This window comes from Melanaphis sacchari, unplaced genomic scaffold (genome assembly GCF_002803265.2).
Source record: "Melanaphis sacchari strain LSU unplaced genomic scaffold, SCAv2.0 Contig28_pilon_pilon, whole genome shotgun sequence".
Taxonomy (NCBI): Eukaryota; Metazoa; Arthropoda; class Insecta; order Hemiptera; family Aphididae; genus Melanaphis; species Melanaphis sacchari.
Window position 1 is genome coordinate 1,778,740 of NW_020271162.1, and position 103,183 is coordinate 1,881,922.

Here is a 103,183-nt window from a genome sequence, read left to right on the forward strand (position 1 = left end):
ACGTAAACTCGTGAGCGTGGCGGTCGCTGCGGCATTGGTGCTGTACGCGGCGCGGTTGCGATGCCCTTCGGAATTTGTTATTAAGAGAGAGAGAGAGAGAGAGAGAAAGAGTGATAGAGAAAAAAAAAGCGCGCGATTAACACATTTTTCGACAGATTCGAAAAACTACATAATAATAATAATAATAATAAAAATGATACTATATTGAGAATATTGCACGAAAACGACCAGAGTATCGTTCTACCACCTTGCGCGCCTTACGATGTCGTACGCTTCCGTCGCGTTTCGATCGTACATAAATAGTATTATTATCTTGTTACAACAATATTTAAATGTTTTGATAATATTATATAATGTACACGGCGCTCCGTCTCTGAAACGCCTCGGGGACGAACAAGACGATTTACCCGTTTCAGGCTTATGATATGTTAAAATATTATTATACACGACACTGTGTATTATAATATTATGTTATTATTATCGCGCGCGTAAAAACGAGAATAATCGGCAGTAGAAACGAGGGTGACGGATCATTGTGGGTGAACGGTTTTTGCTGCCGCGTCTGCGAATCGTCGTTCACCCTCGCGAGCTGGGGCACGAACGCGACAAAAATCTGTCGGAGGAGAACGTATGAGTCATACGCAGCGTACGTCTCTCTTGTGACGCACACGACAAATAATAACGATAATAAGTTTATATAACCACTCGTCCGCGGCGTCCCTTCATCTGTACGCGACAGAGCAGCGCACTCGTGATCGCAATCTTCGCCGGAATTTCCCGATTCCGTGGTGCCCTATGGCCAATGGGATATCGGACCATTTTCCCACCGATAAAGCATCGTATGGTCCCCGTCAGTTGGTTCAATCGTGTCGTGCAATGCGAAAATACTAAATAGGTACCTATGTTTTTACTGTACGCCGTGCAATCGTTGTCACCAACAGCAATAATTATTGCTGGATTTTTGATTTTTCATAATCAATACCTCTATAATCAACAATGTACATTTTGGAATCTAGTGCTTGCAGTGAGTAAGCGCTTTGACGTGTACAAGGCAACTTCCAGTGCTAAATATGTCGATGGTCGAGCGTCAAAGCAAAAAAAGCTCGCCTGCAACGTGCATTATGTTAATTATTACTCATACACGTTTCATGAACATAGTGGTAGGTGGTATGACGTCCACGCCACTGTAATATTAATAAAAACAGGCAATAAGCTATAACATAATTTATTGATGTGTGTATCGATAAACCTATAAAAATTGTCAATCTTCCCAAGTCGATTGTAAATTTTTTATTCGAATTTTTTCTCTCAATACGATCGACCGCGATTGCTTACAGTAAATGTAGGTAAATAGTCTTGGAATCGCAAAGTTAGAGTTCTAAGAACACTTTTTTTTTCTAAACGAACTCGCAATATTACTATCAGCTGCATTAGAAACGCCACCGCCGCCGCCGCCGCCATCCACCTTGTTATTTACGACGACGACGACGTTCCGCTATGGTACGCGGCAAAGAGAGCGGCGTAGAACGTTCTATATTATATAAATATCACACCACGCGTTTCGTTCCAATATCATCGTGCACGCCGTATCGAGAGCGGCACGGGTATACGAAAAATGAAAATGTGGAAAATGCGAACAATTTTTAACGAATTGCCGTTTTATATATTTTTATATAAAATGTGTTTATAGGTACCTACACCGTTTATTGGCTACTAACTGTGCAACGAATAAAGACATTGGAAGTCTGAACGTAAAAACCATTGTCGTTTCCGAGGGCTTGTTAATTAAAACTGTTGGTTTGTCCGAGGACATTCGATGGCAATGCGCCGTAGTTGCTATTGCTGTATATATTAAGATACGTAATAACGTAATATTATACATGCACGCCATACTTAGGAATAACAGGAATACAATATATTATTATGTACCTAATATTGTAAGTTAAAACAAATCCATGTGTGTTAATTTAAATATTATTGTTTTATCATGCGGATTAAAATACAATAATATCGTATTAATTATATTAAATATAATTTTAATTACAACGATTAATCATTCATTACTTATAATAAATTATTAAAAAAAGCGGCCCATATATCGAGACTGGGTGTTGTCGGCCACTCGTCTCGGTTCGCTCAACTTAATAGTGTACTGTAGACTGCAGAATAATAATTTTTATAAATTTGAAAGCAATTATTTTAAAAAAAATATTTTGTAAGCAGCTTGTTCATTTTAGTTTATTGTTACTTATATTAAATTTTAGATGTACGAGATTGGTAGTCGAGATAGGATATTATAAATTTTGTGATATTTTTGTACACATTAAGTGATAATAATAATTATAAATAAAGATGTTATCATTTTATCTATCAGATTATGTAATAAAAAAGTTATAAGATATAATTCACTAATTCATTGTATAATAATCCAGTGTATTTTATTTATTTTATTTTTTTGATGTTATTAATAAAAATGATAGTATACAGTTTTAAGACTTTTTAAGTACATAATTGGAAAATAGTTAGTGATAATTATATTGTATAAATGTAAAAATTAAATGAAATAGCATTTCATAAAAAAAAGATTTTAAATTATAAAACTGAGAAAGTACAATTGCTGTTTAGTAAATTTTGAGTGTATTTCTTTATTGAGTAGGTCAATAATATAATATTTTAATGAACGTGTTCAATATTTTAATCCAATGATAAATAATAAATGTTTATTCATTATTATTGCATACAAAAAATGATTTTTAGCTTCATCCATTTCAAAAGATATTTTATAACTTATATATATATTACTATAAACAATTCAATTTACTATAAGTAAATTTGGCTAATTTTTACTAAAAACATCTTATATATTATAAAGTAATAACTTATTATTATATTAAATAATTTATCGTATATGTATTATGTTATAAGTAAAAGTCAATAATTTATAAAATTATAAATTATTATATATGTGCATGGTATAAAAATATAATAAATTAGTCTAATTTTTTTTTTTAATTTCATTGTAAAGGTATGTAAAATAAATAATAATGCAAGTAGACATAGTTTCAATTCAGCAATCAATATTTCTTGTTATTTTTCGTTTAATCTAATTTTATAAAATTTTAAACTCCAAGTGTGTAAAAAAAATGTATACAAATTTATAAATTTACTATAAATACAACTTATAAAGAATCTCGCGTTCAATTGTTAAGGTTTTTTTATATAGAAAAATAATTTTTAATAGCATTTATAAATAAACAAAAAAGTACAAAATTCAAATTCTATAAATAGCTAAAAATTAGTAAAATAATCATTTTTTAATTTACACCGTGTAAAAGAAATAATAGTTTTAGGAATAATAAAATATTTCAAGTTTTAATTGATAATTATTTTGTTGTTGTAGAATTTAATATGAATAAACATTATTTAATGAAAAATTACTATTCTCTTCCTATAAATATATTAAATGATATGAAAATTATTTGGTTATCAAATGTTTATAAAAAATAAATGTATCTTTAAGTTTTTATTTTATTTTAATCTCAAAAAGTATGAATTTGAACTAAATATGAAGAATGTTTTCAAGTATATATTTTTTAAAAGTAATTTGGTATCATTTTTAATTACAGAATAATTTAAAATGTTCATGATGTCAACATTTTAACTTCAAACATTTTAACCGTTGATATAAAAAATTCTGTCTATGTTTATTTGTTATTTTAAATTTATAAAAGAACAATTTACAAGAAACTTTGGAATAGATTATTAAGTTTTTTTGAACTAGAAACAAAACTATGTTATATTAAATATGCATTAAAGATAACAAAATAAAACATTTTCAAATATCCATAAATATACCTAGCTTAAAAAACAAAAAAATTGTAAATTGTATAATTTCTAAAAAACTTATTTATATTTTGATGAATATCATGATTTAAAAGTCCAAGATTATTTGTATTACAACAAAAAGAAAAAGAAAATCGATTTTGTTGAAAACTGATGTAAAATTTAATCTTGTTTGGGTTTTCCCGATTATTTTAAAAAATACTGGGAATTTATACTTTTGACCTCTTAAAGCAAAAACAATTCATTTTGCTACTAGAACCACGTTTAAAGATTGAAATTACTTCAAAAGGTTATGAAATACATACAAATTAATTATTTAATTAAAAAAAAACATGCATTATTGTAAAACCAAATTATTCATTACTTCACTCAAAAAATAAAATTATCAAACTTAAAATGCCTAAAACAATTTCATAATCTGAATTTTAAGGTTTTTTTTTTAATACGATATATTATTTTTAAGTCTTTTCATTTAATGAAAAAAAAACATTCGTTATATCTTAATACCTATTGACTTAAAATCATTCATAATAGAATTAAAAATACACTTGAACTGTAGTTCAAACCATTCAACTCATTATGCCTATAAGTATAAAATGAAATTATACATTACTCTATGAATAATAAGTTTAAAAATTAAATGATACTTTTCATATTTACAAATTTATATTTGAATTTCAAAACATAATCATTATTGTTAAATATAGAAAATAAACTTAATTCAAAATTGTTTGATTATGACTTTTTTGTTTTATAATTTATTATATTTTATTCAAAAATTAATCAATATTTTCAAAAATAACTTTTAATGAGTATATATTTATATGGTTCATTTTTCCATACCATAATACATAGAAGCTATATAAACATTTCATTAAGATGTCACTACTCAAATATGTATTTTTTGGGCAAAAAAATATTAATATGATTTATGATTTATGATTTATATGTTATCTCTAGTAGCATTGTTGCTTTTACAATATTGCAATATTGTAGTATTTGTTTAAAATATTATCAATAAAATACATTTTGCATGAATTTTTAATTGTTTTCTAAATTTGTTACAGAGTACTGTAATGTACGTCTGATACATGAAATAGGTATTTAGATTATATAGTTCAGATTTACAAATATATCTTCATACAATTATTAACACTTCAAACCATAAGCACGAAAAAATACAACAAAAAAACACTGACTTAAGATACTTACGTACATAATATACATAGTTATTATAATTTAAAAATTAGACAGAATATAGATAGATATCGAGTGTTAGCAACTCTGCAGCTTACTTCATTGAACTTGGTTAAGATAGTAGGGCTTGTTATTAAAATAAATTATGATACAATAAATTACCGTATTCAAAACAACAATTGTATAAACATGATATTATTATACTATTACTGTAAAAGTCTATGCTTAAAGTCAATAGACATTTATTTTTAAACATTTAGAAATTACTCATAAGCCATTATAACAAAACAAATAATAATAGGACAACTAAGGGTTTCAGAAGACGGACAATTTAAATAATTATTTAGTACACAAAATATTACAGAAATAAATGTAATTAATGCTGATAAATGTAATTAACTAAATACCTATGTAATACCTTTTGTTCCTAGAAATATTAAATATATTTTTTATTATGCAATTAACAATTATTTTATAAATATACACTATTACTTAATATCTAAATTTAAAAATTGATAACTGATAAGAATAAAAATTATTTCATACAGAGATAGTCAATTGCATCTGTCGGCTTTTCCTGTTGCAGCATATAATTTATTAAGAGTAAATATATAATAGATACATATTATATTGGTTATCACCATGTATAATATATTATTACTTGATGTTGCATATAAGGTATTATTAATAGTATACATAGTACAAAGTACAGATTAAATTGTTAATTTGACGAATAAAATTTTAAAATAATTGTAGATTTTTTGACCATTGAAAACTTTTCTACATGTTGTACATATATCAAACATCAACTTACTAGTTACATATTTGAATAATACACTTAACATTGAAATATATTTTCTGGTATCTAAAAAGAGATCTAAAAATACAATACAATGTATAACAACATTAACATTACAATAATTTAAAGAAAACATTTTACCAAACACATTTTAAAGCTTTATTTATAGTTCAAAAATGGTTAGCATATTTTGAAAATTATTTCCAGTTATCTTAAACCAATTAGTTCAAGATGAACTAAAATCAGTCAAACCTTGTCAAGATTATTTGCTTTTTTTAATACAACCGACAAAACTCAATTGATTTTATCAGAAATTTTTTACAATAAATTTTACCAATTTTTAATTTTTCGTATTTTTCAGACAATAAATAAATAGTTGTTACCAAGAACCTAATGTAATTATTAAAAAATAAAAAAAAAATAAACTAATCTGCAGTAAGTATTAAATATATAAAACGTACAATCGATAGGTATGAGGTATTTTTTTCAGATATTTTATAAGTTGTAGTTCGTTTTATTAGAAAAACTGATAATAGAATAAAATGACTGAAAAAAAGTAATAATAAAATATGTTTCTCGGTTCGTACAGATTTATGAAAAAATAACCATTGGACAACTTATGTATAAGTCATGATGACAAAAAAAAAAGCCCTCGGGGCCGCAATTTACATCATAAATGGATTTTGGAACGCAACTAATTCTGAATTCCGTAATTAATCGAATTTTACGTAACGACCGCGAAGGCGGCGGTGCAGTGCTGCGATCAATTTATTTAGGCAGAGGATTACGTGTAACAACGTTCGTGTTCGCGAGGCTCAGTGTATAAATAAATAATAATAATATTTGTAGATATCTGAAAATAATATTTAAATCCTTAAGAAAATAATAATAATATAATGCTAAATGCAACGAAATAAGTAATAACGCGCTGGCGTCGCAGTGTCGACACCGATCCTCGTCGACCACCCAAGTGCGCGTGAGTGAAGTATAGGTAATTCAAACGTATTTTTTCTCCTATTTTATCGTCTTAAGACGTAATGGTTGTGCCTAATTTTCAATAGAGTGTGTTATCTTCGAATGTGGATATTATATTATTATCAGATGTTTGGGACGACAAGTGTTCAAATTAATGAGTCGTTTTTGGTCAGTAAGGATATTATAATTTATAGGTCAAAAGCGGAGAGAACGAAACAGAACGAAAAAAAAAAAATGGGAATTTTCGGTTGAGGACGCTCTGCCGCTCTGGTCGGCGTACGGTTTAAAAATTATCATCGCCGCTGCGATAGAACATCCACAGCAACAGCGAGTGGTGCCGTGGTGGTGCAACGGCAAGAGGATACATCATCAAGACCGTCAAGCGGCGTCCTGTGGGCCGAGCGCTCGTGGCCGCGTTTATGGTTTTATACGCGCGCGCATTCGGGTGTTGGCTGCACTGCTTTAATAATAATAATATTTTACTAGTACGCGGCGGCGGCAACCACTACTACTTCTACTATTGCTTTGTGCATCGCGACCGAGTACGCCGTTGGAAACCGTGCGACGGCGATAGTTCGAACGGCGGCGGTAGATCGTCGTCGTCGTACCGTAGTGTAGTAGTAGTAGTAGCACAGTACACGGTCGTTTCTCTCCGTCTCGCTCGTACTGACTCCCGTCACCGGTTCGTTCGCGGTCCCTCTCACTCTTACCCGCTCACTCTCTCTCGCACCGTTCCCGTCTCACCGTCGTCCGACCCTCTCGCCTCTTCCGTTATGGCTCTCTTTCTCCCCCACGCGCGCGCCCCACGGTCTCTCTCTCGTTGCCACCGCCCGCCCGTCATTGGTTCGACGATATACGCAGGCCATACTACCACTCGACCGCCACCCGCCCGCCATCCCTCCCATCCGATTTCCGTCTCACTCGCACGTCGCCTCTCAACCCGCCGCCACCACACACCTCCTCGCCATCACGTATATTCCGTAGTTGTAGTGGTTCGGTGTGCGTGTAGTAGTAATAGCAGTAGTAGTAAACTGCTATAACAGCGCCGCCGGTGCGCGCCGTTCACAGTCCCCTGCCCCGTCCCTCCGCCACCGCCGCAGCAGCAACACCATCATACTGCTACCACCGCGCGCACCCGCCATAGTTTCTTTATGTATAGCGTTGTGTTGGGGAACGGCGGCGTAGTGGGTCGCGCGGTGGTGCAGCTGCCACGCAGTTACTGTCGGGTGGTTGGCGGGCTGGCGGGCGGGAAGGAGGCTATATAGGACCGTAGGGCCCTAACGCACGAGCTGCATAACATATATATATGTATATACATTTATTGTATATTATATACGTACACACACACATTTATATGAATGTACACTCACACACACCCGTACACAAGTATATTATGTGTGTTAGCCGGCTGTGGAGGGCGGTGGTACCGTTTACGGGCTGTAGAACGCCGCCGCTGTTATATTATATAGCCGCTCCGCCGCCGCCTCGGGTGGGTACATCGTTCGGGGGCGGTATACCCGAAGTGTGTTGCTCTGGCTCCGACTGCTCACTGATATTCTCACTCGCTCGCTCACTCGCTCACTCACTCATCCGAATTCCGTCTCCGTCCGTCATCTCGCTGCTGTCTCTCTGTACCCGCTGCGTAGACCCTGTCCCTCCGCGACGAGATACCGTCCCCGCTGCGGCAGCAGAGACCGCGCGCGGAGCAGAGCGGCGCGTCTTGAGACTCCGCGGCCGTCCGACGCTGCAGGCAGCGCGGGCCGCGACGACGAGTCCAGTGGCGGCCGGACAACCAGTTCGACGCCGCGACGTGCAAACACGATGACGACGACGACGGACAACCGGACGTTTGTCCGCGATCTGCGCGAACGATAGCATAAGACTTAATAGTTGTGACCCGCGACCGACGATCGCGTTGTTTGTCATCGAACAAACCGTACGTCTGTCTTTAGTAGGCGGATTTGAGAAAATCATATCTCGTCCTGTCCGCAAACATTATAAAGACCTAATAAAATTCACTGTCAGAATTTTAGCTGTATGAATTATTTATATCGAGTGAAATTTTCATAAGAGCACATTTAAAAAACGACATTCGAATAGGAATAAGAAAAAAAAATTAGGATAAAAATAAGTAACCGCTCTGATGTACAGTTACAAGTGACTATATAGTGTATGTCGTACACATAGATAATCTAAGTCATAGTAATGTGTTCGATTTAGGTTCAATGAAATAAAATTTGTGTATGAAAAACGATTTTTATGGTGTGTCAGCTTATATCACCAAGTAAATTTCAGGATATAGTTTTTGATATTGATATTAACGAAATTTGTTTTGATATGATTAAAACCAATTTTTTTCGTTTAAATATCTGATTTTGTCCAGAAAAAAAATAATTGTGGTAGTTATGTTTATAATTTTTTAGATATTTTGGTTCCAGCATGAAATATTTATGAGGAACCTTCTATTCATATTTCAGACTTTTTAACCAATTAATTATTGATATTTATAAAAAGAAAATCAAAACTGTCAAATGTCTATAAATAACTAAAAATTATATAATGTATTTAAAAAACTTGTTTAAATATTTGGTATTTGGTAAACATTTCTAGTAATTATGGTAATTCGTTTTGAAAATAATATAAAATAAAAAGAATCGTGTAACGTGATCTTCTTTTACGTGTGAATTTCCAATTTATTCAAAATTTAAACTTTGGACACTTATAAAAAAGTTGTGGAATTGCGTAAAACTTTTTTTTTTAATTTCAGTTATAACAAAATTAGGAACCTTGTATTAAATTTTCAAAACATTGGCATAAATATTAAAAATTGCATAAGTTTTTAATTACAAAAAAAAATTTGTTAATTTTCATGATTTTAACTTAAGACACTCAATTAAAATTATTGTGGCTTTAAATTCATCTTCTTTTTAATTAAAAATTAAGAAAAACTGTATAATTTTATTAAATTTTCAAATATTTGACTAAATAAAAATATTTATTTTTTTTGAAAAAAATTGAAAATTTCCTATTCCTATAGTTAAAAAGTAACCAAAACATATTGAAGATTACATTACGAATAAAAATTGCTTTAACAGATATTAGATGACAATATCAAGTATTTTTGGTTATTCTTTACTGAATAAACACAAAAAAAAAATTGATTTTTCAAAAACTGGTTTTTCTTAAATAATTTCATTTTTCCAATTTTTTTTTTTTTTTTTGATTATTTTCAAAAGTACTGAAAATTTTTTATTCTAACCTCCGAAAAGTACCAACTAGATTCAATTTTCTACAAGAAACCATTTTTAAAGTTAAGTATCTAATCATTTTTTCAACTATAAATCGTGTACATACGAGATAAATGTACGAAAACTAAAGAAAACATCATTGTTAAATTAATACATTTATCGTTGAAATTCTAAAAATGTATAAATACTACCTAGTTGTATAGGCTCGTAAAGATTCTCCCTGTTTACTGTTCTCGTTGTTAAAAATATTTGCAATAATAATAATTATATGCAATATTTATACGATTATAAACGATATTATGACAATACACATATTTTAGAACAAACACACGCATCCACGGATAGTCAATACTATGCGGGTACGCATATGAGACGCAATGATTATTACTTATTATGCTTAAATTAGCTTTCTCGGGCTATAGTCAATGCACCACGAACAGTTCATGACACATCGTTCCCGGGATTGCTAGATCGAATCGTTTTCTGTTCCGTTTTTCGATATTGTTAAGAATCACAAAATTGTGATGGGCTTAGTCCAAGGGCCCATCCACGGGCGAGGGCCCGGTTGGCAAATGTTCTTATACGTATATTTGCTCGATTAAATCCGCCGTTGCGCACGTCGCAAGCACGTCATGACGGTTTTACAATGCATATTATAATATAATAACGTGGAGTCTGTCTCACAGCGTTATAATATACACACGTCGCGTTATATTATTGCGGCGCACGGGTCATAATAATAATATTATTATATAGGACGCCCCCGTCGTCATCGCCGAGGCATTGGCCGTCGGAGAACCGTACGCGTCGATTTTTATGCGTGTCGACGCGTTTTTCTTTTTTTCGAAATTGCACTTGACGTACGTTTTGCGCTCGACAATAACAATATTTCGGAATAATATTATTATCTACACATAGTACAATATTTTCCTATAATATATTATTCGTAATCACACAAACCACGTCCGTGAACGGCGGCAGTGCAGATGCTGTAGCAGCTATATGTTCACGTTGGTGAAAGCCACTGCTGCAGTTGCCGCTGCTGCTTGCTGACGCTGCGGCGGCGGCGGCAGTGGCGACCGCCGCCGTGTCGGTCAGTGACCGGGACACCGTGCCGGACGCCCTCGCTCTCTCTTGCGCGCACCTAAATAACTACAATGTTAAAATAAATTATATATTATACACAACGTATCCGTGGTTGCCGAGAACGTCATCGTCGCTGTCGTTTTTACACTATCGACGCGTAAAAGAGATCCAAAAACTATGCATAATAGTATACTTAAATAGGGCAGGGATCATGATCGATTGATATTTTTGAAGAGTGTGCACTATAGGAATCCAGAAAATTTTTGAGCACCATAAACATTTATAATGTACGTTTTTATCCAAAGAGATTAAAGGCAAAATTAAAAATGAGAATAAAAATTAACATAAACCTCATTTAACTCACAAAAAAAAAAAAAAAAATCCTTACCAATTTTCACGAGTCGATTTAACTCCATAAGAATTGCAGGCCAGTAAACTGTGAACCCAGAATGTGGATTTTGGTCTTAAATTTAGTGAAAATATACTATACTTGAATTAAACATAATATTGTATAGTATGTTCCGTATTGCGAATATATGTGCAACATTCGCAGATAATATACTTGTATACAAGGTCTTCCTATATTTGTATGACATTGTGACAAACATAGTGGAAATCGTGTAAGAACCGACCTATTCCCCATAATAACTTTGTCATATGAAATTTACTGTACATTCCTTCCATCAAATTTGTGAAAAGTAAAAAGTCTAAAGGTATATAAAAATTATAATAGTGTAGTTTGTTGTAATTTAGTAGTTAACATTTTTAGACTGTGATTACCAATAGTTTAGTGTTTTAACTGAAAAATAACATCAGATTATTCTATTAAATTATCTATGTTCTTGATCTATTGTAGCTAGAATACATTTTTAAGCTTGAAAAAAATTCATTTTAAATTATTAACAATTTCAAATTTTATGTAGGTATCTATATAATTTATATTTTCATATTTTTTTTATATACATTTTTAAAAATAGCAAAAATTACTAGTTCGTAAAGAGTTACATCTAATTTCGAATAATTACAAAATTTAATCTTAAGTTTAAAGTTATAAATTTGATTAAACTTTTTTTCAGACTAATAATTTTGGAACTTTTAAAATATCATATTAAAGATATAAAGTTAATATTTAATAATAATAATTGTATTAATCTTAATACATATGGTCTATAAAGTTAAAATTTATAATTTATAAATTCTGTCAATATAAGAAAACCTACTTTGAAAGACTTCAAAGTAGTGAAATCACGCTTTAAAGATTTAAAAATTAAAAATTACATTCTCATTAATTGTACTGCACCAACATAATTTAAGATCATACATAACTATAAGTTTTTGTACAAATAATTAAAACGCAATTGCCAAAATATTTACAGATTTTTCGTCTTAGAAATGTAATGTTGAAAAATTCCAAAATTGGGATAATTTGTTGTCTTTAGTTTTATTTGACTCATTTGGTAAAAGAAGTTTTGAATTACTTTTCTATGAAAAATAAATTTATGTTATGAAATAAAATAACCAATTATTGCCGTTAAACTATAATAAGTAATAAATTCCTCACTATACTGCCTTAGCATCTGAACGTTAAATTATAAGAGTTTTGAGAACATACAAACAAGGTAATACCTTTGGTATATCCGTAATATTATATTTTATATGAAGTGACCTAGTTGTATTTTTAATATTTATGTTTTTTTTTTTTCAAAATAACATAAGTATTATATTATACTCGTTGTCACAATAATACATGCATCACAAGTATAAAAGCATAGTTAAGATAGAATATTATTTGGTTTAAGTTGCACAAGTGATCCACATAATGAATGTTCTACAGATCGTAGGCCGAAGGGAAATAGTCCATAGACTATAATAGGCCAATCATGTTCATGATGTTTAATAAATCGTATTATCATCGTCACATATAATTTAAACACGTAATTTTCGTGATCAAAACTATTAGGTATTCATATTTTGATAATTTTTAAATTAATAAAATATCATAACTATGAGTAGGCTCTGTTGGATCATAATAATAATATATATTACTTCATAAGTTATTATATATTATTTATTTGTATAATATGAATTATTATTTTTTTAAATAATTCTACACATGATAGTTTTTTTTTTATTTTCGTTGTGTGTAACAAATGATTAAAATATTATAAATTGCATAAACTTCCTTATTATATAATTTTATTCCTTATAAATTCTATAAAAGTTAAGTCTGTAAACAAAATTAGGAAAATTTGAGCCTCATCAACCATTTTTTAATTTCTAAAAATAATGATTGTTTATTTGTTTGTTAGTATCTTCGTCATCGTTTTACAATGATAATGATTTTAAAAATTAAGAAATATCTATTTATTTTTTATTAACTACTTATAAGATTTTAAAATATTGTGATACATTTTAATGATTGACTAATAATTTGTTTAATATTTATTTAGTTAATAATAAGTATTCCTTAAAAATATAAAAATTACGAAAAGTATAATTTATATTTTATATTGTTATAGTTGTTGCATTTATAAATTTTAAAAAATAAGTACATTTTTTATTTATTTTATTTTTAAAACTTTTGATTAAGTTAAAAAAATATAAATTATTAAAAATGTATAGCTTTATATGAAAAAAATAATTTATGTACTATTATATACATTTTGAAAATAGGTACTTGATTTAAAAATTATCTTATTTAAACATATAGACGAAAGAAATAGAGTAGGTTCAACTGAAATCGGTGTTGTGTAATTCTATATTAAGCTTCTCTAACATGTTAAGATTTAATAACAATAAAAAAAAAAAAAAAAATGAATACATGGAAAAAAAATCTACATAAAATGACATTTAAATCGCTATCTGTACACCAAGACGTAACGATAGATTTTAAACCATCAGCATAATTAATAAAAGTTATAATTCCAAAAATAACATTTTCTCATTGTGCTATTTTTTAAAAATATAAAAATGAAATTGGACTTATACAATGATTTGATACAGTGCGAGTTATATGAGTACACTCTTATCGGCATAATATATTGGCATGTTATATTATTTCAATTTTTAATGCAATAATATTAATTATCTGAAAAAAACATTTTTGAGTGAAACTGAGCAAATTCATTTTTTAAACGTTAACTTTCTAAATAATAAAAATTGTGTTTATTAATTTTTTTAGATTTTTGAACTAACTTTTGCAGATGAAAATTATAGAATAATTATTTCATTCAAATTTGAAGCTTTAATAATTGTACCGAAAAATGTTATTAAAATAAATCAAATCGATTTTATTGTGAAAATGTGAAATGATTGTGGAAACAGTCGTACAGTTATTAAATGTATTAAAGTACAGTTAAATACTTAAATGTACTAAAACTTAAATTTCATATAATGTATGGTTTTTTGGGTTGTACGATTAAACTTTTGTAAAATCAAAATCAAGTAAAGTTTTGTGAATTATAGTGTTTATAGAACTACTTAATAATATTAAGTTATTTATAAAAACCTTTAATGATTACATTTTTTAATATACATAAAATATTTAAGATTATTACGTGTATCTATAATTTTATACTTAATTTTATATTACCACGCAAGTTAAAGACTTAATAATTATAAATTCCCAAAAATTACGTCATATTGATATGATTTAAAAACATATTTTTATTTAAATTTTAAATTATTTAAAATAATATTGATGTATGGTTATAGCATTACAAACATTAACATAATAAAGGTAATTTATTAACATATTATTACAATTTCCGTTATTAACAGTGAAAATTAATAAATTGTTTAAAAAAAAAAAAAATACTATTCAGATAAATTAGGTATAGTAAAATTCTTTTTTTAATAAAATGTATTATTATCTGTGAAGTTTTTCAATTTTGTAAAATGATTCTTATGAAAAAAAATAAAAACTAAAGTAATGATTTGTTTAGCTTTTTCCGATGTAGTTAAAACTGTTATGATAAACCTTTTATTAAAGATTCAGGCAATGCATAAAATAATAACTGCATGTTATAAAACAAAATTGAACCAAATGAAATCGTCAAATTTTCAAAATACTATATAGCTGTATGTTATTAACTCAAAAGTATTTTAAAATATTTTAATTTATATTTTATTTATTTTATCTTTTAAATTTATATATAAATAAAATAAAATACATTTTTAAGATTTTTGAACTTGAACAAAATTATTGAAATTGATTTATTTAGAAATAAGTATGGTTTACATAATAAAATGTTTTTATTTATTTTTGTTTTTCAAGCATCAATTTTTAGATGATTATATTTTACTATATTAAATTGTGTTCTTTCATTTATTAATAGTAGTTTTCTTTACGTTTATAGGAAATTAATGAGAAATTTTAAAACTTTTATTCTATCAAATTAAGCGTCACGTGACACATTTGGTACTTTTATTCTGTTTTTAAAAAATTATTATCATTATCTATCAAATTAATTCAATGATAGAAACATTGTATTGTAAAACCCAATGTACCCACTGCTTAAAACAAATAATAACAATATTATTGTTTTAAAATATTATTATTAGTTCTAAAATAAACACAAGAAAAAATATTGAAATATAATTGATTAAATAAAGTTAAATCTTTAAATTAAATTTCTAATTTCTAAAGTTAAAATTACGTATTATGTAAATTCAAAAAGAAAATAAATAAGGAAATGCTATTTTACGAGCATAAATGACTCACTTCCTGGTTTCTAAACGTAATGCATTAGTTTAAAAATAAACCATTTAGTAATTAATATTATTTTACCTATTCAATATTAATATATGTAGTATGTCCACATGAATAATAACATCAAAAAAACTCATTTAAAAATTAAAATAAAATTATTATATTTAATAATAAATTTATTATCAATACATTTATATATATATATATATATATAATAGTTAGATATTAAAGAATACAGACTATTGTACTTTGATAAAAGAGCGACTAAAATGATAGTTATATACGTATGTATTTTTATCAACACGTATATTTTTTGTTATATGATTAAAAGACCGCAGTGATGATATTGACAATCATGGCCATGACAGTTAAGCTTGAAATACATAACGAGCACATAAATGATTTCCATACGAAACATTTAATCTTGGACAACAACAAATATAAAAAAACTTATAAATTTAGGAGTATAGGACTCAATATTACATAAAAATTATTTAATGCCTTCAAAATGGTAATGCTGAATATTAGCCTGATTGTAAAGTCTCATATCGACTACTATAATAAGTATTATCTGTGTCCGATTTCAAATCAATAGAGGATATTCATGTATCACTTTTTCTACCAAATTACATGTTTAAGATATAATAAAGATAATCAATAAGCATATTACAGATCATAATAAAATCGATGACTATTTCTTAGTTAAGCTTAGAGTAAAGAGCTTAAAATAGTTTTCAATAATAAAAATAAAATTGTCATTAGAATTAATGATCTTAGAGTTTTTTAGTCTTGAAAACATACAAGCTTAAGAGTTTTATAAATTTAATAAGGATATATATGCTGTTGATAACAATATTTTGGGTGTAAAATTTGTTACAAATATGATACTTTAATCGTAACAATAACAGTAATAACAGAAAAAAAGGACTAGCATATTTTTTATCATAAGTATATTATTATGTATTATAGTGTATCTAGTGTATCGCAAATTTAATTAGATACATTAAACTATTAAAACAAATTAGAATTAAAAATATTGGAAGACTTCGTTGACTAGGAAGTCTGGAGAAGGTTAGTTGAAGCTGCTAAGATTAAAATACTTGTAAAGTAAAGAAGAAATTATTTTTAAATATAATGTATTGCAGCTTATTTAATAAAGGATTTTTTTTATCATTTATTCACATTTTGGTTTTTAGAATTTTTAAGTATACTTAAAGTTCTTACATTCAAATACCTAGATTTTTTACTATTTCAAGTCAATGATCTTGTAAAGATATTATTATTTTTTTTTCATCAAATGGGCACTGTCTTTTTTATCAATTATGAATTGAATAGTTTAAAAAAAAATGTATATGTATACAATTTAAAATTCAAACGATTAGATGCTGAATTAATCCTAAGTTAAGTTAATATACTTAAGGTACTTCATTAATAATGATTTAATATTAGTATATAAAATTATGAAATATATAATAGTTTAATTTTTATTAGTTATTGTAATCGAAAATGTTAACAGAAAGATAATAACATTGTAATGAACTAATTTGCAAATAATAATTTTTCCTTACATCTGTATACCTATATCAACTTTAAAACACAAAGTTTAGTATCTCAATAACTGCTTGTTTAAATGTAGATTTATGTACATCAACATTTTTCAAAAAGTTATGTTTTAAACATTGTACAATAAAAAATCGTGGTTTTATTTTGAAAAAAAACTACATCTCTACAAAATACTCTTTAAATTGTACACAAATTAAAAAATTTTCAGACATGGTCCTTCAATTTATTTTAAAAAATCATTATTTGAATACATTTATTAAGTATTAAAGAAAATATAGAGATGCCGCATTTGGAAAATCGCCCTATATAGTATTATATTATAATTTATAAACTATAACTAGTAGATAATATTTTAAGTATGTATATTTGATCTGTACCTATTACACTAATATTCAATAAATTATAACAAATAGTTATGCAATCGACATTATATTGTCTGATATACTTATTACCTATGCTTGATTTGTATAGCATAGCAGTCGTTTTAAAATCACATTTATGTTTTTTATTTTGTCTCACACATCATATTATATAGTATTTTCAAATTATTACTATTAATAATTGTCCAGGCGGCGTCCCCTATACATATATGTATGCAAAAGGGTAGCAGTGGCGGGCGCGTTGAATAGAATACATTGAGATAGGGACGAAAGAGAAGGGTTTACGATTCGGTCGGGGTTGGGGTTGTTTCACGTTTACATCCTTCTCTCGCAGTGTTTTTTATTCTCTGTTTTTTTTTCAATGACTAACGCACTGTAGACCGGCATAATATTTTTGAAAACTAAATAGATATTATTTAAAATAATAATTATAAAAAAAAAAAAGAAAAAAACAAAATGTCTTAATTTTCAAAAACAATTATTTGTGTTTGTTTTTTTTTGCAAACAATTTTTCTCTCTTAGAATTTTAACGATTTAAAATTTAAATAATAAATATATGTAGTATTGTGTACCTATATGGGAATCTGATTAAGTAAATAAAAGGAAAATTAACGTGTTTTTTTATCACATATTGAAATACATAATAGTATATGTAAAATATGATGCACGTTAAAATATATTAATTTGTTATTTATAAACCTAATATAAATATGCTGACGAATGAAATGAATGAACATTAACAAAAAATAGTTAGCATTGATGGTGTTGGAATCGCGATAGTGTTTATTATTATATTATATTTTGTTCAAGAAAAATCGAAGATATAATTTATGCAAATGTTTTACTGCTATCTACTTTTAGTTGATTTATATATACCTCTCCCTGCCAACATTGAGATATGCGAAACGGGCAATTTTCGGTTTCAACGTCATTCGAAGTTAGAACTTCTCTAAGGATTTCCGTAGTGATCCACAATCCTTCTATCCTTTAACACAATGATACTTCAAAAGAAAATTTGAATTCTCTCGAGATTTAGAGTATCTCGTTAAAATTTCATGGAAAATAATACAAGAGAAAATTATAAAACTTATTTGTCGGGAATTATTTTATTAATTCAAATATATATATAGTGTTAGCAAGACTGTTAGGCACTGACTATAATATTGCGAAGTTAAAAATCATTTAAATTTGCCAGAAAATTAAAACGTTTGGGTTGCAGTGTTCTTTGATTAACACAAATATTATTTTTAAAATATATTTGAGTTTTATATATAATTTAATTTAAAATTATACAACATAATAGACCATAAAAAATAAACTCATTTTTTTAATATTTTAGAAAGAACTACTTAAATATGTATATTGCAAATATTTTTAAATACAAGTTATAAATATTAAATAACACAGAAATTTAATAAAAATTCTAAAACTTAAATTATAACTTTAATAAGTAACAAATTTAAAAATAAGGTTAATTTAAGCTAGGATCATTTATTTAAATGTTCAAGTTGCATATTAATTTAATTTAACATAAATTATATGTTGGTAATGGGTTAATTTTTTTAAGAAACTGAAATAAATTCATATGCGTCGAGAAATGTTAATTTATTCGAGCAGCCTTTAAAACATAAAAACCAGATTATTATTTAATTTTCTAATTACTTTTTAATTTTTAATTTTTATTAAATCAATTTATGGTACACAGTAGTTATATATGTGCAATTAAGGTGAGGGCTTAAAAGGGCTTAGAACTCCCAGTGCCAAGATTATCACGCGTAAACATTTTGCTTAATTATTTAATATTAATTAATAATAACGTATTAAAAAATATATTATATATACTATACAAATAATGAATATATATAATACATTAAAGAAAGTTTCTATGATAATTTTTTGACGTAGGTTGGGAAACTATATTTTAAGAATACCTATCTGTAGATAGAGGAATCATGTGCATTTACATTTAAATAACAATATGTAACTGACGAGTTGATGAATCTAATTATTAGAAAGAGCTCTAAAGAAAATAAAAATATTTTCTAAAAATCTAATTTTTTTTTTTAATGTCTCAAAGTAATAAATAATAATGGTAATTTAAAAAAAATCTTAGATTAATTTAAAAATTTAATACGATTGCAAATTTCAATGAGAAGAAATGATTCTGAAAAGAGCTCTGTGGTTTAATATATTATTCTGAGAAAAATGTAAGAACTTTAATTTTAGTAAAATCAAGTTACTATAATAATATGTTTAAATACACGGAATAAAAATTGTATATATTTCAAATACAAAACTTAAAAAAAATATCAAATTATCATAATAATTTATTTAATTTAAAAATGATTGAATATTTTTAAATGTTTGTATATTTATAAATCTATCAAAGGTATTCGAAATTGCGCTTACATTTAAAAAAAAACAATTTCAACGGTTTTTACATTTAAAAAATCTTACTAAGAAATTAAGTATTTTTCATATTACCAAAAATCGGATAACTTCTAAAAGAATTACCTACATGAAACATTTTATACACACCATTTATCCAAAAAAATATTGGTATGATTGAATAATATGAACAATATATAAATAAATAAAAAATATCTATAAATTCACCATATTCCCAGTTACAATCAGAACCTATAATATAATATTAATTATTTTTTTTTTTAATATCTTCAAATTAAATTAATTATTTCTTTTTCAATCAAAACGCTTTTAAAACAGTTGGGATTTTTTTGAACGAACTATATTTTATTTTTAAGTATTTATTCCATAAATCATTATATGTATGTGGTTCAATTTAGTCACTGTAATTTGCCGACGTTAGAATTATAAATTGCTGTTTAATTCTATTGATAGTATTTCAAAAATGGCACGAACCTATTTCTGTTCAGTAGGTTATATTATAAAATATCGTAAATACCTCATAGTGTATTTAAGCGAATAAATACATTTTCGATACTTTTTTAAATTGTACGGGTAAACATATTAACTTTCGTACAATAAGTAAAAAAAAAAATTGATTTATAATAATTTTTAGTCTGAAGTTTATTGTTTAATTTTTTAATAATAATAATATTGAATATTCATTAATATTATTACACTAATATCTAAGTATAAAATATTAAAATTAATTTCAAATTTCTTTTACAGTTTAAAATACGTAATTTGTATCTTTAATAGTATTTTAAATGTTTGTTAGTATTAAGATTTTCATTTTAAGTAAAAGTTTATTTGCTAAACCTGTTATCTTGTACGTTTATGAATTTCTGTACTTAATAATTTCTTAGTTTTTATCAAGAATTATATTAAAATATCATGAAAAGAATACATTTTAGTCGTTTTTTTCAAGTATATAATTATTGCGTAACTTACATATTTCTTTAAGTGGAAATTTTTTTACCGTGTACTGCAAGGAGAAAAATTGATTTATATTGTAACATTTTGTTTATGGAACTTAAAAGCTCTGAAAATTATGCATTATAACCGATAAAATCGTGTATTGTTTGTTTGTTTGAAAAAGTTATATCAAATATCTAACTTTTTATAAATCGAAACATTTTATCGTCAAATGATGAGGTTTTAAAAAGTTTTTTTAAATTTATTTTATGTTTGAAAGTTTGAAACACTGATCAGTGGTATCTATTTAATATTGTTGTGTACCTATTTATTACTTATTTTTACTTTTTTCACTCGTCATCAAAACGTGTCTGATAAAGACAAGTACCTCTCCTTCCTACAGTATGGTGATGATTTTTGGTTACGTATCGGATTACGGTTTTTGTTATTTAACATACAAACGTATACAATCCGTGTTATAATTTTTATATACGTTGTCGACTGTCGCGTTATCGAATCGATGTAATCAAAAATATTCAAAGATATGTTTGGTATGTTCTTCTAGTTAAAAAAATGTTTACACCAACGAAGAATGTTTCAAAAAATAAACTTCAATTATTTATTTATTTACCACATTTTAATTATCGCAAACTGAAATGGGATTTCCTTTAGTTTACCTATAATTCAGATTTCGTAGAAATTTTAAATATTATAAAATAAATAAAATATTGTTTTTTTGTCCTTGAAATGTATATAACAACTGTTTCAGTCTGCCGTGAATAAAACTACACCGCCTTAAACACAAAATTACAGTTTTTATTTTTTCCAATAGTTTCCATTTTCATTAGTTGTAATTCATTCATAAAAAATATATACATTATTATACAATATTCACATAAAATAATCTAATACTTTTAGTATAAATAAGTATATGTACTGCTTAAAAGGACGCTACACAGGAATTTGTTATCTCCGTCTTACAAGTGCGTAACATAGTAAATTTACGTTCAGCAGATTAAGTTTAGCTTCGTTATTTTAAAAATTAGAGTGAATCGACCTATAATGATACTTGATGGTAAGAACATTTTCTGTGTTTGTATATGGGTTATGAGAATTTTTAATTTACTATATTTTACATTTGCAAAACTTATTAAAAAATTGAACTATTGTAAAAAACCCACATACAAACAGAAATAATGTTCTTACCATCAAGTTTCATTATAGGTTGATTCTCTCTAATTTTTAAACTAACGAAGCTAAACATAATCTGCTGAACGTAAATTGTCTTTATTACGCACTTGTATGACAGAGACAACAAACGTCTATGTACCGTCCTCTTAAATGAAAAGTTATTAATTATTATTACTTATTTTCATTAATAAAGTGAATTAAAAGAAAATTAGTCAATATTCAGTGTATTAAACTGATGCATAAGCAATTTCATTTTTGATAAATTACTTCAATGTAATACGTATTAGTTACTTCGATTTAGTTTGGTTTAAAAATATTCGAAAACATTTTCACATAATTAAATATTGCTTTACCACAAGTTGATAATTATCTTGTTAAATCAATTAACACACGCATTTAATTAATATTGTCACACATCTATGGTAAAATGATTATAGTTCTTAAACATTTTTAACCACGGTATTCTATAATATACCGCGGTATATTTATTATTTATCATAATATTATTGTATTTGTACATTTGAACTTTGTACATAATATTAAATTAATTTATTTAATGTATTATTAATTTAGTTTTGGTTTAAATTTCTTTAATAAATATTGCTCCATTGATTAAATATACAGTATAATATTTAATCATAATTATTTTTATGATATTTGAATAGATAGTTAAAATTAGTTTAGAAGTTTATACTTGGTTATAATAATTCATAAAGAAGTATGTTTGATGTGGATAAGGTGGACAGATAATTAAATATGTTGTATTATAGTTAATAATTATTATTTACTTGCTAATTTGTAGTACCTAATAAAATGTATTTTATTAGCTATGAATATATTTTGTCATAAATGAATACCTATTTTAATTCATAATCTACAATTATTTTTTTAATAATTATCATTTTAACAAATTCTATTGATTAATAGACAATTAGGACATAAATATCCTAAGTTCAAATTAAAAAATAATAAATACAATTTTTTATTTTACATTAATCATAAATCTTATACTATATAAAAACAATTAAATTTGTTGTAGTTTATAGGTAGTTACTTGGTAAATATTAAAATTTAATTATAGTCGTGTTATAATAAGTAGCTTAAGTAAATTTTGGATGATGGGTTGTGAAGTGATAGATAGTACCTCGACTTCCATTTTGAAATTTGGAATTCATTTAATCATTATTAACAAGTAATTTCAAAATTTCTTAAGATAAACTCATTAAATGAAAACCTAATTATTAGTCCCGTGAACTATATAGTAAACTTTCAGTAAAAAGATGAACGCTACAATATATGTCTGAGAAAAAATAGACATAAATCATATAATTTCATTTTCAAGCACAAATAGCCAACAATAGATAAATTGTCGACCGACAATATTTAAACGATAATTAATTTCTGAATTTATTAACAGATTGGTATATATATAACTAGCAAAAATAATTAAGACACGTGTCCGTGAAAATTATTGCTTGACTTAGAATAAAATAATTACGATCGAAAAAAGTAAAAATGTAAGAAATATCATTAAGCTGTAATAATTGATTTAAATACAGAAAAACTTTACTTTAAGTTTAAAATATCTAAAATGACATTTTGAACAGTGAGTTATTCATATCAAGTATTTTTTTTATTTTTTTTTTTTATTATTAATTGTTCATACCAGCAAAAAATAAAAGATTGATAATTTTTTTTTAAATTATTATTTTATAGTTAAAACATATATTAATCGCATATTTACTAAAATAAAATATTGCACACTTGAAATTGATTATATTACCTTCTGTTGTACTATCTATTCTAAAATTATTTTATATGTATAACAATTTATAAATAGATTCTTACTATCACAATAATTAACATTTTTTTTACTAAATGGAATTTTATTTTTTATTTACCAAGAAAGAAATATGTCTAGAAAAATAATTGGTACATGTCTTTATAATACATTTTTGTTGGTGTCTTACAAGATTCCGTTGCACATAAGATTTCACTGTAGAAATAAGTATATTATCTAAAATATCTTGATAAGCTTATCTATAAAATTTGTTTCATAAAGGCATTAAAAATTTTAAGTAAGGTGAAATTTAATGATTTTACAATGAAATTATTATTTATATACTTAATTATATAACACAATATTAGTTATGGTTAGGTAATTTTTAGATTTTAACATAAATTATAATTAATTAATAATTTTAGTTACTTATTTAATTTAAATATTTGCTACTCCTACATTAGTTTTAAAGCAGGCATATAGTATAAGATTTAAATGTATTTCTATTGTATAGTAAATAATTTTGTGATTATTTTTTATGAGTACTTAAAACTTGAATAAGAAAATAAGTTCTTTAATAACCTGAATTTTATTCCAGTTAATATTTTTTAACTATACAATTTATTATTGCTTTCAAAAAAAAAAAAAAAATAAAATATGCATTGATGTAAAATTTGTTTTAATAATCTGAATGAAATAAGACGAATAACTACCCAACTACGGCTACCAGGCTACAACACCTAGTAACTATGCCATTATGGATCGTGTAAGTATATTTACAAATAATTATACGTATATTTTATTGCTTCTGCGTGTGCGTAAAATATATTTTACGTAAACGAACAAACACTTTATAACATATAATAATAAAGTTATTATAATTGTAATATTTTATGTATTATTTTACATTATATTTAATGCGTTTATACGTTGTTTTTTTTAAAAAAAACTTAATTTTGAGGACTTTTAGTTGCATATCATATTTGTATTATTGTAAAAAAAAAAGATGAGTAAACATTATTTTAAAATAATATAGTTTTATTTTTCAAATCTTTAATTAAAACTGTTACAAATGCAAAATTATTTGGGAAATATCAAATAGTATGTACCGTAATACCTATATATCTACTATATTATGTAGTTCACATAATCATATGACACATCCAAAAAACTTAAGATATATTCGTATAAATTACTAGGTACTATAATTTGTGTATTATTTAAAATAAGCTCATGAATGCTTTGACTTCAAGAGATTTATTGATTATTTAAATTTTAAATTCATAATTATTGTTTATTTTTTTTGTTATCGAATTACTTTCTTTTTTTAAGAATCTTTAGTTTAAGTTTACAGAATGACAAATGCAGTACTTTTTTTTTATAATACGACACTACGTATGACATTAAATATATTTAAAAATATATTCTTAGTATCTTGGATAATTTAAAATTTTTGAATTTAATATTTTTATCTTTTAAGTATCGTGTTTCAAAAATATGAAGGAAATAAGAACTAGTTTAAACTTGTTTGAAGTAACATTTATATCAAACTAATATTATCAATTCAATAATTATAATAGCTATCGTATTCAAGTATTAAGATATTTTAAATGTATATGTTATCAATTATTATATTAAAATTAAAGGCTGTGTTTAAAATTATGTACATAGATTTGTATTATCTCATAGTAAAATAATTTTAAACAAAGTTATTACCTAAAAAATTGTAAGACAAAAAATGTTATTAGATATTTTGTATTACTGATAATAATACATTTATTTAATTGAAAGATTTTTTTCGTGTATATTTTTAATTGCATACATTTATTTTGTTTTATTGTGTGCCGTGAATATTTTCTGTAAATTCTCGAATTTACAGTCATTAGTAATAATAAATATAGTAATAACTCATTCTTACTATATTCAATCATTTTTTTTTTTGTACTTAGAATTTTAAAAATACCCTTCATACATTTTGTAGAGAACTTTTTTTAGTAAATCGTTTTTAAAACTCTATGGTTTATCTTTGCTTTCAAATTTGTAATAATAATACTTAACAATAATAATAGTACAATACTGACTTGCGCTGAGATGAGCGCGACGAGTACCTACCAACACTCAACATGCACAGTATTTGTATAATTGTGCCCGTACTTTTTAAATAGGTACAGAGCATATACCTACGTAAATGAACAAGCAAACGCACTCCAAAAACCCATTAACTATTATATAATATTATATATTAGATACTTACTTTTAATAACGTAATTTAATTTTAAATTACAGTAAAATGTTAGTAAAATCATTTTTATGTTCGTTACATATCAATGTATCACTAAGAATCTCACCCTAAAACATATTATACTAACTTGTTATTCCAGCGTGGAGTAAGAATCGCATTATTTTTTAATTCTAATAATTTTTAGAAAACTGTAAAGTTATTAATTTAAATATTCGTTTATAACCTTCATTAGTTTTTATTTTTTAAATATACATTAGGGGCATCAAAAATTATGGTTATGATGATAATAATCTGAACTAATAGTATTGTATAACTAATAAGATGTAATACTCAAATAAAATATCAATAATTGTTAACTATTATTAGAGCTGAAATGTTTATTATGGTAAAAGTCGTGTACATGTTTTAATTTTTTTGGTTATTAACACTTGTCAAATTGTATGTTACACCTATACTCTGTAGGGTATAGGTATAATTTTTTAAATTTTATTGGAAATTCTTAACTCATTGCAAATTAATTAGCTTAATTTTATTTCGGTTTCAGATGTAAAATATTTCGGGAATATTCTTAAATTAGATATTAAAATAACATTTTTTTTTTTAATAATAAAACTAATGTTCTGTTAAATTTGTTCTTAAAAGTTTGTATACCTATATTATATATTAAGTAGGTATCTACTTACTATATGCATATTTCACATGCATAACTCGTTTAAATCGTGCTTTGTCACAACACAAAAATGTCATTGGTTATCGCTGTTATTCATTATGTTATAATGGACGTGGAAAATATTTTTCAATTTTTATGAGTTGTCATCGGTTTCTAGTTTTTAATGTTTAAAATATTTTGTTTAATATTCGTAATCTATGCGTGAGCGCAGAAAATGTTTTTTTCGGGTGGTATACACGCATATTACGTTCACAACTACTCAACACAGTCTGATTATTACTAACTCGGTAATACTGAGCCTTGCAGCAATGTTTTGCAGATGACGGTTTGTGAATCACGTAAGTATACTGGCGTTTTATGTCAAAATGTCGCGATTGTATAGTGTAAACAGCACAAAGACTATAAAAACGTACAGCATATGGCGCATGGAGATCCTTTAGAAAATCTATCCTGAAGTAAATAAAGTAGTACCTACTCATGTCATCAGTATACAATATTATTGTATATGACATAATATATTTATTATATGTTCGGCAGCCGGCGTTTTTCGTTTTCATATCGCACATTTTACATACCTACCTAATAACTTTATAGGTACAATTTTGAACAAAAATGTTTTGATTTGGCTTTTTCCTTCCACCGAAATCTTTGTCAATTTTGGGCATCTACTATGATACAAATATGATAATATTTTGTATTCAAACGACGAATCATATGTCTCGTACGTCGGAAAATTACATAATATTTTATCCGTGTCTCATATTATGCTGCACAAAAACGCGCCGTGTCTTTTGTCGAGTGGCAATTCCACTGCAGTGTGAACGGGTTCGAAAATTGTATTATCATTATGTTGAACGGCGTTCTAGTATACTTCCAAGCGGAAGGAAAAAATTAGATTTCAACGTTTTCTGACGAAGAAAAAAAAAAACGTTACGCTAAACATGCGCGCGTTTCAAGTATGAAAAAAAATAAATAAATACTGGGCGCACGTACTGTGATGTTATACTATTTTTCGCCAGAAAATGTCGTTAAAATTTGTATCAAGAATATCAGTTGTATTAGTAACATGAAAGTGTGGAATGTTTTCCCGAATAAAAAATTTACTATGCCGTTGTGCTTAATAATAGTTCAACTACTGCAGATTTTTCCAAATTTTTTTTCAAAAAAAAAAAAAATGATTAAGACTTAATATTATCTATAGCTAAATATAGTTAAAAAATATAACTTTCAATTTTAGATAAACCTTTTGTTAAACGTATAATGCGTTACTTTAGCAGTTTACCATGATCGTTACCTATTTCATACGACGTGGGCACTTTTAATATACGTATTTATATTTATTGTAATAATAACTTAATAAATTTATAGTCTAATGCACGCGTGCGCGTATAAATATAAATTTAAGTCAGTTAGGTTGATTTTCTTTTTTTCTTTTAATACAAGATAGTAGAATATTTTTAAAATAATAATAATGCCTGTTTGATAAATAAAGCCGAGGCTTCAATGATTAAGTTCACAAGCTCCTCTGCTCGCGAACTCGCATTACTCGCGAATAACAATTGCAATTATTGATAATATTATATCCACTGCAGGCATCGCATAATATTACAATTGAGTATTAACCTCGTTGCGTCGTCGTGTGTGCCACTCGAAACATCTGATGGTAGACCAGGATACCTACGCAATTTGTGTGCGATTTCATCACCATTATTCGTTTCGAATTCGAATCATTGAGGCTTGAGAGCCGATTTGCCGTTTACCACGTCACTTATATATCTGTCGTACTAATAATAATAAATGCACTTATACCGACTTAATATACGTACTTATATACGCAGGTATCGATTTATCCGTAGCACTCGATCGTCACTTGGTTCACGTACACGCGACAATCGAAAATATGATAAGTAGATGGTAGAAGTACTTTACTCGTTTCGATCCGTTTACTGCTGTGTTATAGTAGTGAAAATAATAATAATAATAATAATGAAAAAAAAAAAAATGATTTTTACGGCCAAAAAAATGTACGGTTTTGTATATTATTATTATTATGGTCTGTAATTATCGTGACTGATTGTTGTCGGACATCGACAGCGGCGGCGGTTTACAGCATTGTACACGCGATCGAATGGCGGGAATAAAATACGATACAGTTTGGGTATATTATAATTTTATTTATAATAATAGTATACTTAATATTATATCGAAAATTGTATTATTTTTTTCGCAAAATAACGTTACGCGTTTTCGTTCGTCGGTTGTTTTTGGCGCCACCTAGTAGCCGGCATACGGACTTTGGCGCGGGACTGGCATTTCTGTGATTAACGGCTGACGATAGCATCCGCACCGTGAGCGCTATCTGTGCGTGTTATTTTCTACTCGTCGTTGTCTTGTGGTCACTGCGATACGATTTTTATAATACCTACGTATTAATCGTCACAATGTTGGGCGCCTGCGCGACGACGACATCATCTACACTTACGATTTTCTTCTTGAGAGCACCACAATTTGCCTACGGCCAATGCCGCGCGTACAATATATTGCCGAGACGGTCGCTTATACCGGCGGAGCGTGTTGCAACACGAAATATAATAATAATAATAATAATAATAATATCATGTTAATCTAAAAATATATAAGTGGGATTTTTATTTATTATCACCGGGGCTCGAAAATTGTAACACTAAAAATGTTATTTTTTTAGCTCTTGAATATGCGCTTAAGAAACTCCAAACTATGCGATATAAATAGCTCGAAAAATCAAAAAAATATGCATTTAATTTGAAAAAGTTATAAATGTATAAGAAAAAAAATTAAATGTAATTTTACAATTTTATAATTTACAGTTAAAAAGTAAAAAAATTTTTTAAGAATTCAAATATTTTTAAAAATATGACCAAATAAATCATTATTTTCAGCAAAATGCTAATATTTCGTGTATTATGTGAACATATACCTAAAAATAGTACTAAAAACACTAAATTAGCAAAACAGCGATAAAAACCGTAAATATGTAAAAAATAGCAAAATTATATTTCATGTATGGAATCAGAAAAGCTTAAAACATATTTGTATATTATACTTTGGATGTTCTAGGACGAACCAAGAAAAACATGCATTTGCTACAACATTTGAGCCCTGATTATTACTGTCATTCATTGTTCATTTCAGGACTGTAGTTTTTTAATGATCAAGGCTTAGAAGTTATAAAAACTAACATAGAAAAAATATGCTGACAAAATGTATAAAACGTCAACAAATGTTTATACAATTCCTTAAAAAAGTGTATGAATGTACAATAATAATTCATTAATGTTGTTTTATTGTTAGTGTATTCATATGTTATTAAAAATTGTTGATGTGTATATGTTTGATGAGTAGAGAATTGGTTACTGGTAGGTGATTTTTGTTATTGAACTGGAAATTTATTATCTAAATAGAATAAAAATAAAAATGTATACTTGATATAAATGAATTGCAAGTTAAAATATATCAAATATAATTTTATCAAATAAAAACATCAATAAATTAATATAAATATAAACTTTTTTCATAACGAAAAATGCTAAATATGCATTTTTAATTTTCGATTTTTAAACTCCTCATTGTATAAAATAGATTTCAAGTTTAATTTAGTATATCTATCTATTTTGAACGTATATAGAAAGATATGGAACTCCAACTATAAGAATCATAGAATTTCTGAGATCTCATAATGATTTATGGGTTATTTGTATTGGGCGTGAACAGGAGTGTAGTTAGAGGCGTTGCTTGGCCATAAAGAAACCACGCGATGTTTTTGTAGAAATTCACTTTTGGTTGCTTGATTACCAATCGTTTTCATTTGTATAAGAGTGATCAGAAATCTAAAATATTTTAATTTTTAAGTTATTATTTTGTTGAATACAAATTAAATATTGAATGTACCACATATAGAATGATATTTGAAGGATTTTAGACTTTTCGATATGGTTATTTGTATTGATAGAGTTTGAGAATATGATATTTATTACGATCGCAAGCGTTGAGGTCTTGAAGGTATCTGTAGATTTCACAGTAAATATTGAATCATAAATTTAGAAGTTTATATATAAATTTCCATTAGATATTAAAAACGTATATTATGTAAAAATTATTTTATATTATTGAATACAAAAACAATAATTTGATGTTTAATGAATTTTTGCTTACGCGTTTATTATGAATTTGATGGAAGATCTATAGTGCTCGAATTGGTAAATTAAAAGAATGGGAACTCAAATAGAAGTCAGTGTTCTGACTGAACATTTATCTAACACTAACTCAAGCCCCCCATGAGTTAGGAAGTTAGGAAGTAACCTTCGCCTCCCACACTCCCTTAATTACTACCATCATATTTTTAACTAAATAAATCCTAATGTATATTATTTTTGACTAAATGTTAATATATCTATACTTTTAATCACTTCAAACTTTTAATTTTTTTTTCAAATTGTATTAAATAGAAAATAGGTAGGAAATTCAATTAAAAAACGTATATGTACAATAAATAATAAAAATAATATTTCGTTGTCATTTATATTTTATATTGCCCGATTGTGTACTTATGCGTTCTTTTAAGAAAATATAGTGTAGAAATGCTAATTAATATCAAGAGCCAATTTAGAAGTTGAGTTTTCACGCGTTCCCTCCCAATTCGAGCACTGAATTGATCTACCGAAAAAAGATTATGGCGTATTCCGTTATACTGAAGCTAGGCAATGGTGGATAAAAATCTACGTATTTCATCGAATCTTATAAAATTATAATACACACTCAGATTCGGAGACACCGATAAAAAATTATCGGAAATCAGATGGTACAACGTATGTATGTTATGTAAGTGGTTAAAATGGCTGGCATGTAGGGGCACGGAGTTAGGATTACATTATTAGCAGAACTTTTTAAAAAGTATCAAACAATATTTTAAAATACTTGTTAGACATTGTTGAAATTTATGGGAACCCTTCTCTTTTTTAACAATCCCCGTTAAACTTAATACGGCCAACTATCCTTTTCGATGTTCACTTATATCGTGGAACCTTTAATTTTTTAATTTTTAGATTTTTAGCTTTTTTAGGATTATTTACAATAAAAATTATAATTATTTCATATAATAATAATGTGTTATAAAAGGTATTTAGGTATTTCGAAAAATATGTCAAAATAAAAATAATAATACTTAATTTACTTTAATTTGAATACATTTTAATTTTAATGAGATAAAAGTAATTTTCTTGAAAATTTTTAACAAAATTACTTAAGCTTTGCGGAACTCTAAAGTGATCCCAATGGTACCCCGGGGTTGCGTAGAACATAGTTTAAGGAACCCTAACCTACGTGCTATTTTAATCGTTTAAAAATCTTTTAACAATGTACAAATTTACTTGTTGGACATTATTGAAAATTGTTATAATCTCATTTTTTTATTCTAAGTTAAACTTACTATTAAATGAATAATTAGCATTAAAATTGTATCACTAAAAATATTTATAATTGAATGAAAATCTCTCAAATGATAATGGTTGACAGTTCTATTAATACTAAAGTGGCAACTTTATGCCTCTTGACGTGTATCATCACTTGCATAAGTCATATACTCATATGTAATTCATTATATTGATGATATTGATTATAAAATTATTATAAGTATTAAAAATAATATTTAAAGTGTAAAACAAGACGTATGAAAAACATTTTTAGAAATAGTTTTAAAAGTATAAATATTATGAAAAAAATGCGAGGAATTCTATTTCTATATTGTATTTTGTATGTTTACTAATTGGTTTTGAGCGTACCTCGTCATTAAGTTTATCGTTTTAATGGGAATATTTTAAGAATTGTGAAATTTTAATATAATTAGGAATCTTACAATTAAAAAAGCCTAATCTATATCAAAACTCTATATTTATAAAAATATTAGGGATTTTTAATTCAGTATAAAATAATTTTTGTGGTTTTAACAAATTTTATCAACATTTTAAACCAAATACTTTAAAAAAATGATTACCACGTATTTTCAACATTTTCTATAAGCACACTTTATGATAAATGTTTTTACTAAATTTTTAAATATCGTGATGTAACTATTCTACTCTAAATTCAGATATTATCTTCAGAATTGAAACAAACCTCCTTGTTCAAAACCTTCTATACCTATCTAAATCTTTAGAAATCACCTCAAAAAAGCTTAAATGGTAATGGCAACCAGACCTTAATAAAATTAAAAAAAAAAAAATTTAGATTTAATAATAATTTATAAACTCATGTCGAATCTATATCACTAGGTTGTTCTTTCCTCACGTCTACAAGCTACTATTTATAATTGTTCAATTTTATGTTTATTGTACTATATATTCATTATACTTGTATGAACAGATTATATAATTATCAAGATAAAAAAAAAAAAATTAGTTTTTGTCAAAAACTGGTGTTTTGTAATTTTATTTTTGTTATTCTTTATTATTTTTTTTTTTTTGAAAAGAAAGAGGTAAATACGTCTTAATCTAATATTTTTTTTTATCAGAAACTGCCCTCAATGTTGAAGATTGGAGTATTTTATTTATCATTAAATATGTCTTGTGTCAGACATAAAAAATATATTATGTACACTGTAAAATTAATAAGCCCAATACATCAATTAGACCCACTTAGAATCTAAAATTAACAATCGAGTGCCGATGGAAAAAACTGCTCGACATTTTGATGAGAAACAAATTAATTGAATTATATCTCAATTAATATTAATGATATGATAATGTTTTGAATCATTAATTGGACACATTTTTTGATGACAATTAAGTCTTCTATACTTAATTATTTACGACTTATTTTTATTTACATTATCCATAGATAATGTGGTGGTCAAAAAACCAGACAATTAAACAATTTATTTATTTTTATATATCTAGGTAAATTTTTTTTTTCTCTCAGTAATATAATTTTTTAATCATATTATATTATATTTTATTATAAATTGTAGACGTACTTTAATTGTTGTAGTATATAATATTTTGATGATATCTTTAAATGTATGATACTGAGCTTTTGTAGAATAAATAGTGTGTATTACAGATGATTATTTTAAGCACAATTATTGTACCGACAATCGTTTCATTAATTTTTTTAAATTTTTAATGCAATTTAAATTATAGTTATGTATTATAAATGTGTTTTTATTATGTTGTAATATGCACATGACTTTTTATTACCTATCTAAATAACTAATCAATAAATGACAACAATAAGGCGGTGAGAGACTATACGATCATTAATCGGTTATCTCTATCTCGTAACAACTATTGTTTGACGTTTTGTGTTTGTAAATATAAATATGAATTAAACAAAACTAAAATACATAAATTGATCGTCGATAAGTGTAGGTCGCACGTTGGACTGGTGCCGTGTTTTTTTTTTTGTTTTTTGTTTCGTTCACATTTTCTACACGATAAATTTCTTTCTTCTGGAGTTCATTATATCGTATACTCATAAATATTAGGATCGCGAAATCTTTTAATTGCAAATATATTTTCATCTTGTAACTATACGAGAGTTCGTATCTTATTAGCAAACCGAAGATCGAGTTATGGCGAATAATATAACATTAACGCGTGTATGCGTATTAAAGAATCATGTAGGAGTAGACGTATCTTGAGTGTGGATGTACAATGCATATCCGAGCTTTTGATAAACATTATTATTTTTTATACATAACGAAAAAAACACACGACATCGATTTTTATTTTTGTTTATATAATAAAGGTGCCAAAATATTAGAGCCAACAAATGAATGTTAATCGAAAATTTACGTCTGGTGCGATAAAAATTATACTCATGAATAAATTAAATGTAATACACGTCATATATTGGTACGATGGAAATTAAAAAAAAGCGTGTGAATTTCGAAGATAAATGTTTAATATATTCTTAAAGCATATTTTTTGTAAATATAGATGTTTTATAATTACACTAATTGGGTAATTTATTAATAATTTTTATATAATTAATATCAAATCGGAGATTTTTTTATACTTCTAACTATAGTATGTATTATTTTTACATACAGCATAGGTTTTATAATACACTTCTATTGAGTTAATGCTTATCTTAAGTACGTATAGTATCTATTATTATTTTTTTTTTTAATGAAAATTTAGAGCGTGCAGATTAGATAAGCGATTGAACATAATATAAACTATTTTAATTACTAAATATTACAATTGCTGTGTGACTAAATAATATAATGTTCATGTTAATGAGTTATAAAAATGATTAAGCATTAATAAATTTTCAGCGAATAATTATTCAATAAATGTTAGACTATTAAATAATTTGTAAGATTGTAAAAAAGTAGTTTGTACATAGAAATAAGTGTCAGCATACAATTTACCAAAACTAAATACAAGGATAGTTATATTAAATTTTTTTTTCAATAGTTTTTATTGATATTTTGAAATTTAAAAAAGTTATTTATCAAATTCAAACCAAAGTATTATATTATATAATTAACTTATGTATTACACAAAACAGATATAATCATGAACTTATTGAAAAAATTTAATTCTTTAGTTTCCATCATTTTACTAAGCCTTAAGTTTGCCTATATTAAACCCCTTAGAGTTGTTAGTTGTTTTTAGATATCAAAAGTATTTATTCACCAGTTTTGTACAAGTTATAACATTAAATATAATATTTATTCATAATATATCATTTATATTCAACGTATTTTGTAACAAATAGGCATACATGAAAAAAAAAAAATGAAAAAAAATGTGGATTTCTGAAAAAAATTTATTTTATGATTAAAAATTCCGGAGCAAAAAAATGTTAGGTACTATTTTAATATTAACTATTCATTATCGATGAAATAAAAAATTAATTATAAATTACCTTAATCGTTAATTATAAAATAAATTACATATACATTTAGTTATAAATTAGAATACTTATAATTATATAAGTATGAGTATATAATATTAAATAATTGTTATATAATTAATTTATAAAAATTAATTTAAATATGAAAATAATTTAGCAGTAAATTCATGTATTGATAGAATGAAATAAGTAATGAGTAATAAGTTATTACTAAGAACTAACAAGTAATAACTAATTAGCCTTATAACTTAAAAATTCAATGTATGTGGAATGTCACAGTTACACCAATTAGTTATTAGTTATTATGTTTAATAATAAAAATAATTAATCGATTCTACTTAAAAATGATACTACTGCATTTTGTATTAAATTAGCTGTGTATGTTATTATATTATAAACATACAATGAATTATTTTATAAAATTAAAAATCAAATTTGCTTTATCTTGAAGAATGTAGATTTTTTAAACTAGTTCAAAAATAAAAAAATAGTTGGTCTCACAGATTATCGAATTTAATTATTTATTCATTATACATAAATAATATTATATTTTAGGGCAATACTTCGATATTCAAATGTATTATGTATTTTTGAAATTCATAGTTAAAATTGATATCTCATAGTTTTAATTTATAGGTAATAATTACTAAATATTAATTTAAAAAATTAAAAAGTGACTTTTTTGTGTGAATGGTATTCTGGCTAATAAAAAAATTCCTAATAATATTAGCCACTGTAATGTAAGTTATTACTTAGTAGTTTTTATTATTAATAGTCTATAAAAATAGCTATGTTTTTCGAATTTCCTAAGATTAAGATATTAAGAATTTTAACCTTTTTAAATTGAATGGGACCAATTTTAATTGTTTGTCTGACGTTGCTTATTAAATTATTCATGCTGTTTTTAAGTTAAATAATATTATTTATTTTTTTATCATTCAAAACTCACTAACTCATCATTGTTATGATTTCATATTTAAATAATGTGTATTAAATGGTTAAATCTCTACTAAAAACTAGTCTTGTATGAAATATGTATATTGTATATAGTGTAATATAATTTATGTTATACAGAATATGAATTATAGTTTACAATGTTATAGAACATTAGATATAAAATCATCTTAATAGATCTTACCGTTTTACCTAGAGTTTTACCGTTACATCACGCGTCTTACTTTGGTACCATTAATTCATAGTCACCGCATTATAATATGCTTCGTATGCTTCAGTTATTGTATACCTAAAATCTTTTTACTGATTAAGTTCAAGCAAAATTATCTAGGATCAATCAAATTGTAAAATATATTGGTAGGTATACCTACTTAAAACTGCACAAGCATAATATATAATGTAAAATTATTGATAAAAAAAAGAAGCTGTTTCGGATAAATAATAAACAATATATATTTTACATTAAACTAATAAAAATAATAAAATAGTATGCAAAGAAAAAAGTGTATACATAATGAAAATAATAATAATTGTGTATATAGCAATAGCTTATTAGAACACAGTTTCACATTATATTTCAGATAGTTATGCGTAACGCTCGATTTCCATAACAATTAGTGTGACTATAATAGTTAAATTCACGAACTCTCATATATATTAAATAGGTATGAGAGTTCGTGAATTTAATTTGAATCGAAACAAAGAAACTATTGGTTTTAAAATGACGATGATGTATATCGCCACGTTCATGAGGTGATCCATTATGCACGCTCACTGATTCGTGGTTGGGCGTATTATAAACGTGTTATTATTCCCTACCGCGAAAATCCTCGAATCACGGGTTGTTGGGTACGTCTATATAGTATGGACTATTGTTATATAACTTGGTGTGTCAAAAATGTGAATATTCTTGAAAGTTAAACTTTCACCCGCGTTATAGGATATTTAAGTTAAATTAATTCTTATAGCCCTCTTGATATTTGTTTGGAAATTAAAATGTATGAGTGTTACATAAATATTGTAATAAATGAAGTTATTTTTGCTAGAAGAATTTCATCTAAAAAAAAGATATATATATATTATGTTAATTTTTAGATGGCTTTTATTTTCATACGTTTATTTTTTTTTATCGTTCTAGTTCAACTAGTATAAAATTATGATTCGTAAATTTTGGTACTTGAATCAGTAAGTAACATAACAGTGGATTTTAACGAATGACTTTTTTTGTTTTATTACTGCTTAACATATTATAAATACAAAAGTTACTATAACATGATTGTTTTCAAAAGAGTAACTAAGTATTCAAAAGGTTATCTGTGTTACTAAAATAATTGTTAAATGTTTAATTTTAGATTGTAAGAGGAGCGAGGTTAATATTGGTTTAATGATATTTTTTGTGTTTGTTATGTATTTAAATAGAAAATTTACTTTATTTCAATATTAGGGTGGTACTTGGTAGTATATTTTTGTATTTTAAAGTATATTATTTCCATTTATTTTCTTAATAACTCGAAAAATTTAATAAAAAACAGGGAATTGATGGGATTATTTTACAATTGTTCTAAGTTTAAATGTTAACAAAAGTGCAAATTTAAACCAAAAATAACAATTTTCCTCAATCAACTTTTTTAGTTATTTTATTATAATTCAAAAATGTTAATTTTAGTAATTTTTCAGTATTATTTAATATATTGAGTAAAAAAGCGAATCCTCATAATATTGTAAATAACTCATAATATTATTTCTTAAAAATTATAAGAAAAACGATATTTAACTAGATCTACCTATATATGTTAGGCCGGAATTGACAGATACGCAGCAGATAGCTGATAGGTAATTAAAATATTTGAGTAACACTAACCTATTAAAATACTAAGTAGGTATTTAAAATTATTAATTATAGTATCTTTTAATCAATTACGATGTAAATATGGAATTTATTGTAAAAACCATATCTAATGTCCTATATATATACCTAAATATATTTTCATATTTTCACCTACACACTAGGCGTATTACACATAACGCTGTTTAAACTATTTAAAGTATTATACTTGTATAGTTAATTAAATGAACAAAGCCTAGGATATGAATTTGTTATCGGTACAGAGAGTTTTCGATATAAATTTTTATTTACTTAGAAATAAGTAGATAATAAATTAATATATTATATTGTTAGTTAAGTATGTATTACAAATGAAAATAAAAATACGTGCCAAAATATTTAAGTAATTATTATATATCTAGATACAACTATACACAAAAATCAACTACCACTCGAATACTAATTCTAGTATAATATTTACTACCATCTCTATTATTCCAACACAAACTATATTATGCTTTGTTATCGGTCACGGCTCAGTTTTGATTCTAGATAAACCTTAGTTTATAGTTAGACTTATTACGTTTATTATCATTATTACCAAAAACAATAGGTTACATCAGTACATCACTGAATTTTCAATTACATGTTAAATTTAACATAATTTATTATGTATTATAAAGCCGTAATTATCTACTTAACAAACTGTTAAAATCTCATGAACGGGTTGAACATTAATATTTACATTTGTAATAGTTGTTTATCATATTGGACTCACGAAACCTAATTTTTAAGGCTTATATTTTGCTGACTATGCGTATATTTTTTATGCTGGTTGGTTATATATATTCAAAAAATCTGTTGCATGGTAATAATAAAATTGCGACGAATAAAAAGACGAAAGTTTTTAATAACTGCATAAATATTTAATATTAGTGTTTTCAAGATATTAATAACTTAATTGCCTATATTATGCCGATTAAATATGTCTGAAATAAATGTATATTCACTCTAATAATCACCTAAATACTGAAATAAACAATAGAAAATATTTTAATATAAATAAATATTCATTATTTTAAAACAAGTTTTTGTTCATATTAGCTTATACAATTTAATAATCCATAATTTTGGATTTTCTCATTTAGTTTTGTTGTAGGATATTGAAATAATTATATGTCTACTAAACATTTTATGAGCTTAATTTTCTTTTTCTTAATTTTCATCAGATAAGGATAGGCGATATTTTTGTTACAGATATTTACAGTTTGATAAAATTGTTTCAAATGGCCATCAAAATAAAAAAGTCGATTGTTTAGTTTACAACTTATATTCAGACTTAAAAGTTCTTGTATTAGTAAATATTAACATATATTATAAATATTAAGTGTTATTATAATATATTTACTGATTATTTCAAATATATTTTTGTGTCCCAATATACAACTAGTCAAGGCTAATTATTAGTTAGATATACAGGTAAGAAATATTCAACTTATATTGAGTATATTCTTGTTAACAAAATATTTAACTCTTATAATAACGTAATTGTACCACCAAGTATATGATCAAAACTTTATTTTTTGTTTTTATTATTTTTGTAGTGTATTTGGTTTTATATATAATATACATGAATATATTTTATTTGATTACCAGAAAAATGATATTTAAAAATCCACATAAATACACAATATATTTATAATATATTTAATTGGTAATAATCTAATAACTGATTAGTCAAACATTTTAAAACAAAATAGTTTACTTGTTAATTTTTTATCAATAATTTAAGTTGTCAATTCAATATTAACTTAAAGAATTATATTGTAAGTCATAATTTGTAGATAATATAAAAATATTAAAAGTTTACTATTAACTAATTTTAATTAAACAATGGTATAAAAGTTTAGAAGTATATAATAATAAAAAAAGTAATAAAAAATAAAAAAAGTAACCACTCTGCTGACTGCTGTACAGTAAGTGTCGATTGTATCTCGTTATTGACTATTGAGTAAGTTACTGTAATGTATGTATTAAATTTAATTTAAATACAACGATAAATCATTTTATAAAACCAATAAGCAATGATTATTGTATAAACATTTGATGAATAGAGCAAATTACGGTTTATAGTTATTCGTTTTAAAATTACAGCAAAATAAGAAAATCGATTTAGTCGTTTTTCTCGTTTTTTTCCTAATTTTGTTTTTCTCAATTTTTTTTAAGGAAAATACTGTACATTTTTTACTCTTGACCTCCTAAGTACCAAATAGATTTATTTTTCTAACAGAAAAGATATTAAAGTTAAAAATCATGGAATTTTTATCGTTATAAAAGGTGATGATAGCCACACCAACATAGAAAAAATCCATGGCATTCTAAAATCAATACATTATTAATTTCAGAATTACTATTCAAAATCTAATTGCAAAATCTATAGTATCGATATAAAATAAAATGTATTTATAATTATTGATTGTCAATTGTTTTTTTTACTCTTAGCCATTAAAGTACCTACTCTGCGTATCTTTTTGTCATGATTAATGAATAGTGTTTATTTTGTGTAGCGTTTATAGATAAAGATAATAGATAGAGATTTAATCCGACTATTAGATATTTAATCGAATGTGAGAATGTGAAGGGAAGGAGGAGACTTGACATTTTAATCCATTATCAAGATTATGCAGGTTTCACGGCGTATAGTCATATACGTGTATAAATTAAGTAAATAAATAAATTATAATAAAATATATGCTCATTTTAATATTATGAATCTATTTTTACTGCAAAATATGTATCTATTATTTATCTGTATAAATAAATTTATTTTTATTTTTTTTAATATAAAAAAATTGAGAAAAACATTTTAGATTTTGATAACATATTTTAAGTATTATTTATAATTAATATATGTAGTATTTGATAAGAAACATAGACATGCGTATTTAACGGTTTATCAGGTATACAATAGTATACTATGTTAATAACCGTTATGGAATAATAGAGATCATAGTAAATGAGATAAATAAATATTCACGTGCAAGTTAACAAAAAAGACGTAGATATTAGTAAAAAAAATTAATTCTAGTAAAAAAAAAAAGGTTTGTCGAATTGTTTCAATAAATACCAGCTGATTACTTACTAGCATTTAATATTATAAATGTTATTGACGAACTAAATTTTTTAAAGAGGTAGCTTAAAATGTTTCCTGAAGATGTCCAAAGTTTCCTTCCTAAATCTTACCGATAGTAGTATCCACCAAACTTATGTTTATACATTTTATAATGTGGAAATGTGGAAATTATTAATAATTAGATTATCTATCTAGATAATAGATATTTCAATTTTTAAATAAATGGTGTTTTTAATTGTTAAATTATTAGTGTGATCTGATATTTCCTATACTTTTATGATAAAAATAAAATGATTGTAAAATTAACTTAACATTTTTTTTACAAGAATTTTTAAGGTTTGCCATTTTGCGAAAATATGATGATTATTTTTGAAACGAGTTTAATACTAACTGAAATTTGTCAGAGTCAACTTATTATTTTCAATTATCGTATAAGTTATATGTTTTTCTGCTCATTAAATTTTCAACGCAAAATGCAATATACATAATATTGTTTTTAATTTAACGAGCTCCACTCAGAATTGGTTTTCAAATGTGATGATTCATCGCTTTCAAATCTAAAATAACAGCAATGTAGATCCGTCCAAGTGGTCTATACTCTTCATGCGAGCATTGTCAAATATATTATACAGCGTGTTTGAATTTTATTTGTTTATTTACTTTTTATTTTTTAATGGTTTTTAATTTAATGACAATATATTTTGAAAAGTAACTTTTTTGGTTTAAAATATGCATCCTCGCGTGCTTTCTGTTCAGATACGGTTTTGTTTGAAAATGTTAAATACGAATAATAATCTAAATTTACTGACGTCGTTAATTCCGCACTAGTAATTTTTTACGATATTTTAACGACAGGAATATAATCGTGTTTACCTATATTATAGAGGTTCGTGAATCGTGATGGTATATAATAGTAATGGTGTTTTAAAAGGACAGAAAAAAAATATATAACCTAATAATACCTTAAACAAACGGGCATATAGTATAGTATAAAATGGTATTTATATATATATATTATACAATATATCATACCGTATATACTGCGCGTACATGATTATACATTTGATATACTTACACAATACCATAAACTACAGTATATGGCATTTATTAAAATTGTAGAGACTCGCTGATTTTTCTTGATATTTTTATTTTATGAACAATAATAATTGTTCATTTTATAATAGTCTCTAAAAATGTTCACGCATACGATTATACTATAATAAATAACATAACCAATAACCACGTATAAATAAATATATTATACTAAATAAAATATAAGGATTTAAAATTATAATATTTAATATATTTTAAAGATGAGTTAAGTTTGACTCTGTCTTTGAGTTTTACCGAGCTTACAGTTTAAAAAATATATTAAATAATTATATTGATATAGATTTTATAAAATTTCATCGAGACGTTTTTCAGTGATCAAAAAAAACAATGATAGAAGTTGAAAATTTTATGAATGGTAAATTAGAGATACGTACCTACTTTGTCTAGCTGTTTTGGAATTACATTGACGAATTCATAGTGATAATGTAATATTGATATAATATGTTGATGTACAAAATATATACTTAAGACGTATAAAATATTATTATGCATAATATAATATGTATTGAGGTAAAGTTATTAATTAGGCGTAATCGATTGTATTAATGAGCAGAATATATTATAAGTGTTCAGATACCACGACGTGCATATATACTGTTATAACATATAAAATTATTTAAATTTAATTAATAAATCGTTTTAATCGTTCAGCGCGTTACGTAGCTTTCACTTTATACGGTCTTCTAAATTAAATTTTTAAAATATATAACGATCACGATTTGTATAATATATTCAGTGTCGTATAAAATATAGTCGAATGATTGCCATGGTATAATAATATGCGGTTCGGAATGCTCTTTTTAATACTGTAATTGAAGATTTTTAAAAATGGCATTAAAGATCGGAATTAATTAAAATGTTAGTTCACAAAGAATACTACTTTACCTACACAAGTAAATGTTTTAAGTGTTTTCAAATCTCAATCCTTAAGTACTGTTACATATCATTATGCATTTGGTACTCGTAATGAATATGCTATGATAATATTCATGACATTATTATAGTATAGCATTAAAAACACCTCCGATTTTTTTGAGAAAAACGATTGTTGTACAGGTTTTGTTTTGCACATAAACATCATTGTTGCGTAAGTAAAAATCTAACAATAACAGTGGAACATCGGGAGTAGAAAAACAAAAATTCGTGAAAGCTCACCAAACTCGTAATTTTAATTATCGATTGTATACATATTACCTATACAGTATGTAAGGTATAGTATTGATCGATAATTGCAGACGAGGTCGCATTCGTGCCGTTCTTATATATATTATCACCCGTCGTCCACTGCCACTCTATACCATGCCTACCGCATATATATACATAATATACAACATAATATTATACCAAACTGGTGTGTTTGGTCTCGTTTCTCCCACCAGCACGACTGGACAACGGCGGTGAACCTGTAGCGCGAGCAAAGTCCTGCAGTCGTGGCTGGCGGCTGTACCTACGGACGGACGGACGGACGGACAGACCGACGGCAGTATGCGCGACTATCGACGATTATCGAATAGCCGGTCCATGTGTATACATATATATATATATATAATAATAATATAGGTAGTATATTATATATTATACTTATACCGTACAGTTTTAGGAGTGTTGATACCACGCACGGGATCTGTGGTGGCGGGTGAGAGGGTTTTGGGGGTCGTGACGACCTAATTATTTTCTATAATTAAAACACGCTTTGCGCATTATACGTCTATACAGTGTAGGTACGCGTATATATATATATATAGGTACGTGCATAATCGTACGTATATCGCACATATATTATTATTACGTGTATCAATTCGAATTAAAACGAATACAGACTCGGAGTACACGGTATAATAAACTATAATATATAGATCCCTCTTTCCAGTCTCTGCGGATATAGGTATATATTATATTACATACACATAAAAGTATTTATTATAATACGCGCGTAGTGTATTCATCAAACAGGTATCTGTATTGTATTCCTTTCAAATCGACAAATTTTCCATCGTGATAATAATATTGTACACAACAAACTGAATTCCGTGACTGTTATTATTTTTCATTATACGTGAAGCGCTCGTTATTAGTATTTTTTTAATCGATATATACTCGCCGTATTTTATTATGTATAATATGTAAATTGTTGTTCTTGATCGTTTTAATCAGCGGTCGAATTCAACTGTACATAATATTTGTATACATAAATATAATATTATGTATAACTTAAACGTCACATCACGGAACTTAAACGTTTGTTTGTAAAACATGCAGCATGATATTCGTACACGCGAAGTTTATAATATTATAGTGTGTATGTGTGTGCGTGTGTGCGCGCGCGCGTACATAGTGCCTACTACCTAATATAGCTATAGGTATTATTTTCGTGCGCGATAACTTCCATTCTGACGACAATAATATTAATAACAAGCGTGTTTGACATAAAAAAAAAAATCGTCCATGTAGACGTGGTCACTGGTCTCTGGCGACTTAGCACGCAACGGCATGGCATCGCACAGCATCGTTTTCCATAACTGTTGTTTCAAAGACAGTCGTTTTACTTTCTACAGATAAAAATAATATATTATGGGAATTGAAATGTAGATACCGGGTAAAAAAATTCCGATCTCAAATGAATAAAAATCAAATGATTATTAACGGTTAAACGTTTTCGGAGGTTTTCCTTCACATGGTTTTTAATATATAGGTACTCTTAATATACCTAATGTTAGATTGTAATTTATTTTAAATTTTTTTAAATTTTAGAGTTTTGATTTAAATAATTAAAAAAGTAATACTCAATTACTAAAAATAAATAAGTAGGTATTATTATTATGAATGTTATGAATTTATGATACTGATATTGAACTACGATGTCAACGCACAGAAAAGTAGTATTGAGTCTCTGAGATTTCTAACACTCGGGAAAAATAATTTTTCTTGAACATGGACCAAGGACTACATTTTCCTTTTCCACTAATACCATGTAGTTTTGTGACAAATATTACTTAGTTACTAAGATACTAGATTAATTTTCTTATTTACATTTTTCTACGTGATAATAATTGTTTTTTAATGTAGATGTCCAAGTAGTCATAGTTCAAATAGTTGGAGCACAGATTCCTATAATACAACAAGTAATGCTTACAAAATTTTTGATTTTTATTATTATACTATTTAAAAAATACTATAGTTAGATACAGTAGATGCTGTTTACCGATTAAACTCATCTTTGTTGAAGACTCTACTAACTGAATGAATCAATAAGTTGAAAAGTCCATAAATAAATATTATTACGCATTGTAATAAAATAAATTTAACATGGTAATGTAGGTACTTATAAATAATAAATACAATGTATTTCATAATATGTATTCTATAGATACTAAATATCTATGTTATCATTTAAAAATGTAAGAACTCTTAAAAAATACTTTTTTTTCAAAAACGTAGTTTCGTAATGACATAAAATTATGTAAAAATTATTTTCAAAAATAGTAATATCTTTCAAAGTGTAAAGTCAAAGAAATTGTAAAAATCGTCAAAATATTTGCGTAAAATCGAGAAATATTCATATTATTGAGAAGTATGCATTTAAAAATATACATTGACTATATATTAACCGGTGTAGTGAGTTTAATGAATAAATATTTTTCTGTGTGTTATTATATATGTAAACCGGCCCGCTGCAATTTGATTCAGATAGGGTCCAAGAATAAAGTAAAATAAATATTATTATACATTGTAATAAAAAAAAAAAAATTAATTTTGTAATATACTTATAAATATTCATTATTATGTATTTTATAATATGTATCTATATGAGCTATGTTGCCATTCATAAAGGTAAAAACGGTAAAAAATAAAATAGGAAAAATACATTTTTTTCATTTTTTTTTTTCATAATGACATTAAATTATGTAAAAAAATGTTAATACTTTTTGATGCATTAAGTTAAAAACACATTGTATTAATCGTTAAAATAAATGCTTAAAATTGGGATTTATTCCCTTAAAATACACAAATATTATGCCGTGAAGTAAATTTAATAAATAAATATTTATCTATATGCGATAATATATATATAATATATATATATATGACCTACAGTTTTAGTCTTAATGAGTTAATTAACTGTGAGTCTAATCAGTAGTGTATACAGTACCTATTTATATTTACATACCTTCAAAAATAAATGAAAAAGTAATAAATAAATTATTATATATTATTTGATTTTTAATTTTATTTCACAATTAATTGACAAAAATTTTGAAATAGTATTATATGTCTTTGTGTAATATTTGTACCTATATTTTAATTTTTATTATAATTAAAGATTATAATATAATATACATCTATTTATTGTAAAGAAAAAGTTGTAAATATTTCGAAAAGATAACAAAATGCAATGCGCGTTGAATTAGTTAAAAATTAGAAGAAAAAAAATGATATTAATGAATGTTTGTTTATGAAAGCATTATATTTAAATAAAAATCCTATAACTATTTATTGTTGTTAAAAGAATTTAAAATAGTAATGTTTTTGATTTCTAATGAAACTCAAGGTTTTTCCTCTAAATTTTTGCTTGTGGATACTCTTGCATTTAGACTGGCTAAGGTCGCTAAGGAGGTACGAATGTATAAACAGATAGCTTGCATTATATGAATGAATCTTAATTTTTTAAATCTAACTTCAAATTAGACAATTTTGAAAATTATTTTTGATTAAATATCGAGTTAGGTAATTGTGGTAACAGTTGCTCGATTTAAAAAAAAAAACGAGAAAGTAAAAATGTCGGCTTACATCGCGTGCATTTATACTTGATACTTGTTTTAAATAAAAATTTAAATATATTATATACCTACATCCAATTATACATTTTTTTCGCTGATTCTTTTATCATGACCTTGAGAATAAGTTATTGATCACTATATATTTATTCTTAAAATCAAAGAGAAATCACTGAAAACAAGTGACTTGCCGAATTAAATCGATTAGGTGAAAAAAAAAAATAATATACATACTTATCTGTTGTTTACAACTAATTTAGTATATTGTTATTTTTTAAACAAATGACCAATTTTGAAATAGATAAAATTTAAAATATACGATTTTAATATTTGAGTACCAAAAATTAATCTAGTATAACACATTTAATCTCGTTGAATATAGGTTAAGACTACCTACATGGACAACACGACTGTTTATCAATACATTTATATAAATGGTTAAATTAAATTAAAAATACTATTTTATATATTGATGAATAATTCCCATGGTAAAATTGTTATTCTTGCTTGGCTGCTTGTAATAAATTATTTAATCCTATATTTATTTTATTACGCATACGTTCAATAGTGTTGTACACAGTTATTTATGTTCATTAGAAATTATTATTCTACGTTTTTGAAAAGTTGACAAATTATTTTAATTATAATATAATCAATATCATATTATAGTCACACGTTACTAATACATTTTGTAAAATATTATACTTAAACGAACGTATAATTTTTAAATCACTCTTATTTGACACGACGTGTGTTGTCGATTATCTTTTCAATAAAAATTACAATTAATCAGCATATCCGATCATCGTAGCATAGTAATGTAGTTTATTTAAAATTCGAAAGTAGTTTGAATTTAATTAATTATTGCGCTGTATAAATAAATTTTAAATTTCGAACTGATGACACGGCCGATTAACAAAAAAAAAAAACTAAAACATATCTTTTTAGAAATTATAAATTTTTTTTAACTCACATAACTAGACTAGCTTTTAAAATAAAGTTTGTAAATTAAACAGTTTTCTATGTAGATAAATGCAATCCATGTATTATGCTTTTAATATAAAGTTTAAATAGTAATTACATTTTACCGACATTATAATATTCAGCGGTAATCGGTACGACGTGTAAATATATTGATATTTTATAATAGTTATAGGTACAGTTATAATCGTATTATCTTTGTTGAATATTTGCGAATACGCATTGTTGATGTTGATAAATCTTAAACGTAAAATAAATAGCTATTTCAGACAAATCACTGCAAATTTGCATGTATGTGTGATTGTACATTATTTAGCTATATACCATAAACAATACATACTCGTAATAAATCAAAGATACAGACGTTTTGCTAATTACTATCGTTATATTACAATAGCTATAGTTGTAGGTATATAATATAATATATTATATGTAATAGTATTATAGGTATTTCAATCGTACAGCATTCGTATGGGCATACAGGACAATTGCATAGGTTATGTGCGTACTGCATAATTACTACACTATATGTACGAGATGCAGTATAGCGTGTGTAAATATGTAGATATTGTATTTTAATATACCTATATATCTACTATATACTAATCGTAATACACCAATACGTAATTAATTTCACACCGTTCGTTGATGTCGCGACACGCGGGACACGCGCGTAAGCATTACCATTACCCGTTGGCTATTATATATATATATATAGGTAGGTGCGCGTCTGTGTATTATAATAATATTGTAATTTGTAATAGGTATGCGGAATGTGCGAAAAACGGAAACTGCACTCGCGAGACACACAGACACACGAGGAAGAATACTGTCGGTAAAATGATGTATATAGGTACGTGTTTACGTTTCCTCCTCTATCTCGACTCGCGCATCGTCGGGACGTCGCTATAATAATATAAGAAATGTGACTTTATTATATGCCATCGTTATCCCTACTTTCGCAATTTAATAAATTAAAACGTATCCATATAAACCGTATCGTATTATATATTGTACGATATCGATATAGTTAACTAAATAGATCGACGATCGGTATTACATTATTACACGGCAAACTAAATCTTTCCCCGCGCCCCCGCCGCCGCTGCGCTTCGGGGCATTATTCGCCGCCGCCGTCGTGATCTAGCGGGCGGCCTCGGGCATTGCCTCGCCGCCGCAGCCGATGACGACGACCACCGCGACGCGAGCCCGCGAGCCGGTGACCGGCATCGCCGCGCCGCGAGGCTACCCTCCGCACCGCCACCGCTCGTGCACCACGGTCTCGTTATACTCCCACCACCGCCGGCATCGCCGCCGCCACCACCAACGGCCACCACTACCGCCACCGCCGCCGCCACCACTACTTACTACACACTGTTCCATACTACCAGAAGCACTGCGCCGCTCCGGGCCAGGATATACTCCCGCCGCTTTTTGCCCGTGGTCAGACGTTTGCCGCCGCCGCCGCCGCCGCTGTGCCTCTAGCAAGAGCCGTCCTGCCCGGCAGTGTATCACCACTTTTCACTAGTAGTAGGCGGTAGTTGTAGTGCATATAATATATAGTTGTCACGATCGCCGTTTCGAGTGTCGCGTACGTATAAAATTCGATCGCGCGTGTGACTGACTTTGATCCGACGCGGTTTTACTCTCGTGCGTTGTTAATTATTTTTTTATTTTTTCTCGACCCGAACGTCGTCGTCAATATCGTACATTTGCATTTACCTAATCGTTTTTGTCGAACCCGGTGAAATAATAATTTTCCACTTCGCCGTCCCTGCAAACGGCGCGCAGCCTGCCGTGTAGCAGTAGACGTTAACTTTTCTCCCGGTTTGTAATCCTGTGCGCCGCGAAATTTGCACGAAACGCGTAGTGTGCCGAGCGAAACGTACGGTATCGAACAAATACGAGGTAAAAAGCTACAAAACGTTCCGACCGAATATTAATTATTAACGTCATTCCGCCGCCGGCCGCCGCTGCCGCCGCCGCATGTGGAGGTTACACATGCGGCGGAATCGGCGGCCGCCGCAGAGGAACCCACCGGCGGGACGGCGATCTCTTCGTTGCCGTTGACGCGCTCGCCGATTATCCCGCGCTGCACCGCCGTCGGGCACCAGCGGCCCCAGACGCAGACGCCGCCGCCGCCACCGAGATGACCGTCACCTCCGCCACCACGATCACTGCTGCCAGCAGCAGCAAATGGGTATGGCGGCCAAGATGGACCAAGTGGACGGCGACTTCGTGGTGTCGTCCGACATTCTGCCGTCGGGAAGTCCACGAAGATCGCGAGCCCGTCGACCAACTACCCGCCGGCCGACCGAGGCCGGTTCGCCGACGTGCAACGCAACAGTCGTCGTTCGCGTCGTCCAAGTTCGCGCTTGCGATTGTCACTATGCTCATGATGTTGACCGTTGCGGTGGAGGTAACGTATAATTTTTTCCACAAATAATTCCTCGCCGTACTCGTATTGTAATAATTGTACCGATAGCACCTGGGTCCGCGGAGTTGTCGTCGTAATGGAAATTATACGCAAACTGCATAAGCCAAATTTCAATTCAAATATAAATAAGTATATAATGTATGCCCATAGAATAAAATTCCACTTTGTACACGATTAAAATCCAATGGACAAATTATTATACATTTCAGTTATTTTTTTTTCGAACCTCAAGTATCTTTATTATTTTTGTACATTACATTATTTAATTAACACTTTTTTCTCCAGAATCATTTTATAAACTATATGATAATAATATGTCATATAGTTAAATTATAATTTTTTGTTATAATAATACAGTCAAAAATATCCCAGGGAACGCAATGTTACCCTCAGCTTACTGTGCGTCCTTTTAATTCTTTTATTTCAGGTCTGTTTTCGTATTTTACTCCGGCCATTTTACACATCTGTATGTATCAAAACAATATTATAGTTGTTTTTCTGACACATGTCGTGTTGTGATGAATCCGTATAGGGACACTAATAATAATTGTACCGTACGCTAAACGTACAGTCGTACAGAATTTATGGAGAAAAGTACACGGCAATATAACAATAACGGTTATTGTATATTATTTTACTATCGCAGATGAATGTATGCATTTACGACGACATCCGTCGGATACGAACTTTACTCGTGACAACTACTTTTCGACTTATTTATTTCCATTTTTTATTATTATTGCTACGATATTCTTGGGTGTATGTAATATCTATGCGGCGTTTGTGACATGTTTGACGCCGTGTAAATGACGTACGCGATATGTGCGCGGTTTATGTGGCACGCATTTACACGCGCGGTACCTATACCTATAATACATATATTTTATAAAAAAACTTATTTTTTTATAGTTCTCATCGAATTGCAGACGCTATCCACGATTGCAATATATATCGAGTTTATGGGGGCGATGGGGTGGGGGGCACGGCAAGTATACGTATACACTGGTCGTTTGACGACGGGTTCCCACGACTGTCGCCAGCCGTGTGTATTTAAATTAAACTAAATTAATATTTGTCGTAAATATCAATTACTGCTATCTCTGTAGTTAGACATAATAGTATAACGTGTATATTAGTATAATAGTGAGTACATATAATAACAACAACAATAATAATTATAACAATAATATTAGTAATAGCCAATAGGTAATAATAGTATATTATAATCGACTCAATATATATTATGTTTTAAGTACATAGGTATATAATAAAAATAGTATTGTCCACCTATCTATAGGTTAAAATAACTATGCGATTTTGGATGCTTAAGTAACGACACAATACCATATTCGTTTATTATAGGTACTGTTTTTCACATTTTTTCTATATTTCTAATATATTTGATTTTTTTTCTTTAAATTCGATTTATCATAATATATCAACCATGATTATTGATTTTTATTGTATACACAATTAGGTGGCTCAATGATAAAACGCGGCGGCTATATACAAATAATTTCTTGTGGAGCTGTCAACATTGTAGTATATTTACGCGTATACCCTGCCGTTGCATTATACTATAGAAATTTATCGGGTGCGGTGGTTTGTAGTTGTCAGGGAGTGGCGGATAGATGTACATACTATGGATATGTAGGATCGGGCGGCGTGGTAGCCGAATAGTTCTTTATAATATTATGGCTTATCTGTTTGTTTTAAAAATCAATGATATAAGTAATCAGTAGTGTGTGACACCTGCACCGTCGGAGCCGAATAATAGTATAATTTGTGATATGTGACGGGTATTTTTTTGTTTGCGTGTATGCATTGAATAATGTTGAATGACTTGAGCGACGTTGGTTATGTGTAGGTATGATACTCATACATTGAATAATATTGTTTTACAGACGTAATATTTCTCATTCATAACTTTTAAATTTATAAAATTATGCAATATAAACTTCGTATTTCTACACAGAATATTACCTGTATGTGATAAATATTTATTTTCATTTCAGTCTCATTGTAAATCTATTTTGCATCATATATAGGTCTTTGGTATTATTTGAAATTATGTCAAAAATAACTAGATCATAATTTTTATTTATACTTTAAAAAAAATATAATATATAGGCATATTAAACATATGAAAAATATACATTTATAAAAATATTTAATAATAATGAGAGGTTAAAATGAGAGTGAAAACTATCAATGGATATTTGAATAGGAAAGCTATTGAAAATGTATATTTGGGTAGTATTAACCTATTTTTAGAATTTATTAGAATGACATATTTTGACAATTTTTTTATGTATCAAACATGGCGAAGAATACAAAATGTTCGAAAAATAAGAAAACTTTTTTTAAATTAATAATTTTTTTTTAGTTATGTCAGTGCTTAAATTTTTTCTCACCCAAAAATAGTTTGTATGAGTTAACTGGTTTGATAATTATCAATAATCTTCACTTCATCAATTTTTAATGTTTTAATAGAACTTTAGCTACTATAATTTTAAGTAGTTTAAATAAACGAGTAATATTTTATTGATGTAAGTTATAGTTATTATTATTTTAAAAGCATTCTATTCAATTTTTTTACTTAAATTGCCTTTTAACTTTTGTATTTCAGTAATTTTTTTTACATTTTTCAAGGGTTTTTCAAATGTTTTTCATTAATCCTAAATTACTAACTTTTCTTAATTTCAACTTAATATAATTTAAGAATTTTGATATTTTTAATTGTATTTGATACTTAAAGGGTATATATTTGTTGTACGAGAATAATAGAAATCATTTAAGCAATTTAGCCGGAATATGAAATACATTCACAATTTCGATCGAGAACTTTCATTAAATTTTTCGAACAATATTATTCAACAGTTATTGGTTATTTATTTATTTTTTTTTTATCACAAATATTGTTTTTTTGTAATTTGTTCATTTAAATTGCTTAATTTATTTAAAGTGTCTGAATATTACAAAAACAAATATGTAAAAAGCTCAAACCTAATTTAAATAAATATTGATTTTTTATGTAATTTTATTATTTTTTGTTCATTCGATATCAAAAGTAGTACTCACAGTTAGATATATGCCATAGTATTATAAAAAACAAATATGTTAAAAGCTTATATTTACCTAATTTAAATAAATACTGATTTTAAAGCAGTTTTATTAATTCAATATCGGGAGTATTAAATAATATTAAAATATTTACCAAATAATTTTATTATTTAATTAAAATACATTTTTTAATCTTATTTTATGTTATCTGTCAGCTATGTTGATACCACTTTAACTCAACCTAGAGGTAATCACATTTAACGGATTTTACTGTTCATTGAAGCAATGTACAATATATTTATACGATTAGTTAGGTTTATAATTTTATAATATTCATTTTTGTCAATTTTCTGGTGAATAATAATCTGATTAGGTATTGAAATTATCTAAATAGTATAGATAAAAGTTGTGTAATAATAATAAAGACTATCATTTATATTTATACCTTTTATACATTATATTTAATATGGTGTTTGTATTCTTATGTAACGAATAATTGTTGTTGTTAGATAAGCGTTTTCATTTTAGTTATATCTTATATTCTCACATACATAACGGAAAATTAGAAATGTTATTATTTTTTTCGTTTTATTTGAAAGTTGAAGAAAAAATTTAATAATTGTTAGGTAATTTATTTTAGCAATAATGATACTTCTATATTTTAAGTACTTACTTTTAATGTTTACTTCGATAAGTTTTTGAATTTTAGTGAGGAGGTTTGTTTTTCATGGAAATATTAATGGATATAATTATATAAAACAAAAAATGTGTTGTTTTTCGAGTAAGTACAATAAACGCTGACTGGTCAAATTTAAATTTATCCATAAAACTAACATAAATCAATCTACAGTGTTTTGAAATTTAAAGACTAATTCTGCATTATTATTTGAGAAGCCCTCTAAATACGGAAACCCGTGAACAAAATAAAATTAATTTATAGAGTAGTTTAACTCTAGTATAGGTAGATACAAAATATTAATTCATCACCCCTCGTCGGACATATATGTTTGTCTGGTATACATATTTGTTAGAATTTGTGTCATGAAGTCCATTAGAAATTTTTCAAAATATTGTCTAGAAGACTATAATATACTGTAGTGTTAGTCGTGTTAGCCGCGTCACTTAAAATGGTCGATCTATTCGTAGGTATATTATTAATTTATACTTATTTAATTACGTCGCTGCCTCCGATATCTGAGTTTTTTTTTAAGTTTCGGTTATTATTACACACGCACAAGACGATAGCGGTTTAATACGCAAAACGGTGTACCTATATCTCGCGTGAATTTCATCCCGAACAGCCGCTGTATATAATTACGCGTACTGCCTGTGCGTGTTGTTTTTGCGCGAAACAAATTCGTGTGTATAATAATAATTATTATTTTGGTCGATAAAACGTTTACAGACACACACACATATACATATATGATATATACACGTTTAACCGTACTTGCGTACCGGTTCAGTCGGGTGGCAGTATTTTCCCGCGATCGTTTAATAAATTTCTATATAGAACCGTCGACCACGTACCTTCTCTCGCTGTATAATAATAGGTACCCGTTGCAGCATCATCATCGGCGACAGCGGTTACCGCAAACTAGGTTTCTTTCTAGTCCTCGTTCGTTCGTTATAACAATGTAGAATGAATAAATTTATGTTTAATAACAAACGTACCTACCGATATGTGTGTACCCAATGGCTACAGTTGTAGTGCACTCACCGATGGCGTAACTAGACATTGATATATATACCTATATCCGTGATGGATAAACATTTAGATGCGCCCCTCCCCCCCCACTCACTGTCGATCACCGTCGCGAAGTATAAAAAGTTATCCTGTTAGCGTATATGGATCATGGACATTAGAGTACTCTATTAGGACACTATTGTGTTCGCGGTAAAGATACGTGTACAGATACAGACGCATAAATTTATATGGATTAGTTACGTTGCGAGCTGCTGCGATGGATGTTATCTCTGCGTGTGCCGACCGTCGCGACACGATCGTCGTGAAAGATACACCAAAGAGATTTCTTAAATAGCCCGTTCATATATATTTATATATAAGTTTATTATAACATTATTCGCGTACACGATAATACTACGGCTAATATTCAAAGTAAAAACGAAACGTTTATTTCGTATATTTCTTCGTATATTCGTATATTGTACATCGCGTGCGAATTATTGTTACAAGTGTTTTAACCAACAATAATAATATTATTATTGTAATGTATTAAATGGACAGTTGTAAAAAATGAATAAAAAAAAGTTAACAACGGATCTTGCGGTCGAGCCCTATAGGTCTTCGGGTCCCCGTAAAAGCGTCGTGCTAACACAAGTCATGCACTCGCGCCGCACCCTAAACGTACTATTGTGTTACAGCACTGGTACAGCCGCGCGATGTTTCGTCCGGACACGTGTGAATATAATATTATATCGCGGCAGGGGAACGACGAAGACCCTCCTCGGCAGCAGTCGGCATACGATTTCGGGGTCCAGAATACAGTCACTATATGATATAAAATATCATGCGGTGCACAATAACATCGTCGACGACGACTGTTTTTTTACTCGTTAGTGTATCGATTTTTTAATTTCAGCAAATGTTTACTTTTCACTCGAACACATTATCGCGATACAGATGACATGATATTGAATAATATTGCGTATTAACAGTGCTGTATTGGGCGTCTAAAATAAAATTATAACTACGACGGTTGCATATCACGCGATAACATCTGAACACTCTTCACGAGCGCGCCGCGGGCTTTGCCGTCGAACGGTCGCCTAACAGGGTGGGATTACGTACGCTCGCCGCTGTACACTACTGTCAACGGTCGCCGCCGCCGCCGAAGCTGTTGCGGGGGGAGTGACTTTCGTTCTGTTGTCTCACGGCTACCGCCGTAACTTTTCGCCAGGCCACGTCCGCGGTACACGCGCATCGTCACGCCGCCCAAGCTCCGCCCAAACGCGGTGGTACCGTCAAAATGTTTGTGTACCGATGCGGTTGTAAGCCCGGCCCTCTTACCGCCGTCGCGCAGTCGCCGTGTATACTGCGTGCGTATACATCACATTATTATTATTATTATTATTATTATTATTACCATTATTATTATATACCGTCTATTATTCTAAAAAAAAATGTATTCCATTTATTTCTGTTCTATTCTCACGTCGTCCATACAGAAGCGGCGAGCGGGGAGGGGGGCGAAGTATTTTATTCGTCTCGCCTATTACACACGTCATTGCATTTCGCCCGTATCTATCTGTACAACAGCCCCACTCACACTGCAGTCCGACCATCGCTCCCGCCGCTCGGTTTGCCGCTTTTTACATTATACTTTGGACGGACACGCATAGTTATATTCTCCGATTTTCCACGGTCCACCGCCGTCCTCGAAAATCATTCGTAATACTCGCTACTGCACGCGCGTGCATATAATAATAATAATAATAATAATAATATACAGGTAGGTACGCTTTGTGGAGTGCACCAAGACGACGGCGGTATACTTAATATTATATATTATTTATGATGATATCGCGAACGCGAATCATCACTCCTATATACCTAATATATAGGTATACGCATTCCTACGACGTCCTCTTTGCGAGCGCGCAACGAAATTCGGTTAAACGTCGTGTACATATATGACTACGACGACGTCGTTTCCTATAATATAATACATGATATAAAATATAATAACACGGTATAATAATATATTATATTGCATCGTTGTGATGTGCGCGCAAGTTTCCCGCCGAGTCGTGACGAATAATAATATATGAGCTGCGCGGGGGGACGGCGAGGGTTAGGGGTAGGATGACGAGGAGGAGGTGTACGCAACAAGCAGCAGCAGTAGCGGAGAGATGGATTGCCGAGCGAGAGCTTGTGGAATATATACCTATACAAGCGCGAGCGCGCGCGCGCGTTTACACGCGTTACGTGGGCGGCGGACGTGGTGGCACGCACGCCCGGACCGCGTGGCAGCCGCCGCAACGCCGCTGACCGGCTGGCACGCAACCCGTTGTCGTAGTCGTTCGTCGTGTAGGCCATGTCTTCGTGCGCCAACACCAGACACACCGAGCGCACACACATACACACACGACTTTATACACAAAACTCCGCACGACGACGTACATTTTTTTCCCTGTACAAGACGCTAAGCCGCGCAGTCTTGTAATAATAATAATAATAACAACAACGCGATTAATGCGGCGGTCTAGCGTGCGTGTTCGTAGGTTAGGATGATTGTTTGAACGACGGCAAAGGAGAGGTTCACGCGATCGTCGGCGAAAAATATAGATACTTTATAATCGAGCACGCAGACGTATTTTTACGTTTTATATCGTACATTGTATTATGATATAGGGATACCTATGCGTAATGCGCGTAGATTTATTATCACTGTGATTGCATTACTCGTATTTTATACCTACGAAAAATGGGACGACGTGTTACCGCGACAAATTTTTTTCCCTTCTCAAAAACGCCGTGCAAATGTTGTAGATGTACAAAGTAAAAGGATCGCGTGTGATTTCCCGCACAGACACGCGCTGTCTAGGTTGGTACGTACGGATGCAGAGGGATCTGGCCGTGCGGGATGACCGATATTTATTTATTTTTTCGTTTGCCTTCTCCTCCTCTCTTCGTCACCACTATGAGAATTTACTTATAACAAATGGCTAGGCCATCGCACACACTGTATATTTTATATGCATGACGTTGATGATGATGACGATGTCGGTCCGTTTAGCGTGCGTCGGCGATCGACAACGACGAGACAAATCACTCGATCATTTATCATTTTAATTTTTATTATTATCGCGTGTGAGTGAGTGTGTATGTGTGTATGCATGAGCTCGTCCGTCGTGTCGTCACGTATAACAATCGTTTTCGTGCCCCCCGGTCTGCGTCTTGCCTCCGATGACCCGAAATAAAGTATCTGACAATGGGCATACACTTAGTTATTGTGTTCGCGCGCGCGCTTCATTACTTATATATATATGTGTGTATAGAGAGGCCTGCAGGTAGTGTCTAACGACCATATATGCGATAATTAGTTATATTACATTGTAACGGTGTTGTATTGAGTTCATTTTGTGCACAGTTTAAATAAGTAACTACCTGTATATAACTTGTAATATATGAAGTAGCTGGGATCGGATACCGAGGAATGTTTAGTGTTACTTCCTGTCTACCTCTTAGAATAATTCCTGAATAAATAAACATAAAAGAACCTAAATATAACACCACAAGTATTAACTATATTATAGTATTATAAGTATTGTAATAACAAGTTATTGTTGTGTCGTTTAGTGGTCTATATAATAATGGCTTTAAAGACAGGATTACTGTTGGAAAATTTATGTGTTTTTAATCACCTACCATCTACTGATCAATATATCCATTATTTACAAAGAAATTTTATATGGTTTTTCTTTTATGTATAAAATGGACAGGAAATCCACAAAACTTAAATGGGTATCTATAGTATATATGACTATATAGAATAAAAGTAGAGACGGATTTCTAAAGGTCGAATAAGTATTATTGTTGCTATAAATAAACTTATTTCTAACTATGTATACAAAAATGGACTTAATAAAGGTATTATACTATATGTGGTATTGTTAATGTATTTTATTGTTCATGAAGTCGTTTTGTGCTAAATCTAAAAGGTAACCATTTATATTAACATTTTTCAAAGACGGATTTACGAATTCTATTGAAAGTGTAAAATATATTTTTGGTTGTAATCATATCAGTAAACTACTTATGTTCCAGACATTTCGCCATTTAATGTATAATTTTGTATTTAGTCATATTGTATTTAGTCACAATAGAAAACAATTTATTGAAATCAAATATTTCTAGTAGTACTTATTTAGTGCGACCAATTTGTATACAGTTAAATTTAGTTATGTATCTAAATTGTATTAAATGAGTAGTGTCATCTTTAAATTTCGATTATTTTTAATTCAGTAATTTAATTCTTACATATTAACGATTAACCCGTGTGAATAAGCTATGTTAACAAAATAAAAACCCAAAACATAAAATCTTAATTAACACTTTACCTAACTGCCGTCTGCTACAAAAAGGTAATCCTGCACTACCTACCTCGTCATTAGCGTAACAATATGGAGTTTCATGAGAAACTATTTCAGCGCCGCCGTCGTCGTACAGCGCATTATTAATCACTGCTGTTTCGTATCGTACAGTTCACGGCTAGGTATATGTGCGGTGGCGAAACGCCGATTATTCGAATTATCGGAGTCGCCGCCCTGACGGGTTAACGGATTTGATGCCCGTAGGTATAGCGGCAGAAACGATATAATTATACCACCCCCACCCGTTAGTAGCCGTTACCACATCAACATGAGATGAGATTTTAGAGTTCGTAGGAGTCGATTATGTAAAAGGTGCAGGTTGGTAATGTACGTGCACTATATTACGTATATTATAATAGTATAATATTAATATAATATATTATGTTGTAGTGCTATAAATTCAAAATGTTTAGATATCTCTAAAAAATCTATTTCAATCTGCTTAGGGATTCATTAATGTTATTCATTAAGCCAAGTTCACTACAACTACGTAGTGTAATACCGTAGTATTATATATTGATTGGCCATATTACAATTAATAATAACTATGATATAATTTACTAACCGTTATCTATACCGTGAAATATTCAGTGTTGGCATAGCTAATCAACTTTTGGACACGATACGATGCCATCTATGACTTAATCCAGTTTTTCTCTTAATACATTTTCGCTATACTTAATTCATATTGCGCTTTTTGCTTTCATTAATTTTGTAATGATCGGCTATATACATACATGTATGTATAAATTCAGCTATATAGATATATTATGTTTTCGTTGTTTTCGTTCATTTAATAAGCTTTTACAATATTTGTTAGAAAGTCGTATCTCATACTCACATCTCACAAGATACAATTGACATCAATATGATACAATCGATACCACATAAACATAACCGATACCATAACCGATACCACTATTATTGTTATAAGACTGTAGAACGGATCAAAAATATGACGTTTGATGGTCACAACAATGTAAATCGTTATAGTCGTATAAATGTAGTTTTTTTTTTTTATCTTTACACCATTACCGCCTATACTTTTAGGGATCTATGACGGCTGATCGAGCAAACTGATTGGTTAGTTCGTTGTCCGTGTCCGTCACCACGTGATCCTCTATGTTTATAGTTATTGTTGTTGTTGTTATATAACATTTATTGTATTCACGTATCACACTAATATATATTTTACATATCATATTATGGTAAATGATCGATTTTTCTTAACGTTTTGCACGCACACAGGACGTCCGGGCACTGGGATTCTTCGAGCTGCAAATATTGGAGATCGAAAATTACCGTGGCCAACTGGCCACAGGCGAGTGTTGTGGCAGCGATTCCTCGTCGTCCGCCCAACAGCAGCCGTCTTCAGCACAGCGCAACACGCTGCAATGTACTGGCGCACCGCAATGCAACACACTATTTCAGGTGTGTTTACGCGAATACCAGAGTCGACAGCAGCAGCAACAACCATCGGGTGGATCGTCCTCATCTGCGTCGTCTGGCGGTAGAGTGGTCATCGGTGACGACGAATTTTCGGCCATGGGTTCCAATCACCACCAAACACCCAACTCGCACCTGCACCACTGCTCCTTTGGAAACGTCACCAGTCCCGTCCTCGGCGGCAATTCGTTTACGTTGGGCGGTGACGCCGCAGCATCATCATCGGACACCAATTCGCCCGCGGACTTTAGCAATCGAGGTGCAGCCGGCGGCAACTTGGCATTACAGTTTACGTTCAGCTGGACCGTTAGTATTAAACTATTTATATCATATTATTATATTATTATTATTATTAATCGCGGGGATCGTTAGCCCATGTGCTTTTATGTGCAATCTCGCCAAACTATTTTTTATGAGAGATGACCTGACAGTATATCTAAATTTTTAAGTATACTGGCACCAGCTGTTGGATTTAAAAAATTTAATTTTGCACATTTTTATATTATATCGAACTATTATTGTCTTTTTTTTAGGATTTTTAACGCATGTTCAAAGCACATTTATAAAATTTAAAAAAAGTGAAAAAGTACGAGATTAAATTTTAAAGTGCTTCTATTGAATTTGAATTAATTTATGAATTCATCGGCTGATTTTTATGAATAATACCCGCGGATGATCCTGATTTTAGATTGTTACTAAATAAGATTTTTATGATAAAAAATATTCAATTCTAATTTTATTCTACTAATCGTTTAACAATCATTTTAAATTCAATATGAAATTAAAAATACGTATATTTTCACTCGAAAAACAAAACAATTTCAAAATATGGTTTTTTCAATAAACGTTGGTTTGAAACGATTAATGTTTTCAAAAACGACAATAGCTTTAAATACCGAGCGTCTTCTTTAATAATAAAAATCACTCGGTGTAATATAGACTTATGTAATAAAAGTATAATTTAGTCAGATTATTTTGATAGTATATTTTTATAGTTTTAATAGTATATTGGTACACTTATCGAAGATGTGGATCTATTTAATGTGACCGTAATGATACGTTATGTACGTATTGGCCGTTCTAGCATAATACATTTATTTTGAAGATGGAATAAAATACATTAATATTAATTGGTTTTTATACGTACTATTCACAAAATATTCTGACAATCGGTATTTCCAGGAAATACCTACTATTGAGTTATATAGGTGATGAAATCATTATCCTACTTCACAAGTCACAAATAAGTTTTATTTGTGCTCTTTAAATATATTATTATTATCTATTATAATATATTGTTGTATAGAGTGGCATTGGTGGTATTATTTCTATACGCCACACAGTTATTTAACGAGCGGATTCGAGCCTTTTCAGTTTTTACAGATATGGTAGACGATTAGACAAAGGTATATTCGCACGTATTGTACGCATTATAATAATACAGAAATATTATTACAATGTATTTCCTGTGTATTGGCCACCCCATACATAAAATCACTGACTTATTGTAAATAGGAGATAATATTATGTGCCCCATTTAAGTCTCGACTTCCGAGACTATATTATAATACTGCAATAATGGCCGATTATAAAACTTCTATTTGGCACTACGCCAACGATATAACAATATAATATATAGCCAAGCGGCAGGTACCAAGCACATTATATCGGACATTTGGGATCTAATGGACTTAACTGTCGACTTGTACAATAATATAGTGTCCGTCGCGTGCAGGCCGCGGTACTCGGTATTATTATAATACGCGGAGACATATTATACAAGATATGTGTGTATATATTATATTATATATAAATATTAAATATATATACACATCATCGTATGGTATTGTGTGCGCGTATAATATAATATATATTTATATATCACGAAACCACTACCGGACTACCGATGCTTATAATATATAATATAATATTATTTACCTACTCGCTTCCGGGCATAATATACAATACCTACACCGTTCCCGATAATTTTCATATTATTATTATAGCGTGTGCGGTGTTATTAAATTATAATAATATTATATTGATATTATACGCGCGTTATGTATGTTATTATTTACTATACAGACGCGCCGGCGATAACGACGGCAAAACGTTTTTTTTCTTCTTTTTTTCATTTTTTTTTTTTTTTTTTTTTTTTATTCGGCCGTGGCATATACTCCTCACACAATATTATTATTACTACTACCGCTGTTGCCGCGGCGTTGCCGCCGATCTGTTATAATAATGACCGCGCGGCCACCGTTGTGGTGCTGGGTCCGTCGAACGGATGGTCCGAGCTTATACACGCATCGCGGCCGCGGCACCGTACACGCACACGCGCACGCAAGTACACACGCGCAAGTAAAACGACAGTCGGCGGCTGCGGCGGCGGCGGCGGTGGCGGGATCGACAAGACCACCGTCCACAAAACTCGTTTAATTCCCGGAACGCATTTAAATATATATAATAAACTTATCTATGTACTTACGTATATATGTATGTGTGTATGTATGAATGTATGTATGTGTGTTATATACTCGACGTTCTCCCTTCGCCCCGCCCGCTGCCACCCGATGACCCATCGCCGCCGCGCCGTCCATCTCGTCGACATTCATATATATCTAACCAGCGTACAGTTTCTCGTTTTTTAACCCCTCGTCCGCCCGCCGCCGCACTACCACGTATTATAAATACCTATATATTACGTATATATAATATTATATTATCGTACCTATAGGGAATAATATATTTTCGTTCGTCCGTGCACACGGGCGGGTTTTCAAGAAAACGAATTATAATTATTCATCGTCGTTTACGCGTATATAATACGTATATAATATTATAATATACGTCTTCTTCGCCGCGTTTAACTCGGTCATCGCCGCCGCCGCCGCCGCCGCGAATCGTCAGCCGCAGTTATAATAATATATTATTGTAACGGGCGTATTATTATACATAGTAATATACACGCCGCCAGTCGGGCTGCATCGGCGTAAGATGGTAAACGGACGGAGTTCGTCCCAGTTAAAAATCGGGTTCTCGCCGTTTACGAACGTTTCGTCCTCGGCAAACAGTTGTCATAGGAAGGACATTGTTTTGGTCTCCGAAGATTGTTAGCACGATTGATATCCGTTTGGTTTTGATATAATGCTGTACTGTCTATCCGTAAACTCCATTTCGCAATTTTATGTAATTTATAATTGAATCGTTTAGCTCACTTACGCGTTTACGTACTCTATAACATGTGATCACGTTAAATCCTTATATATTCTATAAGATATAGCACATTGTTAAAATATTTTATTTTTACTTATATTAAAACAATTAAAATTGACTGAATGAATTTCTAAACTTTAAATTATTTACTTACAAGAGAACTAAATGAATACAAAATATTATGATTTCATAAAAGCCGTAGACCAAAGTCCTATATGTACGCTAGAGACCAAAATATCTTGTCTTAATATTTACAAAAGATGAAATGTTCTTAACTTGATTTATTTAATAGGGATTAAGGTTCTAAATTTGGAGCAAATATAAAATATTTAATATATTAAAATATATGTGGTCGGTTTAGGAAGGTTTTACTTTATTTAAGCCATTTTACTCCCTAAATTAGGGGTCTATTCAATTTAGTATTCTGTATAAAGTTATAATATTATTTTCTTATTTTGTAAATTTATTGTCATGAAAATACAATATAATATGTGTATTAGTTTGTATAGTTACTATAGTTACTATCGCATTATTAACATTTATTACGCGTATGATATTATGATCACAACAGAGAGAGGATGAGGCGAACTATACTATTTTATTTTTAAACCTATATTGTCAGGCTTTGGGCTTAAGTTTTGTATGTATTTTTGAAAACTATTTATTAAGCAGCAGCATAAAATAGTACATAATCTTATACACGCATCATATTATCGACAACACCCGTCACCGTTACACGAAAGCGTCGTTTACCCGATCGTGGTTTTTACCTTTTCCTCTACTGCCACCGTCGCGTGCGTTTTCTACGTTTTTAATTAAAAAAAAAAAAATCGAGCACGACCGTCGATGTCGCGTGTGTGCACTGTGCAGTTGCTATAAGTTTTGCAACCTATGTCGTAGTTTTTTTCCTCCGTCTCGTATGGGTAAGTACGTACAGTACTTTTGTTGAGGCCGTTAATTGTATAGATCTTTTTCTACATACAACGTTTGTCGTGTCGTTGTCATTGTCGTCGTCGTACAGAACGCGAAGTTAGTATATTATAGTAATATATTATTTTTTCCTATCGAATTTTTCACTTCCGGCACCGTCGGGGGCCACCATCGCGTACCGTGCTTTACATCGTTCACGCGCGGCTCGTGTAGTATATAAGAATATAATACTCGTATATGCGCAGAGGGGTATTAGAGTTTTTGTGTCTAAAATGTTAGCCCCGATAACTCGTAGATCCGCGAGTGACTGAGAAAAAAAGCCGGGGTCACGATCTTTGTATTTATTATATTATTATACTATGTACTTCTACGTCCATTTCTAAAGCTACCACTGCCGCGCGTAATCCGCTCACCACGACCGGACGCTCATTTATTGACCGACGACGATCGATACATCTCGATCGTACCGATAACGACCAGGACGATGACGATTATAACAATTGTAATAAATAATATTAATAATAATAATAGCCCGTCGTGTACCGTACATAATAACTTTATATATAAATATAAAATACATAATATTGTTTATAATTTATTTTATTATAGTAAAATAATATCGTGGACCGTAGTCGACGACCGACTGCGGCGAATCGTTTTAACCGGCGGCGGACGGTTTGACACATAAACACACGTGGCGCGCATAAAGAACTTTCCGAGAACCGTCAATATATTATAATAATATAATATATTACAGCTACAATATTTTCGTGTCAATGATATTATACGTATTATGTGTGTATCTGCGTGTATGTGTGTTGAGCTGCTGCAAGTTAGGTAAGCCCCGCTGCTGTTCCGCTGCCGATGTGACTGCGCTCGCTCGCGCGTGATTTGAATATTCAAATGTCCTATAATAGTATATAATACTATTGGAATTTATACATATCGAATACATAATAATAATATTATAAGATATAATATCATAGTACCATTCGAATTTATATAAATAACGCTCATATATGTATGTGTGTGTGTGTGTGTGTGTGTATACAACCACGACGTACCTAATAACAAACGTAGCATTTCTAAAAAATGTATATATTTATTTCGGTTTTTTATTTTATTTTCAATGACCGCCTGTACACACCTGTCGCCGCCACTACAATGCCGGCGACGACGACTATACGACGACAACGATTTATCGTACGATTCGATTCGATTTCGGTATTTCTCGTCTCTTTTTTTTTTTTATTTTTTAATAATACTCGTCGTCTTGGTCGCCGCCGAGGTATTTCTTCCGATTATATTTTTCGTTAATTGGCTCGGGTCTCATGCCGCGCGCGTTAGTCGTCGGCGGCGGCGAAACGAGCTGGCAGACCGGTTGCCGCCGTCGTCCTCTCTTCCGTTCGCGGTCTTTCTCTCTTTATCGCTCTTACCGTTTTACGTTCACGCTCTCAATCACTCTCTCACTCATTCTTTCTCTCTCACTCGTACGTACACTATCTGACTGCCGCGGTCTAGCCGTTTTTAATTTATATACACTTGCGCTGGTGCAGGCGGCGACGTTTTACGGCGGGGTAATACCACCGTAGTCGCCATCCGTACGGCAGCAGCAGTTGATTAAAAGCCCACCCTTAATTAAAAAACACGATCCCGCTGAAACGTCTCCTCGTCCTATCGGAGGACTGTCACGTGTGTCCGGCGCACACCGGTCACCGATCGTGGTGCGGGTGGTGCGGCGTGTGCGGGCAGGAGAGAGTCACCTGCGATGACGACCGTATAAATAATATAATGAATACGTAAAAGAGGTATAGAGTAATAATAATAAAATTATCCAATTTTTGTCGTTTACGCGGCGGTGAAGGTTGTCGGGTCAATACGATCGCCACAGCAGCCGCCCCGAATTAAAAAACATTAAGTTTTAATGACCTGGAACGCGTATATAGTCGTGTTTGCGCGTCATTGTCTGGTTGTTGTTTTTACTGGCGGCGGCAGCAGTGATGATGATGGATACAAATATTTTTGTCGCCGACGCCGACGTCCACGCATGCCGCACTGCCGCCGTTAATTGGGTTTTTTCTCGCGCGCGCGTGCGCTAGGCGGCAACGAGCAAGCAACAGCAACGGCAACGTATGAGAGACGAGACGACACCGCCGCGCTGCATACCTGTTCCGCTGTTGGTGATGCGGTGTTGTGCAGGTTATAATAATATGGCGGGCAGTCGGAATTCCGCCGATGGTGGTGGTGGCGTGCACGGTAAAAAACCATTGCAGTATTTTCCGATTAATTAGTGAATACCACAAGGACGACGAAGACCAACTCTCGTCGGCTTTTCGTCGCGTCTAACGGCTAATGCCGCTTTTAAGCGTGTGCCGCCGGTCAGTCTTTAACCCCCCTCGTTGTCATTATAAAGGTATATTATTATATATGTAACCTACTCGTTATTTTCATTAAAATTTCCGTTTGTAGTAGTAGTTACATAAAAAAAATACTATACTACAATTTACTAAACCTAGATAATAATATATCTGTAACAATGTACAAATATAGCACACTGCAAAGGGGTTAGTCGATTTCCACTATGCGTGTGTTTAAAGCGCGTATACACCACTACACAGTGTATTAAAATATACGTATTATGATGTGCGGCGCGTGCCACTCCACCGCCCTTGCATCAGTGACCGCAGATTTTTTTGCGCGACATGTGTGACGGCTGCATTGGTCGGGAAAGGGGGTCAGAAGGGCATATATATATATACATATATGTTAATAATATATTGGTTAATGATGCGCGCGACCCCGCGGGATTATCGTTCGACTATATTGTTTTGTAGATTTTTTCTGTTTATGACTCCCCCGCGGCAGCACATACACACACACACACACACACTTTCACTTACATTATAATTTTAATGCGAGTACATGATGACCGGTGCACTTGACTATCAACGCGCCGCACTTTGCGCAGCAGTTTTTTTCGACTATTGTCAGAGTTGTTATCGTCCCTCGCTCAGGGATGGCACCGTCACTTGTAGTCGTCGTCGTTCACGTTGCATTATATTATTATATACTATATGAATGGCACGCGAAACAATACAACGATAATTTTGTCGTCCTCGTCCCTCGGTCATCTGTCGGTTGGATTTTTTTCCACCGTTAATCCGTACCGCCAACAGCTGCTGCTGTATCACATATACCGCAAACAACACTATTCTATATTCTACATATTATAATAATATATACTGTATAACACACGACGTATACGAACGCGCACGTGTGACGACTGTCCCGCCGCCTTAATAATTATCATTGTTTTTTTTTTTTTTCATCACCGCTGAACACATTTTGTTATACAGATAATAATAATATCATGACATACATAATAATAAAATTATAATAAATTACAACGTGCGTCATATCATTATGCATATTTATATATATATATATTAGTATAAACGTTGCGCGGGTGCTCTCGTGTGTGCAGTGTGTTGTCACATAATATAATGTTCAATGACATAATGAGCGCGCGCGCGAGGTCGATACTTTTGTCTATACGTTTTTTTTTCTCATTCGTAAAAAAAACAAAAAAAAAATGATTTTTTCTTTTAATTTTTTACGCCATTGTTTCGGCTTCGGCCCCTTGCCGAGAGTGACGCGTATGTCGCGCAGCATCGGTGTAGCGGCGGCGTGTCGATGCCTCCGCTGATGCACCGCTCCCGCGTCCGTCCATCGGTGTTTTACCGCCGTCGACGCAGTTTACGTCAACAAAAGCCCGACACGCTGCTAGGACCGTGGCGTCTCCGGACTCCGGAGTCGTCGTCGTACGTACGGCGGCGCCACAGTGTCGTCGTTCGGCGGCACGTACGCCGCTGTCGCCACTTAACCATACGACGACTGTCGAGCTATATGAGACCTGGACTACTATTATAAGTAAAGCGTATACATTACTGCAAGTATTAGAGACAACATTTGACCCCGCGGCGGTCGATTGAATCGTCGTCAACAGAATAAATATACGGCGCAGGATAACGTACAGGTATACGAACGGCGGCGGTGGATTTTTTTCCGCTGATTTTTTTCACCGCGGCGGGGTTGGGTGAGGTGACCGCGTTTCTTTTATTCATAGGCCGTACGACGACGACGACGAAGTCCGACAGACACTCGTCGTCGTCTTAGTGGTGATGACGATGGTGGTGGTGGCGCCACCACCGCACACCGGACCCGCCGCCGCTGCAATTTTTTTTTCTCGGTACGCTACGTGCGCGCACGCACGCGATACCGACTGCGGCCGCCGTTGCGTACTCGGACGTGGCCGTCGCGCGTATTGTACCATCGTCGTACATATTATATTCCCGGTAACGAATACGCGAGCTCGCGCGCGCGCGCTCATGTAATAAATCAATCAAAACCGGGACGGCGGCAACGTGATTGCCGGATAAACCCCTCCGGCGGTGGTATACTGCACCGCGATCTCCTCCTACGCGCACGTTAGCGTCGTTGTTGTCGTCGTCGTCGTCTTTCTGTCGTCGTTCCATGGCAGCTATTATTATTCTTATTCTTCTTATTATTATTATATTCCATCGCCATAATTACCGTTCCACCGCGTTAACTGCGTAACGCGCGCGCGCGCGAGCACTACTACTGAAGCCGTACATTATTAAGTTTTATATACTTGAACAGTTGAATTCTGCGATCGATACATATATATATATATTACAAACGTATAACGTAAGTTAGTATGATATTATTTTATTGTAGTCGTCGATAAGAGACTTGACCGCCGATGACGTGTCGGATGCGTTACCTCAGACATTATCAACGAGATCGTATACTCATACGATATTATTAGGTATAGGTATACTTATAATATACTATATATTATAACTTAACCTAACCCGGTTTATGGGCATCGGCGATTTCGATGATGACAGTCTGCAGTCGTTTTAGAGACCACTCACACCGTGCATTATTGGAATATATTGTTATTATAAACGGTATTTATTTATTTTCATCATCAACAGACGTCGTGCATACCTTTGATTACAGTTATGTACGTCATAGTTATTATAGAATTCACAACCTCAACAATTAACCATCGACGATTGTTCGTCAATCATTAACCGTTGTCAAATTTGAATAAATTATTATTTACAAACAATGTAAATAATAACAAAAGTACATACGATACAATTAAAAAGAAAAAAAATGCGACACTCGTAGAATAATGCTGCCGTCATAAGATATAATATGCACGTCTAGATTAACAAAACCAAACTACACTAAAAACAAAACATACTTATCGGAGTTTATATACCTACGTTCAATGAATCATAAATGTGTTTTAAATTCTTATATATAGCTGTGAGTTGTGACTGATATGGTGTGATAGTTAATTGATATTCGACAGTACTGCAGATGGAAACTAGTTAATAGGATATTAAAACACCTGTATAGCAGACCAGTTAAATAATTAAAGTATAATGTTAATATAAAGATCAATATTTGAAATAAAACGATTAAATATCGTTATATGTAATATACCTAAATTTGGAATTTTGATTCACGTAGATGTATAATTGACATCACGTTGTCATATGCTTAAAAACATATTACCATTAATCGAAATACAGTTAATTTGTCTGATTAACTCAATAAAATAATTTGTTTTTTATCTTCAATTATTCTAAACTGTTTATAGCACCATCTGCATAGAATATAATTTAAAAATGTTTAATCTCACAGGGTAGATCGCTTATACAAAATATATTAATTAAGTAGAAGGCAGATGGTCACCCAGTGGAACACTGAGGCGGAAGTAAAATTAATTGGCATGGTTTCAAAGTTATATCTATGTATTTTAATATTTTATGATTTCAGAAAAATATATTATAATCGAAAAAAAGACTCATAAATCGGGCCATGGACTGATATTAAAATATTAATTATGATATTATCCTACTTTAGTCAGTATAGTAGTTGTATAAAAAAAAATTGTCAATTATAATGGATATCGGTGAATGTAAATGATTACAGATAATTACAAGTACTCAAAATATAGTAATAAAATTATGATCAACCGTGGTGTTTAGTATATATATAATATATAGGTATTAAAATTTGTATTTAATATATAATGTATACATTTAAAATATCATGATAGCTTTTCTTTGGTAGTTTTCTCTTTGTAATGAGGAGTTTGTGCTTATCATTGTCTAGATAATTTTGATATTTATGAATCTATGTGATGACAGCTTAAAACAAATATTATCCAAATTGTTTCATAGAAATCTGGTATTAAAACGACGAAAATACTTTAACATTCGTACAAACAATAATGATCATTTTATATTATAGTAGGTAACTTAAGTAGGTATTTGTGTGGTATATTATACGCATAGTTTTCATTGTCTTTTTTTAGAGCATCATATAACTTTAGCTTGACTAACTTAAAACAGAATGCTGTGTTCGATTTTTAAAAGATAGCCCCGTTTTAAATAAGTATTATCATTATATTATTGCAAGTATGTGCGTAAAAAACTACGTTTAAAATATTGTAGTATATTCAATGAAATTCTTTAAAAAAGATCTGTGTATTATATATTTATATACATTTGTCGTCGATTAATACATATAATATAATGCATATCATTGAAAAAAGTTTTCAGACCCTTGTTTGTTGGTTCAGTAGATCTAATCATAATTATTAATTATATACATGTACATAAGTATATACTTGAGCCACCGCATTCAACAAAAACTGGTTATGCACTGACACCCTATAGAGTTGAACTATACGTGTATGGATGGTTAAACTCACCATACGGCAATTATTATATTTTACCCTGCGTGAAGTTAAAAATATAATCTATTTCTATTGTTAAAAACCCTACAAATTACATCAAATTGGGAAGAAACGTGGTTATTCGGAGTATTATAAAAATATAGGCTTTGCAGAAAGCGGAAATTTTTTGACCTTATAGAGTTGTTTCATATAGATAAATAGTGAGCGGTGGAAACTGATTTTTTTTATAGTATAATATCTAAAAGATGTTACTAATATATATATATATATATATATATATATATATATTTATATACATAATATATGCTTAGTACGTATTTTTACTTGATAAAACTGAAAGTCGTACAATATTATCTATTTCAGTGAAAACGGGGCATAAGAGTTACACAGATTATATTGTGCACATCCAAATGGACAGGGGTCACGCGTAACTTTCAGCCTAATATATACCTCTATAATCTATATATTGAGATATCGCGTCCGAATTCGTACAAACCGATAATTTCAGTTTTGCCACACGAACACGTGCGGTTGTTGTTTAATACATTAATAGATGACTTATTTCGGCAATACCGACGTGCAAAGCGGAAGCGCCTGCTGTATTGCCGGATCGCCTTATGTATTTACAACCTCGTTAGCGAGTTCGCCCGCCGTCGGATCTCTTAATTTCCTCGTTGCGCGCGAACGGGTCGCTCCGCGGTGATTACTCGCAAGTCGTCGTTTATCATATCGTGGCGTCGTTAAACTGCCGCCGCCAGCCTAGACGGCGTAATAATAATAATAATAATAATAATAATAATAATGGATATTAGGTCTCGCCGCGGCCGTGTGTGGTGGGCTCTCGTTCGCGGGACGGCCTGGCCGCGCGTAGCACCCGCCGCGCGCGCACAATATATAATACAGTCATCCGCAACCGGGCAATTAGTCCGCGGCGTGTACTGCAGTCGTTAGTGTATATGTGTACCACGTAGAGCGTAGAGCGGTGGCGTGACGTAGCGGAAAAACGCCGCCGTCGTGGCTTTATTATTATTATTATTATTATTACTATATGATTGTTGCACCGCTGCCGCCGCTACGGTGACCGGTCGGGCACGCACGCGTCCTACGCGTCGGTGACGCGGCGGAAAAGCGGCGGCGGACGGGTTATGGCTTATTTAGCCGAAACCGCCGAAGTATATGATTGTGATGACGTGACGGTTTCTTTTCGGGCGGCGACTGTATGGGCTCGCAAGCTGCAGCGTACCTACTCCCGTAATCGGCATTTTTTGTCAACCAGTCCTTATACGTAGGTATACGCAGTGATCGACGAAAAATAGACGCGAGTACCCATCGTGTTGTATACCCATAATATTTTAGACGCAAATTTATTGTAGTGTGTTGTCGATTGAAAATCGTTCACATCCCTAAACCGACTGCGTCGCGAATACGCATAGGATAAACAGTATATCTATATTTTATATTATGTTTTCAAACCTTTGAAGAGAATTTTTACGAATCAACAGGTACCCGTTAAAATATTACCCTTATAACAGCGCCGGTTCCGCGGGAAATTTATATGCACCGAGTTTCAACGAGTTTCCGATCGATGTCGATAACAATATAAATCCAATCGAAATAATAGTTAATGCACAAAGATGAAATAAGTTTAAAATTTAAAATTATAGTTTTTTTTTCATAAATAAAAGTTCTGGGTTTAAAGTTACCTTATAATTTTAGATCCACAAATCGCTATACCTCAACGGTAATATGACGAGTACTTTCTAAGATGCTGTACATTATCCGAAACGTTACATCTCCTCACCACACCACGCTGCAGAGTTGTAACTGCAACTGAGTACTATATAGGAACTAGAAAAGAAAAACGATTACAATGCGCGTCATCTGCAGTCGCTGCATGCAGGTACTTATACATCGATCGCTGTTACTTGTTATGGCGTTACGATGTATACGTAGCGGAGTCGCGGTGGACCCTATATACCGCCCGCGGTACAACATGTTCGCGGTGGTTACCGCGGTGCAGCAAATTGTGCGCAGACCGTTTATAATATTATATATATAGGTAGAAATCGTGTCTGCCGTGACAGCAGTGCAGTGGTTCGCGTAGGAGTCGGTCGTCGTACTTTTTTTATAGCGTACACAATATTACAATAATATAAAATACATATATAGGTGTATGTGTGTATGTCGCAGTGTTGTTATAATATCTCGTGTGTTTATAGGTATATACCAGTACGCGTTTATGTACCTCTGGTTGCGGTTTCTCTGGTCGCGCCGTCCGCGATGATGATTTATCGTCGGGCCAGCGCGCGCGCGCGCGCGCTCGCTCGACTCTGCGGCAACCGTCGTCTGGACGACGACAAATATCGTACACGGTCTTGTCGGCGGTCTATGGTAAGGGGGGTGGGTGCAAATACATCGTACGCGAACGTATGTACGTGCAGCAGTGCGCACTTGTATGTATATTGTATATTATTGTATATGCACACATACACATACAAGCACAGAAAGAATGTAAAAATAAGCGTACTCAGCGGACATATCGTTCGTGCGCGTGCGCATGTCCACTGCATATAGCATAACTACGGCCACAACGTCGCCGACGACGTTAAAATATAAAAAATACGTTATTTATCGCGGTTCTTGCTTTGCCGGGTTCGTCCCGCATCGCGCGATATCGGCATACGGTTAAAGCTCGAAAGATGATTTCGAAAATGTTTATAGGCTAGGCAATTATAATGCCGCCCATCGTCGGATACGATGATAACAATATGATGATCATCGTTTAATAATTGCAAACACACATTATTATGATCTCTGCGAGAGCATAACATACCATTAAGACTGCACAATATTATTATCATACTAAGAATGTTATTATTATTATTATATTGTAGAGTGTAATATATGCGTATTTTATATCGCCACAATAATGGTTTTATTGGATATTTTTTCTGTTTCAGAGATCATTTACTCTGGTATTGCAAGCGATGGACTACAACAATTACACAGGTAAGACGCCGTTCATAATATTATTAATAAGAAATAACGATAATAATTAGAAACGATCATATTATTATTGCAGTCCATATATTATTATATACTCGTACACGGCATACGGCAATAATAAAAAAACGTACATAATATAATATCTCAAACGGTCGTGGTATGTCGCGAGCGCGCGAGACATAAGACGATAATGTCACATGTAATATAATATAATAATATAAATATATCGTTATTATTAATATATTATTGTCGTCGTTGTCATTGTATATTATATGGCTCGACGTGACCGGCCGATATAATATACACACACACGATACGCCCACGCACAGCGCGCATACATACGCACAATGCGAACGAGTTTGGTGTAATCGTCGTCGACCCTCGTCAATACTAAGCGCACACACATAACACCGTGTGATGGGATGAGGCGATCGAAGACGTATATCGTTATAGTTGTTGTTGTTGTTGTTGTTGTTGTCGATGTTGTCCGGTTGTCGGATTATGTGTGTGTGTGTATATTATTATATTCTGTATTGTACGTATTGATATCGATACTGCGGTGGGTAAGCGCATCACAACAATCGTACCGGTCGTTTCGTCGCGGTATACATAGCATTGCCGCGGCGGTGGCGGCGTCACGTCCCATTCCGCTGGGGCCACATAGGCCGCTGCGGCCGTGTATGGCCGACGATGACGACGCGGTGCGGCTACGAGATGATATTGTCGTAAAATATTACCATCATCATCATCATCATCATCGTCATCGCGGTACTCGTACTCGTACTAGTACCCATACAATATATAATAATATTATTATACACTCTGGACGCTATATATTATATTATATTATTATTATTATTATTATTATTATGACTATTACTTATAGCTTTAATAATAATAATATATAATAAGACAGTGTTCGATACGATTCCAATTTCCAATTCCGTGTAGGAATGCGGCGGCGGCGGCGGGACGACGGTTTTATTACTATTGTTGTTGTGTTGTTATATTATCATTATTACTATGTTACTGCAGTGCCCATCTATATAGGTACGACTATTGAAGATTTGTCGTAGTATATTCTTTTTGTTTTCACACACATTTATATAATAATAATAATAATAATAATAATGTGATGTATATCGTTCGTCCGTCCGTCCGACTGTACGTATGTGTGTGTGTGTGTATGATTGTGACGATGACGCCTATTGTTGTACACCTACCTACGGCGGAGAGATAAACGCGCGTGAACAACGGAACGGAGGAAAAAAAAAGGGTAGCCAAGGCGAAACACCTAAGAAACGGACAGAGGAGAATAGAAGAAGAAATAAAAAATCGTCTCAATCAATTCCACGCGCGTCGTTGTTATACTATTGTTGAGCGCAGGCGCGTGCGTGTGTGTGTGTGTGTTGGTCGCTGCAACTATTATATTATATACTAGGAACAACGTAATAATAATAATAATAATAATATACAACATACAGCTGAGAGCGGCAGGTACCGAATCGAATCGGCGGCGCGGTACCGGCTTTTCGTCCGGTGGCCGCGGCGGTCGAGTTGAAATCGTCCGGCAACACGGGAAAAAAATTAAAAAAAAAAAACAGTCGATTCCGTAACACAGAAATAATAGGATTAAACATAATTGTATAATTATTACTGTATGTAACAGCTATACAATTTATATCTTTTGCCAGTTTATGAAAACATCGTTATTTAGTCTAATGATTATAGAGTAATTCCGATTAGAAACTGACCGGCAACCACGTTATTAACTTAATTTGACCGATTAAAATAATTAATAATCATAATATAAAATATATAGACATATATAAACACACACACACACACACATATATTTATTTATAAAATACATAAACTTCAGGTGTATAATATTACAAATTGGACAAACTATAATATTAAATTAGGTAGCTGGTAGGTGTTTAGTATATAGTCATAATAATTTAATTATATTCTAATAATCTCATATAGTATAGAAATAATCGTTTTACTATAACATTAAATATAACACATTTATGTACAAAATATGTAAATAAAAAATGTTTTACTAAACGTTAGCAATTATTGTTTTTTTTTTCGCTTGAATATGAATAAATTTATATGAAGTATTTGATCCGGTTAATGGTCATGACGTAGATACAATTGAACAGACATCGCGGCATTAATGTAATATAAATTATAATACTTTAATAAATTTAGTACTACTGGAAGTATTTCCCTATCTATAAAATAAAATATAATAAAATAGGGTTGGGTTAGTATTACATGACAATTACTAGATTTACACTTTAAAATAATATAAAATAATTAAATCTTTTTAACATTTTTTACCTTTATCCGACTTGAAAAAAAATCGAAAGCCTAAGTTGTGCCCTTAAATGTTCCCCAACAGATTTATTCTATAGTCAATGTTAGACTATGTTAGTCTTGGTTATAAAATTGTAACTCATCGTTTAATTATGTACTCCTGCAGGCTTGACGTCCGTTATCGAAGAGGCCACGTATTCCGGAATCCTGTTGCCCGGTAACGAGTGGAAAGCTCTGTCGTACCTGGGCCATACTGCTCGCATGGCGTACCGGGTGCGCGTTAGGTGCGATCGCAACTACTACGGACAAAATTGTACAAAACTCTGTAAGCCCCGCGACGATCGGTTCGGCCATTATACGTGCGGTGACACGGACGGCCGGAAAGAATGCATACCCGGCTGGCAGGGTGATACATGTGACATAGGTAAGTGCTCGGATTTACTTATATTTACTTCCTCACTGCGCTCATGTTGCTTATGAATGATTTTACTATTAATGTTAAAATAGTAATAATAATCATATTTAAAAAAAAAAAATGTTTATTTACAGCCGTGTGCAAGACCGGATGCCATCCCGTACACGGAAAGTGCGAGTCTCCCGGAGATTGCGAGTAAGTGTATTATTATATACATATTGTAGTTATAGCAGCCATTATACATATATACTTAAAATTATATCGAAAAAACCTACGCGTGGTTATTAAATATAATATAATATATTATTATACATCATAAATGACGATGGCGACGACGGCGACGACCTCGATGTTCGGTGTGCTACCGTCATTGCGTTGCTGTTAATGATAACGGTTATATTATGGTCGATAATGAAGCATTGGCGATAATACATGGAAAGAGGATATAAAGCAGTTCACCGGCAATAGCCGTTCGGCCATCGACTTAAAATATAAAGGTTGCGCAACTAGATATGTGACAGAGAAATCGCCGAAATGAATCCTGTAACGTATATCCTCTTCCCGTTAAGCTTATCGCTATCATAATATTATGTATACCTATATATAATGATATATTAAATCTATATTTATACCGATCATTATATCATGAAACTTCTGTGTTTTAAACATTTTGATAGTAAAATTCAACAGCTATTTTTGTAAGATTTTTCATCGTAAACACTGCAGTAGTATCGCTACCTGAAGTACCTATATATAGTTTATAGTTACAGACCGTGTGATTTATTGCCACACTACAGGAACCAGCTCATTGTCACGCACGTACACTTAAACGATGAAATGACAATGAAGACCACCCTTAATATTATGGGTACCTACTGACAATCAGTGCCGCGCTGAGTATAGTACCATCCGGCCAAAACGTATGGAATGTTTTCCATACATGAACGTATAACGGGTTAGAAAACCATCATGTTCCAATGAAGTGGAACATTTTCGTTTTATTCGCATAAATCAATATAAACACTTTTAATGGAATCCGAGAAAAATTATTTGTTCACTTCGGCATTGACCCTTGACACCGAATCTTATTATTGTATTAAAATATCAGCTATACCTATCTAACGCACTATATAATAGAACTTTATTGTTGTGGTGTGTCGATCCGTATTGGTGCGCGTGGGACGAGAACAAACTATACTTGTATAGGAAGTGGATGATTTAAACCCTGTTTAATCCCCATCAAAAAGAGATAACACAAGACCAAAAACAAATACATCAAATTCGACATTCGTACAGGTATGTCCAAAACGAATTCGGGGCACCCCTCGAGAACTCCTCCTATATGTCGCAGCAAGCTGTATCTGTTGTCTGCCGCTGTCGTACCTATACTCATCATCGCGTATTCGAATCATGAAAAAATAAATATATATAATATAATATAATATTATGTCGTATAAACACGACGCCGTACAGTCACCGGCGGTACGGTTTCGTCGTCGTTGGACTCTGGCCAGCGCGCAGTCCGGCGACCCTCCTTCTTTGCTCGTTCGATGGGTTCGGGGAGGCGGGGGCGTGGGAAAAAACCTCGAGTTTTCGAGAGATATCGCAGCGGGCTCGGTCGCTCGTCGTCGTCGTCGTCGACGTCCTCGCCGTGGTCGTCGGCGGTGACGGTGGCGACGGCGGGGGAGTACGCCCGCCGAATTTTAATAAACGCATCGGCGGCGGCGGAATTTCGTCGTGTAGTCTGCAAGCTCCGTATAGTTCTCACACAACGGCGTCCGATGAATACGAAATGCGTGCATATAACGTATGGTGTGGATGATGCAGGCGGCAACGGTCACTGCGCTGCGCGTGAGACTTTAATATTATTTTTATTAATTAATTCGATACGATATCATTCCCCGAATATAATATTGTTTAATATTAATATTATATGCCTACTCGTGACACCGCGCGCAGTCGCGCGTTTCTCACAAATCCGCTGATTCGAAATTCGTCGATGAAACACTGTAGCCAAGCCCGGTGTGCGTCGACTGTAGTAAAGACGTATAATGCTAATATTATTATCATCGAAGTCATTTTTTTTTCTTTGACAACTTGAGCGTAATTGTTTCGCTTAGAATTTGTAGATATGAGTTATTGGTGCTTGGTTTATAGCCCTCATGTAAATTGAGTTTTCCGGCCGGTATAGGCGATAAGAATAACTTTTTTCTTTATCATCCACTCGCACTACTCCTACAGCTTATAGAAACACGATAATATTATGTTTTTCAGAGGACTGAACGCAGTCGTTTTGGTACTGCAAATTGTATTATGAATTATTTTTCTTTTAAGAACAATTACCATCAAAATCAAAGGAAATTGTAAATAAATACTTAAACGCTAAAAAAAAATATGAAAATTCCTTAAATAATCTGGATTAGACATTGAATATATTATTGAAATCTTGAAATAATTACTTCTATGATTTTTTATATAAAAACGTTGAAATTAAGATATTAATTTGAGTTGAAACAATAAAATACATGGAATGTAACTTAACAAAAATAATATAGTTAATAAAAAAAAATCAAATAAAGTTGAACCGTTTGAATAGCTATTTTATAAAAAAATTTGATATAGTTTGCAATAAATTTGCAATAAATTCGTTTGTAATAATTATCTTATAATTAAATTCAAGCCTAGAGCATTTTATATGATTATGTATGACAATAAATTATAATTATATGGTCGAAATGTGAGTGACCTTATAAATCACGTCAATAACAAATAACTAAATAAATAATTTTTTTTCGTTACGAAACATTTCGTGTACCTATTTAATTTAATTTTTAAATAAACAAATGTAACAAAAATATTAAAAAGTCGAAGAATGGTCATATCTTAGGCATATCAATAATAATTAGTTTACTTATTTATATTAATTTTGATAAGAATATATTAAGAAGAAGAGATCATTTCTTTTTTTGTGTAATTCTTTCATGAAGTTTATATAATTTATTAACATTGCAGTAATTCCATTCATCTTTGTATTATTATAAATAACTTAAAATATTTGTTTGAGTCCTTGTGCGTTAAATTATTAGGTATTATGGGTATATTGTATATTTTGTATATAAATAATACCGTAATCAGTTAGTAGATGTTAGTTTAAAAAATGCACTCATATTTAAATAATCTTTTGTAAGTTTTAGAAACTAAAATCGATATCTTTTATAAGTTAATAATGAGTAAGCTTGTGAGTTGTGATTAACCCACAACTATTACGATGTGATAATTTTGTTTATACTTCCCAATACGATGGTACATAGTTGTTGTCGTTATATTTTTAATATTTATTATATAATATGTCAAATTTGTATTTAAATGGATATTTTTGTTTTAAAAAAAAATAGGTGTCGGAAAGGTTGGCAGGGTGAATTGTGCGATCAATGTATGACGTATCCTGGATGTAAGCATGGATATTGTAATGGAACTTCTTGGCAGTGTATCTGTGACGTTAACTGGGGAGGAATTTTATGCGATCAAGGTAAGTGTTTTGAAATTATTGTTATAAGGAGAAAATGCATGTAAAATTATGCCGTAGTCGTATGTATATTTAAAACATTTGTTACACTTATTATAAATCAATTCAATACTATAATTTAATGAAATAGAAGTATTATTATTCAGTTTAATTTTGAAAATTGTCTCCAACGTTATGTGGCTGTTTAGATAATATACTGTTGATAAATCTAAAATATACTTTTTAGTTTTAAGAATTCGGATATTTTGACATACAAACGGTGCTGTCGTGTTGGGGTTGGCCATTATGATTTGTATAGGTTCGGGACGACGTGACGCTAGCAACCTGTTTGCCATAAATCCTTTATTAAGGTTCAGTTATTATACTTAATACGAATATTTTATACTTTGGATATTATCATCTTATAAAAGGTAGGTATATTGGCGCCAAATGAAATGCTTGATATCTTAATCTTTATGTCAGTCACTGGGTATACAATATATTTTCGCTTCTTATTCAAAAATCCAAATCATGACTAAGAAATCAATACAAACATTAAACCCAATGATGATATATACCTGTACCTCTCTACATACTATATAGTCTACCTTGTCGATTGTGAGTCATAATGCGGTATTTGGATTATTTTTACCCATTCATTTAATTAAAAGAATGTGTAGGTATAAGACATTTTATCTGGCATGCTTCGTATTTTTAACGTGGAATTATTTTTGCGTTACGTACTCACTTTTTTATCGTATTGTAAATTTATTAAACTGCATATATTTTAGTTAACATATATAGGTATATGCTTTTTTTATTTATGTTCTTTAACATTCACAACCCTGATTATAATTGTTTTTATTGAAATCAATCTTGAGGCGGTGACTATTATATTATTGCAGATATACGAGTATATATTATATACTTAGTATATCGTTCGCCGATTGCGACGATTTTTTTTTAATGATTAGTGGTGCGTATCGAATCACCCACTGCACGGCGGCAATATCGGTGGTTTTCAATCGACAGCTTGGTCTGATAAAAAAAAAAGTGTATACCTACATGTATATATAAATCAGATAGAATAGTAATAAAACGGCGGTGATGGTTGTGGCGATGCTGGGAGGGTTGGGGACACCTCGAGCTCATAAAAATTATAATCCGTTCCGCGCGACGATTGTTGTCTTCGTCGTCATTTTTCGTTACGCGCGTTTTGAATTATAATATAAATGTTCTATTTTTTATGGGTATATTTAACCATCGAGTAGTATAGGTGAGGTTATGTAATAATTGCACACTAGTATTTCAGGAAAAAATATAATATTTAGAAATGCTCAAATGCAGTATCTGCCAGTGACATTCAATTTCTTTATTTACCAATTAATTATTTAATATTCTATTTAACAGAAATGGTAACAACGATCGTCGCAAAAACTCGTCAGATTATTGCATTTAATAGTATAATAATATAATCGTATAATTATAAATATTTTTTTCGTTTCCCAATTTTCGTTGCGATCGTTTATTATGCAGCGTATAAAATATATGTTATGTTTTTTTTAATATAATATACAATATTAACAATATAATACATAATATAATTCACTTATTATAATATAATATCAATATATATATATATTATAGTTCTCAGTATACATGACGACGGTGGTACCGCACGATTGATTTTATACAATAAAAGTAATGCACGTAATATATTATTCATACACATTTATGTATCTATAATTGAAAGTTTTTTATTTTTTTTAGTAGTCATTTGGTTTGGGTATTGTACGGTGGTTGTAGAGGAAGGGGGAGCGAGTTATAGTTATTGCTATCGATAACCATTGTTATTATTATTATATTGATCACATAATTTGTGATCATCGATCAATCGACGTCGTGTCGTCGGGTATTTTATTGCCATCGCTAAATTATTATTATTTGACTACTGCTGTATATATTTTACTATTATATAGGTACTTAATATTGAAAAGTAATTTATTATTACGTTACTATTAAATTATTATTATTACTGAGTAAGTTCAAAGCAAAATAATATTTTTTATATGTTGAACATTATTAATTTGTATGTTCAATTATAATTAACAATATTTTTCATAGTTAGAAAGTAATCGTTCATTTGAAATAATAGTTTTTTCATGTTAAACAAATATTTTTGAAACATGATGGTCTTCCAAATACCATCGAATGGTATGTTACAATATTATGAATCATATATCATAGGTATCAACACGTTTTGTTATCATAAATTTGATTGACTTATTTTATGGATGGAAATTATTCTCTTTCTTCAGTTATTCTAAATAATGGACTTATTGGAATAAAAATATAGGTGAACCTAAAATTTTATATTTATTTGATTAGTTGTGAAACTTATTTTCTCCATTCATAAATATCGCATTCCATTTACTAAATAAAAATCTACAGATAACATTTTTAATAATTATTAATATTTATTGTATTTAAACATTATAAACACTTCCTGGAGTGTTAACTATGATATTTGATAAATAAAACTGATGATAGATAGCTTGATATTACGCTGTTGAATATAATTATAATAGTATAAAGTAAATATATTTATTGTACACCTATGTCCTCTATAATATATTATTATAGTTATTATAATTATTACATATATATAGAAAACATAGAAGACAATTCAGACCTTTTTAGTCGCGAATTCTCAATCGAATGAAATATGAATAAGGTCAACGTCAAGATATAGGCGCCAACTATCGTGCGAAGTATAACAATAATAATAAAGTGCTTCATGGTCTCGGTATAATTATATACGTATAATATTACAACAGAACTTATATGTATAATATTTTTCATGTATGTGTTTAATGCAAGAAATAGTTTATCGGATAAATAATATTTTTTGAAATTATTTGTTAAATATTATTTTAAAATGAGTGAAATAAATTTGAAAACTTTAAAGTGCATATAGGTATTTGTTGCATTTTTGGTACTTAATAATGATTGTGTTTCTTAATTATACTAATTAATTAATTTCCATTTTACCATGTATATCATATTATTATGAAACACGGTACAACAATAATAATGTATTATAAAAAAAAAAAATACTTGGATGGAAAAAATATTGCTGTGTGACTATATACGTATTTACCATTGACGATAGATAAAAAACATTCCGGTATTATATTCCTCCTTATGCAGTCAGAACATCGTGTTTATCGGGTATTCTATCTTTATTTCTTTTTTTTCTGTGGTTATTTCAGTAATTTAATTTAAAATAATGATATAAAGTATAAAGTATAAAGCATAAAAAAAAAATATATATATAAATAAACAATTGTAATATAAAAAATAAACATTCGATTTAATTAATTATTTATTTATTTACTTACACGTTTTGTTATTTTGAAGAGAAAAGGTTTAGGTTTTATTTATGTTTAGAAACGTACCTATGTTCACCATTTTTTTATAGTATCATAATATATACATATATATTTTATTAATTCAGTAATATGTCAAAATATTCATTATGATATTATATTATTGTTCCGTCGCGGGCGGCGGTGTCGTCATGCGCGATAGTATAGTATACTGTTTACCATAATTTATTATACATTTATAATTATATTTCCGTTTCCGTCGTACGCTACAACACCAACACTGCTATTAACTTTAATTAAACTAAACAGCCGATTATCAGTGGAAGACAATGTTTTGTTGTTAAATTATTACGCTAAAAATGTAATAACTAATAATATATACATAAATATATATATATATATATATATATTATTATCGTACGTACAACGATGGTGATATTATAATATTAATATCGTTTGGTACTTTGTGCTGTTGTCCTGCAGGCCCACGCCGACACTGTCGCTTTCAACGGCGTCGCGCGGCGTGCCGATTATCGCGCGTCGCCGTTGCGTACCCGTAACATACGCATACGTACCGCGAATTCCGATAGGGCTCGCGATCGCGCGCGCGCGTAAAAATCCGACAGTCGGTCGCGCCCGCCACTGCCGCCGCGCATTAATCAAAACGGCAGTGCCGTGTAATATAATAATAACAGTGACTGCCGCGCGCAGCACCTCGCATCATAATGTTATTATTATTATTATTATTATTATTATAATTAATACGCACGACGCGCGACGGTTAGGTTTTTCGACTTGCTCGCACAGGTCCACCTGTATTCTTCTCGGCATGTATATGAGCACATAGCATAATATAAATATACCTATACAGTATGTGTATATATATATATCGGTCCACCTACTTGCATGTACGCGTATAATATTGTATATAGTTAGGTATGTATAAGCCGTATTTGCTCGCGCCGCGCCGCCTCGCGGGTAATAATCACGCGCGCGCGTAATCGTATTCTGGGACGGTCAGATCACGATTCTACGGCCGCCGCCGTTGCGTTGCACAACGCGGCGGCGGCGGCGGGGCGCAGAGTCGCACGCCACCACCGCCTCATGGTTTTTTAGAAAACTCGTTTTCGTCGGCGGCAGCGGCTTAGCGATCCAGAGACCCGGCGAACGGTCGCGCGCGAGCCCGCGCATTATATTATATAGGTATATATGGTCGGTTATTACACCGCTCCGCGACTGAGTGCATTAAATTATTACTCGTCGACGAATTGATCACACGAACGTAACGGATAGCGTATACACGTATATAATACGTATATATTGAGAGAAAAAAAAAATAAAAACACTAACCCGCCCTGCTCCCGCCCCGCAATCGTCATCACTACCACAGCCACCACCGGCCCCACTGCCGCGAAATAACAACAACAGCAACAACAATAATAACAACGACCAAAACAACTACCTGCACGCACCCGCCGCGATATCGTTGTAATTACAATAATCCGAATCGTCGTCATCGTCATCATCGTCGTCGTTGTATAATCGTAGTCGTAGTCGTAGTCGTCGTCGTCGTCGTCGTCGTCGGCTCGTAACGTATATTATATACCGCACCGAATAATACCGTGTCTAGTGCTGCACAACGTATAATAATATCGTCCTACCTATACGTAGGTATCTAACCTACCTACCGATTATGCGCCGCGCCGTCCCTCTATTACTTATCGCCGTCGTGTCCGGCAACACCCCGACCGCAGCAGTTACATACCGCTATCGTGCCGCGGCCGCCGAGGTCCGGGTGAACGTCGCGGCGCACGCGAACCCAAAAACCCGTGCGCGCTCGTTGCACGTACGCCGCATAGTACGAGTATATTATTATTATTATTATTATTATTGTGTTTTTTTTACGACTGCTTGAACGCGTTATGTTTTCGTGTTTCAGACTTGAACTACTGCGGCACACACGAACCGTGTCTGAACGGAGGGACGTGCAAGAGCACGGCCCCGGACCGGTACACGTGCACGTGCCCCGAAGGGTTCGGAGGCGCCAACTGCGACGTGGTGCTGAACCCGTGCGCCACCGAGCCGTGCGCCAACGGCGGAAAATGCCGGACCGTGGACGCGATCGCGTCGTCCGCCGGCGGTGCCGGTGGAGTTGGTTCGGGTCCGGCTGCTGGCGGTGCACCGACGTTCGGCTCCGCTGCTCAATCTGCTCCGCTACTGGTGCCCAAGCAGTTCCACTGCGATTGTCGGCCTGGCTGGATGGGCAGCACTTGCAATACAGGTACACATCAAAACACGCGTGTCTTTGCATATATTACTTTTTACTTCCATTATGCTTAATTTATATTGACTTACACAACGCGCCGTGGAGATAAGACGATTTTACATTAAAATTACATTTGAATGCGTCAGATCGTTGTGATTCATCGTGTATATTTCAAATTGCTATAGTTAGGTAACATTTTAAAATTCTATTCGTGTCTTTCTGGGATTTTAAGTTTTTATAATTGGTCGTTGATTTCTGCTTAGTTGCTCGTGGTAAAATAAACAAACTATTACATGTTTAATGCTATTGTAGTTTATATTATGATGAAGATGACATTTCAATTGTTGTTAAATTCCAAATCGTCTTTATATCATAAAAATACACGAAATATTCACACGGGTAATTTATTCGTAATCATTATATAATATGCCATACAAAAGTAATTAATATTTTGAATTTATTTACGGTATTAAATTTAATAATATTTTTTATGTAAACTTGATGTTTTAACTTTTTAATTTAATTTGATCGGGAATATTAGCTAGACAAATTGTTAAACATGTTTTTTTTGTTTGTTTTTGGAACATGAGTAACAGATTATATTTTGTATTAATGAGACGCATTAAATATGCTAATCTCACTAGTAGAAATATCGGATTATTTATATGCAAAAATTAAAACAAACGTAATCAACTGAATTTAATTTCTAGTAATTGGCAATTAATTTATTCATTTTTACTAGATTCTATATTTATTTAATCGAATAAAAAATAGGTAAGATTTTTGAGTTAAGGCTATAATGAGTTTATTTTTATTTTCATTGAAATTGACCAAGGAAGGTTAAAATTATTAAGTGAAAAAAATTGTACTATAGAAACTTCCTGTAGGTACATATAATTATATTTGTTCATATCATAAATTAATATAATAGGTATATAGCGTGTTTTAATGTTTACCCATATGAAAATAGTAGTATGAGATACTTATGTTTTATTCACTGCAGAAGTGTTAATATAGACGATAGGTACTAAACAACAGTATACCTTCACCGTATTGATATAGTTGGTTGATTTTTATAATACTATGTCTTCTATTGTCTATATTATTATGTACACAGATAAACTACTCACTGGTTTGTTTTCTCAGTATGTAGTATAAACTATATACTATATTACAAACTTGAGATAAAATAAGATCAATATATACTATTGATTTAAATTAGTAAATATGTATATATATCTAATGCGAGCATATTATAAAATATCTATTAGAATTAATTGACCCTCTAATATAAGATTTAATGATGAGAACATTATTTGAGAGAGATAATCTTTCGTCCGTTTTTTTTTTTTTTTTTTTTTTTTGATATCTTTATTTTAAAATGAGATATTTCCAATAGTATAATAATTTATTAAAATAAGTAATTAACTTGCTTCAAAAAAAAAAAAAACAAAAAAAAAATAAACTAAATAAATATATATATTGGAAAAAATTAAAGACTGATCATAGATAAAATATGTTCTCGTATTATTTAAATTTTATAACAGGTCAATTAACTCTAATATATAATAAATTAATCATATAAAATATGCAATATTGTAGTTCTGGTTCTACTGCATGTAACTATGTGACCGAGACGAGATGCGTTAGAATAAAACAGCAGTGTGTTTGTATGTGTTATCTTAAGTAATCGCCGTGATTATACGACGTGTGCGAATATCTTTAGAAAACGCCTCGGCAGTAGGCGAGAGACTTAAACGACGAGTGGCTGATGAGCTGTCGGATGCTACGTGGTTGTGAGTGGGGAGGTAAGGGGGTGCTATCTTCGAGTGGGTACTCGTCTACGATTTTTGTCGTCGTCGTGTATGCGCGTGTACTTACGGCTAGTGGCCAGGTGGGCGGCGAGGGGTTCTTGCCGTCATTGCACGACGATGACGAATTATTATTTAAATCACGCGTGATATTATTATTCAAAATTCCAATTCCGAAGTTACTACATGCGCGCGCGCGCGCGCGCGCACAAAGAGAAAGGACTTGTCGTTGACGATTTGTTATTTGTTTATTTGTTGGTTGGTTTGTTGCGTGTGTGTCGTCCCAAGACGTCGTTATTGTTATTATGGTAAACACGCGGGACCTAGAGTACCGCCGCTGTTTTATCCGCAAAGTCATTACAGCGTCGGCGGCAGCAGCGGTGATATGTACGTCGCGCGCCCACGTTATTAAACCATGTATACGCAGTTATGGTAGTGGCAGCGGCGACAACGATGATGACGACGATGACATTTCGGTATGTCACATGCAGCATCTTGTTATAATTACGACGACTGTACTATGATGATGACCAGAGAAAAATAATATGTAGATATAAAAAAAAAAAAAGAAAAAAACGTTTCGACGTTTTGTTTTATTTCAGTTCTAAGTGGGTGTAAGTAGTTCAGTGAGGGAAGTGGGTTTTAAAGGATTTAGAGGCGGACGACGACACAAGTAGATATGGCACGTATGCTGTACCGTAAATTTGAACAACGGTCATATCATATAATAATATTCTGAGTAAAGTCTAAACGCATCGTTCAGGGGAATATTAATATTAATGCTATATTATAATTTATAATACTATTTATTTATTATACCATTTCGTGTGAAAATGTGCAGTCATTTAAAGTTTTTGTTATGTGGTCCACAGAAATCGACGAGTGTGCCACTCAGCCACCCCGATGTCTGAACGGAGGATCGTGCATCGACCTGGTGGCCGACTGGCGTTGCGCGTGTGCGGACGACCGTTGGCGTGGTCGTCGATGCGAAATAGGTATGTTTGAATATAATATTATGACATTAACAAAATGTACACAGTGGCGTGGCAAACAAAAAGTTTTCAGAGGCTTATATTCCACTCACTCACCTACACAAAATCCGATAAAGACGTTTACTGTCATATTTTTGTTATCCAACCACCCACCATCCATTAAAAACCATAAAAAGGTTGCTTCTTGATTACTTTTTTTATCTCATCACTGTTTGTACATAGTAATAATAATTACTTTGACACTTTGTCTATCATTTGTATATTATATTATATGATTTTAACATCATCATAAACTTATGTATCGTAGATGTGGACGAATGCGAGCGACAGCACAGGGAACGGCAAACAGCAGTGATTGAACAGCAGTGTGGTCCGAATGCCGTGCCATGCAAAACAACTGGGGGTGGAAGTAACGTCGCTGCGACTACAGAATGCGTGTGCCGAAGGGGTTGGACGACGGTGGCGGCGATGACGGCCTCTAGGGATGGCCATAATGGAACTTTAGCGTGCACCGTAAACGTGGACGATTGCGCCGGACCAGACGTAAAATGCGCCAATGGTGGAACTTGTTTGGATCTAATCGGAGGGTACGCATGCGCGTGTCCAGTTGGCTTTACTGGTTAGTAATATAATATAATGACTTATAAGTTAATCAGTAACTATAGTTTGATATTCCTTAACACTAGTATTTTGATATTTAGTGAATATTTATTATTTTCATTAATTTATATATATATATTTAAATTTATAGTTTATATTATATATAAAATACCACACGCTTGGTTAATGGATGAATCAAAAAAATAAAATTTAAAAATGTATCTATGTTATATAGAAAGTAGGTATTATGATAGTACATTGTCAAACAGCATTGTGATAATAATATTCAAAGGGGGTCTATTTGGTATATTTGTTGTTAAGGGGCCGCATATAGGCAAATTATTTTGCGATTTCGTTTGGGCGGTTCGCTTGTTTGCGTAAAAGCAATCAAACGTCGGTGTGCATGTGACATGATTTGCGAGGGCGTGGATCTGACACGTAACCCTGAACAATAATACAGTCAATACTTGTTCACACGCAAACTTAAGTAGTAGCAGCATACGAATAATAAATAAAATCACAGTGTGATGAAAATTGTTGTAAACAATTTTGCAATAATAATGTCATAAACCAAGAGATTGTTACGGGTACAAATTATTGTACCAGTTAAAATTTATTACTTCTAGTTTCTATTATAGCTATACGATATGCCGTGTTTTTCGTTTATGTAATATGCGTGACCACTTTGTTGGGCGGAAAGAATGCCCCAAAGTTGTAGCACATAGATCGATTAGGCATTAATCAAATATAGTTTATATTCTTGTTTTTATCGATTAAAATAATTGACGATATAATCTGCAAAATTCGTTAATAAAATGTATGTTGATTATTATCTGAGTAGTTTTACATTTATAATTATGAATGAAAATAATAACACTAAATATTTGTTTGTTACTGGTATATTTTCATTACAATCATATCTTTTTAAATGCCATCTATATAGATTGTAATCTAGCGTAAATTTTAACTAGTAAAATAATAATAAATTATTGACTAAAGCGAGTGAAGAAGTGAATTGATTTTCTACCATTAATCTGTGATAAAATTAATCTTATACATATTGATGTTCAAAATTCATGCAACCATTTAGTTTATGGAAATGATTAATAATTTATAGAAGTTGGCCAGATCGATCTTAAAAAAAATATAATAATTTATAATTTAATTTTAAATTTTTATTAAATTTTTTTATCGCACAATCATAATTATATATTATTATACCATCAACAATTAAATGCCAACGAATCTCTTAGAAGGTTAATGATAAACGTCATTGTGGACTTCAATTTATAGTTTAATTTTCTGTTTTTTTTTAATTGTTATCAATCAAATATTTACTTAAGTTTACTATTATAATTACTACGAATACTTATACTATAAATATTATTAATATATTATGTAAAAATGACTTTACCTATTAAATTAATAATATGAAATACATAACTAACAATATTAGGTTGATCGAACCAAAATTTAGTCAATATTATATATAAAAAAATTTTTGTACTGCAGTTCCCTTTTATATATAGCTGTATTGTACTATTATAATATTATAATATGTTAGACAAAATAAAAAAAAAAAAACTACTGATAGTATAATGTTGTGTCTTGTCTATTATATAATTAATAATACTTATTTTGGTCGTTTAAAGGTCGGAACTGTAGAACTCAAATCGATCCGTGTGGCGGTGACGGCGAATCCGGTGTGGCTGGCAGTGGGAATCCTTGTAAAAACGGTGGTGAATGCGTACCGTTGCGACGTTGGCGTGGCGGAGGAGGGAGTGGATTGTCTGCCAAACAGCAGCAACAGCAACAGACTTACTCTTGCATATGCCCATTGGGATATTCAGGCGAAAACTGTGAGGTAAGTGACTTAAATAAATCTCGAGAAAGAGGGTTAATTAGTTAAGAAGTTAAACTTAAGAAGCTTATTATAATTACGAGTATTCATAATTTTTAATTTGTGTATTTAACTTTATATAAATGTCATCGTTTCAATGATATCATATTAAACAGACAGCTATACATTTTTGTCTCCATTCCATAAGAATTTGAGTGACATTTTTTAACGAAAACTTAGAACCGACTAGTATTCAATGGTTTTTCTTTACTTTACATCTTGGTTTATCATGTTGACAGATTGACAGGGACCATTGTTCGCCGAACCCATGTCGGAACGGCGGTCAGTGTCTGAACACGCCGGACGATTATTATTGCCAGTGTAGCGGGGACGGTTGGTCGTGGCACGGCAAAAACTGTACAGTGCCTGCCGACGCCGCCGCCGCCGGAGCTACCAGGCCGACGGCCACGTCCACGACCACCACGCTGACGACCACTAAGACCACGACCACCACTACCACGACGGCCGCGCCGATGACGACGATAACAACCAGCATTAGACCACCGTTAACGCCACCACTGTTGCGTAGCACCGCAATCACTCCGGTGGCCACTATCCGTCGGCCAGACTCAGGCGTACCGTTGACGTGGCGACAGCAGCAGAAGCAATACGGTGACGGAGATGATGACAGCACTAAGGGTAAGTGTCTTTTATCTTCAGCTATAGCGATTAGGCTTTATTATTATTATTCTTAATCGCGCATTGAGGGTTAAAATAATTTAGAAGGGGGGCGGGGGGAAAAGAGCTTGTTAAAAGTATTTAATTTAAAATAATAGACAATATTTGATATCTTAGAATTATTTTTCATTTTTTATACGTATTATATGATAGTTTATGATAGTTTATACTTTATAGTATGTGATTGAATTGTTACAATGAGTCTAACATGATGTATTATTAATTTTCAGTAATATTTATGAATATTATCGTGTTCTTAAGTCCGCAAATTATTGCCGAATAAAAATATTTCAGCGTATTTCTTGTATCTCTAATTTAAATAAATTACTCACCGGTTAAATTTTATTACACACAGGAAACAAGTTATTTAATCTGTAATTTATAACAAATAACACGAATTCAGAAGTGCTTAAAAATTATGACGCTGTGAGGATTAGTTGGTAGTCGGTAGGTTATGTATAGAGTTTGCGATACAAAACTTGCAAAATGTATGAACATTTATACCAAATATTACTGAAATCCCAGGATATAGCATTTTGACGTAAATCTACTAAGATTTGTGGTGCCAATAATATAGTTAATAACACACTTCACTGCACGTCAGTATTTAATAATGTTAAATCGTGATCACGTCTCGTACCTATAAGGAGATACTCGTTCGGGTGATGTACCTTTATCTGTCATAAATAATTTATTTCTTTATGTATATATATATATATATATATATATATATATATATATATATAAGTATATGTATGGATAAACGAAAGGATTGTTTTGTGCTCTCTATCACCCCACCCGCAACCGTCATGATCTCCGAGACCCCGGCTCGTGTATAGTCGATGATTATGTGAAAACACGCGGACGACGTATTTCTAATTTACGTACAGTTTTTTCATCCTGTCATTCATATATTATATTACGAATATTATATACATAGCCCCGCAGTATAATATTATAATATAGTGTATACACAGCGTGTATATATCGATTTTTTACGTAATTTATTATATATACTTAAAAAAAAAAAATAAACCGTAACCGAAATCTCGTTATTAAATGTGCGCGCACGCCACGGTACAGTGGTGGTGTCCAGCAGGTAAACGCGGTGGTGTCACGCTGAGACCGCGCTCCGCGCGTACCGTTTCGAGGGCGCGCGCGCTAGCGACCGCGCGGCCGCCGGAATCGTCCGGTATAATATTATGCGGCGGCGATATAACGCTCGTCCGTCAGCGACAGCGGCAGCGGCGGCGGTGCTACACGTCATCGGTCGTCGTCCGTCTCTTCGCTTCGGCGGTGCATAATAATAATATAACACACGTAATATTATATTTGTACGTATTTTATGTTTGAATAATGTATAAATTCGAAACCACCGCCGCCGCCGCCGCCGCCGCCGCCTCCTACAAACAACAAATAACGGCGGACGAGTAATGATAATAATAATAACCCGCTCCCCCCGCCGCAGCCCACCGCGTCACCTGAACCCGCCGAATAGCTGCACTGCACGTCGTTATAATAATAATGACCGCCGTCTCGCGGCCGATCCGTTTGTGAAAACGTGTGCGTCCGCAAGCCCGCGCGTGTGCGTGCGCGCGGTGCAGCAAGGCGGCGGCGGCGGCGACCATCGTAAACTACGACGGCGGTGGTTTCTCATCGACGGCGTGCTGCTGCGCGGCCGTCGTTACGGCGTCCGCGGGGGTCTAATGGGAAAACGTCGTCGTCGTCCGTCGTGCGGCCGGTCTCCGGTCCCGCGAGAGCTGAAAAACAATCGGCGGCGGCGGCGGCGGCGGCGGCGTGTAAGCTTCGTCAGATCGGCGCCCCGCTGACTGGACGCGGCCGCGGCTATCACGCCGTCGTTTTACAAGCGCGGGCGGCGCGCGCGTCGTGTTATTAATACACACAATAATAATAATAATAATAATAATAATAATAATAGTAATAATAATATTACAGCGATGCACGCGCGCACGTATTTATATATTTATTATCATGTATGTGCGCCGAGTTTTGTGATTTTTGTACGAAAAGAACGCGTCCACTTGTAAACTGAAATATTGCACGGTGTCGTGCGTTCGTCAAGACGCGAACTATACGTTGCAAGCCCCCCCCCCCCCCACCCCCAGACCCACCCGGAGTTTAAGTTTAATATTTCGTCGACGTTTGCCGCAGTTATTGCCATCTATACACAACTTTGCGTCTCGGTTGTCGTGTCGCGTTCACGCGTACGTACATAATGTTATTACCATGATTTGTAATTCGTGTCTGTTTGTTTCGGTACAGCGTCAACAGTAGCGGATCAACAACAGAACGACGACGATGGCGCCGCCACCGTGATGTGCGGAGCCGGCCGCCATCGGCGCAAGCACTGGATCGCCGATGACGGTTGCAACGAGTGCAAGTGCAGCTCAAAATCGTCGGGGGTCGACAACGTTGACAACAAGTCAGCTGTGATGTCGTGCACAAACATGTGGTGTGGACCCTCGACTTTCGACTGTCTGAGCGGCATTATGCCTTGCACCGGCACCAACCAGGTAACTTTCACCGTTTATTGTTGTTACACGTCTTATACGCATTTGCGGTTAGTACAATCGAACACCGATACACTGTATGCGTTGATAATTTAAAGATGGGATCTTGAACTTTTTGAACTCTCGCTCCCTCGAATTTCGAGGAATTCGAACAATTGGTTGGTACTCTAAACCGAATACTTCAAGTAGTTTTCTAAAGAGATTTTGATAATATTGTAAAATATATAATTAATATTTCATAAAATACTATAATAATTATTCGTACACTTGAATATTATTTTTATTTTTCGTATTTCTCGTATGGTTCTTAATAGTTTTTACAATTTTAGAACTATGTAGTTATCTGATTAAAGTTTGAAAAGTTCGAAATAAAAAATATATTTGATCTTGAACAATCTTTATCCTATATAAGTTGCCAGGATTGTGGTGTAGCAATTTAATAAGCTACATATCTTATAGGAGTGTAGTGTAGAGAGGGGTGCTTGTTGGTTTCTAACAAGACATATGATATTATAAACGCAACGTGTCTTTGTGTTCTATGCAGGTATGCGTACCGATCGTAGATGACATGGACGACGAGGAATTACTTGATGGTGAACTGGACAAACGAGGAGATGCCGAAGGAACAACCGCTGCGGTGGACAACCTTCTCCTGTGGCGACAGTGTTTACGCCCACCGTGTGGTGGCGTGGACGCAGATCGGGACAGGGACGACGTTCGGTTGCGGTACGGTTACGACGACGACGGCAACCAGGACGACCACAGTGCTTATGTGGCCGTTGGCTCGTGGCCGAGGCGTCGTCGTCGGGGTCAGTGCGCGACCGCGGTGGTGGACGACGGCGATGTGGACGACGACGACGACGACGACGAAGACGGCGCACCCACGACGGTGTGGCCGTCGGTCGTCCAGCATTGTCTGCCCAACGGCGTGGCCAGTGATAAACGCATGCCGCACCAGCAGCACCGTCGACGGCGTGGTGACGCTTGCGGTCGGTTGCGCGTCACCCTGGACCCGGCGCGTCTGAGGCGCGGTACTCGAGTATCAGCTGTGTGCCACAGCCTCCGTCGATTGTTGGCCCGGGAATGGGTGCGTGACGGCGACGAAGACGGCTTAAGCCAAGAGGACGACATCGAATACAGACGGAGTCGAGTGTACGTCATGTGTGAAGCGGCAGAGGATCAACGAGACAATAACGACGAAGACCGAAGCGGTAGCGGTGTTGGTACCGGAAATAATGGCAATACTCGACGTCGACGTCGACGGCGCCGTGTTACCATTCGAGTGTCTTTGGTACGTATTGTTTAACGGCATACGAGAGCCTTGTATCACGATTGACCGGAATCCTTAATAGAAAATTGCGACTATTATTCAAAATAATTGGAAAAATGAAATATATATTTATAAAACGGGACTATTTAAGGAACAGCGGTTTTTAACGAAATCGATTTTGTTGTTTTTATGTTATACAAAAAAATAATAACCTTAGATCTTAGATATGAAATTCAAAAAATATTTCAACTTTTTTTATACGTTTATTAGCTTGACGATTTAATAGGTACAACGGTGCTTATAAGTTATAAGTTATTCTTTTACCAATTTAAAAATATACAATATACATATAGGCTCTTTTAATTCAAATTTAAAAGAAAAATATTAATTTTAAGTATTGTTTTTAAAATCAAAAAATTCATCTTCAGATCAATAAAAACTATAAGGTTTAAATTGTAAAATTATTCTCAATTAGGCTTTTACATAATTATAGGTCGGCATAAATACGCAAACAGGTTTTAAATGAAAATAACCGTTTTTGGTCTAGATAGCTTTAAATTATGTAATATATATCTCATTTCGTAGGTAATAATGATAATAATATGGTATAGTATATACTATATATATTATATAGTCATATACTCATATCATAGTATTATAATAACCTTGTGGTCGTCAGTAAATTAAATAGGTATATAGGTGCGTGGTTTTAAAATTAAGTTTTCCCAACGTATTTATTATCCTTAATATCAACGGTTATGAGCAACCGAATGATATCTTAAATTTTCTATTGTCATGTTTGAACATCCGCGAATACATCCAGTATTGGAAATCTGAATTATTTATTTATTGCGTGTATCTTTTTAGGCGGCCGTGTCGGACAAACAACGATGGATCACGGCAACGGGGATAGAGGAAGACGACGTCGATGTCGCAACGATCGTAGGACGGGCCGTCCAAACGCTTTACAAACGACTCAACAGCGGTACTGTTGGCGGATCGACAGCGGCTTCAACGAAAAAAGTTCAATCGATTGGTCATCGTCTTCGCCCTACACTGAACAGCGGTGTCGACGATTATGACGACGCGGCGGCTCTAGCGTTCTTGACGGCCGCCGTAGTTGACGTCGTCCTCGGAGGTGGCACGACGGCTGAATCGCATTCGACGCCAGTTCCGGCGTCTGATTCTTCAAAAGATGGTAAGTGTTCGCGTTAAACGATATTCAACTCATCGGTTATGAGGCGGGCGTGTTTTGGCGTTGTGTTTTTGAGTAATCCTTCTTTTTGTGTATATAATTTATAAACCTATTGTTTGTGCGATATTATTATCGTTCATGCATTTAGGGATCATCAGGTAGAAATATATGAATTAGCGACCAATTAATAACTGACACGGTTGAGTGCGTAAGAATTTATGTTAGGGAACGAAATGGTAGAGAAAGAAAAAAGAGAAAAAGTTGTAAAATATAGTGTGTGTATGGTTAAATAAAAAAATATGGTACAATAAAATGAATTGTAATTAATCTTGATAACATAAACCTATATAGTTGTATTAAACTCGTGGTCGAGTACGGAAATGAAATGAAAAAACGTGTAGTAAATCATTCATGTTTAAGTACTATAGTAAAACTTCGGTTAACCATCACCGTCGGGACCGCGGGATCATGGAAGTTAACAGTCGTTTTGCAATAAACGTAAACATTTTACAACGTGTACCTATTACAATTACAAAAGTAGGCTAAAATAAATATATGTTTACAAATAAACATAATAAATATTATGTATACACATTACACATATACATACACATATATGTACTAACTATACTAAATAATCCGTCATCATCTCCTTTTGTGTCTTCAAGACTCGCGCTTTTTGAGTGACAACATTCCGTTTTTACGGGGAAGTAAGACATGCGTTGTATTTGGGAAAGCTTTTTATATTTCGATGACAGATAACAGAGACTGACGGTTAATCGAAGTTTTATAGTATTAACGCGATCGAGTAATCAGTATTTTTCTCTCATTTACTTGGTTACTGTATTTTTGACGGTAGAGTTGTGTGGAAAGCGTTCAACATTAGTTTATTGGTCTATGATTAGGTGTGTTTAGTTATTTCTATTACTAGTTTGTTTGTTTGTTTACACATTTAACAATTATTTACATAATTATCGTATAAATTAAAAATATATAGTTAAGTAAACACAACGATTTGTGATCGAGTAACATATAAATATATAGGCCACCAAAATACGCTCATTTCTTATGCGGTCGTAGATGATTATGTGGACTTTCGCACGTCATCAAATGTCGTCGCAAATGACTGGTGGTCATTCCCATCACCAGACGTTCAACAACAACACTAATACCGGAATTGTGCTTTTACAGATTACCGACATTACTACTACTATTATTGGACGGTTGGCGTGGCCTGCGGAGCGTTGGCCACTGTGTTGGCGATCGCGGTGTTCCTGTTGCTACGTTTCCGGAGCAGCGCCAGGAGGAAGTCGAACGGTGGACAAACGACGTCGGACTCGTCTTCAGCTGTCGTAGACCCTTCGGTGCCCGGTGGCGACAGTCTGATGTTGTCGTTGGTGCGGCGACAAAACGAGGAAAACCTCAAGCGCCTGGTGACCGGCGGAAACCGGATCGCCGTGACGGCCGCCGGCGGTGACTACGGCGGAAGTGGCTGTGGACGCAATAACTTGTCGGCGGGATCGTCTCTGAGCTGTTCGCGTGTAAGCATCGTTCACCCGTTGTGCAACGTCACCTCGGCCGATGACGGATCTGCACTGGAATTGCACGGAAAACAGCATCTGAACGGTGGCACCGACGCCGACGGAATGAACGTCGATGACGAAAAGAGCGGAGAGAAAACGAACGTAGCAATGCCGCCAGTAGCTGCCGTTAGATCTGTGGCTGCAGCGGTTCCTCGACAACAACAACAACAACAGCCGCAGCAGCAGCAGAAGCAACAGCAACAACAGCGGCCGTTGGCTGTAGCAGCGCCGCAGCCGTTATTGTTATGCAAAAAGACATTGAACGTTGACAACGAACAACGGAGACAACTACAACTGATGCAACAACAACAACAATTGTTACACCAACAACAGCAACAGCAGCAACTCCAGCAGCAGCAGCAACAACAACAACAACAACAACATCAATTACCGGTACACCAGCAACAACATATGCAGCAACAGCAAGTAACGGCGCAACAGTACAACCGTCGCAATCGCGGAGACGTTCACAATCAACAAGTACTGCCCAACCAGCAGCAACAGTATCACAACCAACAGCAGCAACAACATTATACGGCGGCGTCATTGTTGCACTCGAATCTGATCAATAATAACAGCAACAATAACAACAACAACAACAACAACAACAATAACCGTATCTCGGAAGACGGTAACGACGAGACTGCTTCACCGTCATTGACCGTTTTAGTGTAAAAAGGTATCGACCTTATTAAAACACCAACTTTTTTAAAAGAAAAAAAAAGTTTTTTATGTTTACAAATCATCGATGATTAATAATTTACCTGTAGTCATTATGTATAATATATATAAATATATATTTATTATATAATGTGTAATACTCGTAGGTGTACTAATTTTTTTTTTATTATTTTTTATTATTATTATTATTATTATTATTACTATTATAATCCTTATTATTATCATAGTTATTAGTATGTTTAATTTCTTAATTATTTTTTTTGTTTTTTTTTTTTTTTAATAACTACCGGCGGTACGCTTGCCATTTACTATATACGTATACGTCGCGTCATGTATGTTAGCCCGCAAGCGTGTGTGTTTGGACTTCTCTCTCTCTCACACTCCTACGCAAGACGCAAGCCTAACTATACATATATTGTACGAGGACCACGATTAAACCACGTTTATTATATTTTTTACTGATTATTATTATTATTATTAATTATTATTATTATTTTTATTATTATTATTATCATTATTATTATTAATATGAATTTTTTTTTTAAATTTGTATTATTGTCTACAGGCATGATAATAACGACGATTTTTTTCTCCGAACAACAGTTCATATTTGTATATATATATATGTGTATATTGTACGCCTCGCTATGCACGTGCGTCGCGTGTTTGTATCAATTAAATTGTAAGATTTGCAACAAATATATTCTATTCGTTGGACAATAAGTGCGTTATTACATTATTGTCGTTTAGTATTTACCCGTTTCATGTATCTACTTGCTTCTCTATGTTGTAATATATAATAGTATAGACGCACATCATTTAAACTCTCATTTTATGAAAATTTGCAAAAACTTAAAAAATAATATCGTAGGTTACAAAATATGGTGTTGGTTAAATCGAAGAATCTTTTATTTCCTTGTCAACGTGATTGTGTACCTATTTTGCCTATAGATTACACCATGTTAAAACGTATTTGAACAAAAATATATTTTATATTTTATAATTATTATAATTGTACTTAAATTATATAATAATTATGTGAATATTATGTATTATTTAACTAAAGCATAACAAGTACAGTTATTTTTAAATAAAAATGTTTAACTGGTTTTTTTAGTATTTTAAAGCTATATGTTTAGTGAATCTTAAAATTGACTCTGACAGATATATAGCTCAGTGTAATTGGTCTTACACTCATCGATAGTTTTATGTTTTAAAATATGTATTTTTGTAGCTTTCTGTCTTTAATTTCAAAAATAATAACAATTAAATAATATGTTAAGTCATATAAGTAATTTTAATTTAGTAAAATTGTTAATGACCCCGCATCCATTGTTACTTTACTAATTTACTATAACTACCACATTAAAGTAATAAACTGAACCAACATCTATTATTTGACTGAAAATAGTTTTGGAATAAAACAAATACAACATAGCACTTATAATACAATATTTTATTAAAAACTTTATTTTAGAATTTGAATTCATAAAATAAAAATGTATTGTTTTCATATAAGCATAATTGAAATTTTGCAAGATAAAAACCAAAGAGGGAAAAGTAAGAAAAATAGCGCTACTATACAGTACCTAGTTATTGATTATTATGGTTATTTAACTTATCATTAGATATAAATATGGTATAATCTATAGACAATAACACAAAATTAATTAAATTGTTTTTGAACATTTAATTGTGTACCTATAAGAGTATAATAATATAAACGATTATTAGTTTTTTGTGTAACACAAAAATAAAACAAAATTAATCTTATTAAAAACTAGTTTTGCATAAAAATTAATGTTTTTTTTTCAATTTCTTATTTTTCCCGATTATTTAAAAAAAAATGATAGAAGTTTTTAATTTCAAAGTCTACTATATTATAATATGACATTACACAGTTTGTAATGAGATTAAAATAGGGTAAACGAAATAGACGGGGAAAATAATTTATTATTTTAACAAAGTAATTTAATAACATTATAATTTATAATTACAAATATATTTATATAAAGTTAAATTTAATACCATAAACTTGTTTTAATATTTTTAGCTTACTACATGTATTTAGTCGTTTTAGTCTTTTAATCAGATGTAGCTAATTAGGTAAAGAGAAAAACAATAGGCCCGATTTTTAAATTACAGATGTTTAAAGTTATATGATATTAGTGTCTTCGATTCAATTGTAATACATTCCTACTAAACAAATACTTGCCGTCATAATTATAAAAACACAAATAAAAATAAGGATTTAACAACAAAACTTAGTTTTTGAATTATATTTATATTCTTTCAAATTTTAAAATAAATTGTTTTCTGCAA

At 31.6% G+C, this 103,183-nt stretch overlaps 1 protein-coding gene across 1 annotated transcript; it reads left to right on the top strand.

The window, feature by feature from the left end:
• The first annotated feature begins 50,852 nt into the window (after positions 1–50,852).
• Positions 50,853–100,948, top strand: LOC112595590. The gene is made up of 15 exons (XM_025340853.1): positions 50,853–51,122; positions 61,569–62,072; positions 75,675–75,723; positions 78,212–78,469; positions 78,595–78,655; positions 81,856–81,989; positions 87,294–87,635; positions 90,304–90,426; positions 90,731–91,042; positions 92,676–92,887; positions 93,163–93,562; positions 95,885–96,135; positions 96,677–97,423; positions 98,270–98,600; positions 99,789–100,948. Exons 1-15 carry the CDS (start codon positions 50,853–50,855, stop codon positions 100,853–100,855), a joined length of 5,061 nt encoding a protein of 1,686 aa, XP_025196638.1. The 3' UTR covers positions 100,856–100,948.
• Positions 100,949–103,183: the final 2,235 nt, after the last annotated feature.

Coding starts and splice junctions, on each gene's coding strand:
- LOC112595590 (XM_025340853.1), top strand. CDS start 50,853: ATGACCGTCACCTCCGCCACCACGATCACTGCTGCCAGCAGCAGCAAA. Junction 62,073..75,674: donor AGTTTACGTTCAGCTGGACC/GTTAGTATTAAA, acceptor TTTCTGTTTCAG/AGATCATTTACTCTGGTATT. Junction 92,888..93,162: donor ATTCAGGCGAAAACTGTGAG/GTAAGTGACTTA, acceptor TCATGTTGACAG/ATTGACAGGGACCATTGTTC.